The 144,179-nt window shown below is 37.2% G+C and overlaps 2 protein-coding genes and 2 non-coding genes across 5 annotated transcripts; 2 read left to right on the top strand and 2 right to left on the bottom strand.

The window, feature by feature from the left end:
- Window positions 1-45,092: 45,092 nt before the first annotated feature.
- LOC121206784 (small nucleolar RNA R71) lies at window positions 45,093-45,199 on the top strand. Its single transcript, XR_005901956.1, has one exon. It is a non-coding gene; the product is annotated as a small nucleolar RNA R71 (small nucleolar RNA).
- Window positions 45,200-55,142: 9,943 nt separating this feature from the next.
- LOC121206866 (small nucleolar RNA R71) lies at window positions 55,143-55,249 on the top strand. The gene has a single exon (XR_005902038.1). It is a non-coding gene; the product is annotated as a small nucleolar RNA R71 (small nucleolar RNA).
- A 14,379-nt stretch (window positions 55,250-69,628) lies between these two features.
- LOC121206010 (uncharacterized) lies at window positions 69,629-85,430 on the bottom strand. Its single transcript, XM_041076167.1, has 5 exons — window positions 84,690-85,430; window positions 84,108-84,238; window positions 83,342-83,411; window positions 82,390-82,627; window positions 69,629-69,726 (listed from the first exon to the last, which is right to left on the bottom strand). Exons 1-5 carry the CDS (start codon window positions 85,428-85,430, stop codon window positions 69,629-69,631), a joined length of 1,278 nt encoding a protein of 425 aa, XP_040932101.1.
- Window positions 85,431-115,098: 29,668 nt separating this feature from the next.
- LOC107888974 (lysine-specific demethylase JMJ25) lies at window positions 115,099-120,397 on the bottom strand. Of its 2 annotated transcripts, XM_041076092.1 has the most exons (14): window positions 120,243-120,397; window positions 118,973-119,544; window positions 118,774-118,883; window positions 118,588-118,687; window positions 118,232-118,364; window positions 118,083-118,146; window positions 117,434-117,975; window positions 117,279-117,343; window positions 116,841-117,170; window positions 116,254-116,598; window positions 115,845-115,917; window positions 115,675-115,760; window positions 115,473-115,592; window positions 115,099-115,398 (listed from the first exon to the last, which is right to left on the bottom strand). In XM_041076092.1, exons 2-14 carry the CDS (start codon window positions 119,516-119,518, stop codon window positions 115,324-115,326), a joined length of 2,589 nt encoding a protein of 862 aa, XP_040932026.1. In that variant the 5' UTR covers window positions 119,519-119,544; window positions 120,243-120,397; the 3' UTR covers window positions 115,099-115,323. The 2 variants fall into 2 exon arrangements, with proteins under 2 accessions (XP_040932026.1, XP_040932025.1); XM_041076091.1 differs by having other exon boundaries at window positions 117,279-117,975.
- Window positions 120,398-144,179: the final 23,782 nt, after the last annotated feature.

The following is a 144,179-nucleotide window of genomic DNA, read 5'->3' as shown; positions in this document are numbered from 1 at the left end:
TGAGTTTAATGTTATTTTACTCGATCTTGCTTCTACGGTTTAATCTTGGGGTTTGAATGTTTTTAGCATGGAAATGTTATTGTAGTCACTGACACTGGAAGGTGCGAAGACAGTTCAAGATAACAAGCATGACAAAGAAAGTTCCTTGATGATTAGAGGAATTTAATCCACTTGTTCTTAATAGTGTTCCATTGCCATCATCGGAAGGTGATCATTTACCTTAGTGAATTCTTGTATAGCCTTGCCAGTTTCTGTTTTACTTGAGGGCAAGTAAAAACTCAAGTTTGGGGGTGTGATAGTGCTAGAAAGAACATATGTTTTCTCCCTACTCATTAGTTAATTTGTACCATTTAGCTATCTTTATCACATATTTTTACATTTTTAGTTCAGTAAATTACATTTTATAACTTAGTGGATCTCAGCCTATTTATCCTTCATTTTTGTCATATTTTGGTACTGATGTCGTTGCATGAGTAATTTCAGATTGCGCCCAGAATTATCGTCGCACCTGACAGCTGTCTGGACAGGAACAAAAATGCATGAGCTGTCCAGTTTGGTACAACTAACTTGTACGTACAGAGCCAGCATAATTCTAATGAAAGAGCACCTGGGCTATTTAGGGAAAAAAGAGATAAATATTCAGAAAAAGAGAAAAAAAAAGAGAAAGCTTTTTGTATCATCTTCTTCAACTTACCTCATGAAGCTTTCAGCTATTGCAGCTTAAGCTCCAATAGGTTAACTGATGTGAAATGGATGCAGACCAGCTCTTGACGAAGAGCCTTGAGTGCGACACAAGAGGGAATAGATAGATTCAAGTCGAGTTGTCTAGGAATAGTATTCTCCTCTTGTTTCTTTTATGTTTCTTTTCTAGCGCTGGTGATTACTTTCGATTTCACGTTAGTATGGAAGTACACATGATTTCTCGGTTTAATGTTATTTTATTCGATCTTGCTACTATAGTTTAATCTTTGGGTTTGAATGTTTTTAGCATGGAAATGTTATTGTAGTCACTGACACTGGAAGGTGCGAAGACAGTTCAAGATAACAAGCATTACAAAGGAAGTTGCTTGAAGATTAGAGGAATTTAATCCACTTGTTCTTAATAGTGTTCCATTTCCATCATCGGAAGGTGTGGCCAATATGAATGTTTAAGTCTTAGATCAAAAATATAGAAGTTAAACTTGGTAATATATTCATTGCAGTTTAATGCATCGACAATCACCTATCCTTTTTACTTTGTGTGCACTTAGCATTCTATTGAATATTCAAGTTAGGGATCCCAGTTTCTCACTATCATATTTTATCTTATTATTTTCAAGTTATTGCTTCGACAAGTACTCTCATATTTTATCTCATTTTATCTATTTATTGCACTTACATTAATAGACAAAAGACAACCATCCTCGTAGGATCAATACTCGACAGACTCATATATGTCTACTATACTTGCATTGATAGTGTACGTTTGCACATTATTGCTGTGATGTTAAACAACCAATCACTAGGGAAGAATCAACCTAAACTTCATGTTGCATTATCAATGTATATTATGCAATTTCTTGACTTAATACCTTGATTCGTAGAAATTCCTAAATTATGTTAATATCTCTCTTCAAGACTAAGAGCAACTGACTCTAGGTTGATGAATTGAAATTTCTCTCTAATTAAAACCCCTATTGTCACATTAACTCGATCTATGCATCTCCCTAGTAGATTTGACTTTAATTCGACAGATTGATGTCATCCTATTTCTAGGATTGCATGCAACTCCACTCAATTACACTAGATCTACTCTTAAACAGGGTATATTCCTCATCTAATTCAAGCACATCAAATATGGATTAATAGTCTAGAAATATTCAACCACGAATCAAGCACACATAATTGGGAACAAGATCCAAGTATTTATTACGTAAAAATAGAAATCAAATAACAGAATCCATCCTAGGGTTCATCTCCATAGGTATTTGGAAAATTAATTCATGATAGTGATAACTTTTGAAAATAGTTATATCTCAAACATCTAAGCTTAATTAAATGCTTGTACTTAAGTAGATATAGTTACTTTTTAGAACATTGCATAATAACCCTTGGATTGTGCTTCGAATGTCATTTCATGTTACTTTTAATGTTGGGAAGAAGAAAATTGGTTGTTGTATACAATAAGTTAGATCGTGATCGAATGATACAAGCAAGTACTCACGCGAATACTCGTAGCACTCTAGACATAGAGTTGTGATCTGTACAGAGCGAGGAAGAATATTGTTAGGTATTGTTCTTAAGACTTGTAGATGTATAAAGACTTATAATGATAGCTTTAATTCTAGCTCTCAAAAGAAGCAGAATGCAATAGTCCTACTCTAAGTAGTAACTTGGTCAAGATTTTGCTATGAAATTATTATGTTATTAGGATATAATCCAAGTAATTCCAACATTCCCATTCAACAACATCAATCCTCTCAACTTTGTCACATAGAATTGTCACAGCATTTTATTCATTATTTGTTTTTTATATTTCATAAATTAATACTTCACTTCAAATTATTGTTCTGTTTACTTTACCACAAGCCTAATTAGTATAGTTGCTAGTAATAACTCAACCATATTTTTACCTATTCCGGTCTCTATTGTGACAGCCCAAAATTGACCCTAGCCGGGAAGTGGTTTCGGGACCGCTAAACCGAGTCACCGAAAGGTTTGAATGTGATGTTTATTGTCTAGAATATGTAATCATGAATGTGTAAAAATTTCAAGCTTCGATTTAGTCGATTGCATGTGAATTTAGTCAATAGGACTTATATGAGAAAATTTAAAAATGTGATAGGTCAATGCATGAGGACCTATTAGTGCATGTGGAAGAAAAAGGGGACTTGCATGTCAAATTCCCCCTCCCTAATATGTAGTGGCCGGCCATGCTATAGGTGGAAACATGTCTCCAACATGTTATGCTAGTGATGCATGTTAAGAAAAATAAAATAATAAGCATGGTGATTAAAAAATGAAAGGAAGGGTGATGGAAAAAAAAATAACATGGTCTCACCCCCCCTTGTTGCCGTGAATTGAAGAAAGAAAAAAAGAGAGTTCATTCTTGAACATCCTTGGCCGAATAGAGGAAAGAAAGGAGGGGGAAAAAGGCTTGAGAAAATCGGCTATGGTGGTTGCTAGACTAAGGTATGTTTGATGTTGTCTTTGAGATGCATGCATGTTTTAAATAGCCCATGTTTAAACCTTGAATCTTGTTGATAACATGAGCAATTGGTCATGAGAAAGGGTTCAAGGAATGGTTGTTGTTCATGTTATTTGGATGAGAAATGGTGAGTTTTGTTGTTTCATGTTAAAGTTAGGTGAATGATGATAGAGGAGTGTTTGAACTATAAAAAAAAATAAATCGGCTACCTTGTTATGAGCTAGGGCCGAATGTGGGTTTGGTTGTGTTTGAATATTACATGCTTGGTAGAATGGTGGATGAAGGTGCCGAATGTATGTTGGATTGATAGAGTCTCCAAATTGATTTTATGTGTGTATGCATGACCGAATATACGTGGTCACATGAGTAAGGAAATGAGTTATTTGATATGTGGTAAAAGTTAAGTACTAAATCGAAGGTTGCTAAAATTGCCATTTCTTAGTCGAATATGTGCTTGATCAATGAAGGAATTGTTGAAGAACATAGGTGAACTTGGTGAGGGCAATCGGCCTAGTGTATAAATGATATGAAGATTTTAGGAAATTGTTTTGGTTAGGTGTATGTATGATTAAGTATATTCGGCAATATACTTAAAGTGGGTACATGATATTACATTATAATTATTGAGCTTGAGTATATGGATATGTGTATATGTGGTCATATAATGACATCTTGGTTTGAAAATTTAATGATGTGTGATTGCCGAATGTGATAAATAAATTCATGTTATTGAGTTAAATATTGAATACTCTTATTTGTATTATTTAAGCTCAAGAACCTAAAGAAGAGGCGTCCAACAAGGGGAAATCGAAGGTCATCGAGTAGCCGACTCGGAATTATTTTACCCAACATAAAGTAAGTCATTAAGCATGTAGTGGGTAGTATTTCAAATGGTCATAATGTGTATGTATTGATGCTGATTGGAATGAATAAATATACATATATATATGCATGTACGTATGTGATGATGAAATTGTTGAATGAATGAAAAGAGGTAAGATGTACTGAGTTGTTGATCTCGGCACTAAACGTGCGGGATAACCATTTATGACCATGAGATGGGCGCTAAGTGCGCGGGATTAAATTGTACAGCACTAAGGGTGCGATTTGACTATGTTGCACTCAGTGTGCGAAATGAATATGATGCACTAAGTGTGCGAATTGACCATGCGGCACTAAGTGTGCGAGTCTGACTATGTAGCACTAAGTGTGCGATTTGATTACGTGGCACTAAGTGTGCGAGTTGATTATATAGCACTGAGTGTGCGGGCTCAATATACATTCGTGAATTATTATGGACACTATGTGTGCGACACTATTGAGTCGATCGCGGACAGCGGGTCGGGTAAGTGTCTTGAGTACGTGGCTAATAGGTGCTATGCTTATACTTGGTGTTGAGTTCGGTAAGTTCGAACCTATGTGACTAATATTCTTGAAGTCACATACATAAGTTTTATCGTAGGATGGGTGAAAGGCCGTATAGTCGTTTGATTGTAACGAAAACAAATCGATTTATGAAATTGCTTCAATGTCCTATTGATGAGTATATAGAATGTGAATGCATGAATTGATATGAAATTGAATTGATAAGTTGGAGGAACTATGGTATGGTTCGGTATGGATGGAGTAAATTGTCTCGTTCCATTTTGTTTCCTCTTTTGATAATGTTGTTGATAGATGGTAGTGCATTGCTTATGACTTACTGAGTTATAAACTCACTCGATGTTTCCTTGTCACCCACTATAGGTTGCTTGGACTCATCTATTTTTGCGGGGTCGGGCCGTCATTGAAGTCATCACACCGGATAGCAAGTTTTGGTACTTTCTTCTTAGTGTGTTTAGAAGATCATTTTGGCATGTATAAGCTAGTACGTTGTGTTTGAATTATGGCATGTAAACTTTAAGCCATGCGAAAATGGCACGAATGTTCGATTGAATTGGATCAAGGGTAGGCATGAAATGGACCTAGTTACTTTCGTAACAGATGCTGGCAGCAGCAGTGTCATGAGATTGAAAAATCACTAAAAATAGTGGGAGTGGAATTAATTGATGAATAAATTATGTAATCGAAGCTCGATGAGTCTGCTTTCATGAGGAAGTAACGAAAAGATCATATGGGCAGTATATTAAGAGATAATCAGATTTTAGTGGGACAGGGCCAGAACGGTTTCTGGATTCCCTGCTCCGACTTTGGAAATTCATTATAAATTAACCAGAGATAATTAGGGGTCGTACCATATATGTACAGATTCCTCTCTGAGTCTAGATTTCATAGAAACAAACGGCAACAGTATTGAAGCCCCGTGCAGGGAGATATCCCAGTCGTAATGGGAAAAGGTCAGTGTAGTCGACCCCTGCAACTTGGGGGACTTTGACTAATAAACTGTACTAATTGGCCCAACCAAAAATTCTAGAAAAAAATACATAGATGGGCACATGAGTCTAGTTTCTGGGAAAAATTACGAAACTGATTTCCGAGTTACGAAACTCAAGATATGATTTTTAAAGCGGCTAGTACACAGATTGGGCAGTGTCTGGAAAATAAATTTTGTAAGGGGTTAAAGCCAGTTAACACCTCGTGTTCGACTCCGGTGTCGGTTTCGGGTTCGGGGTGTTACATTTTATTGGTATCAGAGCTATGGTTTAGTCGGTTCTAGGACTACCATAGCACGTATGAGTCTAGCTATACATGCCATAATGTTAATGTTTAAAAGGGTGATGACTTCTGACGGTTGAAATGTTTTTGTCTTGATTAGTAAATGGATCCCGGTGAAGAAAGAACCCTAGCGGATGACGTTGAGAGCGTAGCGGCTGCTCCTGCACAAGGGACGCCGCCTGTTGAACCTCAGTCATCTGCGAATAATCAAGGTGAGGGGGCTAAACAAGCCTTCTTTACCATGATGAATGAGTGGGTCGCGCAATATGCCCGAGCCAACCCGGCTGTCCAACAATTCCCAAATTTGAATAATCCACCCCAAGAGCCTGTAAGGCCATCATTCGCTGATCCTGTGAGGCTGAGTAAGCCACCTGTAGACTTGATTAGGAAGCGTGGGGCCGAGGAGTTCAAGGCCATAGTAACTGATGACGCCGAAAGGGCCGAGTTCTGGCTTGATAACACCATTCGGGTGTTCGATGAATTGTCATGCACACCCGATGAATGTCTAAAATGTGCTGTATCTTTGTTGCGAGACTCAGCCTACTATTGGTGGAGGACCTTGATTTCCATAGTCCCGAACGAGCGAGTAACTTGGGACTTCTTTCAAACGGAATTCCGGAAGAAATTTATTAGCCAACGGTTCATTGACCAGAAGCGTAAGGAGTTCTTGGAACTCAAGCAAGGCCGTATGACTGTATCTGAATACGAACATGAATTCGTAAGACTTAGTAGGTATGCCCGGGAGTGTGTAGCTGATGAGGTTGCTATGTGCAAAAGATTCGAGGAAGGATTGAATGAAGATTTAAAGCTACTAACGGGTATTTTGGAAATAAAGGAATTCGTAACACTAGTCGAACGAGCCTGCAAGGCAGAGGAACTTGGAAAGGAGAAGAGGAAGGCTGAATTTGAAGCTAGAGATTATCGTAAAAGATCGACGGGTAAAGCTCCGTTCTCAGCTGTGAAGAAGTTCAGGGAGGACATTAATAAGTCGAGGGCGACTGCGGGAATTTCCATCAGGGCAAGACCATCGATGGGCTCCCGAGCTACTTCGGTAGCTAGTGTGGGCAATAATCGTCACGAGAAACCTGAATGTCCCCAATGTGGAAGACGACACCTAGGTGAATGTTGGGGCAAGTCTACTAACAGGGCCTGTTACGGATGCGGTTCGAAGGACCACTTCATTAGAGATTGCACGGAGCTGGATGAGAAGAATAAGATTCAAGGTGCAAGACCTAGTGGAGTGACATCTAGAGGTAGACCACCGAGAATATTAGGAGGCAGGGGTGGTAGTCAGAGGGGGGCCTCTGATACGACCGATCACGCCGAGAACCGTACTCCTGCTAGAGCATATGCCATTCGCGCACGAGAGGAGGCATCCTCCCCCGACGTCATCACTGGTACCTTCACTCTCTTTGATACTAATGTGATTGCATTGATTGACCCTGGTTCTACTCATTCATATGTATGCGAAACCTTAGCAACCAGTAAGACTCTACCTGTTGAGTCTACTGAGCTCGTAATTCGAGTATCAAACCCTTTGGGTCAATGCGTACTTGTTGATAAAGTGTGTAAGAGATGCCCTCTAATAATCCGAGAATCCTGTTTTCCGGCTGATTTGATGCTTTTGCCGTTCGACGAGTTTGATGTTATTCTTGGTTTGGATTGGTTAACCGCGCATGATGCGGTTGTGAATTGCAAAAGCAAGACTATCGATTTGAGGTGCGCAAATAACGAAATAATCCGAGTTGAGTCTGCGGACTTAAGGGGGTTGCCAGCTGTAATATCAGCAATGTTGGCCCAGAAATATGTAAGGAAAGGGTACGAAGCATACCTCGCGTATGTACTTGATGACAAGGAGTTAGAAAAGAAACCCGAATCGGTGCCGGTGGTCTGTGAATACCCGGATGTTTTTCCTGAAGAGTTACCGGGTTTGCCACCTGTTCGGGAGGTAGAGTTTGGTATTGAGCTTGTACCTGGAACTACGCCTATTTCGATCGCTCCGTATCGTATGGCACTAACCGAGTTAAAAGAGTTGAAAGCTCAGTTGCAAGAATTGAGGGATAGAGGTTTCGCTCGACCGAGTTTCTCACCTTGGGGTGCACCAGTATTGTTCGTGAAAAAGAAGGACGGAACCATGAGGTTGTGCATTGATTATCGTCAACTGAATAAAGTGACGATAAAGAATAAATATCCGTTGCCGCGTATTGATGATCTGTTCGATCAATTAAAGGGGGCATCGGTGTTTTCAAAGATAGATTTGAGATCGGGTTATTATCAGTTGCGGATTCGAGATTCGGACGTACCCAAAACTGCTTTCAGAACGAGGTACGGTCACTATGAGTTCTTAGTGATGCCGTTTGGGCTCACTAATGCCCCTGCGGTGTTTATGGATTTGATGAATCGGATCTTTAGGCCGTATTTGGATCGGTTCGTAGTTGTGTTTATTGATGACATCTTGGTCTATTCAAGAGATGAGGCCGAACATGCTGAGCATCTGAGGCTAGTGTTGCAAATTTTGCGGGATAAGCAGTTATATGCTAAGTTCAGTAAGTGTGAGTTCTGGCTAAGAGAGGTTAGCTTCTTGGGTCATGTGGTATCCGCATCGGGTATTCGGGTTGACCCGAGCAAAATTTCAGCCATACTTAACTGGAAGCCTCCGAGAAATGTTACCGAAGTCCGGAGCTTTCTAGGGCTCGCCGGTTATTACCGACGATTTGTCAAAGGTTTCTCGATGATAGCCACACCAATGACGAAGCTACTTCAGAAGGATGTTAAGTTCGAATGGACGGAGAAATGTCAGAAAAGCTTCGATCAACTGAAAACTCATCTGACTGAAGCTCCAATTTTGGTACAACCCGAATCGGGTAAAGAGTTTGTCGTTTATAGTGACGCATCCCTACTCGGGTTGGGTTGCGTATTGATGCAAGAAGGTCGAGTTGTGGCCTATGCGTCGAGACAATTGAAGCCACACGAGAGAAATTATCCGACCCATGATCTCGAACTAGCCGCCATTGTGTTTGCATTGAAAATATGGCGACATTATTTGTTTGGTGAGAAGTGCCATGTGTTTTCGGATCACAAAAGTCTCAAATATTTGATGACTCAACGGGACTTGAATCTGCGACAAAGACGTTGGCTTGAATTGTTGAAAGATTACGAGCTTGTCATTGATTACCACCCGGGAAAGGCTAATGTGGTTGCGGACGCCTTAAGCCGAAAATCACTGTTTGCTTTGCGAGCGATGAATGTACACTTGTCTGTTCTACCTGACAATGTGTTAGTAGCTGAATTAAAAGCCAAACCATTATTGACTTATCAAATTCATGAAGCTCAGAAAGTCGATGATGAATTGGTTGCAAAACGAGCTGAGTGTGTTCCGAACAAGGAATCGGAGTTTCAGATTGATGATGATGGTTGTTTGAGGTTTAGAAGTCGTTTGTGCGTTCCAAGGAATTCGGAACTCATTCCGATGATCCTGAACGAAGCCCATTGTAGCCGAATGTCAATTCACCCGGGGAGCACGAAAATGTACAACGACTTGAAACGTCGGTTTTGGTGGCATGGTATGAAGCGAGACATCTCCGACTTTGTTTCGAGATGTTTAATATGTCAACAAGTGAAAGCGGAACATCAAGTGCCTTCAGGGTTACTTCAGCCGATCATGATACCCGAGTGGAAATGGGACCGAGTCACAATGGACTTTGTGTCCGGACTGCCATTGTCCGCAAGTAAGAAGGATGCGATTTGGGTTGTTGTTGATAGGCTGACTAAGTCGGCTCACTTTATCCCCGTGCGTACGGATTTTTCATTGGATAAACTAGCCGAATTGTATGTTACTCAGATTGTAAGATTACATGGAGTACCTATTTCTATCGTGTCGGATAGAGATCCGAGATTCACCTCACGATTTTGGAAGAAATTGCGAGAAGCTCTGGGTACCAAGCTGCATTTTAGCACCGCTTTTCATCCCCAAACCGATGGTCAATCCGAGCGGATAATTCAGATACTCGAGGACATGCTGAGATGCTGCATCCTTGAGTTTAGTGGTTCATGGGAACGGTATGTACCTTTGATTGAATTCGCTTACAACAATAGTTTTCAATCAAGTATTAAGATGGCACCTTACGAGGCTTTGTACGGTCGTAAATGCCGTACACCATTGTTTTGGACCGAGCTCGGTGAAAGTAAAATTTTCGGAGTTGATTTGATTAAAGATGCCGAACAGAAAGTAAAAGTAATCCGTGAAAGTTTGAAGGCAGCCACAGATCGTCAGAAATCGTATGCGGATCTGAAACGGAAGGACATTGAATGTCAGGTGGGAGATAAAGTGTTCCTTAAAGTTTCGCCTTGGAAAAAGGTACTTAGGTTTGGCCGTAAGGGCAAGTTGAGCCCGAGATTCATTGGGCCGTACGAAATCTCCAAACGAGTGGGGCCAGTTGCGTATAGATTGATTTTGCCCCCTGAGCTTGAAAAGATTCACGATGTCTTTCATGTTTCGATGCTTCGACGCTATCGATCTGATCCGTCGCATATAATTAGCCCATCAGAGGTTGAAATTCAAGCCGATATGAGTTATGAAGAAGAACCGATACGTATCCTAGCTCGTAAGGTGAAAGAGTTGCGAAACAAAAGGGTTCCATTGGTTAAGGTGTTGTGGCTCAAACACGGGATCGAGGAAGCAACTTGGGAACCCGAGAGCTCGATGAAAGAACGATATCCAAACCTATTTACTGGTAAGATTTTCGAGGACGAAAATTTCTTAAGTGGGGGAGAGTTGTGACAGCCCAAAATTGACCCTAGCCGGGAAGTGGTTTCGGGACCGCTAAACCGAGTCACCGAAAGGTTTGAATGTGATGTTTATTTTCTAGAATATGTAATCATGAATGTGTAAAAATTTCAAGCTTCGATTTAGTCGATTGCATGTGAATTTAGTCAATAGGACTTATATGAGAAAATTTAAAAATGTGATAGGTCAATGCATGAGGACCTATTAGTGCATGTGGAAGAAAAAGGGGACTTGCATGTCAAATTCCCCCTCCCTAATATGTAGTGGCCGGCCATGCTATAGGTGGAAACATGTCTCCAACATGTTATGCTAGTGATGCATGTTAAGAAAAATAAAATAATAAGCATGGTGATTAAAAAAATGAAAGGAAGGGTGATGGAAAAAAAAATAACATGGTCTCACCCCCCCTTGTTGCCGTGAATTGAAGAAAGAAAAAAAAAAGAGTTCATTCTTGAACATCCTTGGCCGAATAGAGGAAAGAAAGGAGGGGGAAAAAGGCTTGAGAAAATCGGCTATGGTGGTTGCTAGACTAAGGTATGTTTGATGTTGTCTTTGAGATGCATGCATGTTTTAAATAGCCCATGTTTAAACCTTGAATCTTGTTGATAACATGAGCAATCGGTCATGAGAAAGGGTTCAAGGAATGGTTGTTGTTCATGTTATTTGGATGAGAAATGGTGAGTTTTGTTGTTTCATGTTAAAGTTAGGTGAATGATGATAGAGGAGTGTTTGAACTATAAAAAAAAATAAATCGGCTACCTTGTTATGAGCTAGGGCCGAATGTGGGTTTGGTTGTGTTTGAATATTACATGCTTGGTAGAATGGTGGATGAAGGTGCCGAATGTATGTTGGATTGATAGAGTCTCCAAATTGATTTTATGTGTGTATGCATGACCGAATATACGTGGTCACATGAGTAAGGAAATGAGTTATTTGATATGTGGTAAAAGTTAAGTACTAAATCGAAGGTTGCTAAAATTGCCATTTCTTAGCCGAATATGTGCTTGATCAATGAAGGAATTGTTGAAGAACATAGGTGAACTTGGTGAGGGCAATCGGCCTAGTGTATAAATGATATGAAGATTTTAGGAAATTGTTTTGGTTAGATGTATGTATGATTAAGTATATTCGGCAATATACTTAAAGTGGGTACATGATATTACATTATAATTATTGAGCTTGAGTATATGGATATGTGTATATGTGGTCATATAATGACATCTTGGTTTGAAAATTTAATGATGTGTGATTGCCGAATGTGATAAATAAATTCATGTTATTGAGTTAAATATTGAATACTCTTATTTGTATTATTTAAGCTCAAGAACCTAAAGAAGAGGCGTCCAACAAGGGGAAATCGAAGGTCATCGAGTAGCCGACTCGGAATTATTTTACCCAACATAAAGTAAGTCATTAAGCATGTAGTGGGTAGTATTTCAAATGGTCATAATGTGTATGTATTGATGCTGATTGGAATGAATAAATATACATATATATATGCATGTACGTATGTGATGATGAAATTGTTGAATGAATGAAAAGAGGTAAGATGTACTGAGTTGTTGATCTCGGCACTAAACGTGCGGGATAACCATTTATGACCATGAGATGGGCGCTAAGTGCGCGGGATTAAATTGTACAGCACTAAGGGTGCGGTTTGACTATGTTGCACTCAGTGTGCGAAATGAATATGATGCACTAAGTGTGCGAATTGACCATGCGGCACTAAGTGTGCGAGTCTGACTATGTAGCACTAAGTGTGCGATTTGATTACGTGGCACTAAGTGTGCGAGTTGATTATATAGCACTGAGTGTGCGGGCTCAATATACATTCGTGAATTATTATGGACACTATGTGTGCGACACTATTGAGTCGATCGCGGACAGCGGGTCGGGTAAGTGTCTTGAGTACGTGGCTAATAGGTGTTATGCTTATACTTGGTGTTGAGCTCGGTAAGTTCGAACCTATGTGACTAATATTCTTGAAGTCACATACATAAGTTTTATCGTAGGATGGGTGAAAGGCCGTATAGTCGTTTGATTGTAACGAAAACAAATCGATTTATGAAATTGCTTCAATGTCCTATTGATGAGTATATAGAATGTGAATGCATGAATTGATATGAAATTGAATTGATAAGTTGGAGGAACTATGGTATGGTTCGGTATGGATGGAGTAAATTGTCTCGTTCCATTTTGTTTCCTCTTGTGATAATGTTGTTGATAGATGGTAGTGCATTGCTTATGACTTACTGAGTTATAAACTCACTCGATGTTTCCTTGTCACCCACTATAGGTTGCTTGGACTCATCTATTTTTGCGGGGTCGGGCCGTCATTGAAGTCATCACACCGGATAGCAAGTTTTGGTACTTTCTTCTTAGTGTGTTTAGAAGATCATTTTGGCATGTATAAGCTAGTACGTTGTGTTTGAATTATGGCATGTAAACTTTAAGCCATGCGAAAATGGCACGAATGTTCGATTGAATTGGATCAAGGGTAGGCATGAAATGGACCTAGTTACTTTCGTAACAGATGCTGGCAGCAGCAGTGTCATGAGATTGAAAAATCACTAAAAATAGTGGGAGTGGAATTAATTGATGAATAAATTATGTAATCGAAGCTCGATGAGTCTGCTTTCATGAGGAAGTAACGAAAAGATCATATGGGCAGTATATTAAGAGATAATCAGATTTTAGTAGGACAGGGCCAGAACGGTTTCTGGATTCCCTGCTCCGACTTTGGAAATTCATTATAAATTAACCAGAGATAATTAGGGGTCGTACCATATATGTGCAGATTCCTCTCTGAGTCTAGATTTCATAGAAACAAACGGAAACAGTATTGAAGCCCCGTGCAGGGAGATATCCCAGTGATAATGGGCAAAGGTCAGTGTAGTCGACCACTGCAACTTGGGGGACTTTGACTAATAAACTGTACTAATTGACCCAACCAAAAATTCTAGAAAAAAATAAATAGATGGGCACATGAGTCTAGTTTCTGGGAAAAATTACGAAACTGATTTTCGAGTTACGAAACTCAAGATATGATTTTTAAAGCGGCTAGTACACAGATTGGGCAGTGTCTGGAAAATAAATTTGTAAGGGGTTAAAGCCAGTTAACACCTCGTGTTCGACTCCGGTGTCGGTTTCGGGTTCGGGGTGTTACATCTGTGGAGACGATCTCGCTTATCAATTGATTACTTGATTCGATGTATATAATTGCACATTAGCATTATATATTCACATGCGACAGATAGAAAATAAAAGCACCCCAAAGGCAGCATAACCATAAGAAACAAAGAAACATATAAAAAAAGGTCAAAGAAATCAAAAGAAGATCTTCAGTCTTGATGAAAATCTGCTTCAGAGTCAGCTTCAATGGTGTTTTCCGAGTTGTTTTCTTGAATATTCTATGACTGCTCTATCATATCTTTTTTTGTCATTTATAGTCTTAAAATGACCGGAAAACCTAAAAAATGCGTTTCTGTACTTTTTGGAGTGCAAATCGTAATTTTGACACAGTATGGCACACGCCTGTGTGGCTAACACGGTTGTGTACCCAACTCGTACGGAAGAGTCTAGCCTGTGTGGCCCTTGTACCTTGCTCTGATTTTTTTATTTTTTATTTTATTTTTCCCTCATTTTTTTCGCTATTTTTTCCCCAAATGCTCTACTGAGTATAGAAAAATGAATTTAAAGGACTAGGAGCATAAAATTCATCATTTTATATTGAATAATCATCCAAAAACTCATTAAAAACGAGATTAAAACATATTACTTTTATCACTTATCATATATTTCCCTTTATGCTAGTTTTTTTTCCTTGTGAAGTTTAAAAATTCTATTAGCAATGTACCAAATATTGTCATGTTTTCTACCTAGATAATACAGAAAAAATAATTAAAAAAATAGTGCATGTTTTAGATTATTTACAAGAATGTTATGTCTTTTACAGTAAAAATGGGTGCCACTAATGTGTCAGGTGACACCAACCCAAAATACACGCCATCATCACCCAATCATTACAACTGGAAAAAAAATACTTTTTTTAAGTGGTGCAGCCACCTTGTTAGGCAATACCAAAAAATACGAGTATTTTCATTAAATATTGCATAAAAATCATACGTGTAAGGGAAAAAATATTTTTTAAGGTAGTGTTGCTTGACACATTGGTGGCATTGGTTAGTATTTAAAAAAAACTAGTTTCTAAAAAAAGTTGAAAAGGCCAAGAAAAAAAGATGATACTGTTGGATAAGCTGTCGTGACCGATTGGTCACGTTGCTAGTAGAATGTCAAGTCGATGTCATGATAGGTTACCATGACCAATCAGTCACAATAGCCTATCCAACACTAGCAACCTTTTTTTCCTTTCTCAGCTTAAATAATACATTTGGTCCCCCTTCCCCCCCTCCCCACACAAAAATCTCAGCTAAAGTAGAGGGAGAAAAAAAGTTTTGTTGTTTGTGTTGGAGTTTTAGGGAGAGATAATGAAAATTTTAAAGGTATGGTTTTTTCATTGCTTGTAATAATAATTTGTATATTATATATTTATATTTTATTTTAATATTTATATTTAATGTTTAAAATTATATTATTATATATTATGTAAGAGAAGAAAAATTGAGTTTAGTGGAAAGATAAACTAAGTACATTAGGAGGTGGTTGCTATAGTCAAAATTGCATGAATATTTAGGAACTTGTATTTTTAGGTAACATTTTCTGCACATCGTATGCTAAACAAACCTATAAAATTTGAACCAATTTTTTTTAGAAGGAAGATTGCTGAGAATGGAGGTACGAAATATGTTTCGTTTGGTTCAACAGTACAAGAGGCAATTGAGTAGTTATGGAAAAATTCATGCATTCATGCATTCATATATATTCTACTTGAAGACAAGCAAGAACTCAGGTTTGGGGGTGTGATAACTCTTCGAAAGAGTTATATTTTGAACCTCTAAGCTTGATTAAAAGCCTATACTTAAATAGATATATTTGCATTTTTAGGTTATTTTTAGAACATTGCATAATAACGCTTGGGTTGTGCTTCAAATGTTATTTCATGTTACTTTTACTGTTAGGAAGAAGGGAATTGGTTGTTGTATGCAACAGGTACAGGAAGAAGGAAGAGAACGAAGGAAGTGAAATATTTCCATAGTAAAAGGTTGGATTGATTGTCAGCACCAATACCATGGCAATTCCAAGAAAATGCTGACGCAGCACTCAGTCCTTGTCACTCTTATCCAGCTGGACATGTACCAGATAAATCCACATGAAAAAAGAGGAAGAAAAGTGTGTGCTGAGAGAGTGGGAACTATCCTATAAAAGAGGAAAGAGAAAAGAAAGAAAAGAAGAGGATTTTTGGACAGAGATTTTGGAGAGAAGTTTTCTCTTCAAGAAACTCATGAGAAAAAATCCAGAGAAAAATGAAAGGGTAGAAGTTTAAGAGGAGAGTGGAGACGCAAGGAAAAGGACGAGAAATTAGCCTTGGGCCCTACACAATTCAGTAGCGTTGAAGTGAAAGCTGGAGTGGCAAAAGCTTCCTACAATTCTACCTTCATTTTGTTAATTAATTTCTATGATTTCTATACTGTTAATGATGATGTTGATTGTTATTCTGATTTTGGATTTTAAATCCCAACCCATGAGTTAATTTCCTTTGGGTTGGAATTACTGGATTTATCTTGATATATTTGATGATCATGGTGATATTTTGAGTAGATCTACTATTTTATTCGGTTTGGATTATTCTAAACATATGCATGCATGCTTTAGACATAGATGAATGCATGGTATATCCTTAGACTTGATTTAATTCCAAAAAGGTTAGATAAGTTGGATCGTGATCAAATGATACAAGCAAGTACTCGAGCGAATACTCGTAGCACTCTAGACATAGAGTTGTAATCTGTACACAGCGAGGAAGAATATTATTAGGTATTGTTCTTGAGACTTGTAGACGTATAGAGACTTAGAATGATAGCTTTAATTCTAGCTCTCGAAAGAATCAGAATGTAGTAGTTATAATCTGAGCAGTAATTTGGTCAAGATTTTGCCATGACATTATTATGTTACTAAGTTATATACAAGTAATTCCAGCCTTCCCATTCAACAGCATCAATCGTCTTAACTTTGTCTCATAGAATTGCCACAGCATTTTATTCATTATTCGATTTTTATATTTCATACATTAATATTTCACTTCAAATTATTGTTCTATTTACTTTTCCATAAGCCTAATTAGTATAGTTGCTAGTAATAACTCAACCATATTTTTACCTCACTTATCACTTTATTACTTTATTCGACGTGTATACTTGCACATTAGCATTATATATTCACATGCGATGAGTTTTTTGCGTCATTGTAACACCCTAAATCTGACCTAGACGTTACGACTGAATCCGGTAATGTCACATGAAAGTGTTTTTGGAAAACCGTTTCAATACATAAAAATCGTTCCAATTATTATCTTTTACTTAGTTCAGAAAAACCATTAATTTATTAATTTGCTCGGAAACATTTCTTAATACGCAAAAGCTTTAAAATCCAAACAACTCTTGGTACCGTTTTACTTACGAAAACCTTAGTTAATTTTAGGAAAACACACTTAGTAGTTGCAGTTTATATTCCAAAATCACACTTCAAAAACCTAAATTAAAACCAAAATCCCAAGTCCAAAATTACATCAAAATTCCCCAAAAAATAATGAAAATAATAGATAAAACAAAAGCAGTAAGTTCATAAACCAAAATGCATGTGGTCGTGGTCACCGTCGAGTCCTCCACTACACCGATTTGGCCCACATGGCCCAAATTAGCCTTGGTCGTGTGGATTACACAGCCTAGCCCAAAATTTCACATGCCCGTGTGGTTAACCAGTTTGGGCCCACATGGCCCAATTGGCTGAGCCGGTGTCTCACATACGGCCTCGCCAGCCAACACACGGTCATTTCTGTCATGCCCGTGTGGCGTACACTGTTACACCCCGAACCCGAGACCGACACCGGAGTCGGACACGAGATGTTAACAAACTTTGAAAAAAAAAAAAATTTTTCCAGACACTGCCCAGTCTGAGTACTAGTCGCTTCAAAAATCATATCTTGAGTTTCACAACTCAAAAATCAGTTTTGTGATTTTTCCCTGAAGCTAGACTCATGTCCCCACCTATGGATTTTTTTCCTAGAATTTTTGGTTGGGCCAACTAGTACAGTTTATTAGTCAAAGTCTCCCATGTTACAGGGGTCGACTACACTGACCTTTTCCCATTACGACTGGGATATCTCTCTGCACAGAGCTTCAATACTGATGCCGTTTGTTTCTATGGAAACTAGACTCAGAGAGGAATCCATACATATATGGTATGACCCCTAATTATCTCTGGTCAATTTATAGTGAATTTCCAAAGGCGGAACAGTGAATCCAGAAACTGTTCTGGCCCTGTTCCACAAGAACCGGAATATCTCTTTCTGTACTGTTCCTATAATTGTTTCGTTACTTCCATATGAAAGTAGATTCATCAAGGTTTGATTACATAATTTATTCACTATTTAATTCCACTCCTACGAATTTATGTGATTTTTCAATTCTACACCACTGTTGCTGTCAAAATCTGTTTTCAAGATAAACTTTACCTATTTTGTGGTCACCATGGACCAACTAGGATTTTGCCCTACATAGGTCCACATGTGATCATATTTAGCCATTCCAATGGCTGATCATTAGCCCAACACTTCCATTTCAAACCATAGTCACATCATGAAACCATATATATACATACATACACACAAATGGTCTAATGCCATACTCCACTTTTACAAGCCATTTTCGCATGGCTTTACACACATACATCACAAAAGAACTTAAACAATAGGGGGTAGTCCTATACATGCCATATCCAGAGTTCAACTAAAAGAGTACCAAAGAGCTTGATAGTGTAGATGACTTCGACTTCGCTGATCCCGAATCCGATAGCTAACGAGCAAAATCTATAAAACAGAGAGCCAAAGCAACCGGGTAAGCATTTAAAGCTTAGTAAGTCTCAAGTAATGAAATCGGCTTTGACTACAGTATTACATTCACATAGTTAACTAAATCACTTTATTAACACACATTCTCATACCCATACTTACTTCACACTTCACCCACATAGGTACACAAGGTATCAACCTTTATAAAAGCCGAGAATTCGTTAGCCGATCGCACGAATACCATTTAAAACAAACCGACTTTCCAATGCACATGCAAACATACCTTATCATTCGGGTTGGTCAAGCATAATTATTAAATTAGTTACAGCACAAAATGCTCACATTCAACCCAAGTTTCTTCGGTATTTAACCGAATGCAACCGCAAACACATTTGCCTTCGGGTCTTAGCCCGAACATATCAACTCGCATAATTGCCTTCGGGTCTTAGCCCGGATATATCATCTCGCATAATTGCCTTCGGGTTTTAGTCCGGATATATCATCTCGCATAATTGCCTTCGGGTCATAGCCCGGATATATCAACTCGCATAATTGCCTTCGGGTCTTAGCCCGGATATATCAACTCGCATAATTGCCTTCGGGTCATAGCCCGGATATATCAACTCGCATAATTGCCTTCGGGTCTTAGCCCGGATATATCAACTCGCATAATTGCCTTCGGGTCCTAGCCCGGATATATCAACTCGCATAATTGCCTTCGGGTCATAGCCCGGATATATTCCAATGCTCATGCACACATATATCAATAATCATAACACATCCATATCATTTCTTCGTTACTAAGGCTCAAACACAAAACATTTATTAAATCTTTCAAATTTCGGCTCAATAGCCACACACAAAGAGCATAATTTCAATTGGCTTTATAACATAGTCTCTATGCACATTCGACTATCCGTCATAATATGACTAATCATTTCAATATAATTCAAGTAGGGTCATTACTCGAAGACTTACCTCAAATGTCGTCGAACGACTTCAACGGCTATTCAATTACTTTTTCCTTCCCTTTATCGGATCTAGTTCCCCTTTGCTCTTGAGCTTAAGTTCAACAAAAATTAAAATAGTCATTAATCGACTATTCAAATATTACTTTCCGAATAATATTATATATATTGATCCGACTTTCACACACATAGATTATAGCAAGCTTTATATTAATCAATAAATAATTCATCGGCAAACTTTCATTAATGTTTACAACAAAATCTCATATTCACTACGAGCTGTTTTCCTGAGCAGTAGTTACTAAATTACTTATAACTGGAGCTACTAAACTCCAAATCACTTGCCGTTAATTTCCCTGAATATAGACTCGTATATCTTCCATCCATAAAATTTTCAGAATTTTAGGCTTGGCCAATCAATACCAGATTTTTCTTAAAGTTTCCCCTATTTCACTGTTTGACTATTCTGACCACTCTTCACTACGAATCCAATTTCTCACTTTACAGAATTCCAAGTGTGTTGTATTTAATCTCATTTGAAACTAGACTCATTAAGGAGTCTAAGCATATAAATTTTATCTTATAATCATTTTTGTACAATTTATAATGATTTTCTAAAACAGAACAGGGAATCCGGCAGTCATTTTGACTCAGCCCCATAATACTTCAAATATCTCTAGATCGGTAACTCCTTTGTTTCTATAGTTTCTTTTGTAAGAAAATAGACCCTTGAAGCTTTAATGACATAATTCACTCAGCTTCTAATTCAACTCCTACAAATTATGGCGATTTTCGAAAATCACCTTACTACTGCTGTCCCAAGTAGAGTACTACCAATTCACCATATATCAACCATTTCATATAGGTTTCTTCTAAACTAATAATAACCGAACCATTTAGTCAAGCTTAAGGCTGATTCTATTTTGTTCATGTTAAGGTCACACCTCCCTTAAAGAAATTCCAGCCTTCTTAACTTTAATTAGCTACTACCCATTCTTTAAACATTGAACACAATGCACTTAACAATTAAACCTCTATACCGAATTTGCTCACACAATAGTCCTTGACCGAAAGTTCTTAGACTCTAGCTACCCTAATGTCATTCCTTGAAGCACATCCGAATACATATATTTTTCTTTCTCTCTAAACTAGATTCGGCAACCCCATAAGCCATATTAACCTTAACTTTCAAGCTAGAACACTTAACAATTTAACACATCCAACCTAACTATCCATCTAATGTCATCAAAACTTCTACTAAAAATTTTAAGCTCCTAGGCCGAAATTCAACCCTCATAATAACCTAACTTCAACCCAAGATTCAAGTAGCTTTTAAACCAAACCTCCAAATTATGCATACATTTTCAAGAGTGGCATAAAACATACCTTTTTGTATCAAAACACCTTAGCCGAAATTCAACAAGAGTTTTTCTTCTTTCTTTCTTCTAGTTTCGGCAATGGAGGAGTAAGGATGAGTCACTTTGGTTTCTCCTCCACTTCTCATTATATTATTTCCTTCCATACTATAATTCCTTTAATATCAATTATTAAATCCTTTGTTAATACAAAATTATTTTAATTTTTGAATTAGTGGAGCATATTCCTTCCTTGGCCGGCCACCATGTACATGGACACCCCGAACCCGAGACCGACACCGGAGTCGGACACGAGATGTTAACAAACTTTGAAAAAAAAATTTTTCCAGACACTGCCCAGTCTGAGTACTAGTCGCTTCAAAAATCATATCTTGAGTTTCACAACTCAAAAATCAGTTTTGTGATTTTTCCCTGAAGCTAGACTCATGTCCCCACCTATGGATTTTTTTCTAGAATTTTTGGTTGGGCCAACTAGTACAGTTTATTAGTCAAAGTCTCCCATGTTACAGGGGTCGACTACACTGACCTTTTCCCATTACGACTGGGATATCTCTCTGCACAGAGCTTCAATACTGATGCCGTTTGTTTCTATGGAAACTAGACTCAGAGAGGAATCCATACATATATGGTATGACCCCTAATTATCTCTGGTCAATTTATAGTGAATTTCCAAAGGCGGAACAGTGAATCCAGAAACTGTTCTGGCCCTGTTCCACAAGAACCGGAATATCTCTTTCTGTACTGTTCCTATAATTGTTTCGTTACTTCCATATGAAAGTAGATTCATCAAGGTTTGATTACATAATTTATTCACTATTTAATTCCACTCCTACGAATTTATGTGATTTTTCAATTCTACACCACTGTTGCTGTCAAAATCTGTTTTCAAGATAAACTTTACCTATTTTGTGGTCACCATGGACCAACTAGGATTTTGCCCTACATAGGTCCACATGTGATCATATTTAGCCATTCCAATGGCTGATCATTAGCCCAACACTTCCATTTCAAACCATAGTCACATCATGAAACCATATATATACATACATACACACAAATGGTCTAATGCCATACTCCACTTTTACAAGCCATTTTCGCATGGCTTTACACACATACATCACAAAAGAACTTAAACAATAGGGGGTAGTCCTATACATGCCATATCCAGAGTTCAACTAAAAGAGTACCAAAGAGCTTGATAGTGTAGATGACTTCGACTTCGCTGATCCCGAATCCGATAGCTAACGAGCAAAATCTATAAAACAGAGAGCCAAAGCAACCGGGTAAGCATTTAAAGCTTAGTAAGTCTCAAGTAATGAAATCGGCTTTGACTACAGTATTACATTCACATAGTTAACTAAATCACTTTATTAACACACATTCTCATACCCATACTTACTTCACACTTCACCCACATAGGTACACAAGGTATCAACCTTTATAAAAGCCGAGAATTCGTTAGCCGATCGCACGAATACCATTTAAAACAAACCGACTTTCCAATGCACATGCAAACATACCTTATCATTCGGGTTGGTCAAGCATAATTATTAAATTAGTTACAGCACAAAATGCTCACATTCAACCCAAGTTTCTTCGGTATTTAACCGAATGCAACCGCAAACACATTTGCCTTCGGGTCTTAGCCCGAACATATCAACTCGCATAATTGCCTTCGGGTCTTAGCCCGGATATATCATCTCGCATAATTGCCTTCGGGTTTTAGCCCGGATATATCATCTCGCATAATTGCCTTCGGGTCATAGCCCGGATATATCAACTCGCATAATTGCCTTCGGGTCTTAGCCCGGATATATCAACTCGCATAATTGCCTTCGGGTCTTAGCCCGGATATATCAACTCGCATAATTGCCTTCGGGTCCTAGCCCGGATATATCAACTCGCATAATTGCCTTCGGGTCATAGCCCGGATATATTCCAATGCTCATGCACACATATATCAATAATCATAACACATCCATATCATTTCTTCGTTACTAAGGCTCAAACACAAAACATTTATTAAATCTTTCAAATTTCGGCTCAATAGCCACACACAAAGAGCATAATTTCAATTGGCTTTATAACATAGTCTCTATGCACATTCGACTATCCGTCATAATATGACTAATCATTTCAATATAATTCAAGTAGGGTCATTACTCGAAGACTTACCTCAAATGTCGTCGAACGACTTCAACGGCTATTCAATTACTTTTTCCTTCCCTTTATCGGATCTAGTTCCCCTTTGCTCTTGAGCTTAAGTTCAACAAAAATTAAAATAGTCATTAATCGACTATTCAAATATTACTTTCCGAATAATATTATATATATTGATCCGACTTTCACACACATAGATTATAGCAAGCTTTATATTAATCAATAAATAATTCATCGGCAAACTTTCATTAATGTTTACAACAAAATCTCATATTCACTACGAGCTGTTTTCCTGAGCAGTAGTTACTAAATTACTTATAACTGGAGCTACTAAACTCCAAATCACTTGCCGTTAATTTTCCCTGAATATAGACTCGTATATCTTCCATCCATAAAATTTTCAGAATTTTAGGCTTGGCCAATCAATACCAGATTTTTCTTAAAGTTTCCCCTATTTCACTGTTTGACTATTCTGACCACTCTTCACTACGAATCCAATTTCTCACTTTACAGAATTCCAAGTGTGTTGTATTTAATCTCATTTGAAACTAGACTCATTAAGGAGTCTAAGCATATAAATTTTATCTTATAATCATTTTTGTACAATTTATAATGATTTTCTAAAAACAGAACAGGGAATCCGGCAGTCATTTTGACTCAGCCCCATAATACTTCAAATATCTCTAGATCGGTAACTCCTTTGTTTCTATAGTTTCTTTTGTAAGAAAATAGACCCTTGAAGCTTTAATGACATAATTCACTCAGCTTCTAATTCAACTCCTACAAATTATGGCGATTTTCGAAAATCACCTTACTACTGCTGTCCCAAGTAGAGTACTACCAATTCACCATATATCAACCATTTCATATAGGTTTCTTCTAAACTAATAATAACCGAACCATTTAGTCAAGCTTAAGGCTGATTCTATTTTGTTCATGTTAAGGTCACACCTCCCTTAAAAGAAATTCCAGCCTTCTTAACTTTAATTAGCTACTACCCATTCTTTAAACATTGAACACAATGCACTTAACAATTAAACCTCTATACCGAATTTGCTCACGCAATAGTCCTTGACCGAAAGTTCTTAGACTCTAGCTACCCTAATGTCATTCCTTGAAGCACATCCGAATACATATATTTTTCTTTCTCTCTAAACTAGATTCGGCAACCCCATAAGCCATATTAACCTTAACTTTCAAGCTAGAACACTTAACAATTTAACACATCCAACCTAACTATCCATCTAATGTCATCAAAACTTCTACTAAAAATTTTAAGCTCCTAGGCCGAAATTCAACCCTCATAATAACCTAACTTCAATCCAAGATTCAAGTAGCTTTTAAACCAAACCTCCAAATTATGCATACATTTTCAAGAGTGGCATAAAACATACCTTTTTGTATCAAAACACCTTAGCCGAAATTCAACAAGAGTTTTTCTTCTTTCTTTCTTCTAGTTTCGGCAATGGAGGAGTAAGGATGAGTCACTTTGGTTTCTCCTCCCACTTCTCATTATATTATTTCCTTCCATACTATAATTCCTTTAATATCAATTATTAAATCCTTTGTTAATACAAAATTATTTTAATTTTTGAATTAGTGGAGCATATTCCTTCCTTGGCCGGCCACCATGTTTATCATGGGTAAATTGACATGCAAAACCCCTCCTTTCAATGCATGTACTATTAGACCATTGTAAATTAGCCTCTCACTTTCCAACAAAGTTTCATATAAGTCCATATAAAAAAAGATTCACATAAAGATGATCAAATTAATGCATGAAACTTTCACACATGCATTTACTCACTTCATAAACACAGAATATAACTTTTAATTATTTTCTTAACTCGGTTTTGTGGTCCCGAAACCACTTCCCGACTAGGGTCAATTTAGGGCTGTCACAACTCTCCCCCACTTAAGAAATTTTCGTCCCCGAAAAACTCACCGGTGAATAGGTTTGGGTATCGTTCTTTCATCGAGCTCTCAGTTTCCCAAGTAGCTTCCTCGATCCCGTGTTTGAGCCATAACACCTTAACTAACGGAACCCTTCTGTTTCGCAACTCTTTCACTTCACGAGCTAGGATGCGAATTGGTTCTTCTTCATAACTCAAGTCAGATCGAATTTCAACTTCCGAGGGATTAATCACATGTGACGGATCGGATCTATAACGTCGAAGCATCGAAACATGAAAAACATTGTGAATCCTTTCAAGTTCAGGGGGTAAAATCAATCTATATGCCACTGGACCAATTCTTTCGGATATTTCATACGGCCCAATGAATCTTGGGCTCAACTTGCCCTTACGGCCAAACCTGAGTATCTTTTTCCAAGGTGAAACCTTAAGGAACACTTTGTCTCCCACCTGATACTCGATGTCTTTTCGTTTCAAATCTGCGTACGACTTCTGACGATCCGTGGCTATCTTCAGACTTTCACGGATTACCTTTACTTTCTGTTCCGCATCTCTAATCAAATCAACTCCGAAAATTTTGCTTTCACCGAGCTCGGTTCAAAACAATGGTGTACGGCATTTACGACCGTACAAAGCCTCGTAAGGTGCCATCTTAATACTTGATTGAAAACTATTGTTGTAAGCGAATTCAATCAAAGGTAAATACCGTTCCCATGAACTACTGAACTCGAGGATGCAACATCTCAACATATCCTCAAGTATCTGAATTATCCGCTCGGATTGACCATCTGTTTGTGGATGAAAAGCGGTGCTAAAATGCAGCTTGGTACCCAAAGCTTCTTGCAATTTCTTCCAAAATCGCGAGGTGAATCTCGGATCTCTATCCGACACAATAGAAATCGGTACCCCGTGTAATCTCACAATCTGAGAAACATACAATTCAGCTAGTTTATCTAATGAAAAATCCGTACGCACGGGGATAAAGTGAGCCGACTTAGTTAGTCTATCGACAACAACCCATATCGCATCCTTCTTACTTGCTGACAAGGGCAGTCCGGACACAAAGTCCATTGTGACTCGATCCCATTTCCACTCGGGTATCATGATCGGCTGGAGTAATCCTGAAGGCACTTGATGTTCTGCTTTCACTTGTTGACATATTAAACATCTCGAAACAAAGTCGGAGATGTCCCGTTTCATACCATGCCACCAAAATTGACGTTTCAAATCGTTGTACATTTTCGTACTCCCCGGGTGAATTGACATTCGGCTACAATGGGCTTCGTTCAGAATCATCGAAATGAGTTCCGAATTCCTTGGAACACACAACCGATTTCTGAACCTCAAACAATTATCGTCGTCAATTTGAAACTCTGATCCCTCGTTCGGAAAACACTCAGCCCGTTTTGCAACCAATTCATCATCGACTTTCTGAGCTTCACGAATTTGGTGAGTCAATAATGGTTTAGCTTTTAATTCAGCTACTAACACATTGTCTGGTAGAACAGACAAATGCACGTTCATCGCTCGCAAAGCAAACAATGACTTCCGGCTTAAGGCGTCCGCAACCACGTTAGCCTTTCCCGGGTGGTAATCAATGACAAGCTCGTAATCTTTCAACAACTCAAGCCAACGTCTTTGTCGCAGATTCAAGTCTCGTTGAGTCATCAAATATTTGAGACTTTTGTGGTCCGAAAATACATGGCACTTCTCACCAAACAGATAATGTCGCCATATTTTTAAAGCAAATACGATGGCAGCTAATTCGAGGTCATGGGTCGGATAATTCCTCTCGTGTGGCTTCAATTGTCTCGACGCATAGGCCACGACTCGACCTTCTTGCATCAATACGCAACCCAACCCAAGTAGGGATGCGTCACTATAGATGACAAACTCTTTACCCGATTCGGGTTGCACCAAAATTGGAGCTTCAGTCAAATGAGTTTTCAGTTGGTCGAAACTTTTCTGACATTTCTCCGTCCACTCGAACTTAACATCCTTTTGAAGTAGCTTCGTCATTGGTGTGGCTATCATCGAGAAACCTTTCACAAATCGTCGGTAATAACCGGCGAGCCCCAAAAAGCTCCGAACTTCAGTAACATTTCTCGGAGGTTTCCAGTCAAGTATGGCTGAAATTTTGTTCGGGTCAACTCGAATACCCGACGCGGATACCACATGACCCAAGAAGCTAACCTCTCTTAACCAGAACTCACACTTACTGAACTTAGCATATAACTGCCTATCCCGTAAAATTTGCAACACTAGTCTCAGGTGCTCAGCATGTTCGGTCTCATCTCTTGAATAGACCAAGATGTCATCAATGAACACAACTACGAACCGATCCAAATATGGTCTGAAGATCCGATTCATCAAATCCATAAATACTGCCGGGGCATTAGTGAGCCCAAACGGCATCACTAAGAATTCGTAGTGACCGTACCTCGTTCTGAAAGCAGTTTTGGGTACGTCTGAATCTCGAATCCGCAACTGATAATAACCCGATCTCAAATCTATTTTTGAGAACACTGAGGCCCCCTTTAGTTGATCAAACAAATCATCGATACGCGGTAGTGGGTATTTATTCTTTATCGTCACTTTATTCAGTTGACGATAGTCAATGCACAACCTCATGGTTCCGTCCTTCTTTTTCACGAACAATACGGGTGCACCCCAAGGTGAGAAACTTGGCCGAGCGAAACCTCTATCTGTCAATTCTTGCAGCTGAGCTTTCAACTCTTTTAACTCAGTTGGTGCCATACGATACGGAGCTATCGAAATCGGCGTAGTCCCAGGTATAAGCTCAATACCAAACTCTATCTCCCGAACAGGTGGTAAACCCGGCAATTCTTCAGGAAAAACATCCGGGTATTCACAAACCACCGGCACAGATTCGGGTTTCTTTTCTAATTCTTTGTCATCAAGCACATATGCAAGGTATGCTTCGCACCCTTTTCTCACATATTTCTGTGCCAACATTGCTGATATTACAGCTGGTATCCCCTCCAAGTCCGCGGACTCAATTCGGACTACTTCGTTATTTGCGCACCTCAAATCAATAGTCTTGCTCTTGCAATTCACAACCGCATCATGCACGGTCAACCAATCCAACCCAAGGATAACATCAAATTCATCAAACGGCAAAAGCATCAAGTCCGCTGGAAAACAGGAACCTCGAATTGCTAGGGGACATTTCTTACACACTTTGTCGACAAGCACGTAACGACCCAAGGGATTTGACACCCGAATTACAAACTCAGTAGACTCAATAGGTAAAGTCTTACTGGATGCTAAGGTTTCACATATGTAAGAATGAGTAGAACCGGGGTCAATCAAAGCAATTACGTTAGTATCAAAGAGAGTAAAAGTACCGGTAATAACATCAGGCGATGAAGCATCCTCGCGGGCACGTATAGCATATGCTCTAGCAGGTGCACGAGCCTCGGATCCGGTCGTAGCATCTCTAGATCCTCTCTGACCACCACTAGCATTGCCCATATTTCTAGATGATCTACCTCGAGCAGTGGTAGCACCCGGTCTCCCACTCTGATTTACATTCTGTTCAGACAGCCTCGGGCAATCTTTAATGAAGTGGTCCACTGATCCACACTTGTAACAGGAGCGGTCATGGAATCTACAACTCCCCAAATGCCATTTACCGCAATGTCGACATTCCGTTCGGCCTCGACGTTCATTCCCAACACTGGCGACTGAAGTGCCTCGTGTACCCACAGGGGGTCGATCACGATCTCGTCTAAAAAGGCCCGAAGTGCTTTTAGACCGGCCCACATCATCTCGAAATTTCTTCGATGCCTGTTGATGAGACTTTCCCGAGAATCTTTTACGAAACTCCCCGGTTCCCACATCAACTTTTTGTTTTTCCTTTCTAAGCTCTTCGGCTTTACAAGCTCGCTCGACAAGTACTACGAACTCTCGTATCTCAAGAATGCCAACGAACATTTTTATATCTTCATTCAGCCCATCTTCGAAGCGTTTACACATAACAGCCTCGGACGAAACACATTCCCGAGCGTATCTACTAAGTCTAACAAATTTTCGCTCGTAATCAGTAACTGACATAGAACCTTGCTTAAGCTCGAGAAATTCCTTCCGTTTTTGATCAACAAATCTCTGACTGATATACTTTTTCCGAAACTCAGTTTGGAAAAACTCCCAAGTTACTTGCTCCCGGGGCACAACAGAAGTCAGAGTACTCCACCAATAGTAGGCAGAATCACGTAGCAAGGAGATAGCACACTTTAGGCATTCATCGGGTGTACAAGATAGCTCATCTAGTACCCGGATAGTGTTGTCCAACCAGAATTCAGCTTGCTCGGCATCGTCGCTATCCGTAGCTTTAAATTCAGTAGCCCCATGTTTTCGGATTCGGTCAACTGGGGGCTTATTTGACCTTATTTGGTCAGTTACCGGAGGTATTGTAGGTGCGGGGGTGGTGTTTGTCGGGAATGGGGGTTGTGGAACAGCCGTATTAGTTCGAATGTATTGGTTGAACCAATCATTCATCACGCTATAGAAAGCTTGTCTAGCTTCATCGTTCGGGTTACTCGCATTAGGTTGAGAGTCCACCGGCGCTGTCCCTTGTGCGGGAGCAGGCGCTACACTCTCAAGATCATCAGCTACCGCTCGGTTGGGATCGGGATCCATTACTATAAATAAACACATTTGCAAATGTCAGAAATCACCACACTATCAATTAATCACATAAAATGGCATGTATAGCTAGACCCCAACACATTACGGTAGTCCTAGAATCGACTAAACCGTAGCTCTGATACCACTAAATTGTTACACCCCGAACCCGAGACCGACACCGGAGTCGGACACGAGATGTTAACAAACTTTGAAAAAAAAAAAATTTTTTCCAGACACTGCCCAGTCTGAGTACTAGTCGCTTCAAAAATCATATCTTGAGTTTCACAACTCAAAAATCAGTTTTGTGATTTTTCCCTGAAGCTAGACTCATGTCCCCACCTATGGATTTTTTTCCTAGAATTTTTGGTTGGGCCAACTAGTACAGTTTATTAGTCAAAGTCTCCCATGTTACAGGGGTCGACTACACTGACCTTTTCCCATTACGACTGGGATATCTCTCTGCACAGAGCTTCAATACTGATGCCGTTTGTTTCTATGGAAACTAGACTCAGAGAGGAATCCATACATATATGGTATGACCCCTAATTATCTCTGGTCAATTTATAGTGAATTTCCAAAGGCGGAACAGTGAATCCAGAAACTGTTCTGGCCCTGTTCCACAAGAACCGGAATATCTCTTTCTGTACTGTTCCTATAATTGTTTCGTTACTTCCATATGAAAGTAGATTCATCAAGGTTTGATTACATAATTTATTCACTATTTAATTCCACTCCTACGAATTTATGTGATTTTTCAATTCTACACCACTGTTGCTGTCAAAATCTGTTTTCAAGATAAACTTTACCTATTTTGTGGTCACCATGGACCAACTAGGATTTTGCCCTACATAGGTCCACATGTGATCATATTTAGCCATTCCAATGGCTGATCATTAGCCCAACACTTCCATTTCAAACCATAGTCACATCATGAAACCATATATATACATACATACACACAAATGGTCTAATGCCATACTCCACTTTTACAAGCCATTTTCGCATGGCTTTACACACATACATCACAAAAGAACTTAAACAATAGGGGGTAGTCCTATACATGCCATATCCAGAGTTCAACTAAAAGAGTACCAAAGAGCTTGATAGTGTAGATGACTTCGACTTCGCTGATCCCGAATCCGATAGCTAACGAGCAAAATCTATAAAACAGAGAGCCAAAGCAACCGGGTAAGCATTTAAAGCTTAGTAAGTCTCAAGTAATGAAATCGGCTTTGACTACAGTATTACATTCACATAGTTAACTAAATCACTTTATTAACACACATTCTCATACCCATACTTACTTCACACTTCACCCACATAGGTACACAAGGTATCAACCTTTATAAAAGCCGAGAATTCGTTAGCCGATCGCACGAATACCATTTAAAACAAACCGACTTTCCAATGCACATGCAAACATACCTTATCATTCGGGTTGGTCAAGCATAATTATTAAATTAGTTACAGCACAAAATGCTCACATTCAACCCAAGTTTCTTCGGTATTTAACCGAATGCAACCGCAAACACATTTGCCTTCGGGTCTTAGCCCGAACATATCAACTCGCATAATTGCCTTCGGGTCTTAGCCCGGATATATCATCTCGCATAATTGCCTTCGGGTTTTAGTCCGGATATATCATCTCGCATAATTGCCTTCGGGTCATAGCCCGGATATATCAACTCGCATAATTGCCTTCGGGTCTTAGCCCGGATATATCAACTCGCATAATTGCCTTCGGGTCATAGCCCGGATATATCAACTCGCATAATTGCCTTCGGGTCTTAGCCCGGATATATCAACTCGCATAATTGCCTTCGGGTCCTAGCCCGGATATATCAACTCGCATAATTGCCTTCGGGTCATAGCCCGGATATATTCCAATGCTCATGCACACATATATCAATAATCATAACACATCCATATCATTTCTTCGTTACTAAGGCTCAAACACAAAACATTTATTAAATCTTTCAAATTTCGGCTCAATAGCCACACACAAAGAGCATAATTTCAATTGGCTTTATAACATAGTCTCTATGCACATTCGACTATCCGTCATAATATGACTAATCATTTCAATATAATTCAAGTAGGGTCATTACTCGAAGACTTACCTCAAATGTCGTCGAACGACTTCAACGGCTATTCAATTACTTTTTCCTTCCCTTTATCGGATCTAGTTCCCCTTTGCTCTTGAGCTTAAGTTCAACAAAAATTAAAATAGTCATTAATCGACTATTCAAATATTACTTTCCGAATAATATTATATATATTGATCCGACTTTCACACACATAGATTATAGCAAGCTTTATATTAATCAATAAATAATTCATCGGCAAACTTTCATTAATGTTTACAACAAAATCTCATATTCACTACGAGCTGTTTTCCTGAGCAGTAGTTACTAAATTACTTATAACTGGAGCTACTAAACTCCAAATCACTTGCCGTTAATTTTCCCTGAATATAGACTCGTATATCTTCCATCCATAAAATTTTCAGAATTTTAGGCTTGGCCAATCAATACCAGATTTTTCTTAAAGTTTCCCCTATTTCACTGTTTGACTATTCTGACCACTCTTCACTACGAATCCAATTTCTCACTTTACAGAATTCCAAGTGTGTTGTATTTAATCTCATTTGAAACTAGACTCATTAAGGAGTCTAAGCATATAAATTTTATCTTATAATCATTTTTGTACAATTTATAATGATTTTCTAAAAACAGAACAGGGAATCCGGCAGTCATTTTGACTCAGCCCCATAATACTTCAAATATCTCTAGATCGGTAACTCCTTTGTTTCTATAGTTTCTTTTGTAAGAAAATAGACCCTTGAAGCTTTAATGACATAATTCACTCAGCTTCTAATTCAACTCCTACAAATTATGGCGATTTTCGAAAATCACCTTACTACTGCTGTCCCAAGTAGAGTACTACCAATTCACCATATATCAACCATTTCATATAGGTTTCTTCTAAACTAATAATAACCGAACCATTTAGTCAAGCTTAAGGCTGATTCTATTTTGTTCATGTTAAGGTCACACCTCCCTTAAAAGAAATTCCAGCCTTCTTAACTTTAATTAGCTACTACCCATTCTTTAAACATTGAACACAATGCACTTAACAATTAAACCTCTATACCGAATTTGCTCACACAATAGTCCTTGACCGAAAGTTCTTAGACTCTAGCTACCCTAATGTCATTCCTTGAAGCACATCCGAATACATATATTTTTCTTTCTCTCTAAACTAGATTCGGCAACCCCATAAGCCATATTAACCTTAACTTTCAAGCTAGAACACTTAACAATTTAACACATCCAACCTAACTATCCATCTAATGTCATCAAAACTTCTACTAAAAATTTTAAGCTCCTAGGCCGAAATTCAACCCTCATAATAACCTAACTTCAACCCAAGATTCTAGTAGCTTTTAAACCAAACCTCCAAATTATGCATACATTTTCAAGAGTGGCATAAAACATACCTTTTTGTATCAAAACACCTTAGCCGAAATTCAACAAGAGTTTTTCTTCTTTCTTTCTTCTAGTTTCGGCAATGGAGGAGTAAGGATGAGTCACTTTGGTTTCTCCTCCCACTTCTCATTATATTATTTCCTTCCATACTATAATTCCTTTAATATCAATTATTAAATCCTTTGTTAATACAAAATTATTTTAATTTTTGAATTAGTGGAGCATATTCCTTCCTTGGCCGGCCACCATGTTTATCATGGGTAAATTGACATGCAAAACCCCTCCTTTCAATGCATGTACTATTAGACCATTGTAAATTAGCCTCTCACTTTCCAACAAAGTTTCATATAAGTCCATATAAAAAAAGATTCACATAAAGATGATCAAATTAATGCATGAAACTTTCACACATGCATTTACTCACTTCATAAACACAGAATATAACTTTTAATTATTTTCTTAACTCGGTTTTTGTGGTCCCGAAACCACTTCCCGACTAGGGTCAATTTAGGGCTGTCACATACACAAAGCCTGGGTCATTGATCACACGCCCGTGCACTGCCACACGGCCTACCATACTGGTGACCATACTGCCGTGTGGCGTCGACAGAATACTTTTTGACTTTAGCTAAATATTGTTTTCTATGCAATCGAAGTACACACCTGGTTCGATTTCGACACGTAATCACTCCCGAGCACTCCAGAACCTATATTTGACAATTGACACCCCAATTTCAGTCACTTAGTCTGAAACTTAAACGAAGTTATAATGGAGCGCTCATCACTCAAAGAACAAAACCCTTACCTTTGATCGAAACGCAAAGTTTACGCTCTCAACCCGTCAATGGGAATGATTTGTAGACTCTAGATTGATTCCTAAACCAGAAAGAACTCCTCTTAGTGAAAATATATTCAGAAGCACATAGATAGACAAAAGCCGAAACTTACCAACTAATGCCGAAAGAAAAGCAAAGATGACGAAGGCTAATGAGCGATGGAAAACAGAGAAAGAAGTATGAGACTGTAGCAAAACAGAGGTCGGCATAGGGAAGAGGAGAGAAACTATTGAAATTTTTAGGAAGAAAAGAAATTTTGAGTTATGGGGGAAAAACAGTAAAGACTATCCTGATAGCCACTCCTCTAAAAACTCCTCAAATCTCTCTTTACAATCTCCCCACTAACTCCACCACTCAGAATCCCATCTTATTCCAAACTCTCACACGGCTCAAGCAGCAAAATAAATCCCTCGTTCGCATAGGGATTCGAACTCTAAACCCGCAGCGACTTCATACCCCACTTAACCATCAAACCAACAAGCCCATTCTTATAAGCTTTTACACATAAACACATATAAGCCTAATAACCAAAGACAAGGCTCAATTCAAATAAAAACCAAAATTTTTCCCAAGCTAAGGCTTGAACTTAAGACCTCTCGCACACACCTAGAACACTTAACCACCGAAACAGATACAAATTTTATGACAATTAACTACGGAAACATATTTATAAAATTTGAGGCGTTACAACTCTATCCCTCTTAAAGAAAATTTTGTCCTCGAAATTTTACCTGATCTGAAAAGGGGCGGATATTGCTGTCGCATCGAATCCTTAGGCTCCCAAGTAGCTTCTTCAGTGCTATGATTCCGCCACAGCACCTTCACTAAAGGGATAGGCTTCCTCCTCAGAACCTTAACATCACGATCTAAAATCGGAACCGACTCCTCCTCAAAAGTGAGATCTAGTTGAACCTCAATCTCCTCTACAGGCACAATGTGTGTGGGATCAGAATGATAGCATCTCAATATTGAGACGTGGAACACATATGTATGTGATCTTACTCTGGAGGTAGCTCCAACTGACATGCGACAGGCCCCAATCGCTTCAGAATCCAATACGGCCCAAAAAACTGAGGGCTCAGCTTGCCCTTGCGGCCGAACCTCAGAACATTCTTCCAAGGCGAGACCTTTAGGAAAACCATATCCCTCATAGAATACTCGATGTCCTTCCTCTTCAAATCAGCATAGAACTTCTGTATATCAGAAGCCGCTTCCAGTTAATCTCGAATCAAGCGGACTTTATCCTCAGTCTCTGATACCAACTCTGGACCCAGAACACATCGCTCACCCAACTCAGTCCAGCATAAGGGAGTGCGACATCTACAACCATATTGTGCCTTGTAAGGTGCCATCTGTATGCTAGATTAATAGCTGTTGTTGTAAGCGAACTTTGCTAATGGCAAGTACTCCTCCCAACTACCCCGAAAATCTATAATGCAACCCCTCAACATGTCTTCTAGTATCTAAATCACTCTCTCCGACTGACCATCGGTCTGAGGATGGAAAGTAATACTGAAGTCTAATCTTGAACCCAAAGCCTCATGAAGCCTCTGCCAGAATTGAGACGTAAAACGAGGATCCCTATCAGAAATGATCAAAACAGGTACCCCATGTAGCCTCACTATCTCAGAAATGTAAAGTTTAGCCAATTTCTATAAGGAGAAGTCGGTCCTAACAGGAATGAAATGTGCAGTCTTGGTTAATCGATCCACGATGACCCAAATAGATTCCTTCTTAGTAGGTCTTAGGGGTAACCCAGTAACGAAGTCTATCGTTACTCGCTCCAGTTTCCACATCGGTATCTTAACCGGCTGCAGCATCCCCGAAGGTAACTGATGCTCAGCCTTAACCTGCTGACAAGTCAAACAGCAAGCAACAAAGTCGGTAACTTCACGTTTCAACCCTGGCCAGTAGTACAGCTCTCAGAGATCTCGGTTCATCTTGTTCTCACCGAGATGCATAGCATAAGGGCTACTATGCGCCTCTCTCAGAATCGACTGTCTTAAGTCATCATCATTCGGTACGTAGATCCATCCTCAGAAACACAGTACCCCATCCTCATTAATCCCAAAATCCATAGTATTTCCACTCTCAATCTAACGGAACCTCAACTCAAGAGATTTATCTCCCATCTGTTTTTCAATGATTTGATCAATCCATATTGGTCTTACTTGCAGCTCAGCCAATAGACTCCCATTGTCAAATAAACTGAGTCGAGCGAACATCGCTCTCAAATCATCATAACCCTATGGCTTAACACATCGGCCACCATGTTGGCCTTACTAGGATGATACTCAATACTGCAGTCATAATCCTTAAGAATTCAACCCACTGACACTGCCTAAGGTTTAACTCTTTCTGAGTAAGGAGAAATTTGAGGCTCTTGTGATCAGTGTAGATGGTACACTTCTCTCCGTCTAGATAGTGCCTCTAGATCTTAAGAGCAAAGACTACTTCTGCCAACTCCAAATCGTGTGTCGGATAATTGGCTTCGTCAATCTTAAGCTGACGATATACATAAGTAAGAACCTTACCGTCTTGCAATAGAACACAACCCAGACCCACATGTGACGCATTATTGCATATCACGAAGTCCTTACCGGGTTCAGGCTGAATCAAAACAGGTGCCTGAGTTAACACAGTCTTGAACTTCTCAAAGCTCTCCTGCCGTGAATCAGTCCATACGAAAGGAACTCCGTTACGCAGAAGCTTAGTCATTGGAGTTGCGATCAAAGAGAACCCCTCTATGAATCGTCGATAATATCCTGCCAGCCCCAGAAAGCTGTGAATTTTCGAAACATTCTTTGGTTTTTTCCAACTCAACATAACCCAATCTTACGAGGATCCACAAAAATCCCATCAGTAGAAACCAAATAGGCCAAAAAGGTTACCTCTCAGAGCCAGAACTCACATTTTGTGAACTTCACAAACAACTGTTTCTCTCGCAGAGTCTGCAAAACTACCCTAAGATGCTCATCGTGCTCGTCCTCTGACTTAGAATACACCAAGATGTCATCGATGAACACCACCATGAACTGATCTAAGTAGGGCTGAAATACTCAGTTCATCAAGTGCATGAATGCCGCTGGTGCATTCGTCAACCCAAAGGGCATAACTAGGACTCATAATGTCCATAATGAGTCCTAAATGTCGTCCTACGGACATCGGCCTCATTTACTCTCAACTGATGGTAACCCAATTGCAGATCAATCTTAGAGAACACTGACGCCTCTCTAAACTAACCGAATAAGTAGTCTATCCTCGAAAGTGGGTATTTATTCTTGATCGTCAACTTGTTCAATCGTACACATCCTCATAGTGCCGTCCTTCTTCTTTACAAATAGAATAGGTGCTCCCCATGGAGACACACTGGGATGAACAAACCCACAATCTAACAATTCTTGGATTTGCGCCTTAAGTTCTGTTAACTCTTTCGGTGCCATTAGGTAAGGGGCAATAGACATCGGAGCTGTACTAGGAATCAACTCGATACTAAATTCTATCTCACGACTTTGAGGCAATCCCGATAGTTCCTCTGGAAAAACATCTGGAAAGTCTCATACAGTTCAGATGTCCTTAACTGAAGAGTCCATAAAATCAGCAACACTGATGTAAGCCAACTGATACATGATATTCGTGACAGGTTTTAAATATTTATAATGAATCATTCTTGAAACTAACTATTATCACGATAAATGCAAGTGTACCTATCGAACAGTAGTATAGCTTTAGCAAGACCGGATTTTTGAAACCAAAGGAACTAAAAGTACTAGTAATGATTATCTTTTTATTATCTAGCCTAAGAATAATGGGGTTTGTTTTAACTAACTAATTAACTAAACTAAGAATTCACAGAAAATAGAATTGGGGAATTACTTTTGGAAAAACGATTGAATTAAGACAATACTTAAGGAAAAATCCCCCTAGACTATTTGACTCTAAATCGGATGATTTATACATTTGACTTGATCCGTTGAAATCCTTAAGTTATATTATCATCCCTCTCGAGACTAACAACGTCTAACCCTAGGTTGAATAATTGAAATCTCTTTCTAATTAACTCCCCAGGGTTGCATTAACTCGATCTATGATCCCCTTATTAGGTTTCACCCTAATCCGAAAAAATCTTGTCACCCTACCTCTAGGCGCGCAATCAACTCCGCTTAATTATGACAAATGTACTCTTAGACAGGGTCTATTCCTCCTCTAAATAAGAGCTTAACTTGAATCAATATCCTGGAATATCAAAACCAGAATTAAGAACATATAATTAAGAACAAGTCAAATATTTATCATACAATTCAAATAATAATAACAAGATCTGTCTTAGGTTTCATTCCTCTTAGGCATTTAGGGATTTTAGTTCATAACTAAAAAGGCAAACATCTCAGAAAAATAATGAATACAAAGCATAAAGAAAAACCTAAAACTCCTAAAGGGAAATTGAGGGGAGATCTTCAGTCTTGATAATGAATCTGGCTTCTGAGATGGATCAATCAGCTTTCCTTGAGCAATTCCCTGCTTCCTCCTCTGTGTCCCCCTTTTCTCCTCCTCTAGGGTGTATTTATAGGCTTTAGAATGCCTAAGAACCCTCAAAATTGGCATTTTCTGAATTGGACTCAATTTGGGCTCGACAGGGACACGCCTGTGTACGATTACTTTAGGCCGTGGTCAAGCCTGTTAAATAGGCACGGACATGTGGCCCACCCGTGTGAATCATGCTTCGATTCTGCCAAATTTACATGGTCATGTGGTCTACCCGTGTGAGGAGGTCCAGGCCGTGTTGATTTCGTACGTTGGCGCATTTTCTTCATTTTTGGCCTGTTTCTCGTTCCTTTCACTCTCGTATGCTCCTCTAAGTATAAAACATGAAATTAATGCATTAGGAGCATCGAATTCACCAAATCTATGGAAAAATCATCCATAAAATATGTTAAGCATGGGTAAAAATATGTATAAATTGTGGTTTATCAAATACCCCCACACTTAAGAATTTGTTTGTCCTCAAGCAAAACCTTCAACTCATAATCAAAATAAATTCTTCTTAACTTATAATTTCTATCGATAATATCTCAAAATAATCCATAGGTAATCATACGTTGAAAATTCAACTGAAAGAACATCAAAGTTTCAAACATTCCAAGTTGAGCATTTTATTATGAAAACATAGGTGTCTCCCCTCATCTAAATAATTACCTTTGATTCAAAATATCACAGAGTTTCACATCCTCACTAAAGATTCACTCAAATCACTCGAGGTATTTAAGTACAATAAATAAAGCACTCAATAGTCAATAATGAACAGTCATTACCATAGGCTTGCATGAAAATCAAATCTCCACCACTATAAATTGAGATGAAACATCAATAAAAAGGTCTTTAGAGGGTTGTAACGTGGCTTTGGTTAGAGGGTGTAGTCACAAGCTGAAAGAAAGGGTTAGAATCGAGATTGAATTGAAAAATTGCCTAACTAGAAAAATGACTAGTCATGAATTGCGTACAACAGAGCTTTTTCTCAGAATATGGAATTTAACTTCTTTAGCTCAGAAGATCACTACTACTAATATGTATACATGTTTTTTTTAAGAACAAGTCAAATTACACAATAGAATAAAACATAGCTAAGCAACTATTCCAACTCAAATCTCGACAAAAATAGGGGTCGAATTAATTTAGGGGATTTCAACAATAATGAGTTATGGGTTAATATTGAGGGTAAATTAATGAATGGGTTGTTAGGCTCAATGGGGTTCACTAAGGGTTAATTGTGAAGGTAGGCTTTTATGGAGTGAGTGGGTTAAACCTAAGTGCCTTTATTATTTTGACATATCAAATCAAATGGTGTGGTCTTGACATGCATAATCAAGCAAGTTCTAGAATAACAATTCAATACTGACGCTCTCATAATGAAAGTGAGCATGAAAGAAATAATAAATGCTCTAAAGGCTCAAGATCTCACAAAAATTATTGCTTTTTGATGTTTAAACTTGTGAATTCCAACTCGAACTAATACCTAAACTTGGGGAAACAACCTAAAAGTTTTTAATTCTTCAAAAATCAACTTATCATGCTTGATTCCCTAATGTCTTAAAGTTTAAACAATCAATGCATAAATGCCTATGTTTTAATTCAAGATATACCAATAAACATTATAGACTAATTGAAATTCATTCTAATAATGATATGAGAAGATCACATGAGAATAAACAAAATTCAGGGATTTTTCTGATATAAAAGACCCCCCACACTTAAGATGTACATTGCCCTCAATGTACAAAGGTAGATATATTGAAAAAGATAGATTTATAATCATAAGATAGGGAGAGAAGTGAAACTTCCTGAATGATGAATGAATTCCTTAAATTGGTGTTTTAGAGAATAATCAGTGTGAGAATGGAGGAGGATACTTCGGTGGTGGTAGAGGTTGGGTTCCACAAATGCTGCACCAAAAGAATATTATATCTCAAGTTGGCTATGGTCGTGGTCGAGCAGGACATGGCAGTCGTGGAGAACCTTTCTCAGTGGAGTTTCGAGTTCCTGAGTAATAGAGAGTTTTGGAGCTCTTTATAATTGTGATAGAATCAGGAACTCTTTTAAGAATTTATAAGGAAGATTAAGTACTCGTAATGAATTAGCCGGAATTAAAAATAGTAAAATAATAATTCTAAAACTTAATAAAAATAAGGTGAAAGAAAAATAAAAAGTAGTCTTAAAATAAAATAAAAGTAAAAACATAAAATAATAAATAAAAGTTTTTAAACATCTTCATCGCTAGATGGTTCGCAAGGTGGGGGTAGCGATAAGATGTGGAAGTGCTGACAAATCTGGTGTAGTGTAGCATCAATGTGATCGAAGCACTGAAAACACTACTGCTCGAATCGAGTTAGGAGCTCAGAGATGTCAGCATATGAAGTTGCCGCATGAACTGGATGAGAGGGTGGTGGTGGCTGAGACGGTGGGTTCTCATGACGTGGAGAGACATCATCAGTAATGCCATCAGGGTCTCCCTTCTCGGCTGATTAGGCGAGGTGATACTGAAGAGGGTGGGTTCCTCGGCGCTTCTCGATCATCCTCATATGTAACATGCTCGAGATGCCTTGTGGAGACATCTGGCCAATGAGAGTGAGGAAGGATAATTAGGCTACTGTGTTGAGGAGCCCGAAGTGCCGTACTAGTTGAGTCACGTAGGGGCCAATGGAGATGACCCCTCTCTGATGCCGCTCCGTCTGGAGGCAAATGGTGAAGGCAATAAAGTAGGTGAGGTTGAAGACGTGCCCCTTCGCCATGCTCCATAGAACGTAGGCATCGTGAGTGTTGACGACGCCGTGTGCTCTCTCGCTGGCCTATCAATGTGTGGGCCAAGATGGCGTGTAAGTACTTCAAAGATGGAGAGAGAGCCGATGCCTTAGAGTGGCTAGGATCATAGGTGGCCGAACTGAAGACCAGGGCGTCCCAACACTTCGAGGGAGAGTAGTGGATGTGGCGATGGAGAGTGTCGAGGTCGTTCTCATCCCTAAACTCTTCTGTATATAGACCCAAAGCAATACCGAACTCAGGAACGTTCAATTGGCGGACTAAATCACCGAGACGAAACTGGACTGTTCCAGGATCATCGAATTTGGTCATGACATCTTGAACATGGAATGTCAAGTAAAGTTCAAGTGTGAGCTCAAGGTACGTCGGTTCGATAATTGCAAAGAAGAGGTCCCATGGATCGGTTGTCAGGAGTGCTTGTACATCGTCAGCCAACTAGACTTGTTCAAGCACAGTCTAGTCAATACAGCGGCCCACACCTAAAGGTCAGGCCTGTAGAATCTAAAACAATTCCTCTTGATTTCCTGGTGAAAATTGGAGGAAGGGGTGTCGGATTTCCGAAGTGGGCCTGAAGAAGATGATGCCCCTTTCTATTTTTTCGAAGTGGGGGCGGCGTTTCTCTTCTCACGTGAGCTTGACATGGTATACCTGCAAGCAAAACCATTATTCCAGTTTGATGATTGGATAAGGTAAAATGTAAGCAAATTCAACAAGGAAAAGGTCATAAATAATTTCAAGCACAACTACTAACACTAACAGACCTAACCAAAATAATAATTTTTATGGCATAATGTCGTGGTATTAGTATGAAAATCAAAATGGCAAAGAGCTTGATGGAAATGTAAAAAGCATGAATGTGCCACAATACATGGATTATAATGGAAAAGAATAATAAGTAAGTGAATATTGACTTAGAATACGTAAATGAGGCTTGAGAAATCATGAAGTAATAAAGAAAAATGTCACATAAAATAAATGGTAGCTAATCTAACAATGGAACTTGAATGATAGAAAAATGGAAATAGTATGGGAGAAATGAAGATTAACATGATAATTAACATTAGAAATAAGTAAAATAAAAGAGAAAAGAGTAAACAAACGCTAAAAAGATGAGAATGGGCGTCAAAAATGGAGTTGGAGGCGGCGCACGGGCGTGGCAGGGAGGCCGTGGGAATCTGCAGCTGCTAGGGTTAGGGATTTTGGGTGAGGGAGATAATGAATAGTGAAGGGTATTTATAGATTTTGGGACACACGGCCAGATAACACGCTTGTGTTCCCCAAATTTTTGCCCGTGTGTTTGGCGAATTTTCAATTTGGGCGCGTTTGACATTTTACCCACACCCGTGTTCCTTGGGCGTGTGGGTGCACACGGCCGTGCCGCACGACCGTGTCTGTCTTCGTTCACTTCTCTCACGCCTGTGTATGTAGGCCCACGCTTGTGTTAATCTGACAGGTTTAACCACGGGTTCTAGACACGGGCGTGGCGAATGGTCGTGCTATTTTATCGGGTTCAACCACGGTTCTAAGACACGAGCGTGTCGCATGCCCGTGTTGTTTTGACAGGTTCACCCATGGCCCTAACGCACGACCGTGGTGACTTATCGCATCCCGTGTTGGGGAAAATTTCGCCCTGTTTTCACACAGCCTAAGGCACGCCCATGTGCCTGGCCGTATGTGCTTTAGAGAGCCTATGTTCCATGTGTCGGTTAGTATGTTAGATGTTAAAACTAAAATTTAAAGAAATTAATATTGTTAGTGCTCGGGTTGCCTTCCGAGAAGCGCTTATTTATAGTCTAAGCTCGACTTACCTCTCTGGTGTGTGATCATGGTGGATCGAGGAGTTTACACTCCTCATTCCTGCTATAAATTTTATCAACATGAGGCTTAAGATGAGTACTATTTACTTTGAACATGCCGAATTTGGGGTGATTGACTTCGACAGTACCGTATGGAAAAATGCTAAGTACCGTAAGAGGAATTTCTTTATTCGGTTTGGCAGTGTCAATGTGAGGATCTGTGGTATCTAATGAAACTTTATCTTTATCCTTAAGTTGATTTAGTGAGGCATTGAGTTCGTTTTGGCTTAGTTTTGGTTTATCATGTTTTCTCGGTTTAAATGTTAGCCATTCATCTAACTCCTCGATTCGTAACCTTCGTTCTTCATGGTTAGATTCTTTGTTGTGGATTGAACATGGCTCATGTGTGTCCTTCGAACTTATTTCCTGCAAAATAGGTTGCACTGTATGATCAGTTTGAGTAGAACATTTTGCACAATCACCTTCAATTTTTGATGTGTTTTTTGGGTTGCGAGCTTGAAGGTTGATTGTTTCGTCTCCTGCACGAAGTGTGAGTTCACCTGTGCCAACATCAATAATTGTTCTAGCAGTTGCTAAAAAGGGCCTTCCCAAAATTAAAGGAACATTACTGTCCTCTTCTATGTCTAAAACAACAAAATCAACTGGGAATATAAATTTGTCAATTTTAACGAGTATGTCTTCAATAATACCCCTAGGAAATCTGACAGTTTTATCTGCTAATTGAATGCTCATCCTAGTTTGTTTGGGTTTCCCTAGACCTAGTTGCTTAAACAATTTGTAAGGCATAACATTGATACTAGCCCTTAGATCAACCAACGCATTATTAACATCTAAACTACCAATTAAACAAGGAATCGTAAAACTCCCAGGATCTTTTAGTTTGTTGGGTAGCTTATTCTGAAGAACAGCTAAGCAAAGCGCGTTCAGCTCCACATGTGACCTTTCATCTAACTTTCGTTTATTTTCTAGAAGCTCCTTTAAAAATTTGACTGCGTTCGACATCTGCGAAAGTGCTTCAATAAACGGTAGGTTAATATGTAGTTTCTTTAAAAGTTTAAGGAATTTTCCAAATTGTTCGTCTGAGCGGTCTTTTCTTGTCGCATTGGGGTATGGCACACGAGGTTTATCTTCTGGACTTACCGATTTTTGTTCTTTTTGGCCTACCTCATTCTTACCTTTGCTTACCACCATTTCTGGCCTTCGTTTTGCAACTAACCCTTCCTCATCTTGAATGGCAATCGTGTTGAGTTGCTCCATTGGGTTAGATTCAGTGTTGCTTAGCAGGCTACCTTGTGGTTGTTCGGAAATTAACTTGGCGAGCTGTCTAATCTGAGTTTCGAGCCCTTAGATTGATGCTTGTTAATTTTTGAGTGTTTTCTCGGTATTTTAAAAATGAGTCTCTGACACCGAGATGAATTTGGTTAGCATCTCCTCAAGGTTCTGCTTTTTTTCTTGCTAGTAAGGTTGTTGTTGAAAACCCTGAGGATGTTGTGGCCTTTGATTTCCTTGACCGACCCACGAGAAATTGGAAAGGTTCCTCCAACCTGTATTATAAGTGTTACTATATGGGTTATTTTGGGGTCTAGAGTTATTGTTACCCATATATTGGACTTGTTCCTCCTCGATGCTAGAGTTAAAGGGTTGATATTCTGTGCATGTACCTCCTCCATTTGAATCGAACCTCATCACTGGGTGAACCTGTGAAGAACTAAGGAAACCATCAATTTTCTTATTCAAGAGTTCTACCTGATTAAAAAGCATAGTGGCCGAATCAACGTTATAGACGCCAACTGTTTTCGTTGGCTTTGTCCTCATGACTTGCCACTGATAGTTACTCAGTGACATTTCCTTTATAGATTCATAGGCATCTTTAGGTGTCTTATTATTAATGGTTTCTTCAGAGGCTACATTATTCATCTACTGAGTCGAAGGATTCAGGCCATTATGAAACATTTGAACCTGTAGCCAAAAGCGGTAACCCATGGTGAGGGCATCTTCACCAAAGGTCTTTGTATCTCTCCCATGCATCGTAGAGTGTCTCTAAATCCATCTGTACAAAAGAAGATATATCATTACGTAATTTAGTTGTTTTAGCCAGCGGAAAGTATTTTAATAAGAACTTTTCGGTCATTTGTTCCCAAGTAGTGATTGACCCTTGTGGTAACGAGTTTAACCATTGTTTAGCCTTATTCCTTAATGAAAAGGGAAACAACCAAATGCGGATGGCGTCATCAGAAACGCCATTAATTTTAATGGTATTGCAAAATTCTAGGAAATTTGCCAAGTGAGCATTGGGATCCTCATCCTGCAAACCATCAAACTGAACAAACTGTTGTATCATTTGAATTGTGTTAGGTTTTAGTTCAAAATTATTTGCAGCAATAGCAGGTCTAACAATACTTGACTTTGTTCCTGCTAAATTAGGTTTAGCATAATCATACATAGTGCGTGGAGCATGATTTTGATTTACTGGATTAGCAGCAATCGCATGAGGTAGCAGATTTTCTTTGTTTTCAGCCATCTCCTCAGTTGTGGTTGAAGTATCGTCCTCTTGCTCGTCCTCTGTGTATCTTAGGCTTTGCCTTATTTCTCTTTGGTTTCTGCAAACTGTGCGATCGATCTTACTGTCAAAAAGAAATGGTCGTGACGGGTTTCTTCTAGTCATAAACTATAAGAACCTACCAGAAAAAGGGAAAAAGAAGAATTAGTAATAAAAAATAGAATAAAATTTAAATTGAAGTAAAAGTAAATGGCTAAAGTAATAAAAATCGAGTGTTCCTAATATCTTAGTTCCCCAGCAACGGTGCCAAAAACTTGATACGTGATATTTGTGACAAGTTTTAAATATTTATAATGAATCATTTTTGAAACTAACTATTATCATGATGAAGGCAAGTATACCTATCGAATAGTAGTATAGCTTTAGCAAGACCGGATTGTCGAACCCAAAGGAACTAAAAGTACTAGTAATGACTGTCTTTTTACTATCTAGCCTAAGAATAATGGGGAATTACTTTTCGAAAAACGATTGAATTAAGACAATACCTAAGGAAAAATCCACCTAGACTTCACTTGTTATTTGACTCTGAATCGAACGATTTATTCATTTGACTTGATCCGTAAAAATCCCTAAGTTATATTATTATCCCTCTCGAGACTAACAACGTCTAACCCTAGGTTGAATAATTGAAATCTCTTTCTAATTAACTCCCTAGGGTTGCATTAACTCGATCTATGGATCCCCTTATTAGGTTTCACCCTAATCCGGCAAAATCTTGTCACCCTATCTCTAGGCGTGCAATCAACTCCGCTTAATTATGACAAATGTACTCTTAGACAGGGTCTATTCCTCCCCTGAATAGGAGCTTAACTTGAATCAATATCTTGGAATATCAAAATAAAAATTAAGAACACATAATTAAGAACTAGTCAAATATTTATCATACAATTCAGATAATAATAACAAGATCTATCTTAGGTTTCATTCCTCTTAGGTATTTAAGGGTTTTAGTTCATAAAAAAAAGTAAACATCTCAGAAGAATAATGAATACAAAACATAAAGAAAAACCCAAAACTCCTAAAGGGAAATTGAGGGGAGATCTTTAGTCTTGATGATAAATCTGACTTCTGAAATGGATTAATTGGCTTTCCTTGAGCAGTTCCCTGCTTCCTCCTCTGTGTCCCTATTTTCTCCTCCTCTAGGGTGTATTTATAGGCTTTAGAATACTTAAGAACCCTCAAAATAGGCCTTGTCTAAATTGGACTCAATTTGGGCTTGGCATGGACACGCTCGTGTGACACGCCCGTGTGTGATTACTTTAGGTCGTGGTCAATCCTGTTAAATAGGCACGAGCGTGTGGTCCACCTGTGTGAGTCGTGCTTCAATTTTGCCAAATTGACACGGCCGTGTGGTCTGCCCGTGTGAGAAGGTCCAGGCCGTGTTAATTTTGTATGTTGGCCCATTTTCTCCGTTTTTGGCCCGTTTCTTGTTCCTTTCACTCTCCTATGCTCTCCTAAGTATAAAAAATGAAATTGCATTAAGAGCATCGAATTCACCAAATCTAAGGAAAAATTATCCATAAAATGTGTTAAGCATGGGGTAAAAATATGTATAAATTGCGGTTTATCATCAAGAATGCCTCACACCCCTTCCTTACAAACTTTTCTGCCCTCAATGCAGATATCACATTAGTCAAATAGTCTCGGCGTTCCCAAATCACGACCACCTCATTATCCCCCTCAGTCCTCCAAACAACCTTTTTCGTAGGACAGTTCAGACTCACTCGATGTTTGACTAAACAATCTATACCTAAAATTAAATTGAACTCCCCAAATGGAAGCTCCATTAAATCTGCCAAAAACATTGTCCCAAAGGACTTATCACAGTCAACTCACTATCAGTATTCTTGACTGGAATCCCTAAAATCTCAAACACTGTACTAGCTACATATGAATGGGTAGAGCCTATGTCTATCAATGCCAAATAAGGTATATTAAAAATTAAGAATGTACCCGTGATGATGTACAAAGCATCTCGATCCTCACGGTGACGTGCAACATAAATTAAAGCAGGCTACCTCGCCTCAGTCAGTCCAGCACCTCTTCCTGGTGCTTTCTGTCCTCGACCCATACTGTTACCACCCCTAGGCTGACCACAGCCCCTAGGTGGCTACTGAACTACTCTCGGTGGCTGTGCAGTCTCATTAACTGGAGTTTGCATCTGACTAGCTCTCAATGGGAAATCCTTAATGTGATGCTCAATAGACCCATCTAAGACAAGCTCCAGTAGCCCTTCAACACTCGCCCAGATGGCGTCTATTACAGAGCTGATAAATTGTCACCCCAGTAGGTGCAACAGTAGGCCCAACTCTCATAGGCCCATCAGACCTGGCCTTTTTCCTAGGCCTCATCCCAGAATTTGAAAGCTATGCATCCCTCTTAGCCTTCCCTCTGCCTCGATTTTGACGTTCAGTGCGCTTTACTTCCATGGTGATCTTCTCTTTTTTAACCAGTACAGAGAAATCTCGCTCCTTTTGAGGAGCTATCAGAACCTATAAATTGTCCCGGAGACTATCCTCAAAATGAACACAACACTCATACTCTGTCACCACCATGCCCCTCGCATAATGGCTCAGTCTCAGAAACTCAGCCTTATACTCGGCCATTGAACGATCTCCTTGAGTACGATTAAGGAACTCTTGCCTCTGAGCGTTTATTTGGCCCCACATTTTTGCTCTTGAAAACTATCTTAAATAGATCCCATGTCCACCGGTCGGGCTGACTGCCCTTCTTAACCGTCAACCACCACTGGTACGATTCATCGTGAAGTAGTGAAACAACCCCCTTGAGCTTCTACTTCGCAGAAAAATCCAGATCGTCCATAATGCATTTTGTGGCCTCTATCCAGTACTCGGCCACATTAGGATCAATTTCAGTGATGCCCCTAAATAACTCTACCCCTTGGACCGGAGTCGTTCCGTAATCGACCCATGACCCTCAGAACCAGTGTTGGGCCCAGCGACCCTCTCCAAAACTCGTAGCATGGCTTGGGACAGCGTGTCGTCCCCAGCTGCACGATCATGATACCCAGTCCCAAATCCAGTCTCAGTAACAAGGGACATCGGCATCCCGCTAGTGTACAGATTCAGAATCGTATCAGATGCGAAAGACTCAACTCGAGCCCCTCTATGGCCCCTACCTTGGCCTCTAGTACCCCGTCCACTAGTACCACGTATGCTCATCGTAATATCAGATTAATCTGTATTAATAGTTTTATGTAGATCAATTTACAATTTTGATATTAACAAATATTTTATGCAGTAAAGTTATCAGAGTATTCAGAGTCTGTTATCGCAAGTCAAAGTTTACTACGGTTTTCAGTTTGCACTACCTAAACTGCTCTAATAGAGCCCACTACATACAGTAGTTTCATAGCATACAATAGTATTTTCAAACAGATCGAAATAGTATTTCAATATATTCTAAGCATGCTTTCAAATAATTCTAAATAAAGTTTTAGAAACTTACAGGCTCGGGGCCGGAGACTCGGCGTACCACTTTAAAATATTTCAAATTATTTTACAAATCATTTCCCAAAAACCATTCTTTTTACAACCCAAATCCACAGCCGAGTTTTGTAACTTACTCTGATACCACTAAATGTAATACCCTAAACCCGGCCTAGACATTACAGCCGAATCCGGCAACATCACATAAGAGTATTTTTGGAAAACTATTTCAATACATAAAAACCGTTCCAATTATTATCTTTTACTTAGTTTGAAAAACCGTTAATTTATTAATTGGCTCAACTCTTGGTACCGTTTTACTTACGAAAACCTTAGTTAATTTTAGGAAAACACGCTTAGCCATTGCAGTTTATATTCCAAAATCTTAGTTCAAAAACCTAAATTAAAACCAAAAGCCCAAGTCCAAAATTACATCAAAATTCCCCCAAAATTAATGAAAATTGATGCGTGATATTCGTAAAAAGTTTTACAGATTTATAAATGAAACGTTATTGAGACTAACTTATTATCACGATTAAGGCAAGTGTACCTATCAAACAGTAGTATAGTTCAGCAAGACCAAATTGTCAAACCTAAAGGAACTACAAGTACTAGTATTTACTTCCTTTTTATTATCTAGCCTAAAATTTAAAAGGTTCGGTTGTCTAAACTAATTACTAACTAAGAATGCATAGAAAGAAAAACTTAAAAAAATACTTTTGGGAAAATTCGATTGATTGAGACAATACCTAAGGACAAATCCACCTAGACTTCACTTGTTATTTGACTTTGAATCTGATGATTTATTCATTTAACTTGATCCGTAGAAATCCCTAAGTTATATTATTATCTCTCTCGAGACCAATAACGTCTAACCCTAGGTTGAATAATTGAAATCTCTTTCAAATTAACACCTTAGAATTGCATTAACTCGATCTATAGATTCCCTTATTAGGTTTCACCCTAATCCAGCAAAATTTTGTCACCCTATCTCTAGGCACGCAATCAACTCCACTTAGTTATGACAAATTTACTCTTAGACAGGGTCTATTCCTCCTCTGAATAAGAGCTTAACTTGAAACAATATCCTGGAATATCAAAACAAGAATTAAGAACACATAATTAAGAACAAGTCAAATATTTATCATACAATTCAGATAATAATAACAAGATTTGTCTTAGGTTTCATTCCCCTTAGGTATTTAGGGGTTTAGTTCATACTTATGAAATAAAACATCTCAAAAGCATAAAGATAACAAAACATAAGAAAACCCAAAACTCCTGAAGGAACTTGAAGGGAGATCTCTAGTCTTGATGATGAATCTGACTCTTGAGATGGATCAATCGGCTTTCCTTGAGTAATTCCTTACTTCCTACTCTGCATCCCCCTTCCTAAGTGCCTTCTCAAGTGTTTAAATAGGCTTTGGAATGCCTAAGAGCCCTCAAAATTTCCTTTTCCAAATTGGACTAAACTTGGGTTCAGTAGGGACATGCCCGTGTGCGATTACTGAAGGTCATGGTCAAGGCTGTTAAATGGGCACAGGCGTGTGATCTACCCGTGTAAGTCATTCTTCGACCCTACCAAATTGACACGGCCGTGTGACACGCCCGTGTGAGGAAGTCCAGGCCGTGTTGTTTTCCCATGTGCGTCCATTTTCTCCGTTTTCAGCCTATTTCTCGCTCTTTTTACTCTCCTATGCTCTCCTAAGTATAAAACATGGAATTAAAGGATTAGGAGCATCGAATTCACCAAATCTAAGGAGAAACCATCCATAAATGTGTTAGGCATGAGGTAAAAATATGTATAAATTACGGTTTATCAAATACCCCCACACTTAAGCATTTGCTTGTCCTTAAGCAAAACCCTCAACTCACAATCAAAATAAATTCTTCTTAACTTATAATTCCTATTAATAATATCTCAAAATAATCCATAAGTAATCATACATTGAGAATTTGACTGAAAGAACATCAAAGTTCCAAAACATTCCAAGTTGAGCATTTTATCATGAAAGCATAGGTGTCTCCCCTCATCTAAGTAATTACCTTCGACTCAAAATATCATAAAGTTTCACATCCTCACTAAAGATTCACTCAAATCACTCGAGGTGTTCAAAGACAATACATGAAGCACTTAATAGTCAATAATGAAAATTCATTACCATAGGCTTGCATGAAAATCAAATCTCCACCACTATAGATTGAAATGAACATCAATCAGAAGGTCTTTAAAGGGTTGTAACGTGGCTTTGGTTAGGGGGTGTGGTCACAAGTTGAAAGAAAAGGTTAGAATTGAGATTGAATTGAAAAATTTCCTAACTAGAAAAAGTAATTAAACATCACTTGAGTATAAGTGTGCTTCTTCTCAGAAGATGGAATTTAGATACTGCGGCTCAACACTACCGAATTACTATTAATATGTACATATGAATGTTTTTTTTTTAAGAGCAAGTCAAATACATAGAAGAGCAAAGCATAGCTAAGCAATTATTTCAAATCAAATCTCAACAAAAATAGGGATCAAATTAATTTAGGGGATTTCAACAATAATGGTTTATGGATTAATATTGAGGGTAAATCAATTAATGGCTTGTTAGGCTCAAAGGGGTTTACTAAGGGTTAATTATGAAGGCAGGCTTTTGTGGAGTGAGTGGGTTAAACCTAAGTGCCTTTATCATTTTGACATATCAAATCAAATGGTGTGGTCTTGACATGCATAGTCAAGCAAGTTCTAGAATAACAATTCAATACTGACACACTCAAAGCAACAATAAAAGTGAGCATGAATGAAATAGTAGATGCTCTAAAGGCTCAAAATCTCACAAAAATTACGGCTTTTTGATGTTTAAACATGTGAATTTCAGCTCAAGATAATACCTAAACTTGGGAGAAACAACCTATAAAATTTTAAATTCAAAAGTCAACTTATCATGCTTGATTTTTTAATATCTTAAAGTTTAAACAATCAATGTATGAATGCCTAAGTTTTAATTCAAGACATATCAAAAAAAATCATAATTTAATTACAATTCATTCTAATAGTGATATGAGTGATTTACGTGAGAATAAGACATAATTCAGGGATTTCTAATGATGATATAAAAGACCCCCCACACTTAAGATGTACATTGTCCTCAATGTACAAAGGTAGATATATTGAAAAAGATAGATTGATAATCATAAGATAGGGAGAGAAGTGGAACTTCCTGAATGATTAATGAATTCCTTGAATTGGAGTTTTGGAGAATAATCGGCGTGAGAGTGGAGGAGGATACTCCTGTGGTGGTAAAGGTTCATTAGTCCATAAGTCCTGCGCCAAAAGAATATTATATCTGGTGGTAGCTATGGTCGTGGTCGAACAGGACATGGCAATCATAGAGAACCTTTCCCGGTGGAGTTTTTAGTTCCTATGCGACAATGAGCTTTGGAGCTCTTTATAACTGTGACAGAATCAGGAACTATAAGGAAGTATAATTACTCGTAATGAAATAGCTGAATTTGAAAATTGTAAAAACTCAAGATAAAATAGTATAAACAAGAAATAAAAAGTAATTTCAAAATATAAAGATAAAGCTAAGATAGATAATAGGTGTTTATAGAGAAATTGGGGCACACGGCAGTGGGGCATGCCCGTGTCCCTTCGTTTCAGCCTGAGCGTTTCATGGTTTTTGAAATTGGGTGCATCGGTGTACTCGGCCATGTTGCATGACTGTGTCAATCTTCATTCGCTTCTCCGACGCCCGTGTATGAAGGCACACACCCATGTTAAATTGATAGGTTTGCCCATGGTTTCAAAATGCGGGCGTGTCGCACGGCTGTGTTATTTTGGCAGTTTCACCCATGACCACGTCGCACGACCGTGGCAACTTATCGCATCTCGTGTTGGGGAAGAAATTTTTTCCCTATTTTCACACGACCGTGTTTCATCCCATGGTATGTGCATGGCCTACAGCACGCCCGTGTTCCTGGCCGTGTGGTTCTGAAAATCTTGTGTTCAGTGACTCAATTAGTTAATTAAATGTTAAAGACTAAAATTTAAAGAAGTTAGCAGCGTTAGTGCTCGAGGTGTCTCCCAAGAAGCGCTTATTTATAGTCTAAGCTCGACTTACTTCTCTAGTGTGTGATCATGGTGAATCGAGGAGTTTACACTCCTCATCCCTGCTATCAATTTTATCAATATGAGGTTTAAGACGAGTACCATTCACCTTGAACGTGCCAAATTTGGAATGGTTTACCTCGACCGTACCGTATGGAAAAATACTAATTACCGTAAGAGGGGTTTCTTCATTTGGTTTAGAAGTGGTGATTCGAGGATCTGCTGCATTGAGTAGTACTTTGTCTCCAACTTTAAGTTGATTTTTGGAGGAATTAAGCTCCTCATAGCGTGGTTTTGGTTTATCATGTTTTCTCGGTTTATGTGTCCGCCATTCATCAAGCTCCTCAATTTGTAACATTCGTTCTTCATGGATAGGTTCTTTGTTGTTGCTTGGCTTATGTATGTTCTTCGAACCTATTTTCTGCAAAGAAGGTTGTACTATATGGTTAGTTTTAGCCAAATGATTTGTACAGTCACCTTCGATTTTTGATGTGTTATTCGAATTACGGGCTTGAAGGGTGATTGTTTTGTCTCCCAAATGAAGTATGAGTTCACCTGTGCCAACGTCAATAATTGTTCTAGCGGTTGCTGAAAAGGGCCTTCCTAAAATTAAGGGGACGTTGCTATCCTCCTCTATGTCTAGAACAACGAGATCAACTGGGAATATAAATTTTTCGATTTTAACGAGTTCATCTTCAATAATACCCCTAGGAAATCTGATAGTTTTATCTACTAATTGAATGCTCATCCTAGTTTGTTTGGGTTTCCCTAGACCTAGTTGCTTAAATAATTTGTAAGGCATAACATTGATATTAGCCCCTAAATCAGCCAACGCATTATTAAAATCTAAACTACCAATTAAACAAGGAATTGTAAAACTCCCTGGATCTTTTAGTTTGTTAGGCAGCTTAGTCTGTAGAATGGCTGACCAGACTGCATTCAGCTCCACATGCGATGCTTCATCTAACTTCTGTTTATTTGCCAAAAGCTTCTTTAAAAACTTGACTGCATTTGGCATCTGCGTGGCTTCAATAAATGGTAAGTTAATATGTAGTTTCTTTAGAAGTTGAAGGAATTTACCAAATTGTTTGTCTGAGCGGTCTTTCCTTGTCGCATTGGGGTATGGCACGCGAGGTTTATATTCTGTAATCACCAGCTTTGGCTCATTGTGGCCGACCTCATCCTTACCTATGCTTACCACTGTTTCTAGCCTTGGTTCTACAACTAGCCCTTCCTCATCTTGAATGGCAATCATGTTGAGTTGCTCCCTTGGGTTAGATTCAGTGTTGCTTGGCAGGCTACCTTGTGGTCATTCGAAAATCAACTTGGTGAGCTGTCCAATCTAAGTTTCGAGCCCCTGGATTGATGCTTGTTGATTTTTGAGTGTGGTCTCGATATTCTAAAAATGAGTTTCTGACACTGAGTTGAATTTTGTTAGCATCTCCTCAAGGTTTGGTTTTTTCCCTTGTTGGTAGAGTGGTTGTTGAAAGCCTGGAGGTAGTGGTCTCTGATTCCCTTGGCCTCCCCATGAAAAATTAGGGTGCTTCCTCTAACCTGTATTGTAAGTATTGCTATAGGGATTGTTTTGAGATCAAGGATTGTTACCCATGTAATTTAACTGTTCGTTCTCTATGTTGTGGCCATATAGTGGGTATTCTAAACTGCTTGATCCGCCTCCACTTGCTTCGCATTGCATTACTGGGTGAACCTGTGAAGAACTAAGGAAACCATCAATTTTCTTATTCAAGAGTTCTACCTAATTAAAGAGCATGGTGACCGTATCGACGTTATAAATGCCGGCTGTTTTCGTTGGCTTTGTCCTCATGACTTACCACTGATAGTTATTCAGTGACATTTCCTCTATAAATTCATAAGCATCTTCAGGCCATTATGAAAGGTTTGAACTTGTAACCAAAGTTGTAACCCATGCTGAGGGCATCTTCTCAAGAGGTCCTTGTATCTCTCCCATGCATCGTAGAGTGTTTCTAAATCCATCTACACAAAGGAAAAAATATCATTACGTAATTTAGTTGTTTTAGCCGGCGGAAAATATTTTAATAAAAAATTTTCGGTCATTTGTTCCCGAGTAGTGATTGACCCCCGTGGCAACGAGTTCAACCACTGTTTAGCTTTGTTTCTCAAATAAAAAGAGAATAACCGAAGAGAAATGGCGTCATCAGAAATGCCATTAGTTTTAATTGTATCACATAGTTCCAAAAAGTTTGTCAAGTGAGCGTTGGGATCCTATTGTATCATTTGAATTGTGTTAGGTTTCAGTTCAAAAGTATTTGTGGCTACAGCCAATCAAACTATGCTCGATTCAGTTCCTGATTAACAGCAATCGCAGGAGGTAGCGGATTTTTGTTGGTTTTCAGTCATCTCCTCGGTTGTGGTTGAAGTATCATCCTCTTACTCGTCCTCTGTGTATCTTAGGCTTTGCCTTATTTCTCTTCGGTTTCTGCGAACCCTACGGTCGATCTCACCGTCAAAAAGTAGTGGTCCTGACGGGTTTCTTCTGGTCATAAACTAAAAAAACCTGTCAGAAGGAAATAAGAGAAAAATTAGTAAATAAAATAAAAATTTAAATTGTAATAAAAGTAAAGTGACTAAAGTAATAAAAATCGACTTTTCCTAATATCCTAGTTCCCCGGCAACGAAACCAAAATCTTGATGCGTGATATTCGTAACAGGTTTTAAAGATTTATAAATGAAACGTTCTTGAGACTAACTTATTATCACGATTAAGGCAAGTGTACCTATCAAATAGTCGTATAGTTCAGCAAGACCAGATTGTCGAACCCAAAGGAACTACGAGCACTAGTATTTACTTCCTTTTTTATTATCTAGCCTAAAATTTTAGAGGTTTGGTTGTCTAAACTAATTACTAACTAAGAATGCACATAAAGAAAAACTTGGGAAAATACTTTTGGGAAAATTTGATTGATTGAGACAATACCTAAGAACAAACCCACCTAGACTTCACTTGTTATTTGACTTTGAATTAGAAGATTTATTCATTTGACTTGATCCGTAGAAATCCCTAAGTTATATTATTATCTCTCTCGAGACTAATAACATCTAACCCTAGGTTGAATAATTGAAATCTCTTTCTAATTAACACCCTAGAATTGCATTAACTCGATCTATGGATTCTCTTATTAGGTTTCACCCTAATCTAGAAAAATCTTGTCACCCTGTCTCTAGGCGCACAATCAACTCCACTTAATTATGACAAATTTTCTCTTAGACAAGGTCTATTCCTCCTCTGAATAAGAGCTTAACTTGAATCAATATTCTTAAATATCAAAACAAGAATTAAGAACACATAATTAAGAACAAGTCAAATATTTATCATACAATTCATATAATAATAACAAGATTTGTCTTAGGTTTCATTCCCCTTAGGTATTTAGGGGTTTAGTTCATACTTATGAAAGAAAAAATTTCAAAAGCATAAAGATAACAAAACATAAGAAACCCAAAACTCCTGAAGGAACTTGAAGGGAGATCTCTAGTCTTGATGATGAATCCGGCTCTTGAGATGGATCAATCGGCTTTCCTTGAGTAATTCCTTACTTCCGACTCTGCATCCCCCTTTCTAAGTGCCTCCTCAAGTGTTTAAATAGGCTTTGGAATGCCTAAGAGCCCTCAAAATTTGCCTTTTTCGAATTGGACTAAACTTGGGTTCGACAAGCATACGCCCGTGTGACATGCCCGAGTGAGATTACTGAAGGCTGTGGTCAAGGCTGTTAAATGGGCACAGGTGTGTGATCCACCCGTGTAAGTCGTGCTTCGATCTTGCCAAATTGACACGGCCGTGTGACACGCCTGTTTGAGGAAGTCCAGGCCGTGTTGTTTTCCCATGTGAGTCCATTTTCTCCGTTTTCGACCTGTTTCTCACTCTTTTTACTCTCCTATGCTCTCCTAAGTATAAAACATGAAATTAAAAGATTAGGAGCATCAAATTCACCAAATCTAAGGAGAAACCATCCATGAATGCGTTAGGCATGGGGTAAAAATATGTATAAATTATGGTTTATCAAAAATAATGGACAAAACAAAAGCAGTAAGTTCATAAACTAAAATGTATGTAGTCATGGTCACCTTCGAGTCCTCCACTGCACCGATCCACCTACTGTTGGGGATTACCTAAACAAATAAAACAAATAAAGGGTGAGTTTTTGCAACTCAGTGCGTACATCCCACAGTTCAGCATGCATACAGTCAGTTAACAGAATACAGTCATAATTTGGGCCTGAACCTTTTACAAAATTGGTGTGGGCTTTGTCCGCTCAGAAACAGAATCAGATATAACTTAGGGCCTTAGCTCATATCAGATATAGCATGCATAATAGATCGAAATAATAGAAACATGCCTACCAACCCTTCACACCAACTCCATCTATCCCAACACACTATGTGGGGATAAAATCAACCCATCTAACCCTACACACCATAGGGTACTGTAAAACGACACATGTCATAAATATGCAGCTTAGTTGCCAGATAACAGGCTTTAAAGGCCTTTCAAATACTTTCTTCGACTTCATCAAACCCACCCCAATGCAATGTATCATACAAGAATGGCATGCTATAATGCATATTAACACACATATTTTTATATTCAAAACAGACAGATATACATGCTAAGTGTAACATGGGAGTACGTACATCGAAATATCAGATCACAGAATCAAGGGTCTAAGTAAGGCTTACCGACCCTACGACAGGTCATAATCGACTTGGGCGACCCATGCATCATTACAAAATATTTTAGAAAAATAGGATCACATGCCTATGTGGCCTGCCCGTGTGGGCCCACAAGGCGTATTTACACTCAGAAGTGGTACTCAGCTACCTGGAGTTGTTAATGATTCCACTATTGAAGAAGATAGCTTAGATTTCACACAGAAGGCGTATTTAGAACCAATAGTGGAGCAATCTATAATTGAAAAAAGCAAACAAAAAAATGTTGAAATAGAATTAGCTCGTGTTGCAAATAAGAATGCCATGGAAAAACAACCTTAACAAGTTGAATGAAGGCCACCGCCACATTTTCCTCAAGGATTTCAGAAGTCAAAGTAAGATTTTCAATTCAAAAAATTCTTGGATGTCCTAAAGTAGCTTCATATCAACATACCACTAGTGGAAGAAAATGCCCAATAATCTAAAGCTCATAAAGGACATATTATCAAAGAAGCACAGATTAGGGGAATTTGAAACTGTTGCTCTCACTGAAGGGTGCACAGTAATGTTGATGAAAAATTGCCACCAAAATTGAAGGTCCTAGGGAGTTTTACTATTCCTTGCTCAATTGGAAATCATTATGTAGGCAAGACATTATGTGATTTAGGTGCAATCATAAATTTAATGCCTATGTCTATTTTCAGGAAATTGGAAATTGGGAAGGCAAGACCTACAACTATCACATTGCAGTTAGCTGGTCATTCTTATGCACATCCGAAAGGTAAAACCGAAGATGTGTTGGTAAAATTTGACAAATTCATTTTTTTGATAGATTTTATTATTCTAAAATGTGAAACTGATAAAGATGTACCAACCATTCTTGGAAGACCTTTTCTAGCCACTAATAGAACATTAATTGATGTATAGAAAAGTGAATTAACAATAAGAGTTAATGACCAGCAGATAACCTTTAATGTATTTAATGCAATGAAATGTGCAAATATAGATGAAGATTGTCACACTATTGGGATTATTGACACAACTGTGAAGGAATAATTGGAAGAATTTTGTTACAATAATTTTGATAATGAAGCAAACACAAAGGAGTTAAATAAAGAGGAACTGATTAAAGAACTTAGTGAACTGATGGAGGCTAATCAACTTGAAAATAGAGCAATGAGGAGTTTTAAATCTTTAAATTTGCCAGAGCATTCTTTTAAGCCTCCTCGTCCTTCTGTAGTGGACCCTCCTACTTTGGAGTTGAAGCTTTTGCCAATACATTTAAAGTATGCCTACTTGGGAGACAACAACACATTACCAGTGTTATCTCTACAGAATTAACATTTGATCAAGAGACTCAACTATTTGAAGTTTTGAAGAGATCTAAGAAGGCGTTGGGGTGGAAAATGGTGGATAGCAAGGGAATCAGTCTAGCCATCTTCATGCATAAGATTTCACTAGAGGATTGCCTTAGCCATTCTATCAAGCAATAGAGAAGACTGAACCCCATTATGAAGGAAGTCATTAAAAATGAGATTATCAAAGGGCTTGATGCTGGAATAATCTATCATATTTTTGATAGTTCGTGAGTGAGCCCTATTAAATGTGTACCCCAAAAAGGGGGTGTTACTATGGTTAGCAATGATAACAACAAACTCATTCCAACTCATACTGTCATGGGATGAGGCGTTTGCATGGACTATTGGAAGCTCAACAAAGCAAACAGGAAAGACCATTTTCCTTTGCCATTCATTGATCAAATGTTAGATAAATTAGTAGGAAAAACCTTTTATTACTTTTTAGATGGTTATTTGGGGTATAACCAGATTGTCATTATAACATCTTGATTTTGGGCCTAGTTAGAATAGTGGTTTCAAGACCACAAATCTGAAGTAGAAATATTTGTTTTGTGATTGTTTTGAGTTCCATGACATGTTTGTATAATTGTGCGAAAGTTTCATGAAGAATTTTGTGAATAAGTGTCCAATTTAACTTTTAGGACTAAACTGCAAAGTTGCAAAATATGAGATTCTAAAAGCTGTAAGTATGAAATAGCTTTGTATTATTAATTAAAGGTCATTAAATAGAAATATTCCCAATTTCTAATTTTATGGACAAAAATGGGCATGCATGCATAAAATTTGAAAGTTTAGTAAAAATGACATTTTGGTCATTTGGTTAATAAAAGATTAAAAAGGGAAAAATCAAGAAAAATTTTCTCATCTTTCTCATATGGGTGCCAAAATTTCTAAGGAGCCATAGCTAGGGTTTCTTCACTCTCCAAGCTTGATAGTAAGTACATCCTAGCCCCGTTTTTAATGTTCTTTGCATTTTTGAAGTTGTTATCAACCGATCTAGCTATTTCTACCATTATTTTGAGCTAAGGTTCATGTTCAAAAACTTACCCATGTGTGACATGCATGTATTTTGATGTTTAATGGAGGAATATGAAAGTTTGATGTATGATAAACATCTTTTACAAAGAGATTTTACACGAAAACACCTAAAAATGACTTTTTTGTAAAAGTTGTAAATAGGTGGTAAAAATCTAATTTGAAAGAAAATGTGGGTTGTTATAAGTATGATATAGGTTTGGCTAGGCTTGGGTAACAAAGAAAATGAGTATATTTCATTTTACGAGCCTAGGGATTGATTTGTAAATATGTAAAAGTTTAGGGGCAAAACTATAATTTTCCAAAAGTATGATTTTTGGGATGTTTTGAACAATTTGATAATTAAATAAGTGAAATTTTCTATTAAAGATCAAGAAAAATGAAGTCGGACCTAAACCGAGGGAAGAACATAGTTGAGGACTAAATTGAATAGTTAGCCATATTTTGGTACCGAGGTAAGTTCGTGTGTAAATAATTCAACATCATGTTATTATGTATCTAATTCTTTGATATTGCATGAAATGCTTATTTGTCTCTATAGATTTGGTTAATGATGACTCAATGACAATTCGACGAAGATTTGGTACTTTGAAATCCTAGTTGAACCTTAGGAATAGATAGGATACAAATGTTATGACATTAGGGTTATTGAGATTCTGTATAAGACCATATCTGGGATATGGCATAGGCATGTGATTTTGTATAAGACCATGTTTGGGACATGGCTTTAAAAATGAGACTTCTTATAAGACCATATCTGGGATATGACATCGATATGAGACATCGTGTATGACCATAGTTGGGCTATTGGCTTTGATATGTGATCCCATGTAAGAGCATATCTAGGATATGGCATTGGCATCTTACTATGTGTATGAGATTTCCCGGGTATCCTTTAGTATTCCAAGTGGTTCAACGGGTAATCCAAAGATTATGTCAAAAAAATGACAAGGTATGATCATGTTGGAAGGGTACAGGTATGTACACAAAGCTCATAAATATTGAGATTATGAATCAATAAGACCTCAGTAAGAAGTGGATGAATGAATCATGATCATGAATTTTATTGTATACTATGTAAATAACATGATTTAAGATGTATCTATGATACTTGATGATATTGTGATAAATTATATTATGTTATGTGTATAATAATGCATGACTAATGTTGTTAATTATTTACATGCTAACTGACTGAGCTTTATGCTTACTCCCCTTCCTTCCCATTTTCTTATAGTGTCGGCAAGCTAGCTCGGGGATCGAAAGTCGTTGGAGCATCGATCACACTATCAAATTAATCCTTTGGGTATTTATGATTTCACATTTTGAGTATGGTATGTATAGGGGACTTGGTCTTTTTGTTTACGTGTCATATTGATTTCGCCAAGTGTCTTCGCTTGTAACGGTAATTGATTCATTTTGTAAATGGCCAAATGGTATTGGCTAATATTGGTTAAGTATATATATACATGTGATGATGCCTTTCATGGATGTGGTTATTGCATGGATTATGATTATAAGTATGAGATGTTGTATGTTATAGAAAATAGCATGAAATTGATGTGTGGATGTCTTAGTTGTAGCTGAATTGGTAGTGTGTATATGCTTGAATTGGTGTTGTTTGATGTTGTGTAGGTTGGTGCAATGTAAGGGTGGCAAAAAAGCTTGGTCAATAGCCTTATTTTTGTCCACACGGGTTGACACACGGGCATGTGTTTAGGCCATGTGTGACACACGGCTTGCCTTATGGGTGTGTGATCCGGCCGTGTGTCCCTTGCATCTTAGTTTTAAGAAATAGAATGCCCAGTAGTAAACACACAGGCACAAGACACGGCCGTGTGTCTCGACCGTGTGTCTCGACCGTGTGAGAGACACAGCCTTAGGACATGGGCGTGTGAAGTCTGCACCTTATTCATGAAAATTCATGAAAATTAAATTCGCCACATGGCCTAGCACATGACCGTGGGACTTAGCCGTTTGACCCTATTACGTTGATGACATCATAAATAGAGTGTAACACCCCAAACCCGGCCCAAACGTTATGGCCGAATCTGACGTGCCACATTGAAGTTAAAAATCCCTGTTTCGTTTTAGTGCTTTAAAAACTGACTTTTGTTAAGCTAACAAAGTGAATAGAAGCTGGGCACCAGGTAAGAATCCGTAACAGAGGAGGTGAGCCATGAAGGCTGCTTAAGTACCAAGCTCTTCGAATGGATCCAATCCTAGACATGCCCACAACCATTGCCACGCTTGGTTAAATCGAGTTGTAATTTATTTAAGTTGAAATCTTTGATAAATTGGATAATCGTGGCGTGGTGTTATTTTGAAAACAATTATCATTTTGAAAACACGTCCTAAGTCTAGCCCATTTATTAACAAATAGATTAAAGTTATTAAAAATAAAATAATCCTAGAAAAGAAAGAAAATCAAGTCAAAATGGCCTTATTACAACCCAAAAGTAAATAATAAATAAAGCAAACTTTATGAAAACCAAACACTTATTCAAAAGCCCAAAGGCGATCACCGTGGCCACTCTGAATCCCCTCCGGCTCCAACTCCCCAAATCAAGGCTCACCTGCAAGGTTAAAGAAAGGGGGTGAGTTTGGAAACTCAATGTGTAACAACCCCCTTTCAGAGCCCAAAGCAATATCAGCCTGCTGGGCCTAAGCCCAACTTCAATCTCAGCGTATATTGGGCCGAAGAGTTTTCATATTTCATATTACTAGGCCGAAGCCTTTACTGTAAACGGTATGGACCAAAGGCCCATTTCAATATCACATGTAATATCAATGAATATATGCAAGCCCATTTGGGGAGACTACTCAACCCACCATCCGCTACTCTCCACCCGTACCAACCAACACCCCATGTGGGGAATAACTCAACCCACCCAACCAACACACTACTGGCAGCATAGCTGCTGTATCATATATCTGGAGGCCTAGCCTCTTTAATAACTGGGGTAAAGCCCTTTTCAATAAACTGGGGCATAAGCCCTTTTCAATAAACTAGGGCATAAGCCCTTTTGCACTTCCTCCATCCATATAAAAACCCAACCCAATGCATTTATGAATTCATCATGTGCATTTCATACATATCATGTGCATATCATACATATCATGTGCATATCATATCAATCATGTATATCATATCCCACGTATCAAATTTATAATTAAACCTTAGGGGTATAATGTCATTTTTACCTAGGGGCAAAATAGTCATTTTCATATTATAAAGGTAGTTTCATAATTTTACCAAATATTAGCGTTTTCCATGTTCATTATTAGTTACTAACAATTCATATGTTTTAAACAGCGATTCTGGCCCATTTTTAGCGAAACTGAGTTATTGGGCCAAAAAACCCCTAATGGGCCCTACTTAGCCGATTTTGACATCTAGGCCCATTTAGCCTATATTCCATAATGTTGTTACCCGTCTTAATGCGTAATTTAACAGGTTTTCGTTCTCTACCAATTTTACCCAAATGGGCCCGAAAGCCCATTGGGCCCAATTTCAGCCCCTCGAGGCCCAACTTACCGTAATGCCAAAAATCGTGCTCTTACCTATTCCAACGATCCCGATCATCAACTTAGTGAATCTAACCAACCAATGAGCGTTTGCTTGCTCACAAGTCCTCGAAATGCCAGAATTTTGGCATTTCAGCTTTTCGGCATTTATCGTGTTAAGCTATGAAAAAGGGTTCGTTATACACCTGTTTTGCGATATTCCTCGACGAGATCTCCTATACGATTTCTTCTATAATCCACCAATTATAAATCATCTCACAATAATTAAACCAAAATGAGAACCATCTATTATCAACACTTACACATTCGGCCACCATCCATAATGGCCTTAAGAACCTTACCTTTGCCGAAATTGATGACTAGCTCTAGCCACTTCGATGATCCAAACTAATCCAAGTCGATCTTACGCCTTGCTGCTCCTCCACTAAACAAACCATAAAAAGATTAAAAGAAAAGCCCAATAAGGCCTCTACCCATATTCGGCCACCTCCCTAAACTATAGGGGTTTCGGCTTTTTGTCAACATTTACCATAGGAATCGTTTAGAGTTCGAGCACTTACCACAGTCTCTCTTCTTGAATCCGTTTATGCCTAAAGATAAAGGGATTGGCCACCAAAAAGTGAAAAGAAAAAGAGGTTTGCTGGTCAACAAAGAATCGGCACCACCCAGTCTCCACGGATTTCGACTTTTGCAGTATTTCGGCAGAAGTGGAGGTAAGAAAAACAATAGATGAACGAAGGGGAGTAGTGGGCTAGTTTGAAAGAAGGAAAAGGAAGAAAAGATGAATGGGAGGAAGGTAGATTCAGCTAGAAAAGAAAAGAGAGAAAAAAGACTAGACCAAAAGGAGAAAACGAAACACTCTAATTCCTATTGCCGAAAATGCTACCCTAAAACCCCTCTACCGAAATCCCCTCAATTCGGCTAAGCTCTATCCTTCTCTCAAATCCCTAAAATCTCTCCTCTTATCCCTCCTTAATCCATACATCTGACTGTTTCAAACTCTCCCCCACAGAGTTCCGTTCAGCTTTAAACTCTAGCATGCACAAGCATAAAAATAACATTACCTTTGCCATCACAGGGAATCGAACCCAGGTCTCCCCCCAACACTTACACGCCACCCTTATAGCTCCCTAGTGGCGTCACTTAGCCACTTTACCAAAGGCTCATTTGTGTTACATTTCACCCACAAATTTTAATAAGACCACCTATCCAAGGCCCCTAACTTCTTAAGTCCAAAATTCAAAAATTCCACCGGGTTTTGGCCAACACATGGGCTTTCCATAAGCCTATTTACCTACTCAAATTTTGAATTCCACAACCAAATACCAAATTTTAAAAACTTTACCAAAATATCGAGAATCGCGAAAAACCCGAAAATTAGGATGTTACAACTCTACCCTCCTTAAAGAAATTTCGGCCTCAAAATTTACCTGATCCAAACAGTTGAGGGTACTGCTGACGCATCGCCTCTTCGGTCTCCCAAGTAGCTTCTTCCTTGCCATGGTTCCTCTAAAGTACCTTCACTAATGGGACTGACTTCCTTCTCAACACCTTGATGTCGCGATCAAGTATTTGCACAGGTTCTTCTTCAAAGGTTAAATTCGACCGTACTTTGATTTCTACAACTAGCACGATATGAGTTGGGTTCGAACGATATCGCCTTAGCATGGACACATGAAAAACATCGTGAATACGATCCAGCTTTGGAGGTAACTCTAGTTGATAAGCCACCGGCCCTATCCGCTTAATAAATCGATAAGGCCCAATAAAATGTGGACTCAACTTGCCCTTCTTACCAAATCTCAATATCTTCTTCCAAGGCGAAACTTTCAAAAAGACCATGTCCCCAACTGCATATTTAATATCCTTACGCTTCAGATTGGCATAAGACTTTTGTCAATCCGCTGCCTCCTTTAACCGATTCCTGATCACCTTAATCTTTTCTTCGGTATCTGTTACCAATTCCGGCCCAAGTACTTGCCTTTCCCCCAATTTCGCCCAACAAGTAGGCGAACGACACCTTCGCCCATATAGTGCCTCGTAAGGAGCCATATGAATACTTGCTTGGTAACTGTTGTTATACGCAAACTCCACCAATGGCAAATAGTCCTCCCAACTGCCCCTAAACTCAATAACACAACCTCTCAACATGTCTTCTAAAATCTGAATAACCCTCTCTGACTGCCCATCCGACTAAGGGTGAAAAGCCGTACTAAAATCCAATCGCGTTCCCAACGCCTCATGCAATTTCTACCAAAACCGAGATGTAAACCTTGGGTCTCGGTCAAAAATTATCGATACTGGCACCCCATGCAACCACACTATCTCTGCCACATACAACTTGGCCAGCTTCTGAAGTGAGTAATCAGTTCGGACGGGTATGAAATGGGCAGATTTCGTGAACCTATCCACAATTACCCAAACCGAATCCTTCTTAGAAGGTGTCAATGGCAACCCACTCACAAAATCCATAGTTACCCTTTGCCACTTCCAAAGTGGTATCTTTACCGGCTGTAACAATTCTGAAGGCAGTTGATGCTCGGCCTTCACTTGTTGACATGTCAAACATCTCCCCACAAATTTGGTCACTTCTCGCTTAAGCCCAAGCCACCAATATAGCTCTCGCAAGTCTCAATACAACTTACACCCTCATGGGTGCATAGCACAAGGTCCATTATGTGCCTCTCTCAAAATCATCAATCTCAAGTCAGAGTCCTTCGGCATACAAATTCTCCCTCGAAAACAAAGAACTCCATCATTATTTAACCCAAAATCTGGATTCTCCCCCCTCTCAACTTGCTGCAACCGAGAAACCAACAACTCATCTTCCAACTGTTGCTTATTAATCTGTTCTACCCAAGTCGGCCTCACTTGAAACTCTGCCAATAAGCTTCCATCGTCATACAAACTTAGACGAGCAAACATTGCCTTCAACTCCACCACAGTCCTTCGACTTAACGCATTAGCCACGACATTTGCCTTTCCTGGATGATACTCGATCGAGCAGTCATAGTCCTTTAACAACTCTATCCACCTTCGCTATCTAAGATTCAGCTCCTTTTAAGTCAGCAAGTACTTAAGACTCTTGTGATCCGTATAGATAATGCATATCTCCCCATACAAGTAATGCCTCTATATCTTAAGCACAAAAATCACCGCTGCCAACTCCAAGTCATGTGTAGGATAGTTCACCTCGTGAGGCTTAAGTTGTCGTGACGCATAAGCGACCACCTTACCCTCTTGCATCAACACGCAGCCCAAACCTATATGCGACGCGTCGCTGTAAACAGTGAAATCCTTACCAGACTCTGGCTGAGTCAACACTGGCGCTTCTATCAAAACTTTCTTCAACTTCTCAAAAGCCTCTTGCTGCTTATTCGTCCACACGAAAGGTGCTCCCTTCCTTATAAGTTTCATTAACGGTGCTGCCAACACAGAAAATCCTTCCACGAATCTCTAATAATAACCTGCCAAGCCCAGAAAACTTCGGATCTCTGTTACCGACTTCGGTGGTTTCCATTCTAGAATTACCTCAATCTTTCGAGGGTCCACCTTGATCCCCTCAGCAGACACATGCCCCAAGCAAGTGACTTCCCTCAGCCAAAACTCGCACTTACTAAACTTCACATAAAGTTGCTTTTCCCTTAACACTTGTAGCACAACACGAAGATGCTAATCATGCTTCTCTTCCGTTTCTGAATACACCAAGATATCATCGATAAAAACGACTACGAACTGATCCAGGTATGGCTGAAACACCCGATTCATTAAATCCATGAATGCTGCTGGTGCATTAGTCAAACCAAAAGGCATTACCAAAAACTCGTAATGACCATATCGAGTCCTGAATGCCGTCTTATAAATATCCACTTATTTGACTCTCAATTGATGATATCCTAACCGAAGGTCGATCTTAGAAAATACCGAGGCTCCTCTTAATTGATTGAACAGATCGTCGATTCTTGGTAATGGATACTTGTTCTTGATGGTCGGTTTATTCAACTGCCAATAATCAATACACATTCGCATAGTCATCTTTCTTCTTTACGAACAACACTGGTGCACCCCACGGGGATACACTTGGTCTTATAAACCCTTTATCCAACAACTCTTGAATCTGAGCTTCCAATTCCACCAACTCCTTTGGTGCCATCCTATAAGGCGCAATGGACACAAGAGCTGTACCAGGTAATAAGTCTATTCCGAACTCGACTTCTCTGTTCGGAGGTAATCCAGGAAGTTCCTCTGGGAATACATCTTGAAACTCCTTAATGGTCCTAACCGACTCTACCGTTATCTCCTTAAGTTCAGTTTGACTTACAAAGGCCAAGTACGCCTCACAACCTTTCCGAATCAACTTCTCGGCCCTTAAAGCCAAAACAACATTGGACAAATAATTCCTTCGTTCCCCTATGACCATTATCTCCTCATCTTCAGCAGTTCTTAGTACCATTCTCTTTGCAGCACAATCCAACATTGCCTTATGCTTAGTTAGCCAGTCCATTCCCAAGATAAGATCAAAATACCCAAATGGCAGCTCCATCAAATCTCCTTCAAAAATCTTACCTTGTGTCTCTAAAGGCACCGCCCTAAAGAGTTTATCTACCTTAACCGAGTGTCTTAATGGGCTTATCACCGATACCCCACTCACCGTCTCCTCAGGAAGCACACCCAATTCTTCAGATACATCACAAGCAACATACGAGTGAGTGGAACCCACATCAATCAAAGCAGTGTAAGGCGTGCTATGAATGAAGAACGTACCGGTTATAACATCAAGAGCGTCACCCTCCTCACGACGTCGTGCAGTATAAACCAATGTCAGCTGTCGAGCTTCAGCATGCCCAGCACCCCTGCCAGGTGCCCCACGTCCTCGTCCATTACCATTGCCACCTCTACCTTGCCCCCGACCTCTCTGTGGTGGTGGTCCTCCTCGCTGTGGTAAGACATCCCTTTGCTTTGCAGCTAGTTCCTGAGCTGTTCTCCGTGGACATTCTCTGAACTTATGCTCCTTGGACCCATATCGAAAACATGCTCCATTTCGTTTCCAGCACTCCCCCATATGCACCTTACCATAGTCCCTGCAAGCCTGCGGTCTAAAAGTATTTACTGGAACTGCTCGAATCGGTTCCTCCATCCTTGCTCTTTTAACATTCCTATTCGTAGTACTCGAGGGTCTAAAATCCCTCTTAAATCTGGGTCAGTCCTTCTCACGATTCTGCCGCTCAGTCCGTTTTACCTCCTCGTCTATCTTAGCCTTCTCCACCAATGCAGCAAAATCACGCTCTCTCTCTGGAGCTATTAATATCCTAAGCTCATCGCGAAGGCCATCCTCAAACTGAACACTGCACTCATACTCAGTTGCAACTATCCCGCTGGCATATCGACTCAGCGTTAAAAACTCTGTCTCATACTCTGCGACAGTCTTATTACCCTGAGTCAGATTCAAAAATTCCTTCCGACGAGCATCCACATAACTAGCTCCAACATACCTCCCCTTAAAAGCAGTTTTGAACAATTCCCAAGTTACTTGCTCAATTGGGGTACTCTCCCTTACGGTGATCCACCATCAGTATGCCTCGTCACGTAGCAGCGACACAGCCCCCTTCAGCTTTCGCTCCACAAAGCAATCTAAATCGTCCATAATCCACTCTATTGCCTCTAGCCAATACTCCGCCACATTTGGGGCTACTCCAGATACGCCGCTAAAAACTTCTGCTCCGTTAGGCCGAAGTCGCTCGAAGATGGATCCCCTATTCACTGTCCTAGTGCTAGCTCTAGCAACTCTTTCTAAAACCCTTCACATGGCTTGGGAAAAAGCTTCATCCCCTGCAGCCCGATCATAAGACCCAGTCACTGTTGCCTGTGGCACAGATACCTCCTCAGCTGGCCTATGCCCTGAGGATGAAGATTCAGCTTGCACCCTTCCGCGACCACGTCCGCGGCCATGTCCACGAGTTCCTCTTGTACTCATATCAACTTATCTGATTACGAATTTTATGACATTATTCTAATGTTCAATTGTTTATTACAAGATGTCTTATGGAAATATAAGAGTTCAAGGATTGTTTTCGCATCGTCGTACCCTAGCTACAATTTTCATTCCTACTGTTTTTCAGTTCCACCCTATCTAAAGTATCATAGTAGGGTCTCAGTTCTATTTATAGCATCAAATCATTATCACATATCGTAAAGAGAATATACTTACAGACTTGGTGCCAGGGATTCAGTGCGCCACTTCTTTCTCCAAACCAAAAACCACAAACCATATATTTAATCACAGAAAATAGATTATCTTAAAATTTGCAAAAAATATCTTTGTTTTTGAAATTCTCGATTTTAGACCCGTTTTTAAAAAAACCAAGAAAAACTTAAACCATTTTATCATGTATACCATTATAAAATATTTTTGAGAAAATCTTTTCAAAACTATTTCCAAAAAATACCCTTCTTGGTAAATTTTTTTCGAAAAGTTTTTCGAACCCGATCCACAGCCGAGTTGGGCTCTGATACCACTAAATGTAACATTTTTTTCGAAAAGTTTTTCGAACCCGATCCACAGCCGAGTTGTTGCAACTGGGCTCTCATACCACTAAATGTAACACCCCAAACTCGGCCCAAACGTTATGACCGAATTTGACATGCCACATTGAAGTTAAAAATCCATGTTTCATTTTAGTGCTTTAAAAACTGACTTTTGTTAAGCTAACAAAGTGAATGGAAGCTGGGCACCAGGTAGGAATCCGTAACAGAGGAGGTGAGCCATGAAGGCTGCTTAAGTACCAAGCTCTTCAAATGGATCCAATCCTAGACATGCCCACAACCATTGCCACACTTGGTTAAATCAAGTTGTAATTTATTTAAGTTGAAATCTTGGATAAATCGGATAATCGTGGCGTGGTGTTATTTTGAAAACAATTATCATTTTGAAAACACGTCCTAAGTCTAGCCCATTTATTAACAAACAGATTAAAGTTATTAAAAATAAAATAATCCTAGAAAAGAAAGAAAATCAAGTCAAAATGGCCTTATTACAACCCAAAAATAAATAATAAATAAAGCAAACTTTATGAAAACCAAACACTTATTCAAAAGCCCAAAGGCGATCACCGTGGCCACTCTGAATCCCCTCCGGCTCCAACTCCCCAAATCAAGGCTCACCTGCAAGGTTAAGGAAAGGGGGTGAGTTTGGAAACTCAATGTGTAACAAGCCCCTTTCAAAGCCCAAAGCAATATCAGCCTGCTGGGCCTAAGCCCAACTTCAATCTCAACGTATACTGCAGCCTTTACTGTAAACGGTATGGCCCAGAAGCCCATTTCAATATCACATGTAATATCAATGAATATATGCAAGCCCATTTGGGGAGACTACTCAACCCACCATCCGCTACTCTCCACCCGTACCAACCAACCCCCCATGTGGGGAATAACTCAACCCACCCAACCAACACACCACTGGCAGCATAGCTGCTTTATCATATATCTGGAGGCCTAGCCTCTTTAATAACTGGGGCGAAGCCCTTTTCGGTAAACTGGGGCATAAGCCCTTTTCAATAAACTGGGGCATAAGCCCTTTTCAATAAACTGGGGCATAAGCCCTTTTGCACTTCCTCCATCCATATAAAAACCCAACCCAATGCATTTATGAATTCATCATGTGCATTTCATACATATCATGTGCATATCATACATATCATGTACATATCATATCAATCATGTATATCATAACCCACGTATCAAATTTATAATTAAACCCTAGGGGTATAATGGTCATTTTTACCTAGGGGCAAAACAGTCATTTTCATATTATAAAGGTAGTTTCATAATTTTACCAAATATTAGGGTTTTCCATGTTCATTATTAGTTACTAACAATTCATATGTTTTAAACAGTGATTCTGGCCCATTTTTAGCGAAACCTAGTTATTGGGCCAAAAACCCCTAATGGGCCTTACTTAGCCGATTTTTTCATCTAGGCCCATTTAGCCTATATTTCGTAATGTTGTTACCCATCTTAATACTTAATTTAACAGGTTTTCATTCTCTACCAATTTTACCCAAATGGGCCCGAAAGCCCATTGGGCCCAATTTCAGCCCCTCGAGGCCCAACTTACCATAATGCCAAAAATCGTGCTCTTACCTATTCCAACGATCCCGATCATCAACTTAGTGAATCTAACCAACCAATGAGCGTTTGCTTGCTCACAAGTCCTCGAAATGCCAGAATTTTGGCATTTCAGCTTTTCGGCATTTATCGTGTTAAGCTATGAAAAAGGGTTCGTTATACACCTGTTTTGCGATATTCCTCGACGAGATCTCCTATACGATTTCTTCTATAATCCACCAACTATGAATCATCTCACAATAATTAAACCAAAATGAGAACCATCTATTATCAACACTTACACATTCGGCCACCATCCATAATGGCCTTAAGAACCTTACCTTTGCCGAAATTGATGACTAGCTCTAGCCACTTCGATGATCCAAACTAATCCAAGTCGATCTTACGCCTTGCTGCTCCTCCACTAAACAAACCATAAAAAAGATTAAAAGAAAAGCCCAATAAGGCCTCTACCCATATTCGACCACTTCCCTAAACTATAGGGGTTTCGGCTTTTTGTTAACATTTACCATAGGAATTGTTTAGAGTTCGAGCACTTACCACAGTCTCTCTTCTTGAATCCATTTATGCCTAAAAGATAAAGGGATTGGCCACCAAAAAGTGAAAAGAAAAAGAGGTTTGCTGGTCAACAAAGAATCGGCACCACCTAGTCTCCACGAATTTCGACTTTTGCAGTATTTCGGCAGAAGTGGAGGTAAGAAAAACAATAGGTGAACGAAGGGGAGTAGTGGGCTGGTTTGAAAGAAGGAAAAGGAAGAAAAGATGAATGGGAGGAAGGTAGGTTCGGCTGGAAAAGAAAAGAGAGAAAAAAGACTACACCAAAAGGAGAAAACGGCACACCCTAATTCCTTTTACCGAAAATGCTACCCTAAAACCCCTCTACCGAAATCCCCTCAATTCAGCTAAGCTCTATCCTTCTCTCAAATCCCTACAATCTCTCCCCTTATCCCTCCTTAATCCATACATCTGACTGTTTCAAACTCTCCCCCACAGAGTTCCGTTCAGCTTTAAACTCTAGCATGCACAAGCATAAAAATAACATTACCTTTGCCATCACAGGGAATCAAACCCAGGTCTCCGCCCCCAACACTTACACGCCACCCTTATAGCTCCCTAGTGGCGTCACTTATCCACTTTACCAAAGGCTCATTTGTGTTACATTTCACCCACAAATTTTAATAAGACCACGTATCCAAGGCCCCTAACTTCTTAAGTCCAAAATTCAAAAATTCCACCGGGTTTTGGCCAACACATGGGCTTTCCATAAGCCTATTTACCTACTCAAATTTTGAATTCCACAACCAAATACCAATTTTTTAAAAACTTTACCCAAATATCGAGAATCGGGAAAAACCCAAAAATCAGGATGTTACACAGAGAGTTACAAAGGCTGAGGACATGGGCATGTCACAAGCCACATGAGTGTGTGTGTGACCACACGGCCGTGTGACCCTCCAAATCATGAAAATTTTTATAAGTGTTGTAAAAGTTCTGAAAATTCTCGATTTAGTCCCGAACCACACCCAATGTATGTTTTGGGCCTCGTAGGCCCGTATAAGGGACAATATACATGTTAATGAATGGTTTTAATTTGGATGAAATTTTATGCTTGGTTTTGTATGAATGTTTATGTTTTAGCTCAGTAATGCCTCAAACCCTATCCCAATATCGGATACGATTAAGGGTGTTATAGCCATAACCCCTACTAACCAAGAAAAGACTACGTTCATATGTCCCTATGGAACCTTCACTTTCAGACGAATGCAGTTTGGATTATGCAATGCCCCTACAACATTTCAATGTTGCATGATGGCAATATTTTCGGACATAGTGGAAAAATTTTTGGAAGTTTTTATGGATGACTTCTCAGTGTTTGTAATACTTTTGAAGGTTGTTTAAAAAACCTGTAGCTAGTTCTTTGTAGGTGTAAAAAGACTAACCTTGTTTTGAATTGGGAAAAATGTCATTTCATAGTTTGTGAAGGCATTGTTCTAGGACATAAGATTTCACAGAAAGGGATTTTCATAGATAAAGCGAAGATTAAGGCTATTGAAAAATTGCCACCACCCACGAAAGTTAAAGGTATTCGAAGTTTCCTTGGCCAGTAGGATTTTATCGATGATTTATTAAGGATTTTTTGAAGATATCCAAACCCCTATGTGCATTGTTAGAACATAATAGAGTTTTCAAGTTTGATGAGCCTTGCATGAAAGCATTTCAGGAATTAAAAAAGTAACTGGTAATAGCACCAATTGTCATAGCACCGAATTGGATATTACCTTTTGAACTTATGTGCGATGCTAGTGATTTCACTGTAAGAGTAGTGCTTGGGCAGAGGAAGGTTAAAGTGTTTCATGCCATCTACTATGCCAGTCGGACGCTGACAGATACATAGTTGAATTACACCACTATTGAGAAGGAACTATTGGTTGTGGTATTTGTATTTGTATTTGACAAATTCATATGCTATTTAGTTGGAACCAAAGTTGCAATTTATAAGGATCATTCTATGATTAAGTATTTGGTGACCAAGAAAGACACTAAGCCAAGATTGATTCGATGGATATTGCTGCTACAGGAATTTAATCTAGAATTTCTAGATAAGAAAGGCACAGAGAATCAAGTGGTTGACCACTTGTTGAAACTTGAAGCAGCAAATGAATACGACAATACTTAACTCATTAAGGAGGATTTTCCAAATAAGCAACTATTAGTTGCCATGGCATTACCTTGGTATGCCGATATTATTAATTTCTTAGTAAGTGGATTGCTGCCACCTAAGCTTAACAATGAAAGACAAAGAAAATTTCTCCATGATGCTAAGCAATATTATTAGGATGAGCCATTTTTATTCAAACATTATGCAGATCAAATAATTCAGATATGTGTTCCGGATGACGAGATTTAGAGTATTTTACACCACTGTCATTTAGCACCATATGGAAGACACTTTGGGAGAATGTGAACCGCTACAAAATTTCTCCAATCTAGTTTTTATTAGCCAAGCATATTTAAAGATGCACATGAATTTTACCAAGCTTGCGATCGTTATCAACAAACTGGGAACTTATCAAAGAGGTATGAAATGTATTGCAAAATATTTTAGAAGTTGAATTGTTTGATATGTGGGGAATCAACTTTATGGGTTCGTTTCCACCCTCTTGGGGCAATGTATACATCCTTGTAGCTGTAGATTGCATCTTCAAATGGGTTGAAGCTATCGCTCTCCCTAAAATGATGCCAAATCTATATTAAAGTTACTGCATAAGCATATTTTCACCAGCTTTGGTACTTTTTATGCCCTTATTAGTGATTAAGGCTCCTATTTTGACTACAAATTAGTTGCTACTGTCTTGAATAGATATGGGGTTAAACATAAAATTGACACGGCATATCATCCCTAGATAAATAGACAAGCTGAGGTCTCAAATAGAGAAATTAAGCATATTTTGGAGAAAGTAGTCCGTCCCACCCGCAAAGATTGGTCATTCAGATTGGATTACACTTTCTGGGCGTATCGTACTACATTCAATACACCATTGGAAATGTCACCTTTCAAGCTCGTCTATAAGAAGCCTTGCCATTTGCTTGTTGAACTAGAACATAAGGCATTTTGGGCAATTAAGAAATTGAGCATGGATTGGATTAATGTTGGCAATAACGAACTACTGGAGCTGAATGAGATGGAGGAATTCAGAGCTCAAGCTTATGAGAATGCCAAACTATACAAATAAAAGACAAAACAATGACATGATAATAATATTTTGCCATGGCAATTTGAACTTGGACAACAAGTGTTGTTGTTCAACTCCAGGATGAAATTGTTTCCTTGCAAATTGAAGTCTCGTTGGTCTAGCCCATTCGAGGTAGTTCATGTTTACCCTCATTGATGGGCGTCGAAACCACTAAATATAATTCCTACAACTTATTAGTAGTAAGAGTGGTAATAGGGTCGAGTCCACAAGGATTGGATGTTATAATCTACTTCCGTGTATAGCTTATGATCAGATTGTTTGTTGTGTCGCAGATTGTGGCAATAGTCGTGCCCACAACTCCAATCATACCTGTAAAACTTAGAAGTAAAAGTAAATCGAGGGTTTTTGAAATGTTTAGAAACTAGATAATTGAAACGGTATAAGTTAAATGAATTAGAAAATAAATTCAGAATTTTGCAACAGATAAAATAAGCCTTAGCCTTAGGCTCGGTAAATTTCGTATCAAGAATCGATCCTCTAAAATTAATCTTATCCTCCAAACGATAAGCTGGTTATAGCAGTTAAGAACGTCTTAACCACCAATTCTTCCTCTAGTAGCTGGTTTCGGTACGACTTGCAAACCAACCCTTACCAATTATCTAATCGAGATAAACATGTTCCTGATTCAAGATTCTGGTAGACTTGCGTTCTGAAGAACCCAACTCAAATTAATGGCCTCAATCGCGTGGGTCATTTAAACTCAATCACCTCTTCCTCGATTTGTTCTTGGAGATCCAAATACAGCACGGCCGATTCGTTTCTCCAACTCTCAGAAAACACGACTCCAACCCAACGAGCTCTTTTTGACTTAATTATCCTTAAGGGATGAGTTGCCAATCCCGATACTTAGGAAAAACGCGAATATCGATTGGAAGGATTTTAAGCGCGAGTACGAATCTCACGATTCTCGACCGGAAAGAGCACTGGCCTAAAGCTAAGATAGAATTTAGTTAAGCATGAAATTGTTCATGCTTTGTGAGCTTGGAAAGAAGATTGATGATTATGGTGAAGAAATGAATGGAAAGGACTTGGAGAGCAATTGGCCCAATTATGGAAAAGAAACAAAAATTGGAGACAAGGCTACAGAATGTAACGTCAAGTTGAAGAGAAAAAAAATTGATATTCCAATTCCAAATTGAAGAAGGAAATACAAGAGAGAGTAATTCAATTCCAAATTGAAATAGGAATGTAAAATTATAAATGGATGATTTTCTAAGAACTAAAAGCCCCTATTTATATACATGGGGTTTACTAAAAATAGCCTAACCTAAATTAATAAAATAAATAATAAAATAAAACAAAATAATATCTTCCTATTTTTAGCTTTTGACAAAGTCAAAATATATGATAAATCCTTGGCTTTCTCCATCTTTTTGATTTGGCCCCAGTTCAACGATTTGTCTTTCAATTTGGCCCCTTTTTGCTTGTTTTTTGACCAATTGCACCCCTGACAAGATAAAATCATAAAAAGACCAATTAAGCAAGGATCAATTCAGAAATAAACCAAATTAAACACAAGAATCATGTAAATTAATATGTTATCAACTCCCCCTACTTGGCTCATGCTTGCCCTCAAGCATGTTGTTCTTTCAAACATTAGAATTTATTCTACAATTTATTAAAAATTGAGCCTCTTTTTCGCATACATAATCAATGTAAACAACTTAGGAAAAATTAAATAAATGCTCAAGATATATAGTTTGATCAACAAGTGTCATAAAATTGAAATATGTGAACTAAATAATTTCATTAAATTGAGTTTGAATCCAATAATTTGCAAGGAATCATTAATTAAATAAAATTATTGACGTGGTCAAACCTTTTTACGCGAACTAGGATGACAATCCAAGCACCCTATCCCAGATACTCAGTTCAAATAGTCTTTAAAAAAAATTTTTTTTATTTTTTTATTTTTTTTGGGTGAAAGCTCAGTTAGCGGAATGTTTATAAGTTATCGACTTGTCACTCGAACCTTTTTACGCGAGATAAGATGAAAACCCAAGCACCTTACCCCGGTTACTCAATCCGGTCACGTTTTCGAAACTTCACTCATAACTTGAACCTTTATTTATTTATTTATGTATTTATTTATGTATTTATTTATGCACAAGAAAATATAATTTTTCCAAACAATCAATTTATACGAAAAATCTAGCTACATATGTCAACTTTAAAACACAAATGTCGACTAATCTATATACTTGAACATTTTAATTCAAAATTTACCCAATTGTCCAAATTAACTAAGTATGAGATTAAAGGCTCAATGTCAAATAAACTATCGAATGAATTCAAGTAAGATTGAACACATAAAAAAGAGAGACATGCAGCAAAAATCATGCATATTTACCATCCAACCCCCTACTTAATCTATGCTTGTCCTCATGCATATATTATATGAAATAAAAGTCAACAGCCCAAATAAATAAAAAGAAAAAGTTAAGAACACTCCCCATATATGTTAATGACATTGTTGGTGTTGGAAGTAATGACTCTGCAGGATGTCGAGGATTGTAGAGACTTGGGTTTCCATTGTTCCAAGTCGAGCTTCAATCCAACTTAAACGCGCCTCCACAGTTAGAGGTTGTTCCTCTTGTTCCCTAGTAGCGAAGTGTAGACGTTGGCGAAAAACCATGTTCCCACGAGTAGTCCGTGTACCTAGAGGAACAAAATAACATGCAGTAGGGGTGCCAGCAAGCAAATCTATAGAATCCAAACAATATTTATCTAGGCTGTCTGTACTATATGCACATGTCAAGGACGAGAAATTGATTTCAGAGGAAAAAAGTGTAGAGCTTAAGTTCGCAATGTGTGACCCAAGTATTAGTGGACGATTACATCGCAAAATAGCATGGAAATTTCGTGCAAACCAATATCCTAAATTAACTTTAAATCTAAAATGCATACACCATAAGAAAAATAATTTAGTTCTAATTAAGACAGAGGACGAATTGTTCCGTCCTGAAAAACTAAATGCCAAAAATCAGTGAATATATCTTAAAGCAGGTTCATGCACCAATAATTCTTTTGTGGTTTTGTGATTATAAAGTTGATCAGAATGGGTTAAAACACGGTAGGCATCTTGAGCATTAAAATCACTCAGAATATCTAACAGAGCAGTAAGATAGGAATCGGACTGAATATTGTCAGGGTCAACAAAACCCATGGCAATATTAAATTCAAAAATTGACGTCCGAAAGTCCTTACCAAGCAAACAAAAACAGACAATGTTTTGTGTTTCAATAGTCTATAATGCATTAATATTGAAGCTAAATGTGGTGTAAAACTCATAGATCAACTCATAATATGCATTACAAGAAATATTTGCAAATGAGCTCCAACCAATAGCATCAAAATAATTAATCATAGCATCATGAATATTTAACATATCAAGAGTGGTGGAATCAATTTGCTTACAGACCGGGAGTGGATGTTTTCGAATGTCGTCGTATCATGTGCGATGCTCCAGGGTCAAAAAATCTAAAAACCTCGCAATCGTCCTTTAGTGAGAATGGTGTTGGCACAACCTTTTCTATTACGTTGACCGTTGCGTGTTGGTCTAACGTTTTTGTTGGGCAAGTCGGGTGGACTTAAATTTTTAGCAGCATCAGTACTGTTGTGCGGTGATGTGGCTGGCTCACGTGTCTATTGTCGACAGTTTTGAGCGGTGGACGATCGTGTCTGTCGTTGGAAAACAGGTTCGTTTGCAGATGAGTGAGCCTCGCCATAGTCACTAGACATTCGGGCCTCGTCCGAATTACCTGCATAATATGTTCGTAAAGGTAAAGTAGATTAAGGGTTAAGGATCGACCTTTCAGGAATAGCGGAGCTGTTGTCTTACTATTTTGGTTAGACCAGAGTTGAACGTTGTTGGCGACGTGCTCTCGTTGGTGGGGTTGTTCCTCTAGGAAGAGGTGGAGAAGGTTCATCGTTGGCTATATCGATGATAGGAGGCACAGAGAATCGGTTCCGACTTTGATTGAATGAGACTGAAAATTTTTCGGCTGTTTGGTTTCGAATTTGAACCATGGTCCCCATCATAGCATCAGAAATAGATGTTTCAGATGGTTTCGACGGTGATGGGTAGCGGCGGCGCACGGCAGCGATGACAGTGGCGATGATGTTTTGGGTCAATTTTTGAAGGGTGACGGTGGGTGGTGGCTGTTAAGGTAATGGGAAGTGGTTTTTGGTGTTTTTGGTGATGGAGAAAAAAAGGAAAAATAAAGAAAACGGTGTTTTGGCATAGAAGAGGTGACGGCGTGGTGAAGGTTAAGGCCGTTTAGGTTGCAACGGTGGAGAAGGGATTTGTTCGGCGGTGTTTTGGCAGTGAAAAAGGCCGACGATGGGGCATCGGGTAGAAGAGGGCGGATGGAGAAAAGAAAAATAGAAATGGAGACTTGGGCATTTGGGGTTGACGACAGTAGCAGCGCTTGACGATGGCGACGACTCGCGCGTCCGACGAGGATAACGAATGGCAACAATGGTAGCAACGTTCGACTACGGCGGTGACGTGGCTTATGCTTGGGTTAGGGTTTTTTTTTTAGTTTGAAGAAGATGAAGATGAAGGAAAAATAGGTTTTAGGGATTTAGGTGTTTAATTTTCTTTTTCTTTTTCTTTTTTTTCTCAGTTGGTTCTTAGGTATTGGGTTTGCTATTTGTTTTGTTGCGTTGGTATTTGGGTATAGGGTAGGTGGGTTAAATGGATTTGAGTTTTTGGGGGTATATAGAATTTGGGCAAGTGGACTTGGGGTGGGTATTTGGTGGATGGGTGTTGGATTTTGGGGATTTTATGAAGGTTAGGATTTTTTTTTGTTTTTCCTTTATTTGAAGTATGCCGTGCCCATGCCACCATCATTGTTCATCTTCTTGAAAATTCATGACCTCCATAGTGTTCCTGAAAACATCAAATTGACTGAGTTAAATAGTAATTAATTTATTTATTTACACCCTAAATTTTACTTTAAACTAAAAATTAAATAAATGAAAATAAATTTGGGTTGCCTTCCAAAAAGCGCTTTTTTAAATAAATGAAAATAAATTTGGGTTACCTCCCAAAAAGCGCTTTTTAACGTCGTTAGCTCGAATACCTTGAAATTTGTTCAGCCGGCTCTTCGAGGACTGATAAACTGTAATTATACATATTTCTATCCCATGTTTAACACATTTTATGGATGATTTTTCTTTAGATTTGGTAAATTCGATGCTCCTAATGCCTTAATTTCATGTTTTATACTTAGGTGAGCATAAGAGAGTGAAAAGAACGAGAAATGGGCCAAAAAAAGAGAAAATGGGCCAACGTACAAAATCAACACGACTTGGACCTCCTCACACGGATAGACCACACGGCCGTGTCAATTTTGCAGAATCAAAGCACGACTCACACGGGTGGACCACACGCCCGTGCCTATTTAACAGGCTTGACCACAGCCTTAAGCAATCGCACTCGGGCGTGTTCCTACCTAGCCCAAGTTTAGTCCAATTCGAAAAAGGCCAATTTTGAGGGTTCTTAGGCATTCTAAAGCCTATAAATACACCCTAGAGGAGGAAGAAAAGGACACACACGGAGGAGGAAGCAGAGAACTGCTCAAGGAAAGCCGATTGATCCTAAGGGAATGAAACCTAAGATAGATCTTGTTATTATTATCTAAATTTATGATAAATATTTGACTTGTTCTTAATTATGTGTTCTTAATTCTTGTTTTGATATTCCAGGATATTGATTCAAGTTAAGCTCTTATTCAGAGGAGGAATAGACCCTGTCTAAGAGTACATTTGTCATAATTAAGCAGAGTTGGTTGCGCGCCTAGAGATAGGGTGACAATATTTTACCAGATTAGGGTGAAACCTAATAAGGGGATCCATAGATCGAGTTAATGCAACCCTAGGGAGTTAATTAGAAAGAGATTTCAATTATTCAACCTAGGGTTAGACGTTGTTAGTCTCGAGAGGGATAATAATATAACTTAGGGATTTCTACGAATCAAGTCAAATGAATAAATCGTCTGATTCAGAGTCAAATAACAAGTGAAGTCTAGGTGGATTTTTCCTTAGGTATTGTCTTAATTCAATCGTTTTTCCAAAAGTAATTCCCCAATTCTATTTTTTGTGAATTCTTAGTTTAGTTAATTAGTTAGTTAAAATAGACCCCATTACTCTTAGGCTAGATAATAAAAAGACAGTCATTACTAGTACTTTTAGTTCCTTTGGGTTCGACAACCCGGTCTTGCTAAAGCTATACTACTGTTTGATAAGTACACTTGCCTTCATCGTGATAATAGTTAGTTTCAAGAACAATTCATTATAAATATTTAAAACCTATCACGAATATCACGTATCAAGGACTAATTCCTCAACCAATTGGACTTGAAAGTTTTCGTAAAAAGGCTTTAATCGTTGTCCATTAACTTTGAAAATGTTTTTGAATTCTTCGCTTTTAACCTCAACTGCACCATGTGGAAATACGTAAGTAACAATAAAAGGCCCTAACCACTTAGTTCGAAGCTTACCTATAAAAATTCTCATTGTAGGGTCATAAAGTAATACTTTCTGTCCACGATAAATTGTTTGCAGTTTATCTTTTAGTCATGGTACGCTTTGACCTTATCTTTGTGAATTTGGGCACTCTCGTACGCTTCTCATCGAATTTCCTCAAGTTCCTGGGTATGTAATTTACGATGCTTACCTGCAACTTCCAATTCCATGTTGAATAGTTTGATTTCCCAAAATGCCTTATGTTCCAGGTCAACAGGAAGATGGCACGGTTTACCAAAAATTAGTCGATAAGGAGACATACCTATGGGTCCTTTATAAGCTGTTTGGTATGCCCACAATGCATCGTTAAGTTGCAAACTCCAGTCTTTTCTATCTGGCTTAACGACCTTCTCCAAAATCAACTTGATTTCTCGATTCGACACTTCCACCTGACCGTTCAATTGTGCGTGATAAGCTATAGCGACTAGTTACACCACTTCATATTTTTTCAAAAGCGTATCAATTACTTTATTGCAAAAATGCGTCCCTCGATCGCTGATTAAAGCTTACAGTGTGTCAAACCTGGAAAAAATATAACTTGCCCATAAAATCAATTCCCCATATATTGAAAATTTCATAGACATGCATAGGGGTTAGAGGCATTTCATTTTTTCGGCTCAAGTTTCCTATCCTTTGACATTTTTTGCAAGTTTTACAAAACAGATATGCGTCACAAAAAAATATTTGGTGAATATAGTCCACATTAAAGTACTTTATGCGCAGTTCGTTTAGGGCCAAAATGTCCACCACATGCATAAGAATGACAAAAAGATAGAATTGATTTTACCTCAGTTTTAGGAACGCATCAACGAATTACCTGGTCAGAACAATATTTCCAAAGATAGGGGTTGTCCCAAATATAATATCGAGACTCACGTTTAATCTTGTCTTTTTCAGATTGAGATAAGTTAAGAAAGACTATACCTGTAGCAAGATAATTCACCATGTCTTCATACTAAAGAAAAATTGTCTGGGTAGCAAGCAAGTTTTCATCCAGAAAATCATCTTAAAGTGGTGTTACATCCTTTGATGGAGGAATTCGGCTCAGATGGTCAGCCACTAAATTTTCACATCCCTTTTTATCTTTTATTTCGAGATTGAACTCTTGCAAAAGTAGTATCCACCTTATAACTCTCAGTTTTGCTTCCTTCTTCCCAATCAGATATTTGAGGGCTGCATGATCAGAAAAAACCACAATTTTAGTTCCTAATAAATATGAACAAAATTTTTCTAAGGCAAAGATTATAGCTAGAAACTCTTTTTCAGTAGTTGAATAGTTGCTTTGGACAGCGTCCAAAGTTTTAGAGGCATAAGAGATAACATGCGGTTCTTTCTCGATCCTTTGTCCAAGGACTACTCCTATGCTATGGTCACTAGCATCGCACATTATCTCGAAAGGATAACTCCAATTTGGTAGTTGAACAATAGGTGCCGAAACGAGCTTATGTTTGAGCGTGTCAAACGCTTCTCTACATGATTGGTAAAACTCGAATTCCTTGTCCTTCTGTAATAGGTTGCAGAGAGGTTGGGTAATTGTCGAAAAGTCCTTAATGAACTGTCTGTAGAAACCTGCATGACCAAGAAAAGACCGAATCTCCCTCACAGTTGTGGGGTATGGTAGTGAGTTAATGATGTCGATTTTTTCTTTATCGACAGAAATTCCCTCAGTAGAAATAATATGACCTAGAATAATCCCTTGTCTACCATAAAATGACATTTCTCATAATTTAGAACAAGATTAAATTCTAAGCATCTTTACAGAATTTTTGCAAGATTCGTCAGACATACCTCGAAGGACTCACCATATACAGTAAAATCGTCCATGAACACCTTGATTATTTTCTCAACGTAGTCCAAAAATATACTTACCATGCACCTCTAAAAAGTGGCCGGTGTGTTACAGAGCCCGAACAGCATCCTTCTATAAGAAAATGTGCCAAATAGGCACGTAAACATCGTCTTCTCCTAACCCTCCGGTGCCACTGGAATCTGGAAAAACCCTGAATAACCATCATGACAACAATAGTGAGACTTTCCAACTAAATGTTCTAACATCTGGTCAATAAAAGGAAGTGGAAAGTGATCTTTTCGAGTTAGTTAATTCAACTTCCTGTAATCAATGCAGACTCTCCACCCGTTTTTGACTCGAGTGGGAACCATCTCACCTGCAGAATTTTGAATTACGGTTACATCGGTCTTTTTTGGTACTAAGTGGACTGGGCTAACCCAATTACTATCGGAAATGGAATAGATCATCCTAGCATCAAGTAGCTTTTGGACTTCTTTTTTTACCACTTCTATCATGGGCGGATTAAGGCGCCTTTGAGCCTCTCTTTTAGGTACAGCATTATCCACCACTTGAATTTTGTGCATGCAAGTCAAGGGGATCAACTCCTTAATGTCGGCTATCGTTCATCCAATTAACTCTTTATAGTCCCTAAGGACTCGTACCAAGTTTTCGTGTTCTACCCTTGAGAGTTTACTCGAGATTATCACCGATAGTGTATTTCCTTCACCGAGAAAAGCATACTTTAAGTGGCCTGGGAGTGTTTTGAGTTCCAACTCTAGAGCCTGCAAAACAGATAGTACGAGTTTAGTTTGTGAGGGAGATAATTCAAAAGTTTTACCTAAAGCTTTCCGTAGTTGCGATGCCTCCATATGTGCTACTGTTTCATGAACAGAATCTTCAATGATTATCCACTCCTCTAGTTCCTTAATGGCGTCAAAGTCTAAACTCCTGCAAAGGACAGTTCGTAATTCATCCTCATCATGATATTCCAAATGTAATTCAGTTAAAGGATCAATAATATCAATGTTAAAAACATAAGAAATCATGCTAGGATGGTTCATGGCCTCGTAGACATTAAATTTCACTACTTCCCCATCAAACTCCATAGTGAGTATCCTACTTCGTACGTCAATCTTCGTTTGTGCAGTACTTAAAAATGGCCTTCCAAGAAGTATGTTCGATGCATTGGCCGAATTTTCATCCTTCATGTCGATAATGTAAAAGTTTGCAGGAAATATTAGTTCGTTTACTTTGACAAGAACACCCTCCAACACCCCCTCCGGATGCACCACAGACCTATCTGTAAGTTGAATAATTACACCTGTTTCCTTCAAAGGACTTGTGTTAAGTAGTTTATAGATTGACAAAGGCATAACATTAATTGATGCACCTAAGTCACACATTGCCTTTTTGATACTGACACTACCTATTTTACAAGATATGAAAAACATACCTTGGTCCTTACATTTGGGTGGTATTTTCCGTTGCAGAACAGCGGATACATTTTCTCCTTAACATTTCATTTCCCAGGAGTTTCCTCTTACTCGTGCACAATTCTTTCAAGAATTTGGCATATCGTGGGATCTGTTTGATCGCATCGAGAAAAGGTATGTTGATTTCTACCTTCTGGAAGGTGTCGAGGATTTATTTCTCTTCACGCTCCTTCTTGCACTAGACAAGCCTTCCAGGAAACGGAGGTGGTATTCCAAATGAGTTTTTTGGCGTTGGTTCTATCGAAGCTTCCGTGTCGAGTTTCTCCTTATCACGACTAGTGTCGTGGGCGTGACTCGTGTCAGGTTCAAGCTTCAAAATCTTCCCACTCCTTAATGTCATAGCACTTGTATTGTGTCAAGGGTTTGATTGTGACATCCCTAATTTGACCCTAGTCAGAAAGTGGTTTCGGGACCACAAAACCGAGACATAAAAATAATTTAATATTCATTTTGATGCCTATAATACGTGTTAATTCATGTGTGACATTTTTGATGTTTTAACTTAGAGTTATAAATGTGAATTTCACTAAAAAGGGCTTAGTAGTAAACTTTGAAAGTATGATGGGGAAATGTGTGATGACTAGTTGATTCATGCATGCAAAATAGTGGAGTTGCATGTCAAATTTCCCCTTTTAATGTTAGTGGAAGGTAATGATGACTTTGTTTTGGCATTTTGTGCTTTGTATGTTAGTAAATAATGTTAATAATATATTTGTTTATATTAAAGAAAATGGTTTCATAAAATAGAAATAATAAAAGTTAATAAAATAAATGAATAAAATATGTTTGAGGTGAAAATAACAAGGCCATTTCTTCTTCTTCTTGCCGTGAGTTGAGAAAGAAAATAGAAACCTTTGAGCTTAGGGCATTCGGCAAAAGAAGGCTTCAAATAAGGTAAGGTTCATGTTATTTTCTTTGAAAATTTGTGAATTTTGGTTGGTTTTGAAGCTTGCAACAAGACCCATGTGAAAATTTTTGTGTTCATAAAGCATGTAGCAATCGGTCATGAGCTTAATGGGGTATATTTTGTATGTTTGATGATTTTGGGAGGATAATTGATTCTAGTTGAGTATGAACAAACTAAATGTGCTTGATGGCTCAAATGAGCTTGGAAAGTTGGCCAATGTTGTTTATGTTCATGAATTAGGGCATAATTTCTTTTGGCAAACTAGGATAAATTGTAAAAAAAAATTTCTTAGCATTAATAGCATTTGCTTAATTGGTGAATTGAACTTTGAGTGGATAGGGTGAGCCCTTGTGACTATGTTGATTGTGAAAATCGGCAATGTGGGGGCTTATACAAAAATTAACGTGTATTGATAATAGTTGTATGAGAATTATTCAAATTAGCACCTAAGTGATAAATTGATTATGTAATTAGGTTGATTGTTGCATTCGACCATGAATTCAACTTGTCATTTGAATTGGTAGATAAATGCTGCATTTTAAGTTGAGTAATTAAATTTAGTTTTAGCTTGATTTTGAATGAATATAAATTGAGATGTTTTTTATGTGTTATCCGAATTAGTTGTTGAATAAGATATTGGGCTACACTTAGTGAAAGTGTTGAATGGATATGATAATGTGAAGTACAAAAAGGGTATGTGAGAGAGTGAATTATGTATTTGTGCTTTCTTCAAATGAGGGAAAATCTTATATTCATATACATATGTTTCGGCTATAGGTGTGTTTGAAAAGTAGGTTCTTAAGTGTTTGAGTTTGATTCCTTTGTAAGTTTTAAGTACTTAAATGGAATGAATATGAATTATGTATATGTATGCCTTATGTATGTACCATGTACACATAAGGACATTTGGCAATATGATTAAATTCTTGTATAAGAAAGAATGATAAATTAAGTGACTCTTTGCTTGTGAATGTGAATTAGATATAGATTAAATAAGCATGAAATCGAGTCATGGCATGTTTTATTAATTAATACATATTGAAAATGATATGTGATTGCCAAATGTGTTTGTCAAGTGAATAATATTAGTTAAGTACCTAAGCCAATCTATTGTTTCACTTAAGCTTAAGAGCAAGGAGGATCAAAGTCGGATAAAGGAAAAGAGAAAGTAAACGAATAGTCGTGGATATCTAGTCGTCGACCACTTCCGAGGTAAGTTTTAAGTGATTAAACGTTGAGTAAATTCAATCATAATAGAATATATTGAGTTGATTTAATAAGATATGATGGGCCATGATATGTTCTAAGCTCAAATGGTAAGTTCTTAATTGTTTGAGCTTGGAAACTTAAGTGTAATTTGAAATAATCTGCTTAGGACAGCAGCAGTAACGTGACTTTAGAAAATCACCATAAATTTATGCACTTGAATTAGAGGCTGAATAAAATATGAAATTAAATCTTAATGAGTCTAGTTTCTTATAAAAGAAACCGTGTAAGCAAAGGAATTTCCGATAATGAGATATTTAAAGTTGTGTGAGACAGTGCAGAATGACACTGTAATCCTCTGTTCTGTTTTTAGAAAATCATTATAAATTGTACAAAAATTTTTAAAAGACAAAATTTATATGCTAGATGCCTTAGTGAGTCTAGTTTCAAATTAAATAAACTAGAACATATTTTTAATTTTGTACAATGAGAAATTTGATTCGTAGTGAAGAGTGGTCAGAATAGTCAAATAGTGAAATAGGGGAAACTTTAAGAAAAATATGGTATTGATTGACCAAACCAAAAATTCTGAAAATTTGTTGGATAAAATATGTATGAGTCTATTTTCAGGGAAAATTAACGGCACTTCATTTGGAGTTTCGTAGCTCCATTTACGAATAATTTAATGACTGTTGCTCAGGAAAAACAGCTTGTGCTGAATTTGTGATTATGTTGTAAACCTTAATAAAACTATTTGAGTTGCTTATAAGCTATCGATTAAATATTGGTAATCAAAGTACCAAATCCGTATTAAAGTGAAGCTATAAGCCGTAAATGACTAGTATACCTAGTCAATTTTGTTATGATGAAATTGATGTACAAGATATGTATATGTGATAAGGCCGAATGGCCAATGTGATGAATGTGAAAGTGTATATATGAGATAAGACCTAATGGCCGATGTGATGGATGTGAAGGTGTATATATGTGATAAGGCCGAATGGCCAATGTGATGGATGTGAAAGTGTATAAATGTGATAAGTCCCGAAGGGCATTTGTGCCAGTACTATATCCGGGTTAAGATCTCGCAGGCTTTATGCGGGAATATTATTCTGAATTAATGTCCGTATGCTTCGTGCTCGTACTATATCCGGGTTTTGAAGACCCAAATATTCAAGTAAGACTTTGATATTGAGTATCCGCAATAAGTTACCATCAAATAAGTGTTACGTATTTAAAGATGTTCAGGTACGTATTACTTACTCGTCGGTGGATTGATTTCAAAGTGAATTATTAGTATCAAAAAGGTATGTAAATGTGATCAATATTATAACTTCAAATATGAGAATGATCTAATTGGTAATGGTATGCTTGTATAATGAAGTATGGGATGAAATATTCTTATGTATTAGTGCATATTCTGCCCAAAGGCCTTATGATTTGAGTACGGGTTGGGTTCAGCTAGATGTGCCAGTACAAGGTAAGGATTATATTCTGTAAACTTACGTATATGTAATAAGGAATATGTTTGGTTCTTTAGGTGCCTACAGAAATTTAGTACTTGTCATGTTGAAATACTTGAAAATATGGATGTGATTATGAACAAGTGGAAAGGATTAATTAAAGTTGTAAATTGGTGAAGAATGTGCTTACCATGTGAATCCATCTTCAGTTGATGAAGAATGTGCTTTGGAAATATTCGACCATCTAGATCACTATTGTACGAAAGTATATATATGTGAAAGTTAAGTGATGCGTTTATTGATATTATAGTTCGAGATGAAGCTCTAGATTAACTTCATCGAACAGTTGAAATGAATGACCAAAGATATTGAATGAAAACACTTTGTGACTTAAAGCTCAGGGCTAAAGAAAGGCGAATTAAATCATGTGAAATTTTGGTTAGGTATATTGGGTCAAATGAGATTTTATCTAGATTAAGTATATGTGAAAAACGTCATTGATTCAACAAAATTATCGTTTTGCTTAAAACTTACTAAGCTTACGAAAGCTTACTCTGTTCATTCATGTTTTTGGTCTGTAGGTTGTGGATTCTGACTACTAGCTCGGGGATCATCAACACTTCATCACACTATCTACCATTGCGGTAGCCATGAGATTGGATTATCTTATGGCATGTATAGAATAGACTAGTAGTGAAAGAATAATTTGGTTATTGTATATAAGCCATGCGAAAATGACATCTTTTGAATGTTTACTTATAGAAGTTTACATTTTATCCCTGGCTGTGTTTAGTGTTTATCCAAATGAATGATCTTAAAAAAAAAAAAGTTTTACCGTTTTGTCATGAGTTACAAGTCTGGTAATGCCCCTTACTTATTCCGGCGATGGTTACGGGATAGGGGTGTTACATTGATTCTGTTTGGGATGGAAGTTTACCTTGGGACTCCAAATAGCTAACCGTGAGCGCGAGCTTGCTCACTTGCTTATCCAACTCCTGCAAATGCATGTCAGTTTTTTGTTGGAATTTTCCAGTGCTATTGGCTAGCTTTTCCACTATGGCTTCCAAAGATGACTTTGGGGGTGGTAACAGTTGATTCTGGGGTGGCTTTGTTCGTACGGTTGATTGAATTGAGGATTCGACCCATAACTTAGGTTTGGGTGATCTTTCCACCCCACATTATACAAGTTCGAGTAGGGGTCATATCGTCTTTAGGGTAGTCCTAGAAAGTTTCCTCCAACATTTGCTTGTTTTGTCGAATCCTCCTGTCAAATCAGACATGAGTCCATCGGGTGGTCTGGCTTAGCGCAAATTTCGCATAACCGTGCTAGCTTGTTTTATCTAAAAGCAAAGTTTGAACAACATTAGTCAGCTTATCAATCTTATCTTCTAGAGATAAAGAACTTAACCCATAAACCCGTCTCGTGGGTTCTGCAACTGGTCGGAATTGTTGAGAGTTGGCAGCTATGGTTGAAATCAACTCTCTTGCTCTTTGAGGCGTCATGTTAATAAGCGCCCCCCCCCACTTGCAGCATCTATCATTTTTATTTTCATCGAGAGTAAACCCTCATAAAAATACAACAAGAGTGACTGCTCAGTCAGTCCATGTTGTGGGCATCTCACACACAACTTTTTGTATCACTTCTAGTAATCGTAGAGCGATTCAGTGTCCTTCTGACGAATTCCTACAATGTCCCTCCTTAGTTCAGCCACTCGCGCTGTAGGGAAGAACTTGTCAAGAAACAAACTAGACATGTCAGACCATGTGTTGACAGATCCCGGAGGCAAATAAAATAGCCAATCTCTAGCAGAGTCGGCTAATGAGAACAGAAAAGCACGAAGTTTGATTTGGTCTTCTGTTACTCTCTGAAGCTTCATGCTTATGTACACCATATGGAACTCCTTAAGGTGGGTGTGCGGATTTTCATTTTGTAGTCCACAAAAAGTGGGCAGTAGATGGATCAAACCCAACTTTAGCTTGAACGGTTTCCTTCCAGATAGGTTATACATAAGGGTTGTTATTCATACGGTGCCGCTGCGAGCTGGCATATCGTCTGTTCGGCCATCTCGTTTGACTTGTCAAAAACTTCTTCGGTGTAAGATATAGTTTCAAATCCAGGAATTGGTCATTTACCACGTCGTATGGCTTCTCTTCGTAGTTTTCGGGCTAATTTCTCAATTTCTGGCTCAAACTCTAGATTTCCCGGTTCTGATCTGGTCATAAGGTAGTCAAACAAAATTTAGAAAATATCTCCAATCCCCGGCAACGGCACCAAAATTTGATGGGCGTCGAAACCACCAAATATAATTCTACAAAATAACTCTTATTAGTAGTAAGAATGGTAGTAGGGTCGAGTCCACAAAGATTGGATGTTATAATCTACTTTCGTGTATAGCTTATGATCAGATTTTTTGTTGTGTCGCAGGTAATGGCAATAGTCGTGCCCACGACTCCAATCGTACCTGTAAAAATTAGAAATAAAAGTAAATCGGGGGTTTTTGAAATGTTTAGAAACTAGATAATTGAAACAGTTTAAATTAAATGAATTAGAAAATAAATTCAAAATTTTGCAACAGATAAAATAAGCCTTAGCCTTAGGCTCAGTAAATTTCATATCAAGAATCGATCCTCAAAAATTAATCTTCTCCTCCAAACGATAAGCTGGTTATAGCAGTTAAGAACATCCTAACCAGCAATTCTTCCTCTAGTAGTTGGTTCCGGTACGACCTGCAAACCAACCCTTACCAATTATCTAACCGAGATACACGTGTTCCCGATTCAAGATTCTGGCAGAATTGCATTCTGAGATCCAAATACAGCACGGCCGATTCGTTTCTCCTATCAGAAAACACGACTCCAACCCAATGAGCTCTTTTTGACTTGAAATCAAATTATCCTTAAGAGATGAGTTGTCAATCTCGATACTTAGGAAAAAGGTGAATACCGATTGGAAGGATTTTAAGCTCAAGTACAAATCTCATGATTCTCGACCAGAAAGTACACCGGCCTAAAGCTAAGATAGAATTTAGTTAAGCATGAAATTGTTCATGCTTTGTGAGCTTGGAAAGAAGATTGATGATTTTGGCGAAAAAATGAATAGAAAGGACTTTGAGAGCAATTGGCCCAATTATGGAAAAGAAACAAAAATAGGAGATAAGGCTACAGAATGTAACGTCAATTTGAAGAGAAAAAACTGATATTCCAATTCCAAACTGAAGAAGGAAATACAAGTGAGAGGGTAATTCAATTCCAAATTGAAATAGGAATTTAGAATTAAAAATGGATGATTTTCTAAGAACTAAAAGCCCCTATTTATATACATGTGGTTTACTAAAAATAGCCTAACCTAAATTAATAAAATAAAATAATAATAAATAATAAAATAAAACAAAATAATATCTTCCTATTTTTAGCTTTTTACAAAGTCAAAATATATGATAAATCCTTGGCTTTCTCCATCTTTTTGATTTGGCCCCAATTCAACGATTTGTCTTTCAATTTGACCCTTTGTTGTTTGTTTTTGACCAATTGTATCGCTGACAAGATTAAATCATAAAAACACCAATTAAGCAGGGATCAATTCAGAAATAAACCAAATTAAACACAAGAATCATGTAAATTAATATGTTTATCACTCATGGAGCTATGGAACTCAAAAATGGCAAGACTGGCTCTAATTTCAAAGTTAATGGCCAATGTTTGAAGCATTATTGGGGAGCTACCATGCTTCATGATAAACATTCCATTGCTCTTCAAATTGCATAGTGTTTTATTTTGCTTGATTTTCTTTAATTAATTTGCTTTTGATTTCTTTCTTTTATCGGTTTAATTGATTTTTATTTATTTCTTTTGTTGCAGGTAGATTTTGGCCCAGGCTTTGTCATAGTTAGCCTACTTAGGATACTTGTGAAATTTTTAGCTTAATTTTTATATATATATATTTTTTCTCTTTTCCCACCTAATTTTTACTTTATCATGTCAGGCCATAATTTCAGGCTAATATTATACCCCATGTTATTGTTATATTCTTTCTCATTTTTACCCTAGTCGATTCATTTTCTTTCTCCAAGTTATTTTCAGTTTATTCTTTTTCACGATTTTTAGTTTTTCCTACATAACTGTAAAGGTCTTAAATTTTTCTTTTTATAGTTCCTATTTCTTCTCAAATTGCTCGACATATGTCATCTTCATCAACCTCTATGCCTCCAAGAACATTGTTCAACAAAGCCGTTGAAGAAAAATACAACATGAACACATCAAAGTGACCCTTGTGTAGGCTTTCTTTTTCAAGACACAGCCTTTATGGGATACACTGAAGCAATTTCTTCCGTGGTAGAAAAACATGGATAGCAACTCTTTTTCCTTCATCCTGATGATGTTATTACAAAAGTTGTAAAGGAATTTTATGCCCATTTAACCTCTTCAGGTAATGCTTTCATTTATGTACACAGTGCTTCGGTGTTATTTGATGAATATTCCATCAACGTACAATATGGTTTATCTGAAGTCCCTGATGAACATCCTCAACTTGTCAAGATAGTAACAGTAGAAGGAATCAATCAAGTTCTTCAGGATTTAGGCGTGGAAGGGACCAATTTGACAGTTTCTCAGAATGACTGCTACATCATCGACCGTGTTTCTTTGAAGCCTCATTGTAGGGTACGATACCATTTTATTAAATCTCACCTTAGCCTTTCAACTCATAACTCTTTTATTTCCGAGGAACATATGTTGTTACTGCACTGTTTTATGACTGAAAGAAAGATAAATGTTGGAAAAATTATTTTTAGAGAAGTTCATCGTTGCGCACAAAAGAATGTTGGCACCCTGAATTCTCCATCTCTCATTACTGCACTTTATCAATAGGTCAATGTCCCTATCCAAGAAAATGAGGAAAAAATCTCTAACAAAGGAGTCATTACCAAAAAGGTTGCTATGATATTTTCAGGGGAACAAGTGCCACGGCATCCTGGCTCTACATCAACCTCTTCTCCACCTACTAGTACCCATTATGCTCCATCCACATCTCACAATGATTTCGAGCAACAAGTGCTCGGTGCTTTTGATATTTTAAAACAAAAGTTTCGTTTGATGGAGAAGCAATAACTTAGGACAGCTACAGATCTAAGAAGGGCTCAAGATTAAATGACTTTATTTTGGGGCTATGTCACAATGAGGGATAATGCCATCAATAAATCTCTTCAAAAAAACTTTACCAGGCCCATGTCTGCATTCCCTACTTTTCCCAAAGAGTTATTATCAGATCTAAAGGATGAAGTTGAAGCTGTTGTGACGGACACTACAACACATCCGGCCACTACAGTAAAGACAAACAACGAAACAGAGGGGGAAGATGAGAAAATAGAATCGGCGAACATTGAATCAGATAAGGAAGGAGATAATATGAATCAAACTTTTGTACCTCAGGAACTTGCTACTGCACCTCAAACCACTGCAACCATATCGAAGCAAGATCGTGAGATTAATCAACTAATTGATGATCTCACGAAATCAGATGATGATGAAGAAGAGGTGCCAATCAATCAGCTCAAATGGAAGCAGCGATGCAAGCACGCTACCAGGAAATCCACTCTACCGAACTAAAGTAACACAAATCCTTTTCAAGCTTTTGATTTTTCTTTTCAATTGCATATTTTTCATTTTTATTTGCATTCGTATTTGTTTTCATTGCATTTTCAACATATCTATTTGTTCTTGCATAAGTGAAATTTTGTCTCTAATTATGCATTGAGGATAATGCATCCCTTAGGTTTGGGGGTGTGTTATACATATTGCATGAATGAGATATTTTGTTTGAACATTAGATCATTTTGTCACTCACTTTGCCATGACATACAAATGCTAAATAACTGTTAGACCATGAGAAGTATATTGTTATTTATGATGTTCGATGAGGATAATAACTCTTCAAACTGTGAAAATTGTGATAGTTGATTAGGTATGTTTGGCTTAGAATAGTTGTGTGAAATTTGATGCTTAAAAGTAGAATGAACTATGTATAATCGCAATTGGTCTATAGTAGGTTTCTTTTAATACACTTAGAAGTCTTGAAACTAAGATTAGTAAATTATCATCATGTAATAATAAATACCACAACAAAATAAAATAAAATGTAAAAAGACACTATAAAGCACTCCAATGTTTGAAATTGTAACACCCCCTAACCCCGAACCGTCGCCGAAACAGGGTTACAAGGAATTACCGGACATATCAGACAACTTACGAATAATTCAAAAATAAAATAACATTCATAGTATAATTTAATAACTATGTCCCTATAATGAACTCTCGAAGTCTAAAACATGTATTAAAAGTGAAACGGGACTCATTCAAGTACTCTGAAAATTTTTTTTAAAAATTTGGACAGCATTTCTGCTTATTTTTACATAAAACCTCCTGCAATTAAAACCGTATCCATTTCAAACATAACCATTTCAACCAACTCATTTCACGTACTCAATTTCTATTCTAAATACCTTCTAATCAAACTCAATCAATATAATATCAATTTAAATTTATCAATGTACTAATTAAATTGAAATGGATAAACTTTTTTCATTATAATTCTTAGACTTGTAATACTAACATATTTAACCATTTATATTCAAAACATAATAACATTTATACACATCCTATGTACATGCCACATTACCAAAAGAAAATATGCATCACCAAAAGTTTGCTGAAGTCGAGTCTGGCTTTGAATGCTAGTTCAGTACTTGACTTCTACAACCTGCTCACGGAAACAACTGTATGCTGAGTATGCATATACTCAGTGGTATCACTATAATTCAATTTATAATTAAATACATTAAATCACACACATACTTTTACACTACTATTATCATCACTTAATGAACAATTCAATCTTTTTATGTTACCATTTGAATATATATATCATTCTTATTTCTTTATTTCAATTCTCACCTTTCACATATGTCATATCATTCAAATTTAGTTTTATCAGTAAATTTATTTCATTTGTCCCTATTAACTTGACTCTGGCTCAGCGGATACACAGATTCCAACCAACACACCAGTGCGGTACATTGTGTCTTAACGGTACACAAAACCTAAATAGTAATCAGTAACGGTAGCAATAACAGTAACAGTATTCAACACACAAAATGCTGAATCTGTAACAGTAACGGTAACAGTAACAGTAGTCAGCACATAAGTGCCTGTTCAGTAAGCTGGCAAAAACCCGTACTCTTCCATGTCCTATGGCATGCCAACTATATCCGACTAGTCTGTCTAGTTAATAGGGTACTCAAATAATTTTTCAGTACAATTTCCAGTTCGATTCAATATTAATTATAATTTATTATTTTGATCAGTTTTTCACAGTAATACAGTAATTCGTTTCATCAGAAATTTTACAGTTCAATACAGTATACATAACAATATTCAGTAATTTCACAGTTCAATTCGGTATTCAAAACAATATTCAGTAACTCATAAATTTAGTTCAATATCAATATCAATTTTAATACCCAATCACAAATTTTATCAGTTCATTAAATACTTACCTTAAAATACTCACCGCACATACATATTAAATTAAACACATATTAATTATAAAGCTTGAGTTATAGTGATACAAATCAGAATTTTCTTCGAATTTAATCCTCGATGATCTTTTCTTTTCCTTTTTGGGTCAATGCTTCAGGCTCGATATTAGCTACAAACAATTAAAATAATTCCACAATTATTACCATAACACAATTTAAATGCTGAAATTTGTTTTTAACTTTTACTTTAATTTCAAATTTAATCCTAACTAAACCTATTTTTTTTCTCAATTCATACTTTTTTGCTACTCAATTTCTTGCCAAACTCACATTTAATTATTTAATTTTTATCATATTTTCATAATTTCGAATTTATTTCAATTTAATCCCTAAAACTCAAAACTTATAGCTTAGTTTACAATTCAATCCTTTATTCAATTCCAATTAAAATTTCTATCAAATAAACCCCTAATTCCATCATTTGTTCAACATAAACCCTACTCAAAAATCTATTAACTTTCAAAATTTCAACTTAAATCCAAGAGTATTTCACTCTAGGATTCCAAAAACATCAAATTTATAAGAAAATGACTTAATTAAACTTACCAATTAACCTTCAAGTTTTAAAACCTTAATTTTCCCTTTCTTCTTTCTTCCCTTTTTTTTCTGCTCTATTTCGAAATGGCCTCTGTTTCTTCTCTACTTTGTTTTGTTTCTTTATTTTATTTCATTTCTTTTATTCTTTTATTTTATTAACTTAATAATAACAATAATAATAATAATTATAATAAATATCTTATTTAATAACAAATATATATTACAATTGGACACACATATATTTTACACTTGCCTATTATCATCACCATCCAATTGTCCTTATTTGATTTATTTTATATAATTTAATATTTTAATATAATAAAAATCTTTTTACTTAAATAAAAAGTAATTAAATAAATATATTACAAATGTATAAATATATGCATTACACTTGTACAATTTAATCACCACACATTTGTCTTTATTTTAATTTATCTTTAATAATAATAATAGTAATAATAATAATAATAATAATAATAATTTAATATTAATACTAATAATAACATAAAACCATAACAATTAATAATTATAATAATCAATTATATAATATAATATATATAATCTAAATAAAATCTTAGATTTTTAATACATTTATGCCGCCTCAACCATTACTTAATGGCATATTTACCATTTTGGCCCTTTTTACTTAATGACATATTTGTCATTTTGGCCCTTTTTACTTTCTATTGCTTTAGATTTAAACTTTTACCTCTTATTCAATTTAGTCCTTTTTGCTAATTACTCTAAATTAAGCTAAATTCACCTAATTAAAATCTAATTAGACACACCACTAAATTCATAAATATTTCTAATAATTATTTTTAAACCCGGTTCACTACGTCGAAGGCCCGATAATATACTTTTCCGGTGCCCACGGATTTTGGGTCGTTACATTTCTCCCCCTTAAAAAATTCCGTCCTTGAAATTTCACCTGAAAATAAGTGAGGATATTGTGATCTCATAGTTTCCTCCGGCTCCCATGTTGCTTCTTCCACATTATGGCTTCTCCACAGTACTTTTACCGGTGGGACCCATTTGTTTCTTAATTCATTCACTTCTCGAGCTAGTATTTGAACTGGTTCCTCTTCATATGACAAATACGGTCGAATCTCAATGTCTTCAGTACAGATAATATGAGATGGATCCGATCGATACCTTCGTAACATGGAAACATGAAAAACATCATGATTTTTTTGTAATTCCGGAGGTAAAGCCAATCGGTAAGCAATTGGTCCAACTCTCTCTATAACTTCATATGGCCCGATAAACCGAGGACTTAACTTTCCTTTTCGGCCAAATCTTAATACTTTCTTCCAAGGAGAAACTTTGTGAAACACTTTATCCCCAACTGAGTATTTAATGTCCCGATGTTTCAGATCAGCATAAGATTTTTGTCTGTCAAAAGCTGCTTTTAATCTTTGTTGAATCTTCTTGACTGTTTCTTCTATTTCACGAATCAATTCAGGTCCAATTATCTTTTTTTCATTTAATTTTGTCCAACATATAGGTGATCGACATTTTCTACCATATAGAGCTTCATACGGAGCCATCTGAATACTGGACTGAAAACTGTTATTATAAACAAATTCAGTTAATGGCAAGTAATGTTCCCAACCAGATTCAAAATCAATAACACAGGCTCGAAGCATTTCTTCCAAAATCTAAATTACTCACTCAGATTGCCCATCAGTCTGTGGATGAAATGCTATCCTGAAATTAAGTTTAATACCCAAAGACTCATGTAACTATTTCCAGAATCTCAATGTAAACCGAGGATCTCGATCAGAAATTATAGAAGCCGGTATACCATGCAACCTTATAATTTCCCCAATGTAGACCTCTGCAACTTTCTGAAGTGACCAGTTCGTTTGACAGCTATAAAATCAGCCGACTTTGTAAGTCGATCAACTATTACCCATATAGCATTTTTCTTGCTTACGGACAATGGTAATCTCGTAATGAAATCCATCATAACACGATCCCATTTCCATTTTGGAATAGTAATCAGCTGTAATAATCCAGTAAGGACCTGATGCTTTGCTTTCACCTGTTGACAAACCAAGCATTTACTGACATATTCAACTATATCTTTTTTCATCCCTGGCCACCAGTACAATTCTTGTAATTCACGGTACATCTTTGTACCTCCAGGGTGTAGAGCAAATGGACCGTCATGTGTTTCTCAGAGAATTAATTCTTTAATCTTTGAATTGATTGGAATACAAATCCAATCTCGGTATATCAAACAATCATGTTCATCAATACTAAAATTCTCTGCTATCTCACTCTGAACCATTTCTTTTTTCTTCATTAGCTTATCATCTTCTAATTGAGCTGACTTGATTCGTTCAAACATCACTGGTTTAATTCTTAATTCAGCCAATAAACCTCTATCATCACTAATATTGAGCTGTGCAAACATCGATCGCAATTCAATTGATGTCTTCCTACTCAATGCATCAGCTACCACATTAGCTTTACTTGGATGATAATCAATAACACAATCATAATCTTTTAGAAGTTCTATCCATCGACGCTGCCTCAAATTCAACTCTTTTTTGTGATAGAAGATACTTGAGACTTTTATGATCTGTATAAATGTAACATTTTTCACCATATAAATAATGTCTCCATATTTTTAAAGCAAAGATCACAGCTGCTAATTCCAGATCTTGTGTTGGATAATTACGTTCATGTGGTTTTAATTGCCTAGAAGCATAAGCTATCACTTTCCCACTTTGCATTAGTACACACCCGAGCCTATTCAAAAAAGCATCGCTATACACAATAAAATATTTTCCTAATTCTAGTAAAGTCAAAACTAGTGCCTCTGTCAACATCTGCTTCAATTTCATAAAGCTTTCTTAACATTAATCATTCCAGACAAACGGAACATTCTTTTGCAATAATTTTGTCATCGGTAAAGCTATTTTGAAAATCCATTCACAAACCTTCGATAATACCCAGCTAATCCAAGAAAACTACGTACCTCTGACACATTTTTGGGAGTTTTCCACTGGGCGATTGCTTCAATCTTCATTGGATCCACTCTAATTCCATCTGCTGATAACACGTGACCAAGGATTACCACCTCTGATAACCAAAATTCGCATTTACTCAATTTCTTATACAACTGTTTCTCTCGTAACATTTGCAAAACAATTCAGAGATGCTGCTCATGTTCAGATTCGGACTTTGAATATACCAAAATGTCATCAATAAAAACTCCACGAACTGATCCAAGTACGGCTGAAAATTTTGATTCATAAGATTAATAAAAGCAGTTGGGGCATTTGTTAACCCAAATGGCATCACTAAGAACTCGTAATGACCATACCTTGTACGAAATGTTGTCTTCAATACATCACTTTCTTTCACTTTTAACTGATAGTAGCTCGATCTTAAATCAATCTTTGAAAATACTAAAGCTCCTTTCAATTGATCAAATAAATCATCAATACGTGGTAACGGATATTTATTCTTGATTGTCACCTTGTTCAATTGTCGATAATCAATACACAACTGCATCAAACTATCTTTCTTTTTAATAAATAACACTAGAGCTCCTTACGGTGAGGTACTAGGTCGTATAAAACCTCGTTCTCGTAAATCTTGCAGTTGTACCTTCAACTCCTTCAATTCAGTAGGTGACATATGATATAAAGGTATCGACACTGGATCTGTACCCGGGTATACTTCGATCACAAATTCAACTTCCCGATCAAGAGGTAATCTAGGTAACTCTTTAGGGAATACATCAGGAAATTCACATACAATTCTAATCTGACTACACTGACTTCCGACTGAATCAGAATTAATAACATATGCCAGATATGTTGTACAACCCTGATGAAGCAACTTATTAACTTTAATTACTGATATGATTCGAGCTAACCCACTAGTACGGATTCCATTTACCTCAACACTATCACCATCTTCAGTCTGAACACTGAATTTTTTTTTATAGCAGTCCAAAAATTACCCATGTTCAGCTAACCAATCCATACCAAATATAACATCAAAATCCCCAAAAGGCATTATTAATAAATCCACCAGAAAAGTTTTATCATATATCATTAGCGGGCATCTCGGGCACACCTGATTAACTAATATTGTTTGCCACAATAGACTTGATACTTCTATTGAGACTTTAGACATTTTTGTTTTTAATTTCCCCGACTCTACTAATTTTGAATTAATATATGAGTATGAAGATCTAGGATCAATCAAAGTATTAACAGACTCAGAATACAGTAAAAATATACCTATCACCATATCGTGAGAATTGCCTTCTTCTTGGGTTCTAACTACATAAGCTCTAGCTGGAGCTCTGGCTTCAGATTGATGTGTAGCTATATCACTACCTCTACCAGCTCCTCCTCTTCTAGAAACAGAACCTCCTCTGGACATTCCTTTACCTCTGGCAGTCGATACCGATCTCTGAGATGTGGCAAGTGTACTACTCTGAGTTCTCGGACAAACTTTAACAAAGTGTTCAGTAGAGTCACAGCGGAAACATCCTCCGATTTTCTTCCAGCATTCACCAAAATGTCTTTTCCCACAATAATCGCATTTATGATTTTCAATTTCCCAGGGCGGAGCTTTTACACTACTAGTAAAGACAATAGTCTGTTTTCCTCAGCTTTTGTCACCCCTATCAGACCGAAAGCTTGATCTCCAACCACTTCTTGATTCTCTGAATCTCTTCGATAATGGATTAGAACTGGTAGTTCCCATACGTTTCCCAGCTGATTTACCCATTTTTGACTTTTTATCCAGGCCCAGTACTTGTCCTATCATTTTCGCTCGCTCAACCAAATCAACAAGTTTAGTAATTTTGAGACTTACCAATTGAATCTTGATTTCATCTCGTAGTCCCCGTAGAAATTGTTTACAACTATCACCCTCGGTTGGAACATATTCTGATGCATACCTGCTCGGTCTAGAGAACTCTCGCTCATAATCCAGTACTGACATATAACCCTGTTTCAACACTAAAAACTCTTGCTTTTACTCTTCGATGTACATTTCCCCAATAAAATTTTTCTGAAATTCTTTTTGAAACAAGTCTCAGGTTACCTGATCATCCAGCAAATGCCTAACCGCAGATTCCCACCAGAGATACGCTTCTCCTTGTAACAGTGATACAACACATATCAAACTTTCTTGAGGGGTGCAATCTAATTGTTGCAAAACTCTTTTTGTTGATTCCATCCAATTTTCAGCAGCGGACGGATCAATTCCTCTTAGTCCCAAAAACTCTATGGCACTATATTTCCGTAGCTTTTTAATCGGGGCCCGTCTGACAGTAGGTATTGATGTAGTAGCAAGTACAATTCCCGCTACACTCTATAATACATCAGCTATAGCTCTTAACAGTTGTGAGTCATCTTTTTCTCTTCCTACGTTAGGAGGTTGATTATCTAACGGATTCACACTAGGTACAGCAGATTCAGTTTCTTCAAATTCTCGACTTCTAGTATACATTTCCTATTCAACATCATTCATTCTTTCATCTGGCATTTTATTTATAAAACAAAATGAAATAAATATATTAGCATCCAAAAACCCGACTCAGTTTCTACTTAAATGTGGCAAGTACTTCTAGACTCATTTACGAGCTTGATTTAGTCCGAGAATCGGCTAAACCTTAGCTCTGATACAAATAATTGTAACAACCCCTAACCCCGAACTGTCGCTAGAACAGGGCTACGAGGCATTACCGGACATATCAGACAACTTACGAATAATTCAAAAATGAAATAACATTCATAGTATAATTTAATAACTAAGTCCCTATAATGAACTCTCGAAGTCTAAAACATGTATTAAAAGTGAAACGAGACTCATTCAAGTACTCCAAAATTTTTTTTTATAAATTTCGACTGCATTTCTGCTTATTTTTACATAAAACCTCCTGCAATTAAAACCGTATCCATTTCAAACATAACCAATTCAACCAACTCATTTCACATACTCAATTTCTATTCTAAATACCTTCTAATCAAACTCAATCAATATAATATTAATTTAAATTTATCAATGTACTAATTAAATTGAAATGGATAAACTTTTTTCATTATAATTCTTAGACTTGTAATACTAACATTTTTAACACCTTTATACACATCCTATGTACATGCCACATTACCACAAGAAAATATGCATCACCAAAAGTTTGCTGAAGTCGAGTCTGGCTTTAGATGCTGGTTCAGTACTTGACTTCTACAACCTGCGCATGGAAACAACCATACACTGAGTATGCATATACTCAGTGGTATCACTATAATTCAATTTATAATTAAATACATTAAATCACACACATACTTTTACATTACAATTATCATCACTTAATGAACAATTCAATCTTTTTATGTTATCATTTGAATATATATATACCATTCTTATTTCTTTATTTCAATTCTCACCTTTCACATATGCCATATCATTTAAATTTAGTTTTATCAGTAAATTTATTTCATTTGTCCTTATTAACTTGACTCGGACTCGGCGGATACACGGATTCCAGCCAACACACTAGTACGGAACATTGTGCCTTAACGGTACACAGTACCTAAATAGTAATCAGTGACGGTAGCAGTAATAGTAACGGTAACAGTATTCGACACACAAAGTGCTAAATCTGTAACAGTAACGGTAACAGTAACAATAGTCAGCACATAAGTGCCTGATCAGTAAGCTGGCAAAAACCCGTAGTCTTCTATATCCTATGACATGCCAACTATATCCGACTAGCCCGTCTAGTTAATAGGGTACTCAAATAATTTTTCAGTACAATTTCCATTTCGATTCAATATTAATTATAATTTATTATTTCGATCAATTTTTCACAGTAATACAGTAATTCTTTTCATCAGAAATTTTACAGTTCAATACAGTATACATAACAATATTCAGTAATTTCACAGTTCAATTCCGTATTCAAAACAATATTTAGTAACCCATAAATTCAATTCAGTATCAATATCAATTTTAAAACCCAATCATCAATTTTATCAGTTCATTAAATACTTACCTTAAAATACTTACCACACATACATATTAAATTAAACACATAAATTATAAAGCTTGAGTTATAGTGATACAAACTAGAATTTTCTTCCAATTTAATCCTCAATGATCTTTTCTTTTCCTTTTTGGGCCGATGCTTCAGGCTCTATATTAGCTACAAAAAATTAAAATAATTCCACAATTATTACCATAACACGATTTAAATGCTGAAATTGTTATTTAACTTTTACTTTAATTTCAAATTTAATCCTAACTAAACCTATATATTTTTCTTTCTCAATTCATACCTTTTTGCTACTAAATTTCTTGCCAAACTCACATTTAATTATTTAATTTTTATCATATTTTTATAATATCGAATTTATTTCAATTTAATCCCTAAAACTCAACTTATAGCTTAGTTTACAATTCAATCCTTTATATAATTCCAATTAAAATTTCTATCAAATAAACCCCCAATTCCATCATTTTCTCAACATAAACCCTACTCAAAAATCTATTAACTTTCAAAATTTCAACTTAAATCCAAGAGTATTTCACTCTAGGATTCCAAAAACATTAAATTTATAAGAAAATGACTTAATTAAACTTACCAATTAACCTTCAAGCTTTAAAACCTTAATTTTCCCTTTCTTCTTTCTTTCCTTTTTCTTTCCTGCTCTGTTTCGAAGTGGCCTCTGTTTCTTCTTGGACACACATATATTTTACACTTACCCATTGTCATCACCATCCAATTGTCCTTATTTTATTTATTTTATATAATTTAATAGTTTAATATAATAAAAATCCTTTTACTTAAATAAAAAGTAATTAAATAAATATATTACAAATGTATAAATATATGCATTACACTTGTATAATTTAATCACCACACATTTGTCTTTATTTTAATTTATTTTTGATAATAATAATCATAATCATAATTTAATATTAATACTAATAACAATATAAAACCATAACAATTAATAATTATAATAATCAATTATATAATATAATATATATAATCTAAATAAAATCTTAGATTTTTAATACATTTATGCCGCCTCAACCATTACTTAATTGTATATTTTCCATTTTGGCCCTTTTTACTTTCTATTGCTTTAGATTTAAACTTTTACCTCTTATTCAATTTAGTCCTTTTTGCTAATTACTCTGAATTAAGCTAAATTCACCTAATTAAAATCTAATTAGACACACCACTAAACTCATAAATATTTCTAATAATTATTTTTAAACTCGGTTCACTACGTCGAAGGCCCGATAATATACTTTTCTGGTGCCCACGAATTTTGGGTCGTTACAGAAATTGTTGAGTAGACCAGTAATACTTTGTTTGTTCCATTGTATTATTGATCAGAAAAGCAAGATCAAATAAGAGTAAGTAAAAAAAAAAAGTTTGGGGGCACTCCAATGTAGTAGTAGGCTGAGTAGCTAAGGGGTAGTTGTTTGCTCCATCCATCTTTTAGTCAAAATTTTTAGCTTCATGAGTGAATTACATTCAAATTGTGGCGTGATGTAATACCTGGCAATCTAGTGTATGGTCTATTAAGATTGTCAAGTAAAGAAATCATGTGACAAGATGAATTCCCTAAAAAAATTATAATGCAATGATAGAATAAGTATGAGAAGAAAAACTGAGTTTAGTGGAAAGATAAACTAAGTACATTAGGAGGTGCTTACTATAGTTAGAATTGCATGACTATTAATTGTATTTTTAGGTAACATTTTCTACACTTTGTATGCTAAACGAAAATATAAAATTTGAACCAATTTTTTTAGACTGAATATTGATGAGAATGGAGGTAAAAATATCTTTCATTTGGTTCAACAATACAAGAAGCAATTGTGAATTTATGGCAAATTTATCCATTCATGCATTAATACATATTCTGTTTGAGGAAAAGTAAGAACTCAGGTTTGGGGTGTGATAACTCTTGAAAAGAGTTATATTTCGAACCTTTAAGCTTGATTAAATGTCTGTACTTAAATAGATATATTTGCATTTTTAGGTTATTTTTAGAACGTTGCATAATAACGCTTGGATTGTGCTTCAAATGTCATTTCATGTTACTTTTACTGTTGGGAAGAAAGGAATTGGTTGTTGTATGCAACAGGTGTAGGAAGGATGAAGAAAATGAGAAAAATGAGGAAGAGAATGAAGTGAAATATTGCCATGGCAAAAGGTTGGATGGATTGTCAACAAAAATGCAATGGTAGTTCTAGTAAAATGCTGACTCAGCACTCAGTCCTTGTCGCTCTCAACCAACTGGACGTGTACCAGATAATTCCAATTGAAAAAAGAGGGAGAAAAGTGCGTGCTGAGAGGGGGGGCCTACCCTATAAAAGGGGAAAGAGAAAAGAAAGAAAAGAAGAGGATTTTTGGACGGGGATTTTGGAGAATGGTTTTCTCTGCAAGAAACTCGTGAGAAAAAATCCAGAGAAAAGGGAGAGGGTAGAAGTTTAAGAACAGAGCGGAGACACAATGAAAGGGACAAGCAATCAGCCTTGGGTCTTGCACAATTCAGTAGCGTCAAAGTGAAAGCTGGAGTGGCAAAAGCTTACTGTAGTTCTACCTTCATTCTATTAATTAATTTATGTGATTTTTATATTGTTAGTGATGATGTTGAATGTTATTCTAGTTTTAGATTTTAAATCCTAACCTATGAGCTAATTTCATTTGGGTTGGAATTACTAGATTTATCTTGATATATTTGATGATCATGGTGATATTTTGAGTAGATCTACTATTTTATTCAGTTTGGATTATTTTAAACATATACATGCAAGCTTTAGACGTAGATGAATGCATGGTATATCGTTAGACTTGATTTAATTCTGAAAAGGTTAAATAAGTTGGATCATGATCGAATGATACAAGTGAGCACTCAAGTGAATACTCGTAGCACTATAGACATAGAGTTGTGATCTGTACATAATGAGGAAGAATATTGTTAGGTATTGTTCTTGAGACTTGTAAACGTACAAAGACTTAGAATGATAGCTTTAATTGTAGCTCTTGAAAGAAGCAGAATGCAGTAGTTATACTCTGAGTAGTAATTTGGTCAAGATTTTGCCATGACATTATTATGTTATTAAGATATAATCCAAGTAATTCCAACCTTCCCATTCAACAACATCAATCCTTTCAACTATCTTATAGAATTGCCACATTATTTTATTCATTATTTTATTTTTTATATTTCATACATTAATACTTCACTTCAAATTATTGTTCTGTTTACTTTACCATAAGCCTAATTAGTATAGTTGCTAATAATAACTAAACCATATTTTTACCTATTCTGGTCCCTGTGGAGACGATCTCGCTTATCACTTTATTATTTGATTTAACGTGTTATTTGCACATTCACATTATATATTCACACGCGACAGATAGCAAATAAAAACATCTGAAAGGAAGTATAACCACAAGAAACAAATAAACACGTAAGAAACGTCAAAGAAATCAAAAGGAGATCTTCAATTTTGATGAAAATCTACTTCAGAGCCAACTTCAATGGTGTTTTTCAAGTTGTTTTCTTTAATATTCTATAACAACTCTCTCATATCTTCTTATTTTTGTCATATATAGGTCTTAAAATGCCCGAAAAACCTAAAAATTACATTTATCCGCTGTTTGGAGTGCAAATCGCGATTTTGTCACAGTCTGGCACACATCTGTGTGCCCAACCCGTGTGGGAGAGTCTAGCCCGTGTGGCCCCTATATCTTGCTCTGATTTTCCAATTTTTCGATTTTCACTCGTTTTTGGCACCTTTTTCTCCCAAATGCTCTACTGATTATAGAAAAATAAATTTAAAAGATTAGGAGCATAAAATTCATCATTTTACATCGAATAATCATCCAAAAATGCATTAAAAACGGGATTAAAATATGTTACTTTTATCACTTATCATATATTTTCCCTTTATGCTAGTTATTTTTTTCTTGTGAAGTTTAAAAATTCTATTAGCAATGTACCAAATATTTTCATTTTTTTTACCTAGATAATACAAAAAATTAATTAAAAAATAGGGCATGTTTTAGATTATTTACAAGAATGCTAAATTTTTTACTGTAAAAATGGGTGCCACTAATGTATCAGGCGGCACCAACCCAAAATACACATCATTATCACCCAGTCATTCCAAGTGGAAAAAAAATATTTTTTAAAGTGGTATAGCCACCTTGTTAGGCAATACCAAAAAATACGAGTATATTCTTTAAATATTGGATAAATATCGTACGTGTAAGGGAAAAAAATATTTTTTAAGGCAGTGTTGCTTGACACATTGGTGGCATTAGTTAAGATTTTTAAAAAAAAACTGGTTTTTAAAAAAAAGTCGAAAAGGAAAAAAAAAAGATGCTACTGTTAGATAGACTATCGTGATTGATTGGTAACGTTGGCGGTAGGATGTCAAGTCGGTGCCGTGATAGGTTGTCGTGACCAGTCAATCATAACAGCCTATCCAACACTAGCATTTTTTTCCTTTCTTAGCTTATATATTGCATTTGGTCCCCCCACCCCCCACCCCCCAAATACAAAAATCTCAGCTAAAGTAAAAGGAGAAAAAAATTGTTAATTGTTTGTGTTGGAGTTTTAGGGAGAGATTGTGAAATTTTAAAGGTATGATTTTTTTTATTGCTTGTAATAATAATTTGTATATTATATGTTTATATTTTATTTTTAATATTTATATTTAATGTTTAAAATTATATTATTATAAATTATGTTTATATTTTATTTGTTAGTGTTTACGGCAGCTTGTGAAATTGTTTCTACTAGCGTGTATGTTTTAAGTTTTTGGCTTTTTTTATGTTTTTTAATTATATTTGAATGGATTAGTTATATATATATATATTCTTAATAACAATATTTATGTTTTACTATTAATTTGTTTAGAATAGAAAATTTCAGTTGCAAACATCCAAATTAAGGTAACTTATTTTAATATTTTTTTAGTTGGTGATTAATATTATTCTGTGAATATTTTATTTAAATAAAAAATAAATTTATTTATGAAAATAGGTTATGTTAAATATTATTTTGTGGAAGCATTATTGTTTTAAAATGATATGTTTATTAAAGTTTGTTTGTGCAAATATTAAAATGGATTCATCAATTAGAGCAATCGATCACATTGCCATGATGGTTCATGTGTCAATAAAAAAATTGCTACTTGCTATTAATGAGTGTTTTATAAATTTGCACGTCATTAATATTCTAATTTGCATATTTAAATAAGATGGTAATTTGTTATAGGCAAGGTGAATACTGCATATTAATAGAGCATGTCTATGGTCCGAGTTACCAATTGGACAAACATATTTTCCCATATTTGGATGCCACAAAATTTGGAACGACGGCACTGATTAGCACATTTAAGCTTAAGGCTAACTTGATATTGGCCTTGGTTGAGAGGTGATGCCCAGAGACCCATACATTTTATTTGTCGTGTAGGAAGTACACCATCACCTTAGAAGATGTTGCATTGTAACTCAGGCTCCCAGTTGACAATGTTGTGGTAACGGGTTCAAGTAAAAAGATTGAATCTGCATCGTTTTGCTATCAGTTGCTTAGACAATCATTGGCTAATGGTGCTACTGAATTTTCTAGTTTAAACTTTTCTTGGCTCAAGCAAAATTTTGAAATTTCATAGAGTACTGTCTTTGAGTGGGAGAAGATGTGCGCTGCTCAAGAGTATATAATGGAGCTGATAGGGGGTACTTATTCTGGACTTATATAATAATAAATTGCACCTAATGAACTTTCCTATGTTGGTAGATTTTCAAGTTGTTCGTTTGTATAATTGGGGTTCAGCAGTATTGGCAATGTTGTATCATAAGCTTTGTCGGGCGACAAAGCACGATACACAATATATAGGTGGTTGCCTACTATTATTACAATCCTACACATTGTACAGGATGTCATTTCTAGCATCACTGAGTCACCAACAATATGTTTTCCCACTTGTAAATAGGTAAAAAAAATTAAAACATTGATTAAGAATGATTTTTTATGAAAATGTTATCTAACAATTTTGTTTTCTTTTTAGATGGTGTACTTGCCCGGGGATTAGGAAGTCAAAAACCCTTGCTCTATATGGACAAATGAATAAGGCATACACCGGAGAGCGAGTAAACCTTTTTTCAAAATAAAATTATATTTATGTCATGTAACTATTTTAGTTATGTTATTTTATTCATGTCATTATAATCATGTTATTAATTGTGCAGTTCGTATGGATGTCATATGTTCCGTCAGATGTCGTGAGTGTAATTTTTTGGTTGGCTTGCGACCATTCATACATGTGCTGTATTAATGCACCCGTCCTGAATGTTTCAACCATTGAGTGGTATATGCGGCAATTCGGGTGTAAGCAAAGATGTTCTTGACGTTCTAGTCAACTTCGACAATGTCCACTGCAATAATAAGATGGGAAAAGATGCAAAGAATTAAACATTGGAGCATCAATAGTGGATCATAATATGGAATGCTTGGATGGATAGATGGCTTCGAATGGACTATTATATGGGGGATTTCACGCCCTTGGTCCACTACCAACACTAGTATATGGAGAATGAGTTACTGAATTTGTTTAGTGGCCAGTTGATGGTAGTCCCTACACACATGCATCGACGAAGATATCAACAAAGTGTACTGAGTGACTCTTAATCTCATCGAAGACATCCATTGCTTACTCTTGGGCCTAAAACCTGCAGTTGTTGAAGAAAATGCAGAAGAACCTAAACTTGCAGTGAAGTGTACCAAATCAACCTTGACCCATGCACATGTTGCAACGACGTGTAAATATGGGTACCAAAGAATCTAAAACCTCTCGCAGTCGCACCACCTGTTTCAGAGATCAACTCCATAATACCTGGTCAGGATATCCGCTCGATGCCCAACGAGCTTTGTCACCTAGAAAGTTTCCAACTGCTGGGAATATATTTTTACAGACATCGACCTCACTCTTTGTGTATTGACCGCCATCGCCTTTCTAAGCTCCCCGTAGTGAACTTGTCCTACCTCTATATGTTTTGCTTATTTCTTCCCTATTCTTAGCATCAAAATTATTAGCTTGTAGAATGTAGCTAAAAAAATGACTGAAATAGGCAAATGTTGTGTACACTTCAAGATGGCATTAACAGATTCTGTGAGATTGGTGGTCATATGACCATAGCGAGACCCATTATTGAAACATTGAGCTCATTGACACGACTTCATGCTACTGAACCAGTCATGTACATCACTGTTCGTTTCATCCTGAAGCCTTGCTATCCTCTGTCTAAACTGGTGTTGTTGCAACTCGTAACCTACATATGTATTTACATAAGATGTGTTATTATTCCTTTGAGTTTCTAAATGTATTTAAAAGATAAAATATATATATATGATTGTTGAATTACCAATGTTCGCGAATTAATTACGTCAATATCCATTCTTAAAGTCCCTATGAAAGTGAACCACAGTGTAACAGATGCAGTACACAAGTCTCTATAGAACTCTAGAATGCCTAATTGTCACAATTAGCCCTTTTGACTTATCAAAATTAATGCAAATGTCATATTTTCTAACAATGACTCTGCAAGTTCATTAAGAAAAATTGTCATGATTCCATGTTCTTACTCTCCACAATGGAAAAGTGTATCGGAGTATGTTCTAGTTATTGTCTTGTGCAATTGCAATAAGGAATATTTGTGTATTTCTCATACAGCCAGGTTCAATCAACTTGCAGTGAAGAAAGACCCTAATGCATGGATCGAATGTCCAGAACGCAGTGGAAAATTATTTTCCCTAGATCTAGTTTTTCATTCGAGTTGTAAGCAGGTAAGGTTTACAAGTCAACCACAATCCCTAGCATGTACTCATATATTTTGGCTAACCACCCTTGAAGTTTGTTGTACGACACATCCCAATCATCGTACAACTGTTCCATTTCCATTTGTTTAGCCCACCATGCTTTTCTATATGACACTTTGTACTGAAACTAAAATTGCATGTTAGCAATCAAGACCAATAAAGGAATGGTGGGCATGTCTTCCACCAGTGCCATGACATAGTTACAAATTAATTTCGAATCAAGTTTCTCAAGATCTTCCGTCATCCTTGCAAAAGTACATGTATGAGGCCTTACATATTTCCGAATCTCCTACAGTTGTGACATCTACATTAATGCAACTTGTACATGCCAGTTGCAACCTTTTGTAGACCTCTAACACTCCTCGGTATATAATGTCAATTTAGATGCAATGACTTTGTAGTCATTGACACTTTCATTCTATACTTCTTCATAGTCGCTACACATTCCTCCTTATTTGGGAATTATTGACCTACAACCAACTCTTCTGATTTAGGATCTGGCACCAACATGTGGGAAGGTATTATATTTGGGTATTCCTAGAACTCAGATGCATATGCAACATTAGGATCTACACTCAGTATGTAAGCTGAATGATCATTCCATATAACAATGCCCTGAGTCGGATTCCCGAGTGAAGGGTTGTTTATATTTTCATCATCATCTATGCCTTTGTCGTTTGTATCATCTAGAACCTTATCAAGAACGAGGTTGGTAAAGTCCTCACCCTGGTGATAAGTACCATCATCATTATCAAATCCTTTTTCATCATTTGTTTTGGTACAAATCACAAATGCATATATTTGTAAACGTGGACCCGAATTAGGGTTATTATACACAATAGGAACATTGTGTAGATTGTCGCCCGATGTCAATGTTGCTCCATAATCACACAGTTCTACCCATCCAACGTATTGTTGATTTAATAGAGTGACATTTTGTACAGAAGATCACCTATTCATTGAAGTTCTTGAAACCTCTATATAAGGGTAATGAGCTTCATATTGTTGATTTAATAGAGTGACATTTTGTACCGGTTCAACATCAGCTAACTCAGCGAATAACTCAATTGGTTCAACATTACCAAGCGAGCAATACAGTGCGATCATAGTCTCCACATCATCATCCCCTACAAGTTGCATCGCCCTATGTACGAATTTGAAGAAATTGAAAATTTGTAAAATAGTCTAAACATCCTCCTTCCATAACGCCAAGTGATTTTCGCACCAATCTTTTGTTTGATTTTATCAAGTTTTATACTCTTGTTAAACCTCATTCTTATTTGATGGCGCGATTCAAATATACAACCAATTTCGATTTGAAAAATTACCCCATTGAAATGGACATATACGAAAAATTGGTTTATCTTCGATACTAAATCTATAAAATAAATTAAAAATAATATATATTAATTGCTATTAAAACCATTCATACCATTTTAAAGCAATAAAACTTTTTTTATCAAATAATATAACTTACATCTCATACTAAAAATTAATTATCAATATATAGTCACATAATTACATAATTATCAACTAACCTTATAAACTCAAACTTGATTTTTGAAATGAAAAAAAAAATATTCTTGAGCTTCAATCTTGATTTCTAATAACGGTAGGGACCCAAGTTTGAGATTTTTCTCACTATTTCAAACTTAAGATTTCTACCGTTTAACTTTAACAACTCAATTTTTTCTCTCTCGGTTTGTTTTAGAGCTGATAAATAACAAAATATTTTTTGGGGGTTGGGGAGGGGGTTAAATAGAGTTCTAGTGCTATCAATCTGTCAAGCGGCATCCACCCATGTCACCAGCAGCTTTTTCTTTTCCTTTCCATCTTTTTATTTAAAACAGCCAACTTTTTTTAAGTCCCAACGGTGCTGCCAATGTATTAGGCGGCACTACCTTAAAAATTATTTTTTTCTTACACATACGGTATATATCCAGTGTTTAAAGAAAATACTCTTATTTTTTTGTGTGCCTGACAAGGTGGCTGCACCACTTAAAAGAGTACTTCACCTCGAATGATTGGGTGATGATAGTGCGTATTTTGGGCCGGTGTCGCTTGACACATTGATAACATCCATTTTTACAGAAGAAAACATACCATTCTCATAAATACTTTTAAAATGTCCTATTTTTGTAATTAATTTTTTGCATTATCTAGGTAAAAAAAACCCAATATTTTTGCTTTATGTTTTAGTTATTTTTTTACTTATAAAGTTTAAAAATTTTATTGATAATGTAACAAATGTCTTCCTTTTATGTTTTAGTTCTTTTTTTTTAGAAAATTTTTACATGTTGATAGTTGTATTTATATTTTGCATAATTTGTTATTATGGTTTATTTTGAATAACTTTTTGTTTAAAGTGATGCATTGAAATTCATTACAATTTTATTCATGATGTCAATTTATAATATTATTTTTTATTTGTTCAGAGTATTATAAATTTTTACATATTCTACACTTCAATAATTCATTTATATAGATATTAACACATGTATTCGCATCATTATATTGTTTAATAATTTGATATAGAGATTTAGTTTTAACTTTAAATTAAATTTCTTAAAACTAATAAATACAATATTATATACAAAACTTTAATCTAATTTTTTGGGATCGTAGATTCATTTTAATATTAAACAAAGCATAAATTATTTGCTTGATATTGTTAATTTCTTTGGCCCATAATTTCGTTTACCAGTCTTTTGCAGGAGAAGAGATGCAATGGCCCCGAAAGAAAGGAGAGGAAGAATTTCTAATAAAAGACTAGCCCGTATGTAGAATGACCCAACGGAGAGAAAGGATTACTGACTAAAAGAAAAGGATGGAATGAAGTTTTGAGGGAAGGTCTTAGGCAATAGCTTGATTGACAAGATATCCACGCACATAGAAAAAAAGGAAAGGTCGAACTAATTTCGTAGATGTGGGCTGGAGAGTTTTGTTCTGTCGAAATAAAAAGCAGCAAGAAGGATGAAATTGAGAATGGGAAAACTTATCTATCGATTGGAATGGCCAAAAAAAATTAACAGAGGCTGCCTCTAGGCCCCGAATGTGCAAAAAGTTAAAATTTTAGGGGCCACAATATAGAACTTAACCCGTTATGCATGAATTAACAGTAAGCTATATGTTCTTCATTGCTAGATCAACAGAAAGGAAACGCCGGTTCCAATGGTACAGATGGAGAAGCTAGCAAAGAGAGACTCAATTTGGGGTTGATAGTAGATCTGATAACTCTCGAATTGCCCGTTCTACTCCATAAATTATCATTTTGTTGATCTGTTTGAAAGCAAGTGAAATAAGTAAAAACCAAAACAACAAAAGTGTAAGAATCTAGATGAAAGGATATAAACCTCGAGATTGTCTTCTCTGGCCCTATGGTTCTTTGGTAGTTGGCGGAACTCCTCAGTTAATCGGAGGCATTCCTTGATACTCTGGGGAGATACAAAGTCCACAGCAACTTTGGTGCATGACTGCAGAAACAGAGACAATGAGAGCATGAGAGACAGAAAACGAAATTGTACAAAGAATGAGGATTGATGTATTGATTAATACCTTCAGATTCCTAACTTGGTGCGGACATCCGGCAGGAATAAAAACTGCCTCTCCAAGGTTTTGTTCGAACGTCCATGGCTCAACTCCTAGATAGCACAAATACTCGCATAAGGAATCCAGTACCGAGCAAGTGTCTAAACTGAACATCAAAGTGTATTTGTTGTACTAACCAAATTCCTCCTTCAATTTCCTTTTGTGCTCCATGGTGAGGTAAAACGATTGGTCATGAATTGGATGGATTACCTGAGCATAAATGCAACCAACTAGAATGTAAGCAAATGTAACTTAAAAGTGTTTCTTTCAATGTGCTTTGGTAAGAAAAAAGTGAGAAGCAAATAAGAGATTCATTTATAAAAAGGACAGAAAATGTAAGTCTTTCATTTTTCAATTCCATCAAGCAATGGACTGTAAAAAATTAATTTCTCTATATTTTTCCAGCATTCCTATCAAGTGCACCAATGGAAAGAAGTGTTTTGTTTTAATCCTTTTTACTTTACTCTTCAATTTTCTTTTCACTCTTAACGAGAAAAGATAAGCTCAACTGCTAACTAAAAGATATATTCAATTCTTATAGATTACCTTTTCAACTGGGGAGCAATAGATATGCCTGAATTCTTTAGAATGCTTTCTAAGATAAGCTTCCAGTTTAGGAACATCCTCCCTTCTGAAAATGTCCCAAAGCGCACCACCTGTGTTCTTTGAGTGGCCTGAATTTCTAGCTCTGAGCTCATCTATGTTATTATCCGAGTACCGATTCTGATCTGTGATTCCTTTTCTGCCTTCATTAATTGGATGCTTGTCTTCTCTATCTCTCTCTAAACTTTCCTTTGCATCCTGTGCCTTGTGTTTCATTTTCAATTTTTCTATTGCAGTAAGCTGCTCCTCACCTAAGGCTACATCTGCAGTATGTGTCAAAATATTTACCTACACCAATTAATAACAAAAAACAAAAAGGTCAGAAGATATTATACCAAGTACCCAAATGAGGTAGAAAACAAAGAATTCTATATCTGAACACTAGGCTCTGTTATAATGACTTCGTGATGGATTAAAAGCTAGACAATATATTTTGATATTCTTATGATTGATGTGTAAATATAATGTGCAGGATAAACAAAATATAGTGAATACTTGGCTGCTATTTCTTTTGGCTAATTAAGGCATACCGCATCTGACAGGTCATAGTGAAGCTTGGTGACTGAGTCCCCTCTTCCAAGCTCCTGTGAAATCCCATAAGCAATGTATGTTTTTGGGCCCAAGTCTGGTTTCAGGACACCAGCTGGCAACTTGACAGCAAGGTTAAGGATACCGGACCTAGGATCAGTGTATTCTTGAAATGGCAATATCCTTATAAATTCATCACAATGCCGAGGCAAAAGATCCTCAAAGTTATTAGACGGCGGCCAATCCTTTAACTTTAGCATCTCTGGCCAGAAGTTATGATAACTTCTTCCTTCCATATAGCCTTTGAAAAATTGGTAAGTATTAATCCCCACCTGTATATATTGCAAAATCAGACTTCAAATATAATGTAGCCGTGAAAAGAATGCATGAGAAAGAAAAAGAAAGTGGCTTAAAAGCTAAAAGGAGAGAACAGAACTAACCTCACAGCACGCTAGACAATCAATAGCCCTAACTTCAGACATCTCCAAACTAGTATGTAAATCCTCTGTTTCACATAAAGCTCGCCACATTACCATTGGTTCCCAACTTAAACCAGTTGAATTTGAAAGAGCATTGCGAACAATAACTGGTTCACCTTTAGCCCATTTCATTTGAAAGTGAGAAAGGTCTTCCTTTTGAATGTCATATGAAGTTGGGGAATGTAAGCAATTGTCATTGGTTCCTTCTCTAGAAACCCTGTGATGTAATGTATCTCTGCCTTTTACAGCACATTTATGCTTCAATATTCCTTGTCTAATTCTGCAGGCGCGCAACATTTCCCCAGCCTTTGCCGCCAAATCCGAAATCCATCCAACTGGAAAGATGCATTTTAGCTCCAATCTGCAATCACCACAACCATTCATTTCTCTGGGGGGACAAGTAACACTTCCATCACTATTGGCTTTCCATTGAATTGATCGCTTAGTTCGATCCTTCACTGTTTCACTTAGATAAGATCCTGGTAAAGGGTCGCCAGCATGAATATAATCATAACCTCTGTTCCTGTATTCATATGCAACTTCATCACGGCTAGAAAGCCTTCCCTCCCGAATTTCTTGACAACAACGAAGACAAAGTTCATATGCACAATTTGGGCAGCTACGATGAAGGTCAAAGATGGAAGTTGCACAGTGGTTACTGTTCCAAAGAGATGAAAAAGTGGAGGTGAAGATAAATTGAGAACTAGTGAACAATAGTACAATCACAAGATAAATTGTATGCTTATAGAAAGAGAAATGCTTTACCAATAGATACGCTCATCACTATAACAAAGAGTCTGTGGTATGTCAACTGCAGAAGGCAGCAACTCTAAACAGAGAACCTTTTGTAAGAACCAGAGAGAAGTTGCGGCTGAAGTTTGGTAAAAAAGGGAAAAGAAAAGAAGAGCTCAAACCTTGAATTTCTGCCTCAATTTCTATCTCCTGCTTTTGCATTTTGCATATTTGTATAAGGAAGGGAAGCATTGACTCAATCAAGTATTTCAGATGCTTAATCTTTTCCTGATATGTGATGTCCCTCTTTGATGTCTGTGGATTAAGCAGAATGAAAATTATTATGTGACAATTTCATTGGAATATTCATGGCCCGGTACTGATGAAATAAGTAATCAACCTCATAAGCAAAAACATTAGATTTCACTCACAGCACCACCATGGTAAAATCTTTTACTCAATAGACAGTTTTTCCAAAAGAATAAATCTGAGGCCATTATATGATTTAGTCATAGTTTATTTAAAGAGAAAAGTAGACCTTAATTAATCCACTTGAGTGCAAACAGATGCTGCAGTTGCAATTCCTACAACAAAATGGGCACTGCTTTGCTATTTCTTCTTTTGGTATATTGGGATACCTAATGCACCACAACAGTAACAATAAATGAGAAACAAAGTGTATTAGAAATAAAAAAATCTAAGCCTATTAGGTTGAGCATGTTACCATTGTCTGATGCAATTGACGCAATACACTTTCTCTTTACATTTCATGCAGGGAACAATGGTCCTTTCTTCAGTCATACACTGGTGACACTTCACATATTTTCTTCTGCCCTGTTTAAAGCAAGATTTCTCATAATTGTAGTCAGGAAAATGAATATCAAATTGAATAATCTTTATCGGACTAAAAAGAAATAAAATACCTTCACTTTGTTCTTTTTGCATCTGTCAGTGCTGCTAAAGTCACTTTCCAAATGTGAAACTGGAGAGCCTGAAGATGATGATGAGGACAAAGATGAAGAATCAGACAATGAAGTAACTATATGATCAGAAAGTTTCCTCGTAATCTCCTTAGGCCTTCTTTCAACCATCACACTGTCAAAATTTCGGCTTTTGCGCCGGTCTTTCATGTTCATAAACACGATAGCTTCCTCCTCCCATTCATCCAATTCTTCTTCATCCAGTGTAGCTGTCTTGGCTATTCCATTACAATGTCTCTTAGCCTTGGGAATTTTCTCATCCTCTAAGAATTCAAAATCCTTACTTAGCTTTTGTCTCTTTGACTGATTCTTTTTCCTTGCTAACAATTGCTTCGCATTGCCCTTATTTTCAGGTTTGGCCCTTTTATTTCCACAATGCACTGTCATGGGAATTCTTTTCTTTGTTGCAGGCCATGAATTTAAGGTTATCTGCTTACTTTGACCAGTATTACAGTTCTGTCGTTCTCGCTTTGCAATCATCGCCGCCATTGAGAAAGATTATAATTTATCAGAACCTGCAAAGACCTCATTATATAGCAAAAAAATGGTGATAAAACTTTAAAGACTTGGCATCCCTGTTTATATAACAGAAATCACAAAACGAAGAAGAAAAGAGCCTAATTTCAAGCAAACAGCATAAGTTTTGTATACCTAATTATAAAAAAGAAAAAAACTCCAAGCATTATACCTCTCATATGTCGGTGAATTAAATGTATTAAAGAAAAAAATCAGCTCAAATTAATAACAATAAATCGCAGGATAAGAATTTACGATCAATTGAAATAAAAGAAATCCAGATATTGAAACCTGCAACGTTGACTCAGGTCAAGTCAACTGAATTTTAGGATGAATTTTTCATCTAAAAACGCAGAAAATTAACACGAAACCTAACATCAACAAAATCACAACGAATAATCTTGAAACGCAAGTAATTCGGAAAGTAATTACAACAAATTCATCGATAAAACTTCATGATCCATTGAAATATAAAACCGATGCAGATATTAGAACCAGCAGCATTGGCTCAGATAAAGTCAACTGAATTTTAGGATTAATTTTCATCTAAATACAGAAAAAAAGGAAAAAATCAAGAAAAAAAATCACCGCGAACATTCTTGAATCACAAGGAAAAGAAACAGAGATATTGTTTTGAACGAAATTAAACGTAAAATATGAATCAAAGAGTGAGAAGACGAAGAAGACTTAGACTTACCTGATGGAAATATGGTGGATTCAAAGAGTCGAATCAATTAAATGTACTATATAATTAGCCCAAAAATCTCTTTCAAAGATCGTTGATCCAAATTTTCTTTAAATTTTTATATATAAAGAGAACAGAGAATGAGAAAATCAGCCTATCCCAAAGCTGCGTTTTGTTTATTTATACCCGACGAGCGTGGGGCCAGATAGATATATATATTTTTTATAGTTTATATTTATACAATTAATATTCCCCTTATCTCCTCGTAGCTTCTTAGGAAAATAATATATTTTAATGTACTTGAAATCAGGTTTTCTTAACCCACGTCCTTTAGAACCACATAAATTTTTTTAAATATAAATTTTTCTCTTCTAAATAGATATCTTTATTGGATTTCAGATGATTTTTTTTATTTTCCTTAAAAAAATTTATTTTTATTTAATCTATAATAATTTAAATAACCATAACTTAATATTAATATATTTTTAAAAAAATTATTTAATATTAAATATTACTTATTTATTTTTAAGATATTTAAATATTTTTATTTATCCTAATGTGTCTTTTCATTTTTTTTAATATATGATAGTTGGTAAGAATATACGTCACTAAACCTTCCTGTAATTTTTTATATATTACATTTAACAATGTATAGAATAATAATTCACAAATAAAAATGTCTAAAATGCTTTAAATTAAATCAGAAGAATTTTATTATTTAAAGTTAAAAGAGATAATTTTAAAAATCGATTTTGAGCACATGATTGAGATCTTATTGTTAAATATTATTTGATTCCTTATAAAATTTATTCACTATCAATCTAATAAAATATTAGACTTATAATATAAAATTATTTTTAAATGTGAGTCAAACAATAATTAGAATATAAGAGCAATCGTTGGAAAGTAATGCTAATGGCTTTTGGGAATGAGACATTGCCTACGTCGGAGTTTATAGTGGGCGGTAATCCTTTAGGGTCGAATAGTGGAGTTGGTAGGGTGACAGAATAAGGTTCGTCGATGGTCGGATCTTCCATTGGATCTAGACGACCCAACGGTGGACATAAACGGTTAAATAGTACATAATGCATACCAAGTGAGGGCGCCGTACAAATCCACGTTAATGGGGTCTTCCACAAGGCTTAATCAACCCGTTGGCATGGAGGAGGATTTTGAACTCCCTGATGGAGATGTGGTAACAAAAATGGTGGACGGTATTCCATCGATTACATTCTCGGACTGCGTCTATAAGTATATGATAAACCATAAAAGTAATATATTTTTAATCTCATTCTTGATGCATTTTTGGATGATTTATTATGTAAATTAGTGAATTTGATGCTCCTAATCCTTTAAATTCATGTTTCTATAGTTATATGAGCATAGGGAAGTGAAAGGAGCAAAAAAGGGGCCAATCGGATAAAAAGAGCTGTTTTCATGATCCACACGGCCAAGACATTTCCACACGAGTTGGGCACACGCCCATGTACCAGCCTATGTTGATTTCGCACTATGTTTCTCTTTTAAGCGGAAAAAGCCAATCTTTAGGGATTCTGAGCATTTTAAAGTTTATAAATACACACTAGAAGAGTACCTGAAGGGCACGCAGAGAAGAACGAAGAAAAGACTCGAAGAACGCCATCGGATTTATTTCAGAAGCAAATCTCCTTCAAGATTGAAGACCTCCATTCAATTTCTTTAAAAGTTTATTTGGGTTTCTTTATGTCTTGTTGTTTTCCTAACTTTGAGATAATGTTATTGCATATTATGAACTAAATTCCCTAGATACCTAGGGAAGATGAAACCTATATGAATCTTATTATTTCATTTTTGAATTACATGATAAATACTTGATTCTTGTTCTCAATTATGTATACTTATTTCATGTTTTAATATTTTAGGATATTAATTCATGTTTAATGTGCTTATTTCAGTAGAGCAAAAGTCCCTATTTAAGAGTAGATCTAGCATAATTGAGTAGAGTTGCATACAATCCTAGAAATAGGACGATATAAATCTACCGGATTAGAGTCAAATCTAATATGGGAATCCATAGATCGAGTTAATGCGACAATAGGGGTTTTAATTAGAAAGAGATTTCAATTAATCAACTTAGAGTCAGTTATTTTTACTCTCGAAAGAGATGTTAACATAATTTAGGGATTTCTACGGATCAAGGCGCAAGTGAATAAATCATTTAATTCATATTCAAAATAATAAGTGAAGTCTAGGTGGATTCTTTCCTGGGTATTGTCTATCTCATTTGTTTTATTCAAATATTTTCCTAATTCATTCTTTGTTGCGTTCTTAGTAATTAGTTAGTTAATTTTAAATTAAAATCAGTCCCATTAATTTATCGGCTAAATAATAGAAAAATAGTCATTACTAGTACTTTTAGTCCTCGTGGATATGATATTCCTGACTCGCCATAGCTATACTATTATTCGATAGATGCACTTGCCTTTATTGTAATTTTAGTTAGTTTAGTGACCATCAATATATCAAATGGAAAACGACGAGGACTGTTATCGTCAAATTGTTGGGTGGGATAGTTGGCTTCAATGCATTATTGAATAAGATTTCTTTGATGTGGAGTCCTAGAAACCCTGTACAACTCTTGGATCTGGAGAATGATTTCTCTCTTGTGAGGTTTCAAGATGATGAGAATGTCAACAAGGTTTTGACGGGTGATCTGTGGGTAATTTTTAGGTGATATTTGTCTATTCGGCCTTGGTCGCCAGAGTTTTCGACGACTCATGATGAGGTGGACGTTCAGGTGATGTGGATAAGGCTTATGGGTCTGCCAAAAGGATATTATTCTGATTTCCTCCTTCGTATGATTGGACTATCGTGGTGAAAATTGACGAGCACACGGATAGGGCCTGGTGGGGAAGGTTTACTCATCTAGATGTGTGTATTGATTTGAGGAAGCCATTAGTGTAAAAAATCAAGACTAATGGTTGACTTCAAAGAATTGAATGTGAGGCATCACCAAATGTGTGTTTCAAGCGTGGCTTGTATGACAATGGAGCGTGTTTGTGTTCAAGTGTTAAGAAGTCGGAAGGTCAAATAGTCTTTACTGATCCAATTAAGGAGAAAACGAGGCTCCAATGAAGGGTGGAGGAGGAGTCATTTGGATCTTGGATGATAGTTAAACGCCAGAAGAAGGGGAAGGGCCAGAACATAGGGGCAGTTAAGGGAGATAATCATTACGTGAAGGCTAAGGCATCTCATTTCTTGAAGTTGAATGAAGACATGGGAGGGGTGATACCGTGACTATTGAATCAATTGAAGGATGTCTGGGTAGTCGCGCTAAAGGGCAGGACAAGGTTTCGAAGGTTGCTAGAGGTATGGGAAATAAGGAGCTAAAGTAGCCCCTTAAGCACAAAAAATTTAGCAGGCTAAAGGGAAGGATTTTATTATTGGTAGTGGACCCAAATTAGGGTCCAAGGGGTTTAAGCCTAAAAATATGAATGTAGGGGTTAAGCCTAAGCAGAGTCAAGCTTTGTTCGATGATGGTTTGTTAATGGGCCTAAAATCTTCAGTTGGTGAAGAATTTGTTTTGCTTTTACAACTCGTATATGTTTCTTCCAAGTTAGATAAGGATAAGCATAGGGCTATTCAATTTTTGGGAAAAGAGAAGGCCGAGTCTTCGAAAGGGAAGGAAAATGGGGTGTTTCGGTTTGGAAATTTGTATAAGGGTGACAATGGGAAGAATTCCTATGTAGCTGAAAGAGAAATGCTTCACCAAAAAAAAACCCTTCAAATATTATAATGAGTGAACCCAAGCAAGCCATAGTGGAACTGAAATCGACTTTAGAGGGTTTAGCGGATAATTTGGAGAGGGTGGCCGAGACTGCTCCTATGGAAGATGATGGTCGATCTGATGAAGATGGCTTGGACGATGGGAACAGTGGCAACATTAAGGTTAGTTACTGATGAAGTTTGTTGTGTTTGGGTTGGTTTTTTTTCCATTTATTTTTTATGGACATGAAGATAATTTTCTGGAATTGCCAAGGGGCTGGGCATCCCCAATTCTATAATAGAGTAGTTGAGTATAAAAAAGAATTTTTTTCCTGATGTGTTATGTTTGTTTGAGACTTGGATCAATGGAGTTAGGGTCGATTGTGTTATTAATAAAATTAGGTTTCCTAATTCTTTTCGGGTTGAAGCTAATGTATTTGTTGAAGGCATTTGGATAATCTAGAATGACAATTTTTTGGTGGACATTTTAGATGTACACCCTCAGGTGGTCTACATGAAGATTAGTTGTCGGCAAAGCTCAGTTACTTGTTTCTGTTCTGTGATTTATGCTAGCCCACAACCATCTATGAAACAGAAGTTGTGGTAGTATTTGGATTCACTGGCTGAGTTAATAGATGGGTCGTGGATTATAGTAGGGGATTTTAACACAATCTTTAATAGCTTGGAAAGGGCGAGAGGTGCTTGTAACAGCCCAAAATTTACCCTAGTCGGGAAGTGGTTTCGGGACCACAAAACCGAGTTATGAAGATAATTAATTGTTATATTCTATGTTTATTATGTGTGTACATGCATATGTGGAAGTTTCATGCCTTAATTTTGCCAATTGCATGAGGAATTATTAAATAGGGATCAACATGAGACATGGTGAAAAATGATAGGTTAATTTTAAAGGGGCTTATTAGTGCATGTCAACACAAAGGTGGACTTGCATGTCAAATTGCCCAATTTTCCTTATAGTGGCCGGCCAAGGTGGGTTGATGATGGGCAAAATATTTGTTGAAATTGATATTGGGTTATGGGATTTAATAAATAAAAGAAAAGAATGAAAATGTGATGAAAAAAAAGGGGCTTCATTCTTGTCTTCTTGGCCGAATTGAAGGAAGGAATAGGGGCAAAGAACTTTCGGCCATTTGAATGTTTAATAAGGTTAGTATATTGTGTTAAAGTTGTGAAATTTTAGCTTGTTTTAGGTTAATTATCATGGTTCTTACTTAGACCATGCTAATTCTTTTTAAAAAACTTTGATGGATGGATGGACCATTCGGCTATGGCTATTAAAGAAGGAATTTGATTATTTCCTTTAAGTTTTGATGGATAAAGAAACAAAAGGTTGTTGATGGAAGAAGTTAATGTGTTAAGAGATTATATGAAACTTATTCATGTTTATATATGTTATATGCATTGAAAATGGTTGATGATTTTGGAAGTGATTAGATTGAATCGGCCATGGTATATCCATAAACCCGATTTATGCTTGTTATGTGGTGGAAATTAAGGGTTAAATGTATGAAATTTGATGTATATTAACTATAGGTAATCACATACGTAAGGTCAAATTTAATTTGGTATATTCGGCCATATAGGTGTATATGTTTGTGATACTATTTTTGTTAACTCTTGATAACCGATTAAGGGAGTAATATTGGCTTATAAGGTTGAGTTGATTCATGATGTTGTATATTAGAATCAAAAATACTCAAGACTAGGTTACCATAATAGCGATAATGCATTCGGCCTTGAAGCATTAATCGAATATGGTTAAGGTTTTGATATTTTGAACAAGGATAATTGTGAAATGGAGTGAAAACCGTTAAATTATACATAAGTATCCAGCAAGAAAATTAAACTACTAAATGTGTTTATTATAGATCAAGACATCAAAGGGAGAGAATCAAGCAAAGGCAAAGAAAAGATCATCGAGTAGCCGAGTTGGAACCGTCTTACCCAACATAAAGTAAGTCATTAAGCATATAGTTGGTATTAATTCAAATGGTCATAACGTTTATGTAATGATGCTGAATGGAATGAATAAATATATATATGCATGTACGTATGTGGTGATGAAAGTGTTGAATGAAAAGAAAAGAGGTGAGGTGTATTGAGTTGTTGATCTCGGCACTAAATGTGCGGGTATAAACATTTATGACCATGAGATTGACGCTAAGTGTGCGGGTTTAAATTGTGCAGCACTAAGTGTGCGAATTGAATATGTAGCACTAAGTGTGCGAGTTTGACTATGTAGCACTAAGTGTGCGAGTTGACTATGTAGCACTAAGTGTGCGAGTATGATTATGTAGCACTAAGTGTGCGAGTTGATTATATAGCACTGAGTGTGCGGACTTAATAAATATTCTTGAATCATTATGGACACTAAGTGTGCGACACTATTGAGTCGATCACGGATAGCGGATCGGGTAAGTATCTTGAGTTCATGGCTAATAGGTGCTATGTTTATATTTGGAGTTGAGCTTGGTAACTTGAACCTATGTGACAAATATACTTGAAGTCACGTACATAAGATTTATCGTGGAATGGGTGAAAGGCCGTTTAGTTGTATGATTGTAACGAAAATAAAATGATTTATGAAAATGCCTCGAATATTCTATTGATGAGTATATGGAATGTGAATGCATGATTTGGTATGAGATTGAACCGATAGGTCGGAGGAACTATGGTATGGTTCGGTATGGATGGAGTAACTAGCCTCGTTCCATTTTGTTTCCTCTTGTGATAATGTTATTAATGGATGGTAGTGTATTGCTTATGACTTACTGAGTTATAAACTCACTCGGTGTTTCCTTGTCACCTATTCTATGTTTCTTGGACTCATCTCCTTTTGCGTGGTCGGGCCGTCATCAAAGTCATCACACCGGATAGCAAGTTTTGGTACTTTCTTCTTAGTTGGCTTAGGAGAACATTTCGGCATGTATAGGCTATTATGTTGTGTTTGAACTTTGGTATGTAATCTTTTAGCCATGCGAAAATGGCATAAATGTTCGGTTGGGTTTGGATTCATAACGTTAGGTCGCAAATCTTGATAATTCGACCTTTTTATGCCATACGTCATGGTTGATTATTTTGGTGTTAAAATTCATGATATGGCAATAGTGTAGTAGGCGGAAGTTTGACAATGATTAGCCTTTGGCATTGTTAGTCATGATCATAATTTGTGATATGCATGATGAATTATTAGTTAGATCAAGGAGTAAACACGAAGTGGGCATAGTTGCTTTCGTAACAGATGCTGGCAGCAGCAGTGACATGAGATTGAAAAATCACTAAAATAGTAGGAGTGGAATTAATTGATGAATAAATTATGTAATCGAAGTTCGATGAGTCTATTTTCATATAGAAGTAACGAAAGGATCATATGGACAGTATGTTAAGAGATAATCAGGTTCTCGTGGGACAGGGCCAGAACGGTTTCTGGATTCCCTGCTCCGAATTTGGAAATTCATTATAAATTAACCAGAGATAATTAGGAGTCATACCATATATGTATAGATTCCTCTCTGAGTCTAGTTTCTATAGAAACAAACGGCATCAGTATGGAAGTTCTGTACAGGGAGATATCCAGGTCGTAATGCGCAAAGGTCAGTGTAGTCGAACCCAGTAACATGGGAGACTTTGACTAATAAAATGTACTAATTGGCCTGACCAAAAATTCTAGAAAAAAAGATGTAGATGGGAATATGAGTCTAGTTTCAGGGAAAATTCACGGAACTGGATTTTGAGTTCCAGAGCTCAAGATATGATTTTTAAAGCGACTAGTACGCAGATTGACAGCTTGTCTGGAAAAATTTTAATAAGTGGTTTGAAGTCTGTTAACACCTCGTGTTCGACTCCGGTGACGGCCTCGGGTTCGGGGTGTTACATTTGATTGGTATCAGAGCTATGGTTTAGTCGGTTCTAGGACTACCATAGCACGTATGAGTCTAGCTATACATGCCGAATGTTAATGTTTAACTGTGTGATGACTTCTGACGGTTAAAATTTATGTTTTGATTAGTAAATGGATCCCGGTGTAGAAAGAATCTTAGCGGATGACGTTGAAAGTGTAGCGGCTGCTCCTGTACAAGGGACACCGCCTATTGAACCTCAGTCATCTGCGAATAATCAAGGTGAGGGGGCTAAACAAGCCTTCTTTACCATGATGAATGAGTGGGTCGCGCAGTATGCCCGAACCAATCCGGCTGTCCAACAATTCCCGAATTTGAATAATCCACCCCCGGAGCCAGTAATGCCATCAGTTACTGATCCTGTGAGGCTGAGTAAGCCACCTGTAGACTTGATTAGGAAGCGCGGGGCTGAGGAGTTCAGGGCCATAGTTACTGATGATGCTGAAAGGGCCGAGTTCTGGCTTGATAAGACCGTTCGGGTGTTCGATGAACTGTCATGCACACCTGATGAATGTCTAAAGTGTGCTGTATCTTTGTTGCGAGACTCAGCCTACTATTGGTGGAGACCTTGATTTCCATAGTCCCGAACGAACGAGTAACTTGGGACTTCTTTCAGACGGAATTTCGAAAGAAATATATTAGCCAACGGTTCATTGATCAAAAGCGTAAGGAATTCTTGGAACTCAAGCAAGGCCGTATGACAGTATCTGAATACGAACATGAATTCGTGAGACTCAGTAGGTATGCCCGGGAGTGTGTAGCTGATGAGGTTGCTATGTGCAAAAGATTCGAAGAAGGATTGAATGAAGATTTAAAGCTACTAATGGGTATTTTGGAAATAAAAGAATTCGTAACACTAGTCGAACGAGCCTGCAAGGCGGAAGAACTTGGAAAGGAGAAGAAGAAGGCTGAATTTGAAGCTAGAGACTATCGTAAAAGATCGACGGGTAAAGCTCCGTTCTCAGCTGTAAAGAAGTTCAAGGAGGACACTAATAAGTCGAGGACGACTGCGGGAATTTCCATCAGAGCAAAACCATCGACGGGCTCCCGAGCTACTTCGGTAGCTAGTGTGGGCAATAATCGTCTAGAGAAACCTGAATGTCCCCAATGCGGAAGACGACACCTAGGTGAATGTTGGGGTAAGTCTACTAACAGGGCCTGTTACGGATGCGGTTCGAAGGACCACTTCATTAGAGATTGCACGGAGCTTGATGAGAAGAATAAGATTCAAGGTGCAAGACCTAGTGGAGTGAAAACTAGAGGTAGACCACCGAGAATTTTGGGAGGTAGGGGTGGTAGTCAGAGAGGGGCCTCTGATACGGCTGTTCGAGCCGAGAACCGTACTCCTGCTAGAGCTTATGCCATCCGCGCACGAGAGGAGGCATCCTCCCCTGACGTCATCACTGGTACCTTCACTCTCTTTGATACTAATGTGATTGCATTGATTGACCCTGGCTCTACTCATTCATATGTATGCGAAACCTTAGCATCCAGTAAGACTCTACCTGTTGAGTCTACTGAGTTCGTAATTCGAGTGTCAAACCCTTTGGGTCAATGCGTATTTGTTGATAAAGTGTGTAAGAGATGCCCTCTAATAATCCGAGAATCCTGTTTTCCGGCCGATTTGATGCTTTTGCCGTTTGACGAATTTGATGTTATTCTTGGTTTGGATTGGTTGACCGCGCATGATGCGGTTGTGAATTGCAAAAGCAAGACTATTGATTTGAGGTGCGCAAATAACGAGATAATTCGAGTTGAGTCTGCGGACTTAAGGGGGTTGCCAGCTGTAATATCAGCAATGTTGGCCCAGAAATATGTGAGAAAAGGGTGCGAAGCATACCTTGCGTATGTACTTGATGACAAAGAGTTAGAAAAGAAACCCGAATCTGTGCCGGTGGTTTGTGAATACCAGGATGTTTTTCCTGAAGAGTTACCGGGTTTGCCACCTGTTCGAGAGATAGAGTTTGGTATTGAGCTTGTACCTGGAACTACGCCAATTTCGATAGCTCCGTATCGTATGGCACTAACCGAGTTAAAAGAGTTGAAAGCTCAGTTGCAAGAATTGACGGATAGAGGTTTCGCTCGACCAAGTTTCTCACCTTGGGGTGCACCAGTATTGTTCGTGAAAAAGAAGGACGGAACCATGAGGTTGTGCATTGACTATCGTCAACTGAATAAAGTGACGATAAAGAACAAATATCCGTTGCCGCGCATCGATGATTTGTTCGACCAACTGAAGGGAGCCTCAGTGTTCTGAAAAATAGATTTGAGATCGGGCTATTATCAGTTGCGAATTCGAGATTCGGACATACCCAAAACTGCTTTCAGAACGAGGTACGGTCACTACGAGTTCTTAGTGATGCCGTTTGGGCTCACTAATGCCCTTGCAGTATTTATGGATTTGATGAATCGGATCTTCAGACCATATTTGGATCGGTTCATAGTTGTGTTCATTGATGACATCTTGGTCTATTCAAGAGATGAGATCGAACATGCTAAACACTTGAGATTAATGTTGCAAGTTTTGCGGGATAAGAAGTTATATGCTAAGTTCAGTAAGTGTGAGTTCTGGTTAAGAGAGGTTAGCTTCTTGGGTCATGTGGTATCCGCATCGGGTATTCGAGTTGACCCGAACAAAATCTCAGCCATACTTAACTGGAAACCTCCGAGAAATATTACTGAGGTTCGGAGCTTTTTGGGACTCGCCGGTTATTACCGACGATTTGTCAAAGGTTTCTCGATGATAGCCACACCAATGACGAAGCTACTTCAAAAGGATGCTAAGTTCGAATGGACGGAGAAATGTCAGAAAGGCTTCGATCAACTGAAAACTCATTTGACTGAAGCTCCAATTTTAGTGCAACCCGAATCAGGCAAAGAGTTTGTCATTTATAGTGACGCATCCCTACTCGAGTTGGGTTGCGTATTGATGCAAGAAGGTCGAGTTGTGGCCTATGCGTCGAGACAATTGAAGCCACACGAGAGAAATTATCCCACCCATGATCTCGAGCTAGCCGCCATCGTATTTGCTTTGAAAATATGGCGACATTATTTGTTTGGCGAAAAGTGCCATGTATTTTCGGATCACAAAAGTCTCAAATATTTGATGACTCAAAGAGACCTAAATCTGCGACAAAGACGTTGGCTTGAGTTGTTGAAAGATTACGAGCTTGCCATTGATTACCACCCAGGAAAGGCTAATGTGGTTGCGGACGCCTTAAGCCGGAAATCGTTGTTTGCTTTACGAGCGATGAATGTGCACTTGTCTGTTCTACCCGACAATGTGTTAGTAGCTGAATTAAAAGCCAAACCATTATTGATTCATCAAATTCGTGAAGCCCAGAAAGTTGATGATGAATTGGTTGCAAAACGGGCTGAGTGTGTTCCGAACAAGGAATCGGAGTTTCAAATGGATGATGATGATTGTTTGAGGTTCAGAAGTCGTTTGTGTGTTCCAAGGAATTCGGAACTTATTTCGATGATTTTGAATGAGGCTCATAGTGGCCGAATGTCTATCCACCCGGGTAGTACTAAAATGTACAACGATCTGAAACGTCAATTTTAGTGGCCGGGCATGAAACGAGACATTTCGGAATTTGTTTTAAGGTGTTTAATATGTCAACAAGTGAAAGCGGAACATTAAGTGCCTTCGGGATTACTTCAGCCAATCATGATACCTGAATGGAAATGGGATCGAGTCACGATGGATTTTGTATCTGGGTTACCATTGTCGACGAGTAAGAAAGATGCGATTTGGGTTGTTGTCGATAGACTGACTAAGTCGGCTCACTTTATCCCTGTATGTACGGATTTTTCATTGGATAAACTAGCCGAATTGTATGTTTCTCAGATTGTGAGATTACATGGAGTACCTATTTCTATCGTGTCGGATAGAGATCCGAGATTCACCTCGCGATTTTGGAAGAAATTGCAAGAAGCTTTGGGTACCAAGCTGCATTTTAGCACCGCTTTTCATCCCCAAACCGATGGTCAATCCGAGCGGATAATTCAGATACTCGAGGATATGCTGAGATGCTGCATCCTTGAGTTTAGTGGTTCATGGGAACGGTATGTACCTTTGATTGAATTCGCTTACAACAATAGTTTTCAATCAAGTATTAAGATGGCACCTTACGAGGCTTTGTACGGTCGTAAATGCCGTACACCATTGTTTTGGACCGAGCTCGGTGAAAGTAAAGTTTTCGGAGTTGATTTGATTAAAGATGCCGAACAGAAAGTAAAGGTAATCCGCGAAAGTCTGAAGGCAGCCACAGATCGTCAGAAATCGTATGCGGATCTGAAACGAAAGGACATTGAATATCAGGTGGGGGATAAAGTGTTCCTTAAAGTTTCGCCTTGGAAAAAGGTACTTAGGTTTGGCCGTAAGGGCAAGTTGAGCCCGAGATTCATTGGGCCGTACGAAATCTCCGAACGAGTGGGGCCAGTTGCGTATAGATTGATTTTGCCCCCTGAGCTTGAAAAGATTCACGATGTCTTTCATGTTTCGATGCTTCGACGCTATCGATCTGATCCATCGCATATAATTAGCCCATCAGAGGTCAAAATTCAAGCCGATATGAGTTATGAAGAAGAACCGATACGTATCCTAGCTCGTGAAGTGAAGGAGTTGCGAAACAAAAGGGTTCCGTTAGTGAAGGTGTTATGGCTCAAACATGGGATCGAGGAAGCTACTTGGGAAACCGAGAGCTCGATGAAAGAACGATACCCAAACCTATTTACCGGTAAGATTTTCGGGGACGAAAATTTCTTAAGTGGGGGAGAGTTGTAACAGCCCAAAATTTACCCTAGTCGGGAAGTGGTTTCGGGACCACAAAACCGAGTTATGAAGATAATTAATTGTTATATTCTATGTTTATTATGTGTGTACATGCATATGTGGAAGTTTCATGCCTTAATTTTGCCAATTGCATGAGGAATTATTAAATAGGGATCAACATGAGACATGGTGAAAAATGATAGGTTAATTTTAAAGGGGCTTATTAGTGCATGTCAACACAAAGGTGGACTTGCATGTCAAATTGCCCAATTTTCCTTATAGTGGCCGGCCAAGGTGGGTTGATGATGGGCAAAATATTTGTTGAAATTGATATTGGGTTATGGGATTTAATAAATAAAAGAAAAGAATGAAAATGTGATGAAAAAAAAAGGGGCTTCATTCTTGTCTTCTTGGCCGAATTGAAGGAAGGAATAGGGGCAAAGAACTTTCGGCCATTTGAATGTTTAATAAGGTTAGTATATTGTGTTAAAGTTGTGAAATTTTAGCTTGTTTTAGGTTAATTATCATGGTTCTTACTTAGACCATGCTAATTCTTTTTAAAAAACTTTGATGGATGGATGGACCATTCGACTATGGCTATTAAAGAAGGAATTTGATTATTTCCTTTAAGTTTTGATGGATAAAGAAACAAAAGATTGTTGATGGAAGAAGTTAATGTGTTAAGAGATTATATGAAACTTATTCATGTTTATATATGTTATATGCATTGAAAATGGTTGATGATTTTGGAAGTGATTAGATTGAATCGGCCATGGTATATCCATAAACCCGATTTATGCTTGTTATGTGGTGGAAATTAAGGGTTAAATGTATGAAATTTGATGTATATTAACTATAGGTAATCACATACGTAAGGTCAAATTTAATTTGGTATATTCGGCCATATAGGTGTATATGTTTGTGATACTATTTTTGTTAACTCTTGATAACCGATTAAGGGAGTAATATTGGCTTATAAGGTTGAGTTGATTCATGATGTTGTATATTAGAATCAAAAATACTCAAGACTAGGTTACCATAATAGCGATAATGCATTCGGCCTTGAAGCATTAATCGAATATGGTTAAGGTTTTGATATTTTGAACAAGGATAATTGTGAAATGGAGTGAAAACCGTTAAATTATACATAAGTATCCAGCAAGAAAATTAAACTACTAAATGTGTTTATTATAGATCAAGACATCAAAGGGAGAGAATCAAGCAAAGGCAAAGAAAAGATCATCGAGTAGCCGAGTTGGAACCGTCTTACCCAACATAAAGTAAGTCATTAAGCATATAGTTGGTATTAATTCAAATGGTCATAACGTTTATGTAATGATGCTGAATGGAATGAATAAATATATATATGCATGTACGTATGTGGTGATGAAAGTGTTGAATGAAAAGAAAAGAGGTGAGATGTATTGAGTTGTTGATCTCGGCACTAAATGTGCGGGTATAAACATTTATGACCATGAGATTGGCGCTAAGTGTGCGGGTTTAAATTGTGCAGCACTAAGTGTGCGAATTGAATATGTAGCACTAAGTGTGCGAGTTTGACTATGTAGCACTAAGTGTGCGAGTTGACTATGTAGCACTAAGTGTGCGAGTATGATTATGTAGCACTAAGTGTGCGAGTTGATTATATAGCACTGAGTGTGCGGGCTTAATAAATATTCTTGAATCATTATGGACACTAAGTGTGCGACACTATTGAGTCGATCACGGATAGCGGATCGGGTAAGTATCTTGAGTTCATGGCTAATAGGTGCTATGTTTATATTTGGAGTTGAGCTTGGTAAGTTGAACCTATGTGACAAATATACTTGAAGTCACGTACATAAGATTTATCGTGGAATGGGTGAAAGGCCGTTTAGTTGTATGATTGTAACGAAAATAAAATGATTTATGAAAATGCCTCGAATATTCTATTGATGAGTATATGGAATGTGAATGCATGATTTGGTATGAGATTGAACCGATAGGTCGGAGGAACTATGGTATGGTTCGGTATGGATGGAGTAACTAGCCTCGTTCCATTTTGTTTCCTCTTGTGATAATGTTATTAATGGATGGTAGTGTATTGCTTATGACTTACTGAGTTATAAACTCACTCGGTGTTTCCTTGTCACCTATTCTAGGTTTCTTGGACTCATCTCCTTTTGCGTGGTCAGGCCGTCATCGAAGTCATCACACCGGATAGCAAGTTTTGGTACTTTCTTCTTAGTTGGCTTAGGAGAACATTTCGGCATGTATAGGCTATTATGTTGTGTTTGAACTTTGGTATGTAATCTTTTAGCCATGCGAAAATGGCATAAATGTTCGGTTGGGTTTGGATTCATAACGTTAGGTCGCAAATCTTGATAATTCGACCTTTTTATGCCATACGTCATGGTTGATTATTTTGGTGTTAAAATTCATGATATGGCAATAGTGTAGTAGGCGGAAGTTTGACAATGATTTGCCTTTGGCATGGTTAGTCATGATCATAATTTGTGATATGCATGATGAATTATTAGTTAGATCAAGGAGTAAACACGAAGTGGGCATAGTTGCTTTCGTAACAGATGCTGGCAGCAGCAGTGACATGAGATTGAAAAATCACTAAAATAGTAGGAGTGGAATTAATTGATGAATAAATTATGTAATCGAAGTTCGATGAGTCTATTTTCATATAGAAGTAACGAAAGGATCATATGGACAGTATGTTAAGAGATAATCAGGTTCTCGTGGGACAGGGCCAGAACGGTTTCTGGATTCCCTGCTCCGACTTTGGAAATTCATTATAAATTAACCAAAGATAATTAGGAGTCATACCATATATGTATAGATTCCTCTCTGAGTCTAGTTTCTATAGAAACAAACGGCATCAGTATGGAAGTTCTGTACAGGGAGATATCCAGGTCGTAATGCGCAAAGGTCAGTGTAGTCGACCCCAGTAACATGGGAGACTTTGACTAATAAACTGTACTAATTGGCCCGACCAAAAATTCTAGAAAAAAATATGTAGATGGGAATATGAGTCTAGTTTCAGGGAAAATTCACGGAACTAGATTTTGAGTTCCAGAGCTCAAGATATGATTTTTAAAGCGACTAGTACGCAGATTGACAGCTTGTCTGGAAAAATTTTAATAAGTGGTTTGAAGTCTGTTAACACCTCGTGTTCGACTCCGGCGACGGCCTCGGGTTCGGGGTGTTACAGTGCTGCTATTTTACAAGTAGGTTGTAGATGGTTTAATCCATTTTTGTTCAATTATGGCATTAGAGATTTGGGTTCTAGTGGTGCAAAATTTACTTAGAGTAGAGGGAGTTTGTCTCAGAGGTTGGATAGGGCCATGTGTAATTCTGTTTGGGACTTGTTTGCGCCTAATTGTTTAGTACACAATCTATATCACTTGAAGTCAGACTATAGGATTATTTTAGTCTCATTTCTTCCTAAACTGAACAAGGGGTGTAGACCTTTCTGATGTCTTACTAGTTGGATGCTTTATGCTGAGTTCAAACATCTAGTAAGGGAGAATTGAATAACTAATGGGGATGTAGGTGCGAATTTGGAGCATTGCTAGAATGTGGTCCAGATTTGGAATAAACAGTGTATAGCAATATTTTCTCACATAAATGGAGGTTGTTGGTTGAAGTGGAAAAGATACAAAGAATTTTAGAGTTGAGATCTTCCTTAAGTCTTCGTACACGTGAGTTGGAATTCCGTCAGGAGATAGAGGAAGTGTTAAAGAATTGTTATGGCTCTAGAAGTTTAGAACAATGTGGCTTTTGAATGGAGACAGAAATATGAAGTATTTTCATAGTCGTACAATGGCTAGAAGGAAAAGGAATAGAATTAAGGGGTTAAAATTGAAAAAGATTAATGGTGTTTTGATGATGAGGTGTTGAAATGGCATGTTGCAGGTTTCTTCAAAGAGCTTTATACATCAAATTATATAGTTAATGGAGTTTTTTTGATGTCGTGGTAAGTTTCCTCCAATTTCTCTAGTTGAGACAGATATTTTGGTAATGGTGGCATTTAATGAAGAGGTTCGGAATGCGGTCTTTAGTATGGCTCCACTAAAAGCTCCAAGAATTGATTGGTCCTAAGATAAATTCTTTCAGTTGCACTGGGATATAATGGGGGCATCAATTTGTTCACTTGTTCAGTAGATATTGTGGGGTAGTTGTTAGATCTGAAATTAAACAAAATATTGTAGGTGTTTTTACCCAAAGTTAAAGCCCAGCAAGGATCACCCAGTTTCGACCAATTAGCTTGTGTATTATCCTTTGCAAGATCATCATAAAGACGTTAGTTAATAGGCTAAGACCGCTAATGGGGAAGCTCATTGGTCAGAATCAATAAAGCTTTGTACCATGTGGAAATATTTCCGACAATATAGTTGTAACACAAGAAGTAGTTCATTCCATAAAGATTTTTAAAGGGGAAAAGTGTGAGATGACATTAAATATTGATTTGGAGAAAGCATATAACAAGTTTATATGGAAATTTTTTTAATGATACTCTTATTAAAGCTAGATTTCCACTGTTATTGGTCAAAGGGATCTTAAATTATGTGTCATCATCGTCTCTACAAGTGCTATGGAATGGAGCTGTTACAGATGACTTTACTCCCTCGTGAGGGATAAGACAATGAGACCCGCTCTCTCCATATTTTTTTCCTTTGTATAGAATGGTTAGGTGATCTGCCACAAATTGACGTGGCAAATTAGGCTTTTTCGACACACTTAAGGAGTTTTTTCTCGAGCAAAATAGATTTTTCGCATAGTTTTCCATTATTTTTGTTATTTTAATATTTTTGAGTAATAAGTGAAAATGCCTCCTTTTTGTCTCATTTTTTATCCAAATTAGTCAATAGTGCCATTTGGAGGCCTAACATGTGTTTGAGTACTATAAGGACATATCGGAGGTAAAAAAAAAAGCAAGAATGACATTTAGGGCAAGGGTATCGCAATATCTAACCCCTGGAATCGCTATACCTCTGACAGTGTAGAAGACCAATGAGACCCTTCAGTGGTATCGTGATATCCTCTTTGGGTATTGCGATATCCACCTCAAAAGGAAGACTCCAAGTTCAATACTACTCGAGATATCGCGATATCCTCCCTTGGGTATCGCTATATCATCTTCGTCAAGGGGAAAAACTTGGACAAAAAAGGCAACATTTGTCTACCCAGCTCACCAATCACACAAGGCCCATATAGAGGTAATTTTGGCATCGAAAAGTCCTCAGAACACCATTCAAAACAGCCAAAAACTGTTGAGGAGGAGAGAGACATATTCTAGCTTAGTTTTAGGTTTAGCTTTCTTTAGGTTTTCTTTAGTTTTTTTTGCACTTTTCTAGGGTTTCTAGTTTTTCTCTTCTTCTACCTTAGATTAGACTTTATTTTTTGCATTTACTTCTTGTTCTTGATGTTAGTTAAGTTAATTAACACTGTAATTAAGGTTTATTTGCATTTCAATCCCTGTACTTTACTTTTAAGACTTTTTAAGCTTTAGTTTAATATATTTTAGTTTATTTTACTTTAAATATGTTAAAGCTTGTTCCTTTTATGTTTATTTCCTTAGATTTTCTTGTTAAATGCTTTTGGTTTCATGCTATTTAAGTTTTCTTCATAAAAATCTCAACTTTCATATTTTTCTTAGACTTTACTTTCATGGTTGCCTTATTTTCTATTGTTATGTTTATTTTCTTCACTTTAAACATGACTAACTAAACCTTTAAGGAGGTTGGTTGATGGAGCTGTGGATAAACTAAAATCTTTAAACAAAAGACTAAATCATAACAAATTGGATTAATTTGAATAGAACTAAAAACTTAGATAGTGATGCCCCTAAGAGAATATCAAGATAAAGTGAGGCCGGGAGGTAATCTTGTCGCGCACTCATTTGTTAGTCCCATATTAACTGGAGAGATCGAGAGATAAATTGGACCTAATTCGTCTAAGTCGATGAAGTTGAGATCGAGAGATAAAATGGAGCACTTTAGTAATTTAAGCTATTTATGTCTCTAGCCCGAGATTTGGTGAACCACATCAAAGCCAACCAACCCCCATTAATGATTTGTTGGATAGTCTCGTTAGTTTACATTTCTTGCAATTTAGTCCTTAGAGTACAATATGTAATTTTCTTGCAAAATATTATTTTATGAATTGTTGTACTATAAAATTGTATTAGTAGCCACTTAAACTCTATTGTGTATTCTAATCATTGCTCAATCTCCTCTTCCTTTGGATTTGGTCCTTGAAATACTTTGGTATTTCATTGTAACACTATAAATATTACAACTTGCACTGTATGCCTATAGTAAAATCAGAGTTTAAAAATATTTTCATAAATTCAGTGTTGTAATGCACACATGCACAGTTGGTCAAGTTTTTGGCATCGTTGCTAAGGAAGACGGTGTAAGATTGAGTAATTTTTAGTATACATTTTTAGGTAGAGATAAGGAGTCAAAGTAGGATTTATAGATACAACTTTGTTTCCTATTTGTTTTTATTTTGTTTTCAAATTTAAGTCATTGTATTCCATTCCTCGTGCTTGTAGGAACGTTGTATGACTTGAACTGGTAATGGTGTCTTACCATTTGAGCTAGAACCAAAACGTATTATTACACATACAAGGAGGGTACAACACCTGAGAGAGTAACCCATCGAAAATCCGCAGAGAGAAATTTGACAACCACCACAACCACCTATGGAGCAAAGAACTTTGCACGACTATGCAATGCCCAACTTAGATGTTGTTCGAGGTAGCATTAAGCATCCGGCAATTAATGCTAACAACTCTGAAATTAAATTGGCAATTATCCAAATGATACAACCGAACCTTCAATTTCGAGGGTCAATGAATGAGGATCCAAAGCAACACCTTAAGCGGTATCTAACCATTTGTGATACTTTGAAGTATAACGAGGTATCTGATGACGCTATTCATCTTCGGTTGTTCCCTTTTTCTCTTACTGATGATGCTTTTATATTGTTAGATTCACAACCAGTAAATTCAATCAACACTTGGGACGAGTTAACGAGCAAATTTTTGGCAAAACATTTTCCACCAAGAAAAACCATGAAACTTCGGATGGATATTATGAATTTTTGACAATTGGAGGGAGAGTCATTATACGAGGCTTGGGAACGCTTCAAATTGATGTTACACAAGTGTTCGTACCATGGTTTACAAGATTTCTTGCAACTTTAAGTCTTCTACAATGGACTTGACAGGAATTTACGCTCTAGCCTTGATGGAGCATCCATTGGAGCCTTCATGTCAAAAACCTATGCCAAACCCTATTAACTCATTAAAGATATGGCGATGAACTCTTATATGTGGCTGGTTGAGTGGTTCACATATCGAGCGAAACAAGCAGTAAAAAATGCTATTAGTGGGTATAATAAGTATCAACAAGTCCTCGAAAGGTTAAACCAATTAGAGATGAATACGACTAATGCACAAGTTTAACACCAACCCAATCTAACTCATTTTAATACAGGACACGATGAGGAGAGCAATCATATAGAGGTGAATTATGTGGGGAATAGTGGATATAATCCTTACTCCAACACTTATAACTTCAAGTGGCATGACAACCCTAACCTTAGGTAGGAGGAAACCAAGCGGGTCCGTCAAACCAAGTGATCCAAAGCATTGACCCTCTAAAACCCAACGCACTATACCAACCTCAAATGCCTTTTAAGGCACCCCAAGATCAAAAGAGAAAACCAGCCTATAGGAGTGACCCTCCATTATCGATTAGGATGAGTAAAGTAAAAGAAGGTTTGTATGTAGTGCAAGGTAATGTATGTCAAATCCGTAGTCAATTGGATCAAGTTTTAAAATTGTTGCAAAACAATTTAGCCTCTAGCATACCCAGTAATACCGAACCTAATCCGAAGAGAGAAGGAAATGAGCATGCCAAGGTTATCACCATTAGATCTGGGGTTGTGGTTAAGGAACTTATCTGACCTAATTATGGGGAGAAGGAACCAAGTGAGAAGAATGAAAGCATCCACAATCGTAGTGGTAGAGATGGGATGCTAGAAAATGAAGGACCAAAAAGTGAACCCACACCAGTTGAAACCGAGGATAGACTCATTCCACCACCACCCCCTAGCCTAAGGCCCTTACCCTTTCTGGGTCGTTTGAAGTAAAAAAAAAAGAAAAGGGATAATGAATATTTTTTAGATTTCCTCAAAATGTTGGTGTTGAATGTCAATCTCCCTTTACTCAAAGTCCTAGAGAGGATGCCTAAATATACCAAAGTTCTCAATGAAGTAATGTCTAAGAAAAAGAGAATTAGGAGAGATGAGCTATTCAATCTTAACACTGAATGCAGTGTTGTTGTGTCTAGGAAAGTCCCACCAAAACTCAAGGACCCCAGTAGTTTTACCATTCCTATAGAGATTGCGGGTGTGAAATTTGGAAAAGCACTTGCGGCATTAGAACGAGTATCAATTTAATGCCCTTTTCCATCTATCATAGGTTAGGCCTAGGTGACCTTAGGGAAACTTCAGTAACCCTTCAACTAGTTGATAGGTCCCTTGTCCACCTAAAAGGAGTTTTGGATGATGTATTAGTGAGATTTCAGCACTTCATTTTACCGGGTGATTTTATAATGATCGACTTTAAGGAGAATGTAGAAATGTCTATTCTACTAGGGAGACCTTTTCTAGCTACCTCGAGAGCCACCATAGACGTAGGCAAGGGAAAAGTGACGATGGAAGTCAATGAGGAGGTAGAAACCCTTAGGTGTGTGGAATCTAAATAAAATATGAAAAAGGTGTCTCCTAATAGGGAATTAGAGTGTCAAGCCATCCAAGTGGTGTCGAAGCACGTAACTAACAAGATGAAAAATTCAAAATGATGTATGTCTATAGGTTCGAGGCTGAGGAAGCGAGGCATACGAGTGAAGAAACGAAGATCACGAAAAGGCATGCTATGAATTAATTTGTAGGGTTGAAAAGAAGGAAACATGTGTTGGTACCTGGAACACTGTGCAAGCACCACTATGGGGGTATTATGTATCACCTTAAGATGAAATTTTAATTGTCGTCTGTGCCAAATGAATTGAAAATTTGTAAATAATTAGATATTTTGAGCATGGACTTCAGTTATCATATGTATTTAGATTATGATTTTAATTTATGTTTGTTTAATTTTAGACTTGGTACGTTTGATGATTGAGATGAAAATTGATGATTTTGTCAAGTTTTTGGGATAAGTCCAGTGATATCGCGATATACGAAAGGGATATCATGATTTCTTGGACAATTTTGAAAAGGGTCCAAAAATCTTTTGGGTATCGCGATATCAAACCCTTGATATTGCAATACCCTTGGTAATTCAAAAGTAAAATTTTTATTATTTACACAGTGGTATCATGATACCCACCCCTTGGTATTGTTATACCGAAGAGAAACTCAAAGATGAAGGGTCCAAAAATAGGGGATATCGCAATACCCACCCTAGATATCATGATACCCAAGTTGGGTCACGCAATACCTGGTTCTAGATATCATAACTTGCGTGTTTCAGAGGCTTTTTAAGCCTTCAAATACTTCATAACCCTCAAACCTTATCTTATTTCCCCAAAAAATTTATTATAAACCCTTAAAAACTCTTCCCCTACCAACTTCTCTCAATCTCTCTTTCAAATTTCCTTCGATTCATTGATTGATTTCTTTTCTTTTGTTTTACTTTTTGTCAGTTTTTTTCTTTTGTAAGTATTTTAGAGTTTTGGCTTGGGGAACACGACACCTCTCGATTCAATCCATTTGACTAGGACAATCAATACGGTTTAAATTTTCTTTTCCCTTATTTATTATTACTATTTTTCATATTTCCATTTTAAGTTTTTAATTTACATACTGACTACTTGGCATTGGGTACTTAATTGATTTTTATTGACTTTAAGTGCGAAAATTATAAAAATGCCCTCAATGCCACAGAAGCAATCTCGTTCCCAAACTGCCTTGGTTCCGTCATCAGAATATGAAGGCGTTAAATTTGCATAGTGTTGGCCACGAATTTTTATCAAACAATTTAGGGACTTATGTACATCCCTGAATGCGTTTTTAAGTCAGCCTCCTCGTTTAATGATGAGATATAGGACGATGTATGCTTTCATTGCTGGGACAATTTTTGCTTGCTTCCCAAGCAACTTGCCATTGTACTTGGAGCTGATCATGGGCCGGGCGGCCTGGACCGACCCGAAGGCCCGCCCGAAAAATGGGAGGGTTTGGGTAAAAATATAGGCCCGAAAAATGGGCTTGGGCAAAAAAACGAGGCACGTTTAGAAAACGGGCCGGGCCTCGAGTAAGAGTTTTTTGGCCTGGGCCCGGCTCGAATTATATATTAATTTTTTTTTATTTTTTAATTATTTTAAATTTTTAATATAACTATTTTTTATTATATTGTTAATTTGTGTATTGTTTTAAAAATTGTTTTAGTATTATTTTTATTTGTTTTAATATTTGTTTTTATGTTTTTTAAATATATTTGATTTATTATATTTTTAAAATTTTTTATTTAATGAAATAAGAAAAAAAAATTAATACGGGCCGGGCCGGGCTCGGGCTTAGTAATTTTATTTTGGGCCGAGCTTGGATAAAATTTTAAGCCCATATTTCGGGCCGGGCCAGGCCCGGGCCTAATAGGCGGGCCTAAAATTTTGTTTGAGCCCGGCCCAGCCCGGCCCATGATCACCTCTAATTGTACCTTTAGTATTGGAGTTTTACTCTAATTTAAAATTTGCTGCGTGTGACTGAGTATACATCAGACATGCTAACATTGATATTGCCCCTACCACCATGCTAACATTGATATTGCCCCTACCACCATTTGTGAGTACTATGGCATACCGTATTATGAAATGGACGACATGTTCACTCTTGACTTGAACAATTTCACAAATGTTGACATGGATGTCATTCTTAACTACTTACGAAAGGTTGAGGCAAATGGAAGCACGAAGCTTTTAGAGGGCGGACCCTCTCTTTTAGACAAACAATTATGTTTCCCATGGAAAAAATTTGGATGCAATTCATATGCACTAGTATTTTCCCTACATTGGACACTAATGATGTGAATGTGCTTAGAGCAGCCTTGTTGTATTTTGCAGCATAAACGAATTTGTGTAGATACTTTCATAAACCGATAGATGAAGTGTAGCATTGCAAGTGGTAAGATTGGTATTTACTTCCCACACTTGGTCACTGACCTCTATCGCAGGGTTGGTGTTGACATTGCAGCCATTGAGCAAACTTAACATCTCATACGCATTATCATCAGTGATTCCTTGTTCAAGCAATTCCAAGAGCTTCATAAGAAACAACTGTAAGAAGGGAATTAGCAAAGTTATGAGATAATGGAAGCATCTCAACCTACAAAGAAACCGATTGCTGGAAGGAAAACCGAGGGTGAGCTCACACAGTAGGAACATAGGTTAAAGTGTGATATACACTACAACAACTGGATGCTTGAGACGATAAAACCTTTTCTAAGCA

The sequence above is a fragment of the Gossypium hirsutum genome, chromosome A09 (genome assembly GCF_007990345.1).
Source record: "Gossypium hirsutum isolate 1008001.06 chromosome A09, Gossypium_hirsutum_v2.1, whole genome shotgun sequence".
Classification (NCBI taxonomy): Eukaryota; Viridiplantae; Streptophyta; class Magnoliopsida; order Malvales; family Malvaceae; genus Gossypium; species Gossypium hirsutum.
The sequence above is the reverse complement of the archived record's forward strand: the minus strand, read 5'-3'. Positions and strand labels throughout refer to the sequence as shown.

Excerpts from the sequence above, each read along its gene's own strand:
- LOC121206010 (XM_041076167.1), bottom strand. The coding sequence starts at position 85,430 with ATGTGTGACTTAGGTGCATCAATTAATGTTATGCCTTTGTCAATCTAT. Across the intron at positions 84,239-84,689 it reads GGGTAGAACACGAAAACTTG|GGTTTTTCCAGATTCCAGTG; the intron begins GTACGAGTCCTT and ends ATGGTTATTCAG. Across the intron at positions 69,727-82,389 it reads CATGGAATTGGAAGTTGCAG|GGCATAGGCCAGCTGAGGAG; the intron begins GTAAGCATCGTA and ends CTTCATCCTCAG.
- LOC107888974 (XM_041076091.1), bottom strand. The coding sequence starts at position 119,518 with ATGGCGGCGATGATTGCAAAGCGAGAACGACAGAACTGTAATACTGGT. Across the intron at positions 115,593-115,674 it reads ACCAAGTTAGGAATCTGAAG|TCATGCACCAAAGTTGCTGT; the intron begins GTATTAATCAAT and ends CTGTTTCTGCAG. Across the intron at positions 115,399-115,472 it reads CCAGAGAAGACAATCTCGAG|ATCAACAAAATGATAATTTA; the intron begins GTTTATATCCTT and ends GCTTTCAAACAG.